Source organism: Dipodomys merriami, unplaced genomic scaffold, assembly GCF_024711535.1.
Source record: "Dipodomys merriami isolate MVZ:Mamm:240054 unplaced genomic scaffold, mDipMer1.0.p SCAF_396, whole genome shotgun sequence".
Taxonomy (NCBI): Eukaryota; Metazoa; Chordata; class Mammalia; order Rodentia; family Heteromyidae; genus Dipodomys; species Dipodomys merriami.
Window position 1 is genome coordinate 775,596 of NW_027205559.1, and position 144,179 is coordinate 919,774.

A 144,179-nucleotide genomic window follows, 5' to 3' on the forward strand; every position below is an offset into this window, starting at 1 on the left:
CACATCACCTGCTCCCTGGAGCACTAGATGTCCCTGCACAAAATCCACTCCTGACTCATTTTTCCAGTGAAGCTGGGGGCTGTTAGCATCTTTGAAGGTTTCCTAAAGCCAGCAGTTTCTTCCTCCTCCTCCTCCCCATCTAGCTTGGCCTGCCTCTGCTGTAAGCCAGATGGTGAGGGGGTGGGGGTGGCAGGACCCACACATGTCCAGGTCAGACCAGGACTCCAGCTTGGTACCTACTGCTCATGCTCTTTGGCTAGCCCTCAACAATCTTAGTCACTCCTCAAAGCCCTAAACTTTTTAATTTATTTATTCAATTGGGAGGGCAGTCCCTGAGATAAAACTCATGATCCCTGTGCTTGATGATCCTTTGTTCATGATGATACCTGTGCTCATGATCCCTTGAGCAAAAGGCTCAAGTCTAGCAACTTTACCACTTAAGCCACAGCTCCATTTTTGCCTTTTCTACTTATTTCTGATAAGAGTCACACAAACTTTCCCGTCCAGGCTGGCTTCAAACTGTGATCCTCAGAAATTAGCCGCCTGACTACCAAGTTTATAGGTGTGAGACACCTACACTTGAAAGTCTTTATTTATTTGTTTATTTATTCATTGTTTATTTATTTATTTTGGTCTTGGGGCTTGATCTCAGATTCTGGGTGGTCTTCCAGCGTTCTTTTTGCTCATGACTAATGCTCTACAATTTTGATCCTCAGCTTCACTTTCAATTTTATGGTGATTAATTGGAGATAAGAGTTTCACAGACGTTTCTACCAAGATTGGCTTTGAACTGTGATCCTTAGCTCCTGTTTAAGTAGGATTACAGGCATGTGCCACCAGTACCCAGGAAAACCAGATTTTTAAAACACTCTTCTTTCTAATAACCCAACAAGAAAAATAAGTCAGCTGTTGAGATGTGGCTGAAATGTTATTATGCAATTTCCTTGAAGAAAAATGGTCTAGGACAGGCGCGAGTGGCTCATGCCTGAGGTCTGAGCATCGTGGTTCAAAGCCAGCCAGGGCCAGAAAGTCAGTGAGACTCAATTCCAAAACACCACCAGAAAACCGAAAGTGGCACTGTGGCTCAAGTGGCAGAGCACTTGCCTTTAGCTAAAGAGCTGAGGGACAGTGCCCAGGTCTAGAGTTCAAGCCCCATGGCCAACAAAAAAATGGTCTTGGATATGGCCAGTCCCTGAGTTCAAGTCCTACCTAGAACCAAGGACAAAATAAATCAATTCATTAAAAAATTAAAAGAAGAAATTGTAAAAGAAAAATAAAATATGTGTTGGAAAAAAATGGACATTGAGGGAGTTGGGAGATATAACCAAGTTGGCAGAGAGCTACCTGCCATGAGATGAAGACTAAGGCAGCAGCAGCTCTTGCCTCTCCCACCCAATCCTCTCCTTCCTCATTGACTACTTAAGCTGGGGTCTGGGGGCATTGGTACTAGTCCCCAAGCCAGCAGACTCTTCCACTTGCCTGCAGGTCAGTCCAGGCCACCATCTGCTGAGGCAGAGAAGGCTGGAAGAGGGAGGAGTGGAGGCAAGGCCTGCCTATGCCCTGCAACCACCCCTCAGTTAATATTAGTCTATTTCTTTGGTTTTCGTTTCTGTTTTTTTTTTTTTTTTTTTTTTTTTTGTAGTCTGAAACCAGGAATTGATCTCAGTACCTGTCACTTTCCCTCACTGACTAGTGCTCAACAGACTGAGCCATGTCTCCAACAATTAGAGATATTCATTTATAAAATTAATTTACTTTTTCATATATTTACAAATTGTTGGACAGGCCTAGAACTTGACCTCTTGGTTGGGTGTTATCCCTGAGCTTCTTGCATTAAAGGCTAGAACTCTGGCACTTGAAACTCAGCTGCACTTCTGGCTTATTGTCATTAATTTGAGATAAGTGTCTCAGACTTTCCTGCCCAGGCTGGCTCCAAATTGGAACAGATTTCAGTGTCATGAGTAAATAAGGGTACGGGTTGAGTCACCTGCAGCAGCAATCCATGTTATTGTTTTTTTTTTTTTGTTTTCGTTTTTTTGTTTTTGTTTTTATTTTCGCAGTCCTGGGGCCTGAACTCAGGGCATGGGATGTCCCTGAGCTACTTTTGCTCAAGGCTGGTGCTCAACCACTTGGGTCCAAGTGCCACTTCTAATTTTTTCTGTTTATGTGAGAAAGAGGATTCGAACCCAGGGCTTAATTCACTCTACAAGTAAACCACATTCCCAGGGCAGGAATCCATGGTTTTATTGAAACTCATAATTTCTAAAAAATCAGCAAGATAAAAAAGGGAAAAATAAGATGAAACAAGTCTTAAGCTATAGGCTGGTGGTCTGAACCTGAAACCCCTGATTCTGAGGAGGGTGAGAGATGAAGGGTATAGGTTACGAGCCACAGGAATAGCCTAGTTTTTGAGAAATGATTTGGAAGACCACCAGCACAAATAACAGTAGAAGTCAGATGCTGCTGGCTCATGACTACACAAGTCTGGAGGTTGGTATCTGAGAACCACTATTGGAGACCACTTCTGGCAGAAAATTACATGAGGTTCAAAGACTCCAATACAGATACAAAGGCAAAAAGTAGGGATGTGGGCAAAAAGAGATGATGGACAGAGCACTGATCTGGAATTCAAGCTCTAAGAATAGATGAAAACAAAAATGAATGGAGAAAAAAACAACAGAAAAATGGAGTGGTAGTATGATTGTTGAGGTCCTGGATTACTAAATACAGTAATCTAAAAATGTAGCCTAATCCAAACACAAAAGGAATATATTTATTACTCATGGGTATATAGAAATGTATTTAGTGAAAGTACAGAAGGAATGTGAAATGTAAAAAATGCCACAAAGGGATATTTTTCTCTTTATTCTTTGGTGTTTGATGAGGACTTTAACACAGGAACTGACTCTGGTTCATTGGCTATCAGTCTACCAACTGGGCCACACCTCCATCACCACATTCAAATGGTCTCAGCTTCTCATGCTTCTGTTCAACAGCACTTGCGTCCTTTTGAGTCCCCACTGGGTTTGCACATGACTTTCCAAGGACAGCTCCAGCTGCAGCCTCTTGAAGAGGTAGGAGTAATTAGGGGACCACTGCAAAATCTCTTCTAAACTGAGTGGGGTGCCTCTTGCCTATGCTCTTGCTATAGAGGAAGTGAGGTGTGTGGATGATGGTAGGAAGGCAGCTTAGATGGGGAAAAAAAATCAAAAAGTTTTCCCTGTCAAATGACACCAGGGCTTAGGTGACCACTATGTGGACCAACCTTTCAGCCACTGGGCCTATGGACTGACCACCCTCAGCTGTCAATCCTCAGTTTGCATGGTCACAGCTGTCAGGAGGTTGGCTTCAGGATACCCCACTTATCCCTACTCTGTGCATTCTAATTGAGCTCCCCATGAGCGTATGATTTCCAACGGTTGCAGTAACCAGGCTGCAGCCCCTTGGGTTTCAGGCTGAGACTGTAGCCATTGCCGCAGCTTCCCCTACATCTACTGCTGCCTTCTTTTTGGCTGCTTAATCTCATTCCTGGCCTGTCAGAGCCAAAAAGGACCTCTAGGATGACACCTCCAACCATGCCCTAAATGTACCCTGGACTTCCAGTGACTCCTGGTGGTCAGTAGGACTTATATGAACACTAGAAGAGCCTGAGGATAAATGTTAAACACACATGAAGAACTGGAATGATGGCTTGACCAAGGCCTGTGAAAATGGAGGTTTGAACCCCAAAAATTTTGCTTCAATATGAATTTTCTATTTTCAGACAGAACACCATATACTTTCCTTGTGCTTCCTTTATTGGGTTTTGTATTATTCTTTCCAAAGACTTATTCTAGCATGGGCTGATACCATGTCTCTGGTGATGGGACCAGCAGACCCAAGTGGAAAAGGAAGTGGGACATAGAGTACCGATATTATCCAAAAGAGTTCACCACAGGTCAGAAGAACAAGTCTTAGGACAGTGGGCACTGTAAGGTCCGCCCCTGATGACAAGCAGACTCCACCCTCCTAGCAGCAAAATCTCCACCCAGTACCTGCGCTACCTAGGCAACTGGGACACATGGAAGAGGTCACATCTGCATCTGCTGAGGTCACATGTGAATTTGATGTGGCCACACCTTTCTCCACCCATACCCTAGATATGGGCTAGCCCAGGCCCAGATTCCTTCTTTCTCTCTCTGTTCCTCTCTGTCTCTCTTGCTGCTCTTTTCTAGCTCTCTCTGCTCCCTCTCTCCTCTTTACCAGCTCTCTCTCTTTCCCAGGCCTTTCCCAGCCACGTGGAGTGTCACCCGTGCCTGGTCCCATCAGGTCTACTGAATACACCTACCCCTTACCTGAATACCACGTGAGTGCTGCTGTTCTTACCTCTCTCTCTGTTCTTTTCTAGCTCTTTCCTCTCTTCCCAGCTCTCTCTCATTCCCAGGCCTTTCCCAGCCGCATGGAGTGCCAACCTTGCCTGTTCCCAGCAGGTCTACCGAATAAACCTACCCCTTACCTTAATACCACGTGCATGCAGGTGCTGTTCTTACTCGGCTACCTCTTTTTAAAAAGCTAACAGGCACATCTGCTGCCTCCCTCTCTGGAGCATGGCTCAGGTTTGGAAAAGGATTTCAGGACACCTGAAATATAGAATTATTGAAATATTGAATTATCTCCAAGACCAAAGAAGCAACCACATCTAGTACATTGAGCTCACAAATATATCATGGAATTCCAGTGAAAATGATCACTCAGATGAAGATAGGACAATGTTTAAAATACAGAGAAACAAGGGGAATGGCACTAGAATAGGCAGCAATCATTTGTGTGCAGAAGATAGGACCAAGGGAGATGAATTGCGGTTGATTTTCTGGGAAATGGATAGTGACAGAGAAGAAACTAGTAAAGGTAATTAAAGTGAAGATGGAGAGAGTGCCATGGAAATCTCAGTTGGGGCATCTCGTGGAAGTAGTTTTCCTTTAGGAAGTGATGATAGGAAACGTGAACTTCCTAAGGCAAGAGCTGGCTTTATTGCCTAGCTGGACTAAAATTGAATATTCTCCTGCTTCAGGTTCCTGAATTCTGGGATTACAGTCATGCACTACCATATTTCCTGTTTGAAACATTTAACTTTTATGCTAGATTATTGCTTTTTCACCTTTGATCTTTATAAGCCTTACTTCGACATTTCTGGACATTGCCATGAACATGTGTGTGTTTGGATTATGAGGAAAGGATCGTTCCAACAGCTTTCCATACTAAAAATACCTACCCTGGGTACCTGTCAACTCACACTGCACATCTGGCCATTGTGGAAACTGTCCCTTCAGCTCTGGTCCTTAAGAGGTTTGCCAGATTCTCATTTGCATACCAGAAGACACAGAGATGGAGGATTTCAGATGGCAAAGAGAAAGAAGAAATTTACTTCATCGAAACTTCTGTTATTTGACTTAGTTTTGTTTGTCATGTTTGCCTTGTTCACAGATTACGTTCTTTTTATGGTATGATGGAGTAATACATTTATTTTCCTCAGCATTTAAGTTTAGTTATTTGTTTTCATCTAGACAAACTTCTCAGAAAAAACAACTAGCCTCATGCTCATTTCCACAAATGGATGTTTTTGTGTTCATATTCCCTTGTAAGACAATAATTCTTGGTCTGGAAAGTCGGAAATAGAAATAGATTAAAACTTTTAATAAGACACACTTATTTGTGATGTCAGTAGGATTTGGATTTTTAGTCACTAAAATGTATGTGACTGTATTCAATCTCGTCCACTCAGATGAGAGCATCCTTCTTTACTAAGTTATTAACAACTGACAAACTTTTGGAGTTTTTGTTTTTATTTTCTTGGCAGACCATTAAACATTTCTTCAGAGAACACAAAAATCAGACGTTCTGCTCTGCATAGAGTCCATTATGCTTCAGGTAATTCATCTGTAACCCTTAGCACAAAATCCAATGTATATGCTTTTTGATTCATTGGAGCAGTCTAGCTGCCACAAATAAGAGAAAACATGCATCCTGTGTTCTCTGAGTCTGGATTACTTCCCGTAATATAATGCTTTCCCAGTCTTTCCACTTTGTTACCAATGGTAGTTAATCATGCTCTCTGATGGATGAGTAGGATTTCTGTGCGTGTATATACATATATATATATATATATATATATATATATATATATATATATGTACATGTATGATGGATGGTTGTGTGTGTGTATATATATATATATATGTATATGTATGTATGGATGTGTGTGTGTATATATATATACATATATATATATATATATATGTAACCTCATACATATATACCACATTTTATTGATCCATTCATGATTTAAGGGTTTTCTCGGTATTGGAAAGTGAGAGACATGAACCTTATCACGATGTTTCTGGGCAGAAACATGAGCCCTGGGGGCAAAAGTCCTGAGACTTGTTACCCTTTTTTTGGCCTGAAGTGGCAACAGCTGATCAACTATTAATTTATTCATTTTTGTAAGTTCTGGGGCCTGAACTCAGTGCCTGTGCACTGTCACTAAGCTTTGTTTGCTTAAAGCTAGCACACTAACACTTGAGCCACAACAACATTTCTGGCTTTTTCTGGATATGTGGTTGCTTAGGAATCGAACCTAGGGCTTCATGCACGCTAGGCAAGCACTTTACCACTGGGCCAGCTTCCAAGTCCAAGATTTTATTTTTTAAAACTAACATGTAATAGAATAAACTACATAAATAACTGTATTAAAGGAGGCAAGCTCCTTGATTAGAACCATGGCATCCCTGGCCAGAAACCTGGGACAACAGACCTTTTCCATATATTTCCTGCACAGGGAGTTTCTATCCACTGATCAACAATTCATTGGCCTGAAAGGAAGCAGAGTGATGTGGTGTGAAATGTGATGCAATCAGACAGAGGGGGCCCTATCCCTCAATGTCAACACTAAGGATGGGTACTCACAAACCCCAAATCCTCTGGGGGGGGTGCTAGTGGACACCAAGTATGAATTGTGTGGGGTCACAATCCAATGAGCAGATGAGCTAGGCGATTAAGAGAAACATAACTCATTGAGAATCACATGGATTCCAAAAATGTGAACTAAAAGTGTCTGTTTTATTTTGAGGTTATTTTTCTAACTTGCTTTATCTGCACTCTGTCCTCTAAAGCCAGCTCCCATGTGTGAACTCTTCATATAAAGACAATGAGCCATTAATAATGCCAAGTAATTGTTAATCTTATGGAAGTGAGCCAGGCGTAGAATGGCTTTGTGGGGTTTCTTTTCCTATCTGAGTTATGAAAAGTGATTTATTCCTGAGCACAGAGCCCATGTTCTAAAGGCTGAGGGTATTGCTGCTGGATATAACCTTAGATTTCACCACGTTGATAGATTTTACATTTCACCAAGTGGATATAACTATAAGAGACAAAGCAACCAAGACTTTCATATTCCCAAAATCATTGCCATACTGAGTGAGTCTGACACATGAATTCCCATGACTGCATGGAGCAAGTGAACATTCAGAGCCCATGTTCTAAAGGCTGGGGGTATTGCTGCTGGATATCACCTTAGATATCACCAGGTTGATAGATTTCACATTTCACCAAGTGGATATAACTATAAGAGACAAAGCAACCAAGACATTCATATTCCCAAAATCATTGCCATGCTGAGTGAGTCTGACACATGATTTCCCATGACTGCATGGAGCAAGTGAACATTGTTTTGTTTTTAAAACATGTAGTATATACATCTATACATACGTATAAATATTACATTGACTTTAATTTTGTCCCAGGTTTTTATGTTGGTTTCAGAGTATAAAGGAGAAGGAACATACGACCACTGAATTTTCCCACCTTAGAACATCATTTTATTTCTCAACATTCAGTAGAGAAACCACAGTCTAGTCCCTCCAGTCAAGCAGGAAGTATATTCTAAACACAGTATATGCCAACATGTCCAGGTCCAGAGAACCCAGTGTATGTGGTTCCACTCTGTTCTCCTCAGTCACTTTTCTCTTTTTTGAGATAGGGTCTAAGTAGGCCTTTGAGCTAAGCTACATGTGTATGCGGATTATAGGCACGTACCACCATTCCTAGCCTAGTCTCTACTTTTTATGTTTTCTTCCCTTTGTAGATCAGTCAATAGCTTTAACATGGCTCTCTACCATTTGCCTTCAATTCATGTCCTTACCTGGTTCTCTTCATCTGATCTATCTGTAGCCATCATACTGTTATGGTGGCCCATCTTGCTTCCTTCAAGCAAGCTCCATACACATCTGTTTATTACTAGGGAGCCTTTCCTGACTTGTTCTTTTCTCTTTTCCAAATGGCTGCATGTGCAGGACAATAAAAGGAATTCCTGAATTTTCCCAAGAGTGTGAATGCCCACGTGTTGGAAGCTCCAATTCATAGCAATGATAGGATATTTCAGAGCTCAGTAATGTGTTGTGCCTCCAAGGGAAGGAAGCACTGTTGGTACATAAGTGCATCAGGGCTCCCTGATCCTCCCTGCCAAACAGCAGCTGTTCTGGTTTGAGCAGCAAAAAGGGATGGAGCATGAGGCACCCTGGGAACAAGCACCCACCAGTAGAAGGGTGGATAGGGCAGGTACATCTACAGAGACCAGTGCCAGAACTGGGGGGCTGTGGTCTTTTATAAACTTCTCCACATCTCAGTTTTCAAAAACAACTTCTACATTAGAGTAAGTTTCAACCTATGGAAAATTTACACGAGTGTTTCCCTGGACTGACCCAGCTCTCCTTCAATGCACTGAAGTCATATTAGTCACTAAACACAAACCCCATGCCAACCTCACCATTGCCTCCCTCTGCCCTTCTCTCACGCAGCAGTCTATCTGGTTCTGAAGTTCCCTACTCTCTTTCCCTCCATTCTTAGACATTGTGAGTGGTTCTGCTCAGCAATTGCTTTCTTTGTAGGCATAGATTGAGGGATGTCGACGGACTCTTCATCTTTGCCAGTAGTACACAGAGCAACAGATGCAACAGCCATCTCAGTGCATCACACTGGGACACTGATATCACCAAGCTTATACTTGTTCATGGTACTTGTGTTAGAACTGAATCTTGTACTTGGTAAATAGATGAGCTATAATCCTATTTTGTGCTGTTCATTTGTGGTTTTGCTTCCTGTCCAGGTACATGCCAGGGCCTGGACTCACCTGTTTTGGCTTCCTATTGTAGTGAGGTTGATATGCGTCCCTAGCCTCAGAGGAGATGTCACCCACTTTTTAGCCTGGTGTGGCTCTGAATAATGATGGTTCACATCTCAGCATCCTAAATATTTAGGATTACACAGGCGACTCCCAGCTCCAATGTGCCTTCCTTATGAACCCTAACCATTCAGCAGTGACTTACAGCTTTCTCTCCTCAGTTACTCTTACCCTCTGTAATTTCAGAGAGGAGGCACAAATTTCCTTCTTTATTGTACTCTAATTGCTCCCAGGATTGCCTGGAATTGTACTGTCTATCTCCCTTCATTGTAGGATCCCTAAGGAAGTGATACCTCCAGATGCTGTATGTTTCTGCATGAGGATGTAGGTCCCAGTGACACAGAGATAAACTTAGTTGTGAACTCAAAAGGGAGGTCCTGCTACTCCAGTTGTGCGCTATAAGTTATTTCTGCAATTCCCTCAGCTACAGTCATTCTCCATGACACAATGGTCTTCCTGCACTCCCCACACTGATATATATGAAGACAGCATCATGTCAATTAGCCAGGTCAAATTCCGGGCACTCAGTGATGGAGCTGGAGGAGTTGCACTTGTCCCCCATCCAATCTGACATCCAGTTCCTTGCTTCAACAAAGTTCAATCTCTCTGTATGCTCCTCTCTACCAACTCTCTCAGCCTCTCTCTAGAACTAAGAAACAAGGTATATGTAATTGAGTAAATGCAAACACAATCTCTCATCATGAATAGGATAATTTAAATAGTGAAAAAAATGAACCACAAGTTTATACTGAACCTCTCTCCCCACATCTTTTATTTATACAAGTTTGCTCCCTAATTGCTTTTGTGTGTTTGTTGGGGGAGATGTATGGTTCAGGTGCAGGGGGTGGGGTTTTGAATACTAAGACTTGAACTCAGGTCCTTTGGCTCTTAACCTCACTCATTTGTTCAAGTCTGGCACACTTACCATTCCAGCCACTGGTACACTTGTGACTTTTTCCAGGCTAGCTGAAATAAGAATGTCTTGGGTTTCTCTGCCTACAGTGGCTTCAAACTGCAATTCTGGTATTAGCCTCCCAGAAGGCTAGTATTACAATTGTGTGTGATCAACTGGTGCATGGCTTCCCACCACCACTTTAAAAGGGCAGCTTTTAGCTTGTGAAGTAAAAGAACAATTCTTGATAGAAAACTGTGTATCAGTGTGATTTATGAAGATCTGGAGGCTTCTCATGGGAGGAATGGCCTTCTCCTGGGAAGGATCAGAGCACTAAACTACCCAAATAGATTTGATGAAGTGTCCGCAGAGAACACACCATATACTCTGAGTAGAACAACACCCAAACCAAAGGTCTTTAGGACATTGTCTAAAATATGTTTAACCAAGGTACTCACAGACGTGCCTCCCATAATCTTGGGAAAGATAAAAGTAGAGCAACCACCTGCATCCTGTCTGAAGGGGGTATAGGGTGTTTGGAACCAAGCCTTTTCATTGGCTCAAACTACATCACAAAGAGGCAATATGGATTCTCCGAGTCCAATTGCTGGGACTTTTACTGCTATAATATTAGGCTTCTTAAACTGAAGGAAAGTATTCACTAAGTTTCTAAATTTAAAAAATAAATGGAGAACAAGTAGACTGTGGATCTGCAGATTGTAAATGCTTAACTGCAGCCTGGATATCATGCAGAGGTGGCTGCTGCCACTGGTTGTAGGTGACAAAGCCAGAACTGCTTTGGTATTTACATTGGCTTTTGGCCCCTCTGTCCATTATATATAGTATGTCCAACTTTCTCTCTTCGAAGACCCAAGGATCACACTGACTTTAGGGAGTTGTGGTGTATAAGAAAGACAAAATTCAGAGTAAACTTGACACCAAGATTGTCTGGCAGTAACTGAAGGGTTATTGACTAAGGGATATAACCTGCCCCCGCTAGGAGACATTACACATTGAATCTGGAAACAACACGTATTCCTAAGGTCTTATAAACTGGACTAAATTAACTTAAGGGCATGGAGCTAGGCGAATTTAAGACATGAAGTTGGAAAGAAAGATCAGCAAGCATCCCAATGCCTGTATCCCATTATGTGTTGATGTATGATACTGACACCGGAGATTGGAGAGCAAAGCAGGCATGGGGGAAGGTTGCCTTTGCAGGGGACAAGAACTTGCCATAAATCCCAGCCAATGCTTTGCTGGAGTTTGCTTTTACAAGCTTTGTAGTTCCAGGGAGGTTCATGTTATACTATGTAGGGAATCTGCTTCTTCCTCCCCCCCATACAGCTGATTCTGTTTTCAGAGGTGGTTTCTTGTTCTGATTTCCCACAGTTGAGCAAAGCATAAACTTATACCTATATACATACAAAGTGATTCTTTTTATGTAGTTTGAGTGTTACCATTGAAGAACAACTACAACTTTTCAAATACAGAGTTCTAAGCCAGGGCTTGACTGACAGCAGCCATTGAGACACTTCCTACTAACTACACATCCTCTGAACACTATCAAGTTGGAATATAGTCCTGCATCTCACCTTGCCCCCCTATTTTCCCCCTTTAAGTACTGAGGGTTGAACTCAGGGTCTTCTGTTTAGTTGGCTGTAAGTTTACTATTTAAATCACACTTTCAGCCCTCTTTGCCCTACTCATTGGAGGCTCAATTTTAACAAACCTTTCTAATTGAGCTGGTCAAGATCATCTGGATGGATTTCAGACATTTGAGTAGCTAGGATTACAGATGTGAGTGACCTGCATCCCGCTAGAATATCTTGTAAGGAGCGAGGTTGGGAGGTTTGTAAAAATCACAGGAGAACAGGGCTTGCAGATGCAGATTCCAGCAACTGGTGTGAGGTGTAGTCCATTAGGTGAGGCTGACCTCATCTCAGTCTTGCCATATGCCCCCAAGGTTAGTAATGTTTTCGCTCTATGAAAGAATTGATTTCTTTACAAATGGAAAGACTTGGAAAAAATTCCATTAATTGAAGTAAGCTAGGCCCAAAGAAACATAGATCCCATGGTTTTCCTTATTTGCAATAACTTGTATATGTCTGAGTAAAGTAGAAAACGTCAGATAAGTTTATGTTAGGGAATGAACCCCAAGATAAGTATTCAAATGTTTTTTTTTTCTTTCATGCAATTGTTTCTAACATATTTATAAGATGATTTCTATGTTGTTTTGTATGTCCATCCCCCACAGTATAACCCCTGCTTTCATTGTATTTGATGTTGGTATAATTTGTGGAGGGGAAGGGCAAAAATAAATTGTTTAAGTAGGGAAACAGATGGACCAATTGCAACAATGAGATGCACACATCGTTATGTCGAAAAACGAACTTTACAACTTTGGTGGGGGGGAGGATCAGGTGAGGGGAGGTGGGGGGACTATGGGAAAGGATGGGAAGGGGAAACAAAGAGGAGGCAACAATGCTTGATAAGAAATGTACTCGTTTATCTTGCGCATGTAATTGTAACTTCTCTGTACAGTATTCTCACAATAAAAAAAGAATTGATTCCTTTAAATGAGCAAGCTACACTAATATCTAAAGATTCTAAATGAGATGGCCCAAGGCATTGTTAGAAATCTCACACTGGGGTTTAATGATAAAGCTGTGGTTCATCAATACATAAGAATCAAAAACGGTTCACTATTCCATGCTTCTCCCATGATATATTTGTACATATATAACAAATTCTGGTCTCAAAGTCTGTGAGGAAAATCAATACTTGGATTTCAACAGGATAGATACATTGTTTTATAACTACAATTTCTATTTTTGCCTGGAATGGTAATAATGTCAAATGAAATTATGTCTCTGTCTCAGAGATCGATGTTAAATTCACCAGCAGCCCTGGTCAGAAGTAGGGTGCCATGATGATTTGTGAATTCATTTGTAAACAGGGATTGAACAGAAACTCATTTTTTAAAAAACACAGCCACCCATCAAAGCTTTGTAGGAATAACCTGTCAGGAGAGACCTCCCCAGGCCACAAAGCTGTAGTATCATGAACAACAAAAATACAGCTGTCGTGAGTTTACTGGTAGGAGATCATGATGGACCTAAAGAGGAAAATGTGTACAACTTTTGTAAGAATATATAGGTTTTGTTTTCTATTCTTGGGTCTTAAACATAGGGCTTAGGCACTGTCTCTGAGCCTCTTTGTGCTCAAGGCTAGTATTCTACCAACTGAGTCCCAACACTACTTCCAGCTTTTTCTGAGTACTTTATTGGAAATAACAGTCTCATGGACTTTTTCATCTGGGCGGGCTTCAAACTACAATCCTCAGATTTCTACCCCCTGAGTAGCTAGGATTACAAGCATGAACTAGAAGCTCATGGTTTTTATATATAACTTTTAAAACTTACAATTAATGTCCATAAACATTAAAAGGTGTATAATGCAGCACATTCAATTTGTATTTATTCCCACTGAATCATCTGTGAACTGAGTTAAAGATTTGCCACAAAGTTAGTTTTTGAAGACAGAATTCCTTCTGAGAAGACACTTGACAAGGTCAGATGTGAAGTCAGACCCTCATAGAAGAGAGTAGGAATTGTCTGGGAAAACCAGGCAACAAGATCTGAATTAGAAAGTAGTGTTCCGCCTTCCTCAGCTTACTCAGCTTTATTATCTGAAGAAGGAAAGATTGAGTGGAAGAGGTCAAGTTCTAGCCGCAGTTTATGGGTTTCTTTTTCTCTCTCTCCAAATCCTCTAATATAGGAGTGCTGAGTAATAGCCTCTTCCTGTGAAAACTCCCCACATTATCTCACTCTCTCAGGAGAGGAGACCTCACTTCTGTCGAGAGCAGCTTGATTTTGGGTCCTTCAGACACATAGTATGCAGACACCAAAAGCACAATGCTATAAAGGGAATCTGAGCTACTCAATTTTATCAATGATGTAAGGGCCATTTCATGACAATGAATCTACAAACTGGCTATCATCAATTCCAATAGTGGAAATAACAGCCCTAAACAGTGGATGATGTAAGATGTTAGTTGATCTCCATTCTCACTTCCCTTCCCTTCCGATCTGGATATTTGCCAAAATGAGGATGTTTCCGTCAAAAAGTTTAAGGAATTTGAGACATGACACCACAGAAACAAGCAAAAAATATATACATAGAAAGATTATTTTGTGTAATGTCCCTCTTAGGCATATAAAGTTCATTTAAATAAACTGAGTAAGAAAGAAAAAGGTTAAATGAAACTGATTTAAATTATTATTTTTTCTGAGGGAGGACCTAGATGGCAACAGGGCAGTAGGAAAATGCCACAGCTCTCCCCAACCAAAAAGAGAGTTTGAGTTCCAATGCTTAATCTCCCCAAGAGACAGACAACAACAAAAAATCGAACACCGAGAGAAAAACAGGAGGTGAAAAAAAAAACAAAAAAAGAAAGAGACAAAGAAAAATTTCAGAAGAGAGAAACGCGAAGAGCCCTCCCTAATCTTTACTGGCCATGAATCAGCGCACCAAGCCGCTGCCAGCCCAGCCCTGCGGGGGCTGCCAGAGTCCCAGAGACACAGGGGGATGTGTGCAGATCATCTGCGAGAATCAGCATGAAGTACCGGTGTCAGTCTACCGTGATGAACGTAGAAACCTCCAAGCTGGGAATTCGGACCCACAGTGAGAGCCTCAGAGCTACACGGGACACCCACAGAACACCAGAGCAGAAGACCTGCAACGAACTGGTGTTGATCCGGAGAGCACAGAGACAAAACCCAGCTTTCACATCCTGGTTGGAGGCCCCTCCCCTTCCTCTTGGACAGAGGCCAGAGGCCCTCCCACAACATGGACACAAACAGCCTTAACCAAGGAAAAGAGAAGAGAAACACACAGAGACACAACTTCCCAGCCCAGCCAAGCCCACAACCACCTCAACTGAACTCTGATTGAAATGGAAACCAACGACCAAATCACACAGAAACATCTAGCTCCAGGGTGAGTACCACACAGGGGACAGTGTATCCCTCCAGGGAGATCAGAGCTGATGGGAATCCCCAGACCCTGACCGAGACCCCCTACCCCAACAGCTGGACCACAGGACCCACTAAAACTGGGAACTGTTCGAGAGCTCCACCAGCCTACAGAGCACACTCAGCTGGCTAGTGGCCAGTCTAGAGCAAGAGCGCCCCTGGACGGGAGCTTAAACTCCTAAGCCAGAAACAGTGCCCCTAGGTCAAGACACCCAACACTGGAAGAAATTTGAACTGTGTACCCCAGGATGAATACCCTAGGTGGGATACACAGCAGCACAGGTACAACTGGCATGCCCCAAGCTGGGGGCCAGGACTAGGCCTGTGGATCCGGTGCCTGAGCAACACTTCCAACTCCTCCCAACTAAAGTCAGAAGTTGAGCATACGCCTCAGCAGAGGGGAGAAAAAAAGGGAACTGCACCCCCTGGGAAGCATGCCTATGACAGAAAAAGACCCGGGGGTTCAGGACAAGAGAAGTCCTAAATCCCACCAGAACCTGACCCATATATTCGAGGCTGAAGATTGGACAACACAGGGTACCAGCACCTGATAATAGTCAGGAGCTCAGGCTGGTAAAGTGGCTCAACAGTAGAGTGCTAATCTTGAGTGCATGAGGCCCTGGATCTGCTTCCTCAGCACCACATAATCAGAAAAGGCCAGAAGTGGTGCTGTGGCTCAAATGGTGGTGTTCTAGCCTTGAGCTGAGGGACAGCACCCAAGCCAAGAGTTCAAGCCCACAACTGGCCAAGAGAAAAAAACTAAAAACATCAGGAGCTCATAGTAGACTCCAGCATCTGGGAGAGTGCATCCAGCACATCCGATCTCACCAAGAGCACCTGTAGGAGCAATCAGGAGCAGTCTAGGCTGATCAACCCTTCCAAAGGCGGGAAATGCCAGTGATCTATAGCAGAGAGCTGAGAACCCTATATGGGTCAGACCAGCAGCTGGAGATCGGCCCCCAACAGAACCTAGATCAGTTACAAACTCTCTCTACCAGCAGTTAGAAACAACAACCAAGCAAAGACAGGCACATATTGACCAAAACAAAATTTCAGATTAGTCTCCAATAATCCCTGAATCCCCATTTGAAAATCACAGGGAAAAATTACAAGGTTTATTAAAACCCAGGATAGCAAGCTAACCCCAAAAGTCAGCAGGGGAGAGCCCCAGTGGGAGCAAAGCAGAAATGGAAGGCAAAAGCTACATCCAAGAGATGCTGGAGGCAATGAATCAAGAAATAAAGTGAGAAATAGACAAGAAATTTAAAGAACACAAGGACGAACTATTGAAAGAGACGCAAGATGTCAAACAGGAAGTACACGTAAAAATAGAGGCAGCACACACCTCACTAAGAAGTGGGATAAGTGCCAAAATAGAGGCAGTACACTCCTCGTTAAGAGGTGAGATCAGTATTTTGAGAACCAACATTGAATCCATACATGAGTCCATTTCCTCCATGCAAACCACAATGGAAGCCACAGGTAACAGAGTGAACGAAATATAATTTGGAGTGTCATATACATAAGACAGAATACACCAACTGGACCAAAAAATGACAGATATGGAAAAATCACTTAAAATATGCCAAAGAGAAATTCAAGAGCAAGCAGATACTGACAAGAAATTTAACCTTCGTATAATTGGAGTGGACGAAGGTGAGGAATATCAAAGCAAGGGAATGCAACACCTATTCAACAAGAAAATCGGTGAAAATTTTCCCCATCTCAAAAAAGAACATCTTACCTACATAACAGAAGCATATAGAACAAGCAGGATCCCAGGAGAAACATTTCTAGACACATTATAGTAAAAATGATAGATCTGAATAATAAGGAAACAATATTACATGCAGCAAAAATGAAGAAGGAGCTATATTACAAAGGGAAAAAATAGAATCACTGCAGATCTCTCCACACAAACACTGAATGCAAGAAAGGCCTGGGAAAGTACCATACGAGCCCTGAGAGCCAATAACTGCCAACCCAGACTGATATACTCAGCATAGCTAGGAGTCACATTTGATGGAGAGCTGCAAATTTTTAATAGCAAAGAAAAACTAAATGAATATATAAACATTAAGACAGCATTACAAACAATACTAAAAAAGGGAACACAACCTGAAGAAAGCAACCAGGAACAAGGACCTGCACCAGACAGGCAGTAATAGAAGTCTAACTGAGCAAGCCCAGGAGGAAAGGAAAGAAGAAAAACTTAGGAAAACAGGGAATGACAGGGACCACAATGCATCGCTCTATACTATCACTTAATATTAACGGGCTTAATTAGACAATCAAAAGAAAAAGAACTACAGATTGGATCAGAAAACATGACCCATTCTGTTGCCTTCAGGAGACCCACCTCTCAGCCGAACATACAAGCAAACTCAGAGTGAAGGGTTGGAAAAGGATTTACCAATCAAATGCCCCCAGTAAGAAAGCTGGTGTAGCAATCCTCATATCTGACAAAGTAAACTTTTCATTAAAATCAATACAAAAAGTCAAGGACGGACACTGCATATTAATACAGGGAACAATCCAAGAGACGGATATTAGCATCATCGTAATAACAATTCACATAAATAATTGTTTTTTCTTCTTCAGACTATTAGTAGAACCATATTTAATCCTAGATTTTATATAAACAGGAATATAATTTTTCTTGTCTTATTTTATTCTTTTTGACTTGGTCAAATTTTCCTGATTTTGTAGACCTGTTTTTTTCTGCATGAATAATTTTCAGGGCATTTCTGCATATTATGTATAATAAAATTAAGAGATTTCCGGCCAAAGAAAACAACTCAGAATTCTTGAGGTTAATGTCTATGCACTGCACTTGGCACTGCATTTTTCATTTTGGTGTTACAACAATAGACAATCTATATTGAAAGTTGTTTTCTTTTTGTTTTCCCATTTCCAGCCATATGAAGCATTTAAGGTGTATAGCAAGTTAACTATGGGAGTATAAGCTGGTCATCTTTTAAAATATTTTTATTGTAAAAATACTGTTTAGAGCGGTTACAGTTAAATGAATAAGGTAATGAGTACATTTCCTCTTGAGCATTGTTACCCATCGTTTGTTTTCCTCCTACAATTCCTTTCCTCCTTACTTCCCCAACTCTTCCATCTCCATACCTTGACGTTGTGAAGTTCATTTTCAAGATAGTGTATTGTACATCTCGTTGTTACAATTGGTCAACCTGTATCCTTGTTTCAACATTTTGTTAGCCTTCCCATCCCCAAATTAGAAAAATGTATATACAAGATGCAGGGAACCAGAATCAAATACAGTGCCAACAGAGGATATATGAGCTGGTAATCTTTAGCCTTCAAATTCCAAAAAAAAAATAAGCAATGAAAGATAAAATTTGTTCATAAGGGTAATCTCAGCATTCTGACTGATGTTCTGATTCTTCCATTAAAATAATATCCTGTTAGAATCAAGTTCTGATCCAGGCTAAAATGCAAATACCCATGGAAATAATGACATTAAGTTGGTATTAATTGAATATGCCTTCTTATTAATGATATACCATGGAGAAGGTTTTTACAAAAACTGTAAAAAAAACTGGACGATAGCAAGAAGGATTTCAGACAAAGGCTATAGTGGGTAAGGTGTGTAAAGGTTTCAAAACTGGAAATGCATGCTGGGAAAAAGAATAACTTCACAGGGAAGAGTAACTTACTGTTTTAGATGAGCAATGTTAAAATGGAACATTTATGTAAGAAGAAAGATTGTATTTGGTTATTTCTAACTAGGAGACACTTATCTATTTATAAAAAATGAATACTAGAATGAAAAATCCAAAAGAACTTTGATGGTACATTTAATATTTGGGAGACGACAAAAATGTTCAGTGATAAAAACAGTTCAATTAATTATGGAATTTATAAGCACTGGACTTCCATGTAATCATTTTAAGTGATGTTCTTAGAACTGTATGAAATTTCTTTTCTTTTTTATTTTTATTTTTGGTCCAGTTATGGGGCCTGAACTCTGGGCCTGGCCGCTGTCCCTCAGCTCTTCAGCTCAATGTTAGCGCTCTACCACTTGAGCCACAGCGCCATTTCCGGTTATTTTCTTTTTGCTTATGTGGTGCTGAGGAATCGAACCCAGGGCCTCATGCATGCAAGGCAAGCGCTCTACCACTGAGCCACCATCCCAACCCCTGTATGAAATTCCTAAGAATGTTATTAGGTAGGAAATATATGCATAATACAATGATATGAAAAGTCAAAGTATAAAGTAGCCTCACACCTGTCATCCTACATAAGCACAAGGGTGAGATTTGAGGATCATGGTTCAAAGCCAGCCTCCAGAGAAAATCCTTTCAACCACCAAAATGCCAGAAGTGGAGCTGTGGATAGCATTGAGGGGAAAAAAGCAAAGAACAATGTGCAGGCCCCAGTTTTGGCAATAAACAAATAAATAATCAAACAAATATATGAACCCAAATTATAGGCATGTATATATATATATATATATATATATATATATATATATATATATATATATATATATATGCATATATGCAAGGCAGAGGGGTATAACCGTGGTGCTCCAGTGTTCACATTGTGGAGCTCCATGATGGAAACAGCACTAATATTTATTTAAAGGAAATCAAAATGACAATATTTTAGAAATGATCTGTACAACTTGGGCAGTGGGATTGAGAGAGCCAAGAAAAGAGGAAGAAAAATGAGGGAGGGTTTAACAAGTTACACAAGAAATGCTTTACTGACTTATTTATGTAACTGTAACCCTTCTGTACATCACCTTGACAATAATATTAAAATTACAAAAAAACAAAAACAAAACAAAGCTTTTATTTATTATATTATATTTAAAAGTATATTTTAAAAGAATTTTAGGCATGTTTTAAATTTCTAATGAATTGCCCCACTCTACTGGATTATACTGTAATATTGGAAGAATTATTTACACATGAGTCCATCTGTAAGGACCCCAATAAAAATTCCACAAAGAAATGCCAACATGGAACCAAGGATCCTAACCATAATACCTTACTTCTACAGCAAATCACACAATCTTCCAAATTCACATAACTTAATAATTTAAAGACAAATGATGAACCAACGTCCCATTTATAGAAATACATACTTGCAACAAGGATGGAAAGGGCACCGAGAGCCAAAATGAATGATACACAATAATAAGGAAAATTCCATACATAAAGGAATGTTTCCCACACATTTCCAAATCTAAATCTGGGAAAGTCAGTTATCTTTGTCATACTAATAGAAAAGCACAAAAAAGCTAACTGTGGGATTCAAAAAGATTGCCTGAGAACAGGTGTTCATTATGACAACACAGCAACTCCAGTGCAAATTACTATGTCTCTCTTTCCTTGTCTTATTCCCACCTCATTCTTGAATTCGGAAGATCAGATTCTGGGGAGCCGGTTCTCTTAGCTCCAGTAATTAATGAAAGGGAATAGGTGATTGGAGATACAATTTCTTCACTTAGTTCTTGGATTCTCATTCTTTATTAAGATTACTGAGTACTAATGGGACTACAAAACACAAGAAAGTCTTAAGTTTTCCACTAATTTTTAAAATGCCTGCTGTAAGAAGAATCAAAATTAATGAAAGAAACAACTCCGATCAAGGGTATCTCCTATTCTGTCCTGTAAAGTTTTCAGGGTCTCTGCTTTGACTCTGAGGTCTTTGATAAATTTGGAGTTGTGTGAATGGCATTTTCCCATTTGTTAGGAAATGGAAATACTTGGAAAAAATTATATTAAGTGAAGTAAGCCAGGCCCAAAGAAACATAGGTCCCATGGTTTCCCTTATTTGCAATAACTAGTATATGTTTCAGACAAGCCAAAACGGGCAGATAAGTTTATGTTAGGTGAAATGAATTCAGGATAAGTATTCAAATGCTTTTTCTTTCTTTCTATTGTTTCTAACATAATTATAAGATGATTTCTTTGTTGCTGTGTATGTCTTTTCCCCATGGTATAATCCCTGTTTTCAATGTATTTGATGTTGGTATAATATGTGGAAGGGAAGGGAAAAAATTGTTTAATAGGGTTACAAGTGGACTCAATGCAACAATGAGATTTACAAGACGTTATGTCAAAAAATGACGTTTACAACTTTGGTGAGAGGGGTGTGGGGGGCTGGAAGCTGGGAGATGAAGAAGTATGGGGAAACAAAGGAGGAAGCAACAATTCTTGATAAGAAATGCACTCATTACCTTGCTTATATTATTGTAAACCCTCTGTAAGGTATTTTCACAATAAAAATGCAAAAAAATAAAAAAAACTCAGAAACCATATAAAGATATTTGTGTTGTATTGATATCAGGCAAAATTAAAGTTTCACGTGTAAATACCAAATGACACTTACAAAGCACAAACCCTAATTCTTCTGTGAACCAATGTGATAATTACAAATTTATACTTCCTAACAAAATCACCATTGAGAATGCCACAGCCAATTCCAATCATAGACACAAAGCTGCAAGAAATTGCTAAAATTTTCACCTATTCATTCCTAGAGTTCAGAGTGTGGATTCTGCTGACGTTGACTGTTTGATCCTCTACCTCCACACAAATAAATGTGCATATGTAGAGCAATTTAAATCTATATTTTAACTTCAGAAATTCTAATCTGATCTTCTGTGTGAGTACCAACTATTGAGCATATGTAGTTTATGAACAAGCAGAAACAAATTCAAAGCCAACCCTGGCAGAAAATTGGAATTGGATCTGTGACTTAAAGTGGTAAACACTAGCCTTGAGAAAAAGTTCAGGGACAGTGACCCTGCCCTGCATTCAAGCCCCAATAACAGAAAATAAAAAAGAAAGAAAACAGAATGGTCATATGATCCAATAACTCCATTTCTGGGCATATACTCTAAAGATCTAAAAGCAAGGTCTGGAAAAGATCTTTGTACACTCATATTCATTTTGTAAAATATTCAAAACATAGAGGCAATCCAAGTGGATATCAACCAATGAATAGCGAAAGCAAACGTGGTTTCTACACACAGTAGTATATTATTCAAACTTTAAAAAGAATTGTGTTGTGACAGGTGCTATATTGTGGATGAATCTTTGGGACACTGTGGTAAGTGAAATAAACCAGTCATAAAAAGATCGAATATTACATGATTCTACTTATATCAGTTACATAAAACGAATTGATGAAGTCAGGAAGCAAAATCATACTTGATGAATATCTTGAAGCAGAGGAGAGTGGAAAATTATTTTAATGAATACATAATTTGAATCTTGCAGGATGAAAACAGTGTGGACATTGATCTTATACAATTTTGTAAATATACTTACTACAAATATGCTGTATTCTTAAAATGATTAAGATAATGAAACCTGGGAGAGGGGAAGGAGAATGATGAAGGGGTAAGTATAAGCAAGGTACACTGTATGCCAATGTGGATATATCAAAATGAAATCCACTTATTTAACTAGGTAATGCTAATACAGAGTTTAGAAAAGATAATAAAATTTAAGTTGTTTGCATTTGACCACAATTATTGCAAAAAAGAAAAAAAAAACAACTGCAACAGTCTGGGAAACAATTTAATTGCCAACATTCAATAATCCGTGGTTCAAAACTATATCTCACTTACGTGTGTGAGGTTGTTTTTTAAAGAAGGAATGGGAAGGGGAAACAAAGGAGGAGGCTACAATGCTTGATAAGAAATGTATTCATTATCTTGCCCATGTTGTAACCTCTCTGTACAGTATTTTCACAATAAAAAGTAAATAAAAATTTTAAAAACATATTTTCATTTTTATTATCTTTAACTAGTTGTACAAACAAGTTCCCATTCTACAAAACAGTATATGAATACAAGGTGTCTAACAACATAATCACCCATCCCTCCCAACCCAACCCTTCTCCCACTTTAAAAAAAAAGGAGATAGGTGATTACATAATTTTCACTTATTTCACAGTTTTGTGCAATCATGATACTTAAATTCACAAACCTATTTTAACCAACACAAGGAAAATTATCATTATCATGGTCTTTAAAGTTTGTGAATTCTATGAGCTTTGACAATACCAATATTCTTCCATATCAGGTGATGTTTACATTTCTTGCCTTTTGCTTAGTACAGACTATCCCCTCTTCCCCTCTTATTTCTCCCTTTCCATCACTGTCTTCTGATTGCTTAGTTCTTTTTCTTCTATGACCAGTGGAGCTGATAGGCCACTGTGTTGTGCGTTGTTCTGTTTCCCACATATTGTGTTGCTCCTCCTGGCATCCCTCCATTGAGTACAGACTGTATTTTAATGTAATGAGAGTATGCTCTGTAATTTGCCGTAATTTGGAGGTTATCATACACATTTTCAAAATATAATAGCATATATAGCATATCAGACATGTTTCTTCTTTTTCTTATGCTTGAAAGTAGTTTCTAGTTGCACATAAAATGCATCAACTATTCCCCATAGAAAATGGTAAAACACTAAACATGAGTCTAGGGCCCTTGATATACAGAGCAAAATATCTCATGTGCCGACTACCCTTCCTTTGTAAATCAATAGATTTAACTGAAGTCCAGGCTAAGTAAAATAGTGATAACATTTCCCAGTAATGATAATATTTAGATAATACAGATGAAAATGTTACCTGATATCATCTAGGATATTGCCTTAAGGACAGTTCACACATGTTCTGTATTTCTTTATTTTTCTTTCTGTGACTTCACCTCACTTCCTGGAACTTGGAAGTGATTACTGGCATTTTAAGGGTCACTTTGGGCCAAGACATTGAGGGCTATATCCTAATGCTGGGGTATGCCTCCATCTTCTTGGAATCTTCTTCCTCTGGGCTTTCAACAGCTAATAGATTAATCCTTTACTAGCTGCATTGTTATAGTCATTTGAGTTCTCCTGTCCTCAAGATACTTACACTGTGGATTGATATGCACTCACAGAAAATACATAGTATTGCATATATATATATATATATATATATATATATATATATATTCCTTTAAGTAGTTGTACAAAGGGTCATCATTCAACAAGTAAGTAAATAAATACAATGCAGCTTGATTGATACCACTCCTTTTATAATTTTTCTTTCATTTGTTCATCAAAATGTCATTGCCAGTTATATATTGAACATACTGTTCTGTTACTAAGAACTTGCTTTATCTGCAGCTTAGATTCCTAAGTACATACTTTCAGATGTACAAATATGATCTTCAGTCTGAATGCAGCTCAGAATGTACCTTAAGGCGAAATTACTTCCCACAACAAAATATATGTCTGTGAACATAATGCAAGCACTCGGGGAATGAGGGTTCCTACATCAACTGACTTTAGAAATACAGTCCAATAATTTCTCTGCCTTAGATTTGCTAAAGGTATCTTACAATGTTGGCTCAAAGAAGAACCAAATTTGCCTTCTGTAAGTAGAAATCAAAATGCATTCAAGGTAAGTGTTCAAGTTTAAGTCAGCAGGCTTTGCTGCTTCAAAACAGCAATTTAGACATACAATCTCTATATCAGCATAGTGGTTCATGGGACACCATAATGTAAAGTGCCCTGTGAGTAACAAATTGAGATGTTCTACTCAGAGGGAGTTAAACCACTTCAGCTGGGTAGTTATTGATAAAGCGATGGATGGAACTGACTACAAGATTTCAGGGATGAATGACACAAAAAAGAATGAACACCTTGCTCCCAACAAGCTTTAGGTGCTAACATGCACTGTTTCTATGATCTGGGGCGTCTCCCTCTACCTCCCATCCAATCAAAAGTGTTTTCCACACTTGTGCTCTGAGTTGGGGTATCCAATAAGGAAAATTCCATAATCATTCTCTGAGACTGGGAGATCAATTATGAGACTCAATGTGGCACAAGCCCACCCACTGACCAATCAATCCAGGAACATGCCTTAAGGGGCAAAGACAAAGGGCTCTCCATATACCTGAGGGATGTGGGCCCCTTGCGACCAGCTCTTGGTCCCTCTTTTCTCTAAGGAGTCTGTTTCATAATCTATTTTTACTTTGATGAGAAGTCTATTTCACTGCTGTGTTTTTGCTCTGAAGGAAACCCGCTTAAAAACTTTTCTGCTCTCAAATTCTTAAAAGAAAACAAACCTGAGACAAATAATACTGCTATTCTGAAGATGTTGGGGGGAGGGAAGCCTTCGCCTTCAGCTATGAGACTAGATTTAGAATTTGATAACTTAGATTCTGTGATTACAGATTAATCTGAACCAGGCTAATGTCTGCATTTTCTTGTCTTCTTACTAGAATCTATAAAAGAATTAGAAATGAGATGTAAAAGATGTTATGTCGAAAAATGAACATTACAACTGTGGCTTAGGAGGGAGAGTGGTGGTGGGAGGAGGGAGATGGGAAGGGATGGAAAGGGGAAACAAAAGAGGAGGCAAAATTTTTTTTTTTTTAAGAATTAGGAAAAAACAAAACAAAAAACAAGAACCAAGTACTAGGCTAGAAAAGGGTCCAGAAATTCTTGGCTTTCCTTTTTTTCTTGCGTGAAACTAACATTGAAAATTTAATGCAGCCAACTAGCATCGTTAAGGTATTAAATTCTGTAGAATGTGGTTTGTTCTCTTCCTTTTGTTCTGAGATAGAAATTGATTTATTCTAAATCCAAAGGATATGCTTTCTTCACTAGTTAGATCACATTCACTGATTTTTGCCTTCTTAAAAACTGCTATGTGTAGTGTTCTCATACTCCGCATCTAGAGGGCTAGAAAATATGTTGATCGGCTCAATGTCTCAAGCAATTCACAAAGTGGCTTGCATTTTCTAAAACCTAAATCCAAAGTTTCACCTTCTCCTTCCCACCAAGAATTCTCCCTCAGGCCTCTTCCTACCATAGTGTCTTGGCAGCTTAGACCTGCTTTGCCTCAGAAATGTGGCATCAGAAGTGTGCCCTCCGGTCAGCCAAGCAGCTGGGATGGCTCTGAAAATCCTACAGCCTAATCTGTGTTCTGTGCTCAGGGTTCAATATGTGTGCTTAAGTCCATAGCTACGTGCCTCCTGAGAGAGTATGCTTTCCTCTTTCTATTAACGGTAGGACCAGAAGTACAAGACAGGTTCTTTATAATGAAGCTGACACACACCACTGTTGGTTTCATAACCACTTGCTGAGGTGAGTTTGCCTAAGGGATCCAAGGCAATATGTGAATAAGGTTTGTTCAACTGAAAGCTCATAAGCCTCCATTCCAAAGAGGAAGCTGCTGATAATAAATTCTGTCTGGGAATGGACTGTGTAGGAGTTAGAGACTTTTGCTCTGAAAGTGATTGCTTGAGGGAAAGCATTGACTAAGCATAGCCATTATCTTACTAAAAGGTATTTTAACTAAAGTATATCCTATAACTAAAATCGTTCTAGGGACATAGTTTAACTCATAGAGCACAAGCTTAGTAAGAATTTTCTAACAATTTCTGGCATGGTTGTCTTGGTTTAGTGGATTGTTATGAAACTGTTATCCCCCTTCAAATTAGCCAGTTGAGCTTCAAAAGAGACAATTGAGCAAGATTGTGAACACAACTTCTGATCAATACCAGAATTTGTAACTCATTAGGGGTAAAACCTATTTCCTACTCAGACTTCCTACTCAGAGTGGTTGCTTAGTTGTCTTCTTGCCAATACCATACCCTTTAACAGAACTAAACTTGGTCCTGCTAAGTTTTTTTCACGTTGCTGGTCTTTGTTGGCATATTGGCTTATACTATGAGAGTATTCCCAAAAATCGGGAGCATTGTCCAGGATCTTTGTCATACAAGGAGGGATGGAGGGAGCCCTTCAGGAGCAGAAACATCCTGCCTTGTTGAGGTAGATCAAGGTTGGGTTAAACACCACCTATTGTGGTTAATGATGGAAAGTGTGTCAGCAATGTCAGGAAAGGGCCCAAGGAACACCCCAATAAAAATTAACATCATGCTTTGGCCATGAGAGGAAAAATTGGACTAGAGCATATTACCTCATGGATTGGGGATTTTCATGGGCTGAATGAGTCTTAGGCAAAAAGAAAACTTGAGTCTTGATGCGTGTTTTCATTCTCTGGCCCAAGAATAAAAATGTGGGAGCTATAGGAAGCCATCTTTAAGAAATCTCCAGTAAGGGAAGAGTTGAATATGAGAGGAGTGCACAAGAAACTTACAATAAGGAGGATTAAGTGCACCAAAAACTGAAATCACAAGAAAGCTGCTAAAATGGGGAATAAGAATTCTAGGCCTAAAGAACCCAAGAAAAATTATCCAAGGCCCTGCTTCTGATAATCCACTGGGAGAATGCTGAAAAAAATCTGAGAACACTATTAAATAATGGATGACATTTATTACTGAGCTCCATAATGTGCACTTGTCCAAACAAAAACTTGTGATGCATATGTGCTTGCATGTGCGTGTTTTAATCTTATATCCTGAAAGGAGAACTCAAAAAAGTCCTACTCACTAAACTCCTTCAGCTGCCCACTTGGACTCTGAAGCCTGGATTGATCCTTTAGCTGATCCAAGGATGTATGGCATTGGAACCACAGTTTCAGAAGCAGACTCTCTTGGTAACCTTAAAATTCAAGTCCAAATCTGGGTGCCAGTGGCATGCACCTGAAATCCTAGCTACTCAGGATCTGAGGATTGGGGTTCAAAGCCAGCCAGGGCAGTAAAGTCCTTGAGACTCTTACCTCCAATTAACCACCAGAAAAATAGAATTGGTGCTGGGCTCAAGTAGTAGGCCTTTCTTTTGCCTTGAGCTGAAAAGCTCAGGGACAGTGCCCAGGCCCAGAGTTCAAGTGCTATAACCAACAAAAAATAATGCTTGGGTGAAATGGATTAAATATTCTGCCCATTATTACTGTTAAGATTGTGTGGCACAGAGACCAGAAAAACAAGTGGTCCACTTTCCACTGTGATGAACCTCAGACCCCCATGCAGATCATGCATGGAGTGCATGATCTGTCGGTCAAACACAGCTTGTTGAAACTTGTAAGACGGTGCTGTTGCTGTTTGCAAGAGTAAGGATCTAAGACAAAAATCCTATCTTCCCATGGCCAACTATACCATTTGCCTCTCTAGATAGTGGGACAACTGGCATTTCTGGGAAACTTATCAAGAAGCAGTGGAGGCTGAACCTGTGAAGAGATAACTAGTAAGCACTAAACATAGCCAGGGGAAATGTCCAATGGTATTGTGGAGGACCAGTGTTGGTGACATTCCTGTCCAACTAGAATAGAACCTGTGCTTTGGCTCAATTGGCTATCCCTTTCACATTAGTATTTTGTCCACCTGTCCATTCTCAAACATTTTATAGTGGTTAGGAGAGCCCCTTTCCCTAGATGGTCATTCATATTTCATATTTACAGAGGTACTATTCAGGATCCACCCAAAATTTCCCAAAAGTTCAAAACCAGAACCCAGAAAACATCTTATGAATCCATTTTTTCTGATAATTATTATAAATAAAATATAGTTTGGGGGCCGAGAATATGGCTTTATTTTAAATTGTTTGCCCTGGGCTTTATTCCTCAGCACCAAATAAACAGAAAAGAGTGGCTCCTCTGGGACACAGCAAAGGCAGTACTCAGAGGCAAGTTTATAGCTCTGAGCTCCTACATCAACAAATTGGAGAGATTGGAAACAATTTAATGACACATCTAAACCTCCTTGAAAAAGAGCAGCAAGATAAACCCCAATCCAGTAGACGGAAAGAAATAATCAAAATTAAATCAGAATTAAATGAATTAGAATCCAAAAAAACTATAGAAAGAATCAACAAAACAAAGAGTTGGTTCTTCGAAAAACTTAACAAAATTGACAGACCCTTAGCAAACCTTATCAGAAAAAGGAGAGAACACACCCAAATTAATAAACTCAGAGATGAGAATGGAAACATCACCACGGAAACAACCAAGATTCAGAACATTATAAGGGAATACTTCTCAAAACTTTATGCTAATATGTTTGAGAACTTGACAGAAATGGACCTTTTCCTAGCAAATATTGACATGCCAAAACTAAACCAAGATGAGTTAAACCAGCTTAACAGCCCCATATCAAGCATTGAAATAGAAACAGCAATAAGAGACCTCCCAGCTAAGAAAATTCCAGGACCAGATGGTTTTACAGCGGAATTTTACAAGGCCGTCAAAGCAGAGCTCACACCAATACTCCTCCAACTCTTCAATGAAATTGAAAGAGAAAGCTCACTACCGAACACATTCTATGAAGCCATCATAACCCTCATCCCAAAACCAGGCAGGGACTCATCAAAAAAAGAGAACTATAGACCCATTTCTTTGATGAACATTGATGCAAAATTCTCAACAAAATTTTGGCCAATCGACTTCAACAATTCATCCAAAAAATCATACACCATGATCAAACAGGATTCATTTCAGGGATGCAAAGCTGGTTCAATATACGCAAATCAATTAATATTATTCATCACATCAACAGGAGCAAGAATAAGAACCACATGGTTATCTCAATAGATGCAGAAAAAGCATTTGACAAGAACCAACACCCCTTTATGATGAAGGTTCTGGATAAATTAGGAATCCATGGAACATTCCTCAATACAATAAAGGCTGTACATGACAAACCTACAGCCAGCATTATACTCAATGGTGAAAAACTAAAGCCATTTCCTCTTAACTCAGGAACAAGACAAGATGCCCACTCTCTCCACTTCTCTTCAACATAGTATTAGAATGCCTAGCTACAGCAATAAGACAAGATGCAGACATAAAGGGGATCCAAATAGGGAAAGAAGAAATAAAACTCTCCCTCTTTGCAGATGACATGACCTTGTATTTAAAGAATCCCATAGACTCCACTCCCAAATTACTCAAGCTGATTCAAAACTTTGGCAAAGTAGCAGGTTATAAAATTAACCCCCCAAAATCAATGGCTTTTCTATATACCAACAATGAGAAAAGTGTGGCTGAAATTAGGAAAGCAACTCCATTTGTAATAGCCCCACAAAAAATAAAATACCTAGGAATTAACTTAACCAAAGAAGTGAAGGACCTCTATGATGAAAACTTTAAAATCTTGAAAAAGGAAATCAACACAGAACTTAAAAAATGGCAAAACCTCCCATGCTCCTGGATTGGCAAGATTAACATCGTGAAAATGGCAATACTTCCCAAGGCTATCTACAAATTCAACGTGATACCTATCAAAATTCCACCCTCATTCTTCAAGGAAATAGAGGAGGCAATCCAAAAATTCATATGGAACAATAAAAGACCCCGAATAGCAAAAACACTCCTCAACGGAAAGAACACTGCTGGAGGAATATCAATACCAAATTTCAAACTCTACTATAAAGCCATAGTAATCAAAACAGCTTGGTATTGGCTTAAGAACAGACCTCAGGACCAATGGAATAGAATTGAAAACCCAGAAATGAACCTACAGACCTATAGCCATCTAATCTTCGATAAGGAAGCTAAAACAATAGAATGGAAGAAAGACAGCCTCTTCAGTAAATGGTGCTGGCAATATTGGTTAACTACATGTAGAAAACTAAAGCTAGATCCTTATATATCACCCTGCATCAGAATCTACTCCAAAATGGATCAAAGACCTTGAACTCAAAGCAGACACTCTGAAAACATTACAGGATGGAATAGGAGAAACCCTAGGTCTCCTTGGCTCAGGTTGAAATTTTCTGAATAGTGACCCGGAAGCACAACAAATCAAAGAAAAGTTGGACAAATGGGATTGCATAAGATTGCAGAGCTTCTGCAGGGCAAATGACATAGCTGGCAAGATCAATAGAAAGCCCACCGATTGGGAGAAGATCTTTACTAGCCATACAATGGACAAGGGTCTCATATCTAAAATATACTTGGAACTCAAAAAATTAAACCACCCAACAACAAATCCTCAAAGAAACAACTGCCCAATAAATAAGTGGGCGAAAGATTTAAAGAGAAGCTTCTCTGAAGAAGAAAGAAGGATGGCCAATAGACACATGAAGAAATGTTCAACATCCCTAGCCATAAAAGAAATGCAAATCAAAACAACATTGAGATATCACCTCACTCCAGTTAGAACAGCAAAAATCAAGAACTCTAACAACAACAGATGCTGGAGGGGATGTGGACAGAAAGGAACCTTACTTCATTGTTGGTGGGAATGTAAACTTGTTCAACCACTTTGGAAAGCAGTATGGAGGTTCCTCAAAAGACTTCACATAGATCTCCCCTATGATCCAGCAATCCCACTTTTGGGCATTTACCCAAATGTTTACAAACAAGACCACACTAAAGCTACCAGCAGAACTATGTTTATTGCAGCATTATTTACCATAGCTAAGATATGGAACCAACCCAGATGCCCCTCAGTAGATGAATGGATCAAGAATATGTGGTATATATACACAATGGAATTCTATGCCTCCATCAGAAAGAATGACATTTCCCCATTTGTTAGGAAATGGAAAGGTTTGGAAAAAATTATATTAAGTGAAGTAAGCCAGGCCCAAAGAAGCATAGGTCCCATGGTTTCCCTTATTTGCAATATCTAGTATAGGTATGAGTCAATCGGAAAAGGTCAGATAATGTGATGTTAGGAAAATGAATCCTTAAATATGTATTTTAATGTTTTCTTTTCTTTCATGCATGTGTTTCTAACGCATTTATAAGATTATTTCTTTGTTGCTTTGTATGTCCCTCCCCCACAGTGTAACCCCCGCTTTCACTATATTTGATGTCAATATAACATGTGGAGGAGATGGGGCCAAACAAGTAGTTTAAGGATTCAGGTGGACCTGTTGCAACAATGAGAAGTACAAAATGTCATGTCAAAACCAGCTTTACAATGTCGGTGGGGGGGGAGGGGGTATAATTGGATGGGGGGAGGGGGGTAAAATTGGGTGGGGGGTGGGGGGAGGCGGGGAAGGGAAGTGAAGGGTAAACAAAGGAGGAGGCTGCAATGCTTGGTAAGAAATGTATGCATTATCCTGCCCATGTAATTGTAGCCCCTCTGTACAGTATGTTCTCAAATAAAATAAAATACAATTAAAAAAATAAAAAATAATAAAAAATAAAAATAAAAAAAGAATTAAATTACTTTTATGTATGCGAGAAATACTGGATAAATAAACCAAGTAATTCCTTCCTAGTGAACTTTTTCTTTATTCCATTTGTGTGAGAATAAAACCACAGATCACATCAGGCTCAGAGGAAAACAGTAGATTAAGACAAATGAAGCACTCTACTAGATTCCCCAGCACCAGCATTGGAACACAAAAATTATAAACTGTCTCCCTTAGTCGTAATGGGCACTCTATTGTCTTAAAATTGTGAATTAATAGAATCTTTCCTCTGAACATTTTAGAAATACTAAAACCAAGTAAATAATAATGCTTTAACTTTATGCTTCTATATTGGAACCTAAACTAAAACTAAATACTTAGCAAAATATAAAATATACAGATTGTTCCATCTTCCATCATTAATTTTATATTGTGAAAATACTGTAGATAGTGGTTACAATTACATGGGCAAGATAATGTGTACATTTCTTATCAAGCATTCTAGCGTCCTCCTTTGTTTCCCCTTCCCATCCCTTCCCATCGTCTCCACGCCCCCCCAATCTTTCCCCCCTCCCCCCTCCATTTTAATCTAAAAGAATTTAAAAGTAGAAAATTGTCATATGGTGAGATTGCAGTATGGTTTTCTTTACAATCATCCAAATGGTGACTTAAGCAATTATCATTGGATGCCTCAATACTTATAACATATCCAAGAATGTGAAGCACTACTATGCAGACCCTGAAGAAACTCTGAGGTACCATGAAATGATTTTGGAATAAAATTAATGACTACTTAAACTAGGAATTGATCTTCACAAGGCCACAAATATTTTGCAGAGAAAGGTCTATATTGAAAAATAATGTAAAGCAATCAGGCAGGCAGACCATGAAGTAAACATTATCCATTGAACAACATCTACTGAGGCATGGTTGTGATCTTCATTTACCTAGGGTACAGTTACTGAGCTATGTTCTTCTCTGAAGGCAAATAACAGACAAGCCGCAAAAATACAGTAATCATGATTAAGACATTAAAATGTACAGAATGAATTCAATGAATGAATTGCTAGAAAGTAAAGTTATATGTGTGGAATAAAGAGTAAATTAAATATTCCCAATATCTGGCCCTCTGCTGTGAGAGGGGTACAGGCCAAGGCACAAGGAGAATGGCGTGAAGTAAAATAGTAAATATCAGTAGTTCCCAAGATACAGTGATGAAAGAAACAGGGGAGAAAATCAACCTGACCATCACAGGACTTACAACAATGAAAATCCAAGGAGAATTATGAAGGATGCCCTTGCATATTTGGCAGAAGAGTGAATTCATATGTGTTCAGAAAAGTGTCTGGCAGTGACTTTGAAAACATGTGGAATGATTACAGGAAACTACCTGTGGTGCTCACACGGTGCCACAAGAAGAGATTAACTTATGATTTACAGAACATTGAATAATCATAAAGGTCTTGCTTCAGTAGTACAGAGTTAAACTTTAATAAACTCTGTTGTGAAACAACACATTATAAACCAACACAAGGACAATTAAATTATATATATATATATATATATAATATATATATATATATATATATATATATATATATATATGACCCGACTGTGTGAAATAATAGAATTCAAAAAATCAAATTACATAATGTACATGTCAAGTAATAAAATCATCCAGAAGAATAATATAATTAAGGTAATATTTCAACAATACATATTTTATTTGAAGAGTCCTGTTTATGAATAACTTGCTTTCCTTACAGATTTTTGAATGAACAAAACAACAGCAAGAAACAAAACAAAACAAAAATACTTGATAATGGAGTTAGATGCCAGTATGCCATCAATATTCCTATATAAACAGGAGGCTAAGATTTAAAGATCACGTTTCACAGCTTTTTGCAGTAGCAATCCATGAGACATTTATGTTCCCTTGTGCAGTAAAAGACAGAGTGAAACCTTGACTCAAGTAGTATAGCCTCAGTCATGATTGAAAAAACCAAGCAAGAGTTTGAGGCTTGGAATCTAATCTCATTACGAGAGAGAGAGAGAGAGAGAGAGAGAGAGAGAGAGAGAGAGAGAGAGAGAGAGAGAGAGAGAGAGAGAGAGAGAGAGAGAGAGAGAGAGAGAGAGAGAGAGAGAGAGAGATTGAGTCTTGGAGTTTCTCATTACAAAAGAGAATAGAGAGGGGGAAGAAAAGAGAAGGAAAGGAAGAGGGAGAGGGAGCAAGAGAGAGAAGGAAAGGAAGAGGGAGAAGGAGAGAGAGAGGCAGAGGGAGAGAAAGGGAGTATTAAATTTATAAACTTAATCTATTAGGGAAAAAATATCCTTATCAAAATAATACATCTGTAAGCATACATGTGAGGATTTCTACAGTTGAGTCATGATACCTGGAAAGGGATAAGAGATAGAAAAGCCATCTCAAACAGCACTCAGAAGGCCGAAAGGTATGCCCTGGGAAGGGCAAACAGTCAAGTGAAGACTGGGACATAATTTTCTGCCTTAAATTTATTTAAGTTAGAGCTGTTAGGACACTAAAAAATTAAGATTTTCGAGATAATATTGTTGTCTGTGTTATGGTTGATCTGATTATTGCTCCCTTATGCACTCTAACAGCAAGGGTCACTATGTATACAAACAATAACTCATGTTAATGACTAGATTGATGCCATAGTTTGTGAACATACCCGTAACCACTGACCGAAACCCTGTATTAAAATGAATATATAGAATATTAAGAAGGATTTTGGGATCCAGAACAATGAGCCGTCTGTTTCCCTGGTGTCTTCATTCCTATAGCACTCTGTGATTTCTCAGTTCTTTGTCCAGGTATCCCATCATCTGTGCCTTTGTATTGTTGTAGTTAGTGACAGTACTGATATAACACCTCTAAACAAACTGTTGATAGACTTTTTCCCAAAGAAGATACATAAAATTATATGAGCATCTGGAAAGAAACCAAACCTGTCATGCTGTGATACACTAGCAAGGATGTATATTTCTGGAGGATCTTTACTTCTGCTAACATAATAGTTGGATAGTTAACCCTTTTGTACATTTGGTATGTGGTATTGCATAAATTTTCACAAACATATATACATTGTGAAATAATATAGGTCACAAACCACATGACTCGAGTGGATGACCCTAAAGTCTTATCTCAGTTGCCTGAATCAGACTTAGATTAGTCTGAATTGCCTAATTATCAATATTTCTTAATGAAACTCAACAACATAGAATGAAGTTTAAGGGTCATATCATCCCATACCTCTAAGGTGTGAATGTGTATTAGAGTAATACACACCTATACTTCTCACTACTCACAGATGTATTATAATTGTCTTCAGATCAGAAATATGCTAGAGCCTAATGCAAGAGTGAGGATTACCCCTGCTATTTTTCTCTGGAGAATCTTTTCTATACCTTTTACTGACTTAGCTTCTATTCTGTACTTTAGCATTATTAGGGAGGGCCACACTGTATCTACAGCAACAATTCTGCAGCAACCTTAGCTGCCTTCGAATTGTCCCTACAATGTTGAGACCGAGGTCAATTCGGCAATTTAATCACATATTTAGTGACATCAGATCTTTTCAAGCCCTGGTTTAAAATCCAGGTATCAATGCTCTTACCAGTGTGAAAGGTCTCACTCCTTTAGGTTTTTTTTGTATTTCAGATACTGCATTAGATGTTGGTTTTTGAAATCGAGGTTTTAGTTTGCATTTCATTTGTGGAGGTGTTAGTGATTTTAGTTGAACTGCATATAATGTAAGGTAAATAATTTGATGTTTTGACATATGAATTTAATTTTGGCAATAGAGGAATTGAATACAAATCACTCACAAAAGTTTCTCATATGTGTTGGTAAAGCTTTCTTGTGAACTTCCTTAAAGGCAGTCTTAGCAGCACATATCCTTAATCCCATCACTTCTGTCACTGACATAAGGCTTGAAAGGTCTTGATCATTTGTCACTTCATAGTGAGAACCTTTCTGCAATGAAGGGGGAGAGAATAGCAAAAAGAGCAAATTAACCTACCATCAGTTTTGTTACATATTCTTTACACTTTGACATTAATCCTACCATTATAGTATTTTTTATTATTCCTTAAATACTCTTTCCTTGTTCTGAGCTGTCCTTTATGGTTCTAAAAGAATTCAGAAATATATTTCAGGAATGTATTACATATAATATGCAATGTATGCCTAAAATTGTCTTGTTATTGAAAAAAACACTTGTATTTTTACTCTGGTAACAAAGAATATAAACGAAGTTAGAATTGTATTCCAAAAGGAACACAGACTAGAAACATGAAGGGCAGCACTAAAGAATGCTACTGGTACCACTAATATAGTAAATAATTTTAGGCAAAACTCCTTCAGAATAATAGCCACAGGACAGCCCAAGTAATAAAAATCATGCAGAAGGATAACATAATTAAGGTAATCTTTCAAAAACACATATTTTATTTGAAGATTCCTGTTTATGAATAATTTGCTTTTCTTACAGATTTTCAATGAAAAAAACAACAGCAAGAAACAAAACAAAACATAAAACACTTGATAATAGAGGTGGATGCCAGTATCCCATCCCTATTCCTATATAAACAGGAGGTTAAGATTGGAAGATCACGGTTCACAGCTTGCTGCAGTAGCAATTCATGATACATTTGTGTTCACTTGTACCGTCAAAGGCAGAGTGAAACCTTGGCTCAAGTAGGATAGCCTCAGTCATGAGTGACAAAAAAACAAGCAAGAGTTTGAGGCTTGGAGTCTAATTTCATTACTATACACACACACACACACACACACACACACACACACACACACACACACACACACACACAGAACACAGAGTTTGAGGCTTGGAGTCTCATTACTACAGAGAGAGAGAGACAGAAGAGGGGTTGGGAGAGGGAGAGAGATGGAGAGAGAGAAGGAAAGGAAGAGGGACAGAGAGACAGATGCAGAGGGAGAGAAAGGGAATATTAAGTTTATAAAGTGAACCTATCCTAGAAAAAAATACCCTTTTCAAAACAATATATCTGTAAGCATACATGTGAGGGATTCTGCAGCTGAGCCATGAGACCTGGAACGGGACAAGAGATAGGAAAACCATCTCAAATAGCACTCAGAAGGCTGACAGCTATGCCCTGGAAAGGACAAACAGTCAAGTGAAGACAGGGACATAATTTTCTGCCTGTGGATCCACTTTTCCCCAAAGAAGGTACAGAAAATTATATGAGCATCTGGAAAGACACCAAAGCAGTCATACTGTAATACACTAGCAAGGAAGTACCTTTCTGGAGTATCTTTACTTCTGCTAGTATAAAAGATGGATACTTGTCCCTTTCGTACATTTGGTATGTGGTATTGCATAAATTTTCACAAACATATATACATTGTAAAATAATATGATTTATTTCATAGGTGACAAACCACATGACTGGAGTGGATGACCCTAACGTTTATCTCAGTTACCTGAATCATACTTAGATTAGTCTGAATTGCATAATTATGAACATTTCTCCATGAAACTCAACAACATAGAATGAAGTGTGAGGGTGGGGTCATCCCATACCTCTAAGGTTTTTATGTGTATTAGAGTAATACCTACACTGCTCACTGCTCGACACTCATTGCCCACAACTGTGTTATAATTGTGTTCAGATCAGAAATATGCTAGAGCCTAAAGTAAAATGAGTTGGGCTATAAATTTTCAAGGCAACAGTGATGATAACCCCTGCAATTTTTCTCAGTGGAGAATAAGTCCTATACCTTTTACTGACTTAGCTTGTACTCTGTACGTTACCATTATTAGGGAGGGTCACACTGTATCTGCAGCAACAATACTGCAGCAACCTTAGCTGCTTTTGAATTGTACATCTAATATTGAGACCAAGGTCAATTCTTCAATTTAAAATATGTATTTAGTGACATCTGATCTTTTTAAGCCCTGGTTTGAAATCCAGTTATCAATGCTCATTACCAGTGCAAAAGGTCTAACTCTTTAAGTTTATTGTGTATCTTTAGGATTTCAGATACTGCAGATGTTGGTTTTTGAGATCAAGCTTTTAGATTGCTTTTGATTTGTGGAGGTGTTAGTGATTCCAGTTGAACTGCATGTAATATAATGTAAATAATTTGATGTTTTGACATATGAATTTAATTTTGGCAATTGTGGAAGTGAATACACATCACAAAGTTTCTTTATATGTGTTGGCATTGCTTTATTGTTAACTTCCTTAAAGGCAGTTCATGGCAGCACATATCCTTAATCCCATCACTTCTGTCACTGAGACAAGGCATGAAAGGTCTAGAACATTTGTCACTTCATAATGAGAACCTTTCTACAAAGAAGGTAGAGACAATAGCAAAAATAGAAAGTTAACCAACACTCAGTGTTGTTACATATCACTTACACTTTGCCATTAAGACCACCATAAAAGTATTTTTTATTATTCCTTGCAATACTCTTTCCCTGGTCTGAGCTGTCCTTTATGGATCTAAAAGAAATCAGAAATATATTTCAGGCAATTATTAAGCATATAATATGCAATGTATGCCTAAAATTGTCTTGTCATTGAAAAGAAACTTTTATTTTTTATTCTGGCAATGAAGATTATAAACTGCTATGATTATATTGCAGATGAAACACAGACTAGAAACATGAATGGCAGCACTAAAGAATGCTACTGGTACCACTAATATAGTAAATGAAATTCAGGCAAAACTCCTTTAGAGTAGAAGCCACAGGACAGCCCCAACACTGTTTTTATAATTTCATGGGAAGAATAGAACTTTTTATTTTTGGGAGGGTTCCTGTCGTGGGGCCTGAACTCTGGGCCTGGGCGCTGTCCCTCAGCTCTTCAGCTCAAGGCTAGCACTCTACCACTTGAGCCACAGCGCCACTTCCGGCTTTTTTTCTTTTTGTTTATGTAGTGTTGAGAAATCGCACCTAGAGCCTCAGGCATGCAAGGGAAGAGGTCTACAACTGAGCCACCTTCCCAGGCCCTAGAACTTTTTATTTTAGTAAAGACAAATTTTCACAGATGGTAACATCACTTGGTAAATATTTTTTTTTCATATCTTTTTATTGTGAAAATATTGTACAGAGGGGTTAAAATTACATGGGCAAGATAATGAGTACATTTCTTATCAAGTATTGTAGCCTCCTCCGTTGTTTCCCCTTCCAATCCCTTCCCAGCCTCCCCATGCCACCCCACCCATTCCTCCCCTCCCACACCAAAGTTGTAAAGTTCGTTTTTGACAGGAAAACTTGTAGTTCTCATTGTTGCAACAGGTCCACCTGTACCCTTATTTAATCGACTTGTTTTTGCCCTTCCCCTCCACAAATTGTACCGACAACAAATACAGTGAAAGCAGGGGTTATACTGTGGGGGAGGGACATATATAGCAACAAAGTAATAATCTTATAAATGCGTTAGAAACAACTGCTTGAAAGAAAAAAAAAAACATTTAAATACATATCTTTGGGTTCATTTTCCTAACATCACCTTATATGATCTTTTCGCCCTGACTCAGACATATACTAGATATTGCAAATAAGGGAAATCATGGGACCTATGTTTCTTTGGGCTTGGCTTACTTCACTTAATATAATTTTTTCCAAGTCTTAACATTTCCTAACAAATGTGACGATGTCATTCTTTCTGATGGAGGCATAGAATTCCATTGTGTATATATACCCCCTTTTCTTGATCCATTCTTCTACTGAGGGGCATCTGGGTTGGTTCCATATCTTAGCTATGATAAATAATGCTGCAATAAACATAGTTGTGTTGGTAGCTTTAGTGTGGTCTTGTTTGTAAACATTTGGGTAAATGCCGAAAAGTGGGATTGCTGGATCATAGAGGAGCTCTATGTGGAGTCTTTGAGGAAACTCCATACTAATTTCCAAAGTGGTTGAACAAGTTTACACTCCCACCAACAATGAAGTAAGGTTCCCTTCTGTCCACATCCCCTCCAGCATCTGTTGTTATTAGAGTCCTTGATTTTTGCCATTCTAACTGGGATGAGGTGGTATCTTAATGTTGTTTTGATTTGCATTTCTTTTATGACTAGGGAGGGTGAGCATTTCTTCATGTGTATATTGGCCATCCTTCTTTCTTATTCAGAGAAATTTCTCTTTAAGACTTTAGCCCACTTATTTATTGGGCAGCTATTTCTTTGAGGATTTGTTGTTGGGGGATTTAATTTTTTGAGTTCTAAGTATATTTTAGACAATGTCCATTGTATGGCTAGTGAAGATCGTCTCCCAATCCATAGTCTTTCTATTGATCTTGCAAACTATGTCCTTTGCCCTGCAGAAGCTCTGCAACTTCATGCAATCCCATTTCTCCAAACTTTCTTTGATTTGTTGTGTTTCCACGTCTCTATTAAGAAAATTTCGGCCTGCTCCAAGTAGACCTAGGGTTTCTCCTATTCCATCCTGTAATGTTTTCAGAGTGTCAGCTTTGACTCCGAGGTCTTTGATCCATTTTGGAGTTGATTCTGATGCAGGGTGATATATAAGGATCTAGCTTTAGTTTTCTACAGGTAGTTAACCAATTTTGCCAGCACCATTTACTGAAGAAGCTGTCTTTCTTCCATTCTATTTTTTTGGATCCCTTATCGGAGATTTGATGGCTATAGGTCTGTAGGTTCATTTCTGTGTTTTCAATTCTATTCCATTGTCCTGAGTTCTGTTCGTGTGCCAGTACCAAGCGGTTTTGATTACTATGGCTTTAGAGTAGTGTTTGAAATTTGGTATTGATATTCCTCCAGCAGTGTTCTTTCTGTTGAGGAGCTTTTTTTGCTATTAGGGGTTATTTACTGTTCCACATGAATTTAGGATTGCCTCTTCTCATTTCATGAAGAATGAGGTTAGAATTTTGATAGGTATAACATTGAATTTGTAGACAGCATTGGAAAATATTGCCATTTTCACGATGTTAATCTTTCCAATCCAGGAGCATGGGAGTTTTTGCGATTTTCTAAATTCTGTTTTGATTTCCTTTTACAAATTTTTAACGTTTTCTTCATACAGGTCCTTCACTTCTTTGGATAATTGCTACGTATTGTATTTTTTGTTTGGCTATTACAAATGGAGTTGCTTTCCTAATTTCAGCCACTTTTCTCATTGTTGGCATTCAGAAAAGCCATTGATTTTGGGGGGTTAATTTTATACCTTGCTACTTTGCCAGAGTTTTGTATCAGGCTGAGTAATTTGGGAGTGGAGTCTATGGGATTCTTTAAATACAATATCATATCATCTGCAAAAAGGGAGAGTTTTATTTCTTCTTTCCCTATTTGCATCCTGCATCTTCTCTTATTGCTATAGCTAGGCATTCTAATACTATATTAGAGTGGACATCCTTGTCTTGTTCCTGAGTTAAGAGGAAATAGCTTTAGTTTTTCACCATTAAGTATAATGCTGGCTGTAGGTTTGTCATATTCAGCCTTTATTGTATTGAGGAATGTTCCCATGGATTCCTAATTTTCTAAACCTTCATCATGAAGGGGTGTTGGATCTTGTCGAATGATTTTTCTGTAGCTATTGAGATAACCAAATGGTTCTTATCCGTGCTACTGTTTTTGTGATGAATAATATTAATTGATTTGCGTATATTGAACCAGCTTTGCATCCCTGAAATGAATCCTGCATGATCGTGGTGTATGATTTTTTGGATGAATTGTTGAAGTCAATTGGCCAAAATTTTGTTGAGGAGTTTTGCATGAATGTTCATCAAAGAAATGGGTCTCTAGTTCTCTTTCTTTGATGAGTCCCTGCCTGGTTTTGGGATGATGGTTATGATGGCTTCATAGAATGTATTAGGTAGTGAACTTTCTCTTTCAATTTCATTGAAGTGTTGGAGGGGTATTGGTGTGAGCACTGCTTTGAAGGCCTTGTAGAATTCTGCTGTAAAATCATTTGGTCCTGGACTTTTCTTAGCTGGGAGCTCTCTTATTGCTGTATCTATTTCAATGCTTGATATGGGCATGTTGAGATGGTTTAACTCATCTTGGTTTAGTTTTGGCATGTCAATATTTGCTAGGAAAAGGTCCATTTCTGCCAAGTTCTCAAACTTATTAGCATAAAGTTTTGAGAAGTATGCCCTTATAATGTTATGAATCTTGTTTGTTTCTGTAGTGATGTTTCCATGCTCATCTCTGAGTTTATTTATTTGGGTGTGTTCTCTTCTTTTTCTGATAAGATTTGCTAAGGGTGTGTCAATTTTGTTAATTTTTTTGAAGAAAGAATTCTTTCTTTTGTTGATTCTTTCTATAGTTTTTTACATTCTAATTCATTTAATTCTGATTAAAATTTAATGATTTCTTTCCATCTACTTGATTGGGGTTTATCTTGCTGCTCTTTCTCAAGGAAGTTCAGATGTTCCATTCAATTGTTGGTTTCAGATCTCTCCAATTTTTTGATGTAGGAACTCAGAGCTATAAATTTGCCTCTGAGTACTGCCTTTGCTGTGTCCCAGAGTAGCTGGTAATTTGTGTGTTCATTTTTGTTGAATAGCATGAACATTTGAATTTCCTTTCTAATTTCTTCCATGACCCACTTTTGATTCAGCAGTGTGTTGTTCAGCCTCCATGTGATACCGGACTTTCTTTGGTGGCTTTTGGTGTTGAGTTCTAATTTTATTCCCTTGTGGTCAGAGAGAATGCAAGGTATAACTTCAATGTTTCTGAATTTGGACAAGTTTGCTTTGTGGCGTAAAATGTGGTCTATTTTAGAAAATGTTCACTGTGCTGCTGAGAAAAACGTGTATTCTGATGCTGCTGGGAGAAATATTCGGTAGATGTCTGTTAAATCTAGTTGATCTTTGCAGCTGTTTAGATCTGCAATTTCTCTGTTGAGTTTTTGCCGAGTTGAGCTATCTAGTGGGGAGATTAGTGTGTTAAAATCCCCGACAATTAATGTCTTTGGATCTGTGTGGGATTTGAGGGAAAGTAGTGTTTCTTGGATAAATTTGGGTGATCCGTTGTTTGGCAAATAGATATTTAGAATTGTAATATCCTCCTGATGGAGAGATCCATTAATTAGTATGTAGGGACCTTCTTTATCTCTTGTCATCAATTTTAATTTGATGTCTATTTTATCTGATATTAGGTTTGCAACTCCCGAATGTTTATGAAGGCCGTTTGCTTCGTAGATTTTGTTCCAGCCTTTAATATTGAAAATGTGTTTGTTTTTATGGGAAAGGTGTGACTCCTGAAGGCAGCAGATAGAAGGATCTTGTTTTTTAATCCAACTAGACAGTCTATGTCGCTTAATTGGAGAGTTAATGTTGAGAGATAGGACTCAGAGGTATTTGGGAGTTCCTGCAATGTTATCCACCTTCTTTGGGGCTATGAAAACTGGGTCCTTCCTATGGTAATTGGATTCTCAGTTTGCATGTGGTTTCCTGGCCTCTATTGTCATCTTGTTGGTTTTCTATGTGTAGGACATCTTTAAGAATCTTTTGTAGGGCTTGTTTGGTGGAGATGTATTGTTTCAATTTTGCGTTTCTATGGAAGGTTTCTATTTGGCCTTCAGTTATCAAGGAGAATTTAGCTGGGAACAATATTCTTGGATGATAGTTTTTTTTAGGGCATGGCATACATCATTCCAGGCTCTTCTTGCATTGATTGTCTCTGCTGAGAAATCTGAGACGATTCTAATTGGTTTCCCTTTATAGGTGATTAATCTTTTCTCCTGGACAGCTTTATGGATCTTTTCCTTGGTCTGAATTGATCCTTTGTGGATTATAATGTGATGATGGGATGTTCTATTCTGGTTCGGTCTATTTGGAGTTCTAAAAGCTACTTGTATCTGAATAGGCCTATCTTTTTGCATGTTTGGGAAGTTCTCTGCTAGGATCCTGTTAAACAAATTTCCTAGACCATTAACTTCTGTTTCTAGGTGCTCCTCTATACCCATTATCCTTAGATTGGGCTTTCTGATGGTGTCTTCCAAGTGTTGGATAGATCTATCATATTTCTTGGACTTGTCTTGGATGGTTGTATGTTCTTTCTCTATAATGTTTAAGCTGTTTTCAATCCCCGAAATTCGATCTTCTGCATGGTCTAACCTTGTGTATAGACTTTTTACTTTCTTTTTTCATTTCTTTTCCTTGTAATTGGTCAGCTTTGTTGGCTTCAAATTCTTTGTTGAAGCTTTGGTTTAGATCTTGTATGAACCTTTTACTTCCTTAATTTGGTGTTCAGTGTTTATTCTCAAATCATATAGTTGATTGGTTATGGTTTCCTTGGACTCCCATTTCTCTGTTGGGTTCCATTCAGCATTCCCTTTGTGGTATCCCTGACTTCCTTCAGCTCTTTGTTAATGTATTCCATGAATGCCTTTAGTGATCTTTGTGTATTCTCATCATGTTCTCTCAAATCCTAGCCGGCTCATGCCATTCCTGCCTTTCTCTTTGAGTATTCTCTAACTGCTCACGCAAATCTTGTATCAGTTTTTGAGTAGCTTCCTCACGCTCCTGAAATTCCTTTATCAACCTTTGGATTGCCTCCTCTCTCTCCCTATCACGCTCATACAGAGTCCTTTGGAGGTTTTCAATCTTTTCCTGCTTTGACCTTTTGTTTGCCTCCTCTCTCCCTACCATGTTCATTAAGACTCCTTTGTAAGTTTTCAATATTTTCATTTATCATGTTTGCCAGCAATGTTTGCAGAGCTATTTGGGAACTCTCCTCTGGATTACTCCTTATCTGTTCTCTCCCCTGGTTATCATGAGTGGGACTTGAGATACCCGGAATTGCAATATTTCTTGTGTTTTTCCAGCCTATTCTGCCCATTTGGGATGAAGTTAATACCAGTTTTATGCTATAACACTAACTTAAGGCAAACACCAACCAAAATCTGTATTTGCACAGTCAATAGTCTGCTGATACAATCTAGTTCAACACATAAATCTATTCAACATCAAACAGCTATATATTAATGGACTACAAACCGCAAAGAAGAATTTGGTAAATCAGAAATTATTAGGTTTAGGGAGAGATGTGGCTAAAAAATAGGAATAGAGTGATGTGGGAAGGTAATGGAAGAGTTAACTTAACTAAGTCCTAATCTCAAAGCAGGAAATAGGTTGGATAGGATGAAAGTAGAGAGAAAGAAAAAAAAGAAAGAGAAAGGGAAAAAAGAGACCAGAAAAAATAGAAAAGTAAAAATGAAAAATATTATGCAATATCAAAAACAAAATATTCAGAGAAGAACCTGAATATAATGAGAGAAGAGGATGGATATAAAGGAGATGTGAAAAACTTAAAAATAAAAATACTTAAAATATTATGTAGGTATAAAGAGGTAGTACTGCTATTAAGGAATTTAATTCTCAAAGGTTTTGAATTGAGTAATAAATTTGTGGATTAATTGTGTACACAATATGGTATAAGGTCTAATAATCGACTATGGGTTTATCTGAGGATGTGCAGAACAACAGTTAAGTCACATAAAGAAGAATGAAAGAGAAGAAAAGGTGAAAAGGATAAGAAAGAAACAAAAAAAGATCCGAAGTTCAGTAGAACTAAACAAAAACAAAATAATTTTTTAACGAAAAAAAAAAGAAAGAACAACGCACACACAGACACATACCCCTAAAATAAAAAGTATAAGAGGGAAAAAAAGTTACTAGAAAACAATTTTTTTTCAATAAAGGAAAAAATTGAAAATTAAAAAACAGTTTTAGAAAAAAAAATTATAAAATGTACAAAAACAATAGAAAAAATGTTCTTTGATTTTTTTTGGGAGGGGTAGGAAAAATCCTGTATCTCCCTTGTGTCCATAACCAGCCTCTTGTTGGAGTCTCTGGTCTGCTTATGGTGGTTTTTTGTCCTGTGGCTTGGTTGGTTTCTTAAGTCAGTTTGTTTGAACAGGCAGAGAAATGGTCTGCCTTACCCAGGATTTTATGATCTTCTTCCCAGAATAGTTCAATGGGAGGGAGATCTGCTTTGAGTTTCACAAAAGAGGGAGATGGCTTTTTCCTCAAGTTTGGAGATACTGTGATGAGGCTGTGTTCTAGGTAGAGTTGAGGCCTTTCAGCAAACAGTAGCTTTTCCTGGGGGCTAGTTTGTGAGAAACTCACAGAGCCCAGGCTGTAGCCACTCTGAGGGTTTATGTTTACTGAATTTCAACTGATTGTCAAGGCTGCTAAAAGGAGGGGCAGCCTCTGGCTCTGATTACCCAGTGAAGAAAGCCACTCCTGGGGCTGGCACCTGAGCTGGGTGTCTTTTCCCTGGGTGGAGCTGAGTCTGGCAGGTCACGCCATTAAGTTCTTGTGACCTGCTAAATGACCCTAGTTTTCTTCCAAGGCCTGAGTTGGAGCTAGCAGCTCCACCGAACATTGTCAGTATCCAAGATGGAGATCTCTGGTACTGGAGGGGGGAGGGGAGGCCTTCCCTCCTCTGCTCCCTGAGAAGGGGTGAGGACGTTAGGCTTCTACTCTAGCCGAGTCTTGGTTCCTGGGTCATCTCTGGTCTGTGAACTGCAGGATGAAGATATCTGCTCCTTGTGAGTTCTTGCTGGTATTGAGTAGAATCCGTTCACCCACTGTGCCTGGCTCCTTTGTTCCTGACTCTCTGTTTTGCAGGTATGGCGGCTGCTGGCAATTGCTCAGATCTGTCTCCTTGCCTGGATTTTCCCTCTCTGGCCTAACTCTCTGTCCTGTGATGGCACACTTGGTGTGATTCTCTTGCTTAGGACTGTTCACTGGAACTCTAATACTGCTTTTTATGTGAGAGCTTGTTTAGCCTCCAGTTTCTCCTCCTCCATCTTTCCGGAACTCCACTTGGTAAATATTTCTGAAGGCCTTCAGGAAGGATGCTGTGACCATGGTGATAGAAGCATATTTATCTGGGACCTACTACACAAGGTGCAGAAACCATTCCAAGCATTGCACCTTCACTAAAGTAGTTTTAGTGCTCATAACAGTACTTTAATTTAGGATAGGAATTCAATATTTCACTAAAAAAGACCTAGGCAACAAGGCCAAGCAAATTTCCCAACTATCTAAGACTGACCACTTGCATACCCATAATTCAAATCTAGTTTTACACCAGGCATTTCTAAGGATATTATGTAAATGTCAGATTCAACACCTTTTAAGAACTATGGAGCAGATAAACCCACATTATCTTCTTCATTATGGGTATAATGGCAGTAAAATTGCTACAGAATGTAAATAATTTTAAATGAAAAGGGTATGGGTAATGACTTTGTAAGTGATCTTTGTATCAATAAAGATCGGTTTAATTTCTAAAGAAACCTGGATGAACATCATTCAGCTTCCACTGTTTGTGGAAGTAATTAGAGTAATTGTTTAAGGAGTAACAATCCATGTCAACAACACCTGTACTTATGAACACAGGCTTTTAAGTAGCTTGAATACACATGGAATAGTTTGATAGTGATATATAATCCAAAAGGAATAATTTTTTGTGATAAGGTACTTTGTTGTACCAAAGAAATCCATTCCTTATTCTAAAACATGTATTAATTAATGGATATTATTTTTATTACTATAATCTGTGTATAATATATATAATGTTATTATAACATAAATGATATATGTATAATTACTGATATTCTATAACTGCTATAAATTATATAAATTATAAAATTAGTTTATTATTATATTGTGAAGGATACAAGGAATGACGACTTTATTTTAATAAACATATTTGTATGTTTTATTTGCATAATTTATTTTTGTGCCAGTACTAAGATTTGAACTAGGCCTGGTGTTGTCCTTGAGCTATTTTGCTCAGGGCTAGCAGTTTAAAACTTGAACCCAGAAAAACTTCTTACATTTTTTTCTTGGCTAATTACTGTCTCACAGTAATTTTCTGTTTGGCCTAGCTTTAAACAGCTATCTTCAGATCTCCACCTCCTAAGTAACTGTGACTGTCCTTGGCATATTCTTAAGTCATTATTGTTGAGTATTCACTATATTATGATATTTCATTTCTAAACCAATTCAGAATAAACAACTACTTAATATGTAAAATTTTATGTTGCAAAAGAAATTGTAAGGACTCTTACTTTACTATCAATTTTCAAAGGTATTGCTAGTCTAACTGTTTTACAAGCAGAAAAATTGCATAAATATCCCTATCTTAACTGTCTTATTTTCAACAGTATACAAACTACAATATAAACATTCATCTTCAGGAAATCACACGTCTCTAATCACATATTCACCTTTGATTATTCTCCACATCATTATGAACATCCTATAAGATAGGCTACACTTATCCACTAGAGTCAGCCTACCACAGCAAACACTTTGTGATACTTCCTGGATAAAGTTGCTTGCCCTCATCCTCATCAGACTTGCTGCAACTTCAGTGAAGAGAATTTTCTCCTGCTCTGCTTGTAGACAATATCATCCTGTTCTATTTCCCAGCAAATAAACTGTGGCTAGCAGGCTTGAGAATTTTTAGATTCAGAGGTTCTTTAGGATTTTTCCTTTAGAATTTTTCCTTTTCTTTCTTTGTAGGTGAGTTGGAAAAAAAATTAGGCAGTTTATTTTAGTTTAAATGAAAAGACATTTATTTGAAATCACTACAAGTTATTGTTCTTTAAATTTATTTTTAATTCAAAGAGAATAGGGCTGGTTTTAGTGGTGCTTGCCTTTAAACCTATCTATTTAGAAGGCTGAAAGCTGAGGATCATAGTTTCAAGACAGACAAGGTAAAATGGACCTTGGTACTAAACTAAGAACCAATAAACTAAAGGTGGAGCTATGGCTCAAATGGAAGAATGCCAACCTTGTGCAAAAAATAAGAGCAAAATAACTTAGGCCCTGATTTAATCCTAGTACTAGCATACAGATACTATATATATACTATATGCATACATGTATATATACATATGTGTGTCAATATGTAAATTATATATACATATGTATGCATATATAATTATATAATAAATTATATGCAAGTGTCAACTATGTACAAGCAAGCATTTAGTCTTGCTCTTAAAACTAGAATCATATACAATTATGAACTCCTGACCCTCATGCTCTTCTTTTCACCGAAGAAACAGTGCCTTTAGTAATGTATGTTTTTTGAATTTAGATAATGGATGAACATTTTTCACACAATGAAATTTGAAATACCTTTGATCTATTTTCCCATGCTTAAAACTAGCAATACAATTAATAATAGTAGCCACAATTTGGAACTTTTCTGTATCAATGGAAAAATAATCTGAAGAAAATAGATTCTGGAAAGAACCAAAGAAATCCAGAGATACATCTATTTTCCACACAATTGTTCAAGTGGAAGGAAGGCCAACATAGTTTCTTTAAAGTAAGAATTAGTCTAAGGTCTACACACACACACTTAACACTACTTGTTGTGAACTTGCTGTTTGTACTCTAGGTAGACTTTATAGACTTGGTTATTGTTGACAGACAAAAATCTACTTGAGGGGCTGGGAAAGTGGCTCAGCGGTAGAGCTCTTGACTTGCATGCATGAGGCCCTGGGTTCGATTCATCAGCGCCACATAAGCAAAAAGAAAAAAGCCGGAAGTGGTGCTGTGGCTCAAGTGGTAAAGTGCTAGCCTTGAGCTGAAGAGCTGAGGGACAGCGCCTAGGCCCAGAATTCAGGCCCCACGACTGGACACCCCCCCAAAAAAATCTACTTGAGTGAGACATAGGAACCTTAAGTAAGACTTCCAGATAAAGTACATAGTGTGTTAGAAAAGGAAACCATAGTCAAAAAAATGAAACTTACATTTTGTTGCTCACAGCATGTGAACTCAGGGCCTGAGTACTGGCCCTCAGCTCTTTCGTTAAAGGTTAGCTCTCTACCACTTTGGTACAGAGTACCACTTTTGGTTTTTTTTTTTTTTTTTTTTTTTGGTAACTAGAGAGACATCCATCTCATAGACTTTCTTTCCAAGAGAGCTTAGAACTTCCATCCTCAGGTCTCAGTCTCCTGATTAGGTAGGATTGTAGGTATGAACCACCAGTATCTACCACCCCAAAACTGAAACTTTTGAGATTCTAGTAAGTTCAATTTTCAGTTTAAACCTCAAAAAGTATGGCCAGGAAAGACCTCCTAGAATGGTTCTTGCTACTAAAGAATTGAAATTACAGGGGCTCGAAGGTGTCCCAGTGGTAGAGCGCTTGCCTTGCATGCCTGAGGCCCTGGGATCCATTCCTCAGCAGCACATAAGCCAAAAGAAAAATCTGGAACTAGTGCTGTGGCTCAAGTTGTAGAGCACTAGCCTTGAGCTGAAGAGCTGAGGGACAGCGTGAAGGACAGTGCCCAGGCCCAGAGTTCAGGCCCCATGACCAGACACCCGCCCCCCCCCCCCAAAAAAAGAAAGAAATTACATGATGAGCAACCAGGAAGTTGTCTGTTAGTAAATATGTAAGTATAGAAGGATGCTATTAATTTCAGTTATTTTTTTCAATATGATTGATCTTCAGTACAAATCTGAGCTTGTTGTCACATTGCATCTACCTCTTGGCATGAGCTAAGCCTGGGTCTATTTTACCTCAAATGCAAGAGATGCAAAAGAATAGCCTATAGTATTCCTGCCTAGGATCTGGACAAGTAGTTGAATGCCTGAAAGAATCAATGTATTCCTGGCATGGGAAGGTGTGGAGAGACAACAGTCTAGGGAGCAAACTTGTGGTGGCAACTTTAACCCCTTCTCCTTCGAAGAAACTGACCTCCCACAAAATTGCAGTGACATAATTCACGTAGTTTATTTTCTGATATGAAGGAGGCATCATGTCTGACTAAACAACTCACCAACTCACTCATAGTCAAAGAAAGGGAAGTTTTTTTGTGTCCCCCTTACGCCCAGTCTAAGTTTATCTCCATCTTTGACTTTGTCCAGACTCTAATCCTACCAGAAGGTCCCTGATGAGCAGGAAAGTATGTTCTCCTGTCTTCTGACTGGCCCTGTGGGAACTGAGACCATTTTCAGATTTGAATCTGTTCCTCCTGCTAAGGCTGTGGCTGGTGGAAAGAAAGCTCATTCTCAATTGTGCCCTAGTACCAAATCTTTTCAGAGAAAGCCAAGGAATGACAGAGTCTTCCTGATGAAGTGAGTTTCCCCATTTATGAAGAGGTCAATTAATATATGATTCTGAGGCCCAGGTGGAGGTGCTTCACCAGATCCTCTTAGCTGTAGTGGATGTTAGCTCAGACTCCAGGCCATCCTCACATTTCTCCAGCTCTTTCTCATGAATCAAAAGGTCACAGGAGTTGACTTGAGAAACAAGGAGAAATGAAAGTAGCAGAAGAAACATTGACAGGTGATGCAATTAGAAACTCTGGGTGAAATAGCTCAGAAAATCTCCTAGGACCACTCATACAATTTGGGAGTCACATCATAAAATTAGGGAATAAATGTAATGAATTAGTACCTAAATTAGTAACTTAATTGCGCTTACTACAAGTGTTCTGTCAAAAGGTATGTGTCCTACCTCTATATTGATGAGGAAAACAGAGCACATTCTTTCGTCACAAATTTCTACTGAGTATCTTCATCCAAAACAGAGATTGTTTTTACTCTCTACTTCTCTGTTATTTTCCTTTGGTGGTTCTAACAATGACATTTGAAAATGTTAACATCTTCAGACATAATTACATTTTAATTAATCCATTTTTTATCAAATAAAACAAATTTTGGGGAAAATCTGTCTATGTACATTTTCTTCCATGGCATATTTATTTGATGATATTAAATATTATTTTCATAGTTTCATTTTTTAAAATGAGCAAAATGTTTTGTTAAATTAGCACTAATTAGTTGCACATTTTTCCTGTTTTTCCATCTCTGTATATGTGTAAGATATATCTTGACAACACCTCATATGTTTTCTTCATCTTCTTTCTTTTTTTCCCAAACACAGATTCATTGTGCATCTTAACAGAATCACATAAACTATTTTGGTGATATTCTCTCTCATTCACATTTCTGATCCTCCAGTGAATTCTTGCTATTACATATACTCAAGACAGATCCTGTTCTATCTTCTCATAAATATTTTAAGGATATTTTATGTTTTGGAATGAGTTTCATGAGTGTATACCAAATATGCATATACCTCAGTCGAGTTGACCATGCAGATGAATCTGTTTTTCTAACCTCCATCAATCTTCTATCATTCAACAGCTTTTGATAAATTTCATTTTATACCTCTTTATTCAACTTTTCAACAAAATTTGTTATTAATCTTCTAACATTGTCTTTCCCCTAATTGTGGCCTTCTTAAAATTGCTTCAAATTAGAACTATATATGATTGTCCTGTATGTGTTCACTGATATATTTAAATTTCAGTCCCCCATCCACTTATTATAGGATATATTTAACCTTTTTAACTGCTATGAAAATCATTATGGAGGTTCATCAAGAAAGGAAAACTCAATGCCATAAAGCCCAGTGAAATTAGGATTGTGTATATCCAAAAATATTTTGAAAAGAAATAGTAGACGCATTCATTTCTCTTATATCCCAGTATATGTTTATAGCTATGAATATCATATTTTCTTTATTCCCTTTCTGCACCCAGGTTGACTGCAGAGCTTGATTGCTATGAATACTCCTCCCATGTACATGGATATTCATGTTGAATCATATTTCTTCCATATGTACCCAAGTTGCTGTAAAGCTCATTAAAATATGTGTCTTTTTTGGCATTGTCTAAACTTCCATTCTGATCTCCATATGTGTTGCACTAGTTTATAATGCCACACAACTATATATAGTTCCTGATTTATTTCAACCTCTCCAGCATTTGTTTTTATTTGTTTGAGTTGTGATAAGTATTCTGATGTGTAAGATGGAATTTGTGACTTTTTGATGTATATTTCCTTTGTGGATAAGAATTTCAAACATTTCATTTATTTATTAAACATTTACATTTGTACATGATTCCTAATCAGTGTTTCTTTCTTTTTTTTATATTTGATCAATTTTTAAGTTATAGAATTTGTGATTTTCCAACAAGTCGTTTAAATAAGGATACAGGTGGACCTGTTGCAACAATGAGAAGTACAAGTTGTCATGTCAAAAACGAATTTTACAATTGGGGGGGAGGATCAGGTTGGGGGAGAGGGAGGATGGGAAGGGATGGGAAGGGTAAACAAAGGAGGAGGCTACAATGCTTGATAAGAAATGTACTCACTATCTTGCCGATGTAATTGTAACCCCTCTGTACATTTTTTCACAATAAAAAAAGAATTTGTGATTTCTCCCATTCCAACAATTCACCTTAGTAAAAAATAAATATCACTACAAAGGTGCACAATTTACTAAAATCAACTGATTGTACATTTATAACACTGTTTTTTTTTTTTACAACCAGGCAATTATTTCAGTAAAGATGCCGAACATCTTTCACTTGAAAGATAGATTGAAAGGATAGTATCTCATATTAGCCCTAAGCTAATCTCAGAATTAAAAGTCACAGCCGAGGCCCTGAGTTGGGCTAAGTAAAATGCACTAACACAGTAAAATAGCATTTAAAGTGATCAAAGGGCTTCATAAGTTATTTTTAAAACAGCACCACCTTCAACAGTAAATGGTAAAGTTCACAAGCAGACCATAGGAATCTGAACGATCAAAGGATAAAAGTATACAGAAGGACAACTTTAGAACGTTGACTCAGAATTGGGATGGGGGGAAAACCATTAGATACCAAAACTCAGTGCTGAAGGGAAGAAGTGTTTTACCCCAAACCTCAGCTGTGTCTGACTCTCTCACACCACACACACACACACACACACACACACACACACACACACACACACACACACACACACACACACACACACACACACACCTCGTGTACACAGAGAATCCAAGGGGCAGTTATATCTGGAACAATGAAACTTTTTTCCTCTTCCTTCTAGATAATCAAATGTGATGTTGTGGTTGACTCCACAGCCTCCGCACAGCTGAGCAGAAGGAGAGAAAGGATGCCATAGACTGCAGGATGTCCTTGTGTACCCCTGGCTTCCTGTGTAAAAATGCAGTTTGTGGTCCCCTAGGCAGGGGCGGCCAAGCTGAAATGGAGGTACACTTTGCCTGGAGGATGGCACCCCGGAGTCCTGCATGCTTGGTGAACCAGGCATGAGAATCCTTGTGAGCATCTCTGTGATGGCCTCTCAGCGCTGTGGAGAAGTTGATACCTGTAGTTGGACATGGCAGAAGACAAGAGGACAGCAAGAATCCTGAAGGCAGGAGAGGCACAGGAGTGAATGTGCCTTTCTGTGGAGAAGACTAGGCCACGCTAAGGAAGTTCCCAGGCTGCACAAGGTGGCCACTTTGCAGGTCCCCAGATTCCTCACCCAGGCTTGTCCACAAAGCCTGGTCCTGATCCAGAGCTGGAACCTTCCCCGCTTCCCTGGGCTCGGAGCAACAAGAGCAGTGAACTCGAGACATGCTTCCTACACCTGGCCTTTACAACTCAACAATTTCAGTCACAATTCTTCTTTCCCTGGTATCCTAGTCTCTGCTACTGTGTTCTACATAATTCATAGTACTATGGTTCCAGGCACCTGATCCCTGACACCCGTGACACTGATACTTCATTGCCTAAGAAAACAAGGGCAGATTGGGCATAGCCAGTAGACTTGGGTACCCCTGGCCTCTTGAAGGCCCATTGGGACAAGTTATTCTTCAGATATTTAACATGAGTGACTAACTGGATGTGGAAAGGAAAGAGATTATACAGAGGTGACTAGACACAGATATATAATTTTGCGTTTTAAAAATTATATGAACATGCATATACATGGTACTTTATTAATTTATGGAATAGTTGCATATAATTAATGCTATTCAATATTTTATGCTCTGTGATAGTTAACTTTTGAGTCTACCATTGTCAATAAGAACTGAGCTATTAACAAATGGAATTTCACTGTCAAATACTACAAGAAAATTATTGATGCTAGTACCAAAATGAAAGCCAGCACAGTTAAAGTGAATAAAGCTACAAGTTTGAAAGGAGGGGGTTAGTGTTAACGGCTTCTACACCATGGAATCTGGGAAGAATACAATGTGTTTTGTTGAATTACTAGTTTTTTAACCTTGTTAGAAATCAGAACATTATTATTTATTCTTGCTTTTTGGGAACTCTTTAGTAAATGGTTTACAAAAAAAAATTATCAACATGAATTTGAAAATTCATGATGTGAATTATCAGATTAACATTATTTGCGAAGCTGCCCTGAGATGCAGGCAGGCGTGATTCCTTTTCTATTAAACTAATGAAATAAGCTTAGTTTTGAATGGATGGAGAGTCCATGACATTTGTTCCAAAACAAGAAGATACAGGAGAAAATTAAAGAGAAAGGAGAACCAAGTCTCCTGAAATTAGCAAAAAAATATAGAAATATAATTTAAAAATTCATGGTCCAAAGCAAACCCTGGCAGGAAAGTTTGTGAGACTGTTATCTCCACTTAACCACCAGAAAAGAGGAAGTGTTGCGGTGGCTCAAGTAGTAGAGGGCTCCCCTTGATCTGAGGAGTTCAGGAACATGTTAACACTCAGGCCCAGAGTTCAAGCCCCACAACGGACAAAAAGAAATAAAAAAAAAAAAAAGATTAAAGCATCAAACAACCTGAAGATGTTGTCCAGAATAGAATGTGGCACTATGCATTTACATGACTTAGTCACTTGCAACTTAGTTTACCAGGGGAGGGTGGGTGATTTGTTTGTGAGCCAAAACCTGCAAAACTATTTTGCACTTTACCAAGGAAGGAGGGAATGGAGGAATAGGAAAGGTGTTAGATGGCCTGTCCTTTTGGTTCAGTGATTGTTTTCTGGAGTCAAATTCAGAGAAATTTCACTGGTAATCCTACGTGCATGAGGAATTATGGAGCCATGCATTGGAAGTGGCCTTTGTCCTGTACTTGGACTGGTTCCAACTGCCACTAGGTAATCCAGGTCCCACTTCAGGACCAAGATGCCTTGAAGACAAGTTACCCACCAGGCAGGTGGACCTAACCACAGCCAGAAACGGCAAAAAGTGCCATGTCAAGGGCAGCACGTGAGATCTAGACCAGACAGATTTTTTGTCATCCTCATTTTGTATTACTTTGATTCTACAAAATAATATATGGATTTTAACACCTTCCCCCTCTCCCCTCTCCCCCACTTTGGATAAAGCTCACAAAAATCCTGCCTCTAGCTCCCAGGACACATAACTCTTAGGTTTTCAAAATCGTATCCACGATAGAGAATGACTTAATTGTATTTTTGGGGGGTCCGGCCCTGGGGCCTGAACTCTGGGCCTGGGCGCTGTCCCTCGGCTCTTGAGCTCAAGGCTAGCACTCTACCACTTGAGCCACAGCGCCACTTCTGGCTTTTTTCATTTTGCTTATGTGGTGCTGAGGAATCAATCCCAGGCCCACAGGCATGCAAAGCAAGCACTCTACCACTGAGCCACCCAGGCCGACTTAATTGTATTTTGAACACATAAAGCATGTATATAAAACTAGCACATTTTGATCTTAGGAGAAAACAGCCTTGTTCCCCTCTAATTTGTTGACAGGCAGTTTTAGAGGAGAATATGTTTTCCTTTTTAGCTAAAAAGCTTGTAGGAAACTATGTTCATAATCTGGTTGCTCTTCCCCATACCTCAACACCTAAAATACAAATTTCACTAGAATTTACAAGAAAGAATACAAAAGCCAAACATTGGGAATGCTCAGATAAAGAATGTATACAAAACCCTGAATATAACTTGTTGTCTGAGGGAGGGGCTCTCTTTACATAAATTAATGAACCCAAAAGAGCAACCATTAGTACCTGACATGAGTGTCAATGGTTGCTCTTCCATTGACAAGGAGCGGGGCAGCCTGAGCCAGCGGGAGGATGCAGGGAAGGAAGCTTCCACACTGACCTGGGTACAAAAGTTGGAGTAACGACCTCTGGGCCTGTCTTTCTCCTCAGAACGCAGCAGAGTCATCCCCTGCTCCAAGATCTGGCGAATGGCTTCGATTCTGTCAGCCCCATCATGAAATGCAGTGTGAGATCCCAGGGAAGGGTCATTCAGGCCCTGGGCCTTCAGGCAGGTGCTAGAGTGCTTCAGTGGCACCATGCCATGTAAGCCACGCCCAGCTAGAGCTTCCAGCGACTGCAGCTGGCTCTGTGCTGTGGCACCCACTGAGGACTGCCCTAGCCTGCCAGAGAAGAAGAAGGTGGTGCAGAAAGTGGAAGGGCTGCAGCTAGGCTTTTACTTCACCAGAGGCCCCATCATGCCCAGTGGGCCCAGTGTGCCAAATAAAGAAGCTGCCATCTGAACTACTGATTTTATTGAGCAGTTGTAAATAAGGTGATACACAATAGTGTATGCACAATGTTATATCCTGAGTCTGTAGTTTCCAAAGGACATTGAACTCCATACTAGCAAGAATGGATTTTATTGTTTGTATTTATAAGGCCATAATGGCAAACTGAAATAGAAGTACAATAAAATTGTTATCCAAAAACATAGTATTAAATCTCAGAATTTGAAAAATAGTTGCATGTAAGTACTGCAAATGAAGTTATACTAGAATGGTAAAATATGCACAAACTATATTACTTCAGTTACATTCAAAAGTAATAAAAAGGAATTACAGAAAGAATACTGACTTTACACAAAATACTACAATGTTTTTAAAGGTTGAAATAACATAGGTTATGTATATTGTTGTAATAAAACATAGTATTTCTATGTTCTTGTCCTGTTTATATCACTGAAGGAAAATATTAGAGAGTAGAAATTATATGTGGCACCAGTTGCTTCCGTTACCAAGAAAGAAGTGGCACTTCTAAATGTGCATCCTGGAAAGACCCTCATACCCAGCACACGTAGACCCATCAGAGGTCCATGTGATGACTCTGAGGGGCTCCAAGGTACCACAAGGCTGATGCATTGCATCTATAAAACCTTCACCTTTGTACTACATTGAGATTTAGGGAGTAAGAGGGCAATGGAGCTTATAAAAAGAGTCGTGATATTCCAAGAGAATGTCTAAAACACCAGTCCACACATACACATTTCGACTTTCTACCTGAACCTAGGCAAAAATACAGTGAACCAAAGAAACTGGGCCCTAAAACTAAGTAAAACTTACTAATCAGACATGAGTGAGGCAAGCAAATTTAGCCTAACACACAAATATGCAAAATATTCTTTGTTTATACAAATACACTTGGAAACAAAGTGCAATAGAAGATAGATACCTTGTATTAATACTTACTCAGCTAGACCACCTTGGCTCATAACTACAGTCTTATAGAGGAGAATTGAGCTCTTGTGAATAACAAGTCTGCAATATGACTTTTCCCAAATAACCAGCAAAAGCTTGGCTAGATCGGGTGCTGGTGGTTCATACCTGTAATCCTAGTTTCTCAGGAGGCTGAGATCTGAGGATCGTGGTTCAAAGCCAGCCCAGGAAGGAAAGTCTGTTAGACTCATCTCCAATTAACCACTAGAAAACTGGAAGTGGTGCTGTGGCTCAAGTGCTCACCTTGACCTGAAGAGCTCAGGGACAGAGCCCAGGCCCCGAGGTCAAGCCCCATGACCAACAAGGTTTGAGGCATAACTTAAGTGGAAGAGTGACAAGCAAGCAAGCTGAATCCTTCAGTTCAAACACTTGTACAAGATAACAAGCAAGCAAACATACCCTCAACATTTTCTTTTCATGAAGGGAAGGAATGGGGTGGTTGTTCCATCAATTCTATCTAGGGAAATCATCAGTGACCTTTCTGACAATCCTCAAGCTGACAGAACCAGTAACTTCTCTTTTTAGGAGAATCTCTCTCTCTCTCTCTCTCTCTCTCTCTCTCTCTCTCTCTCTCTCTCTCTCTCTCTCTCTCTCTCTCTCTCTCTCTCTCTCTCTCTCTCTCTCTCTCTCTTTCTGTGTGTGTGTGTGTGTGTGTGTGTGTGTGTGTGTGTGTGTGTGTGTCCATTGTGGGGCTTGAATTCAGAATCTGGGAACTCTTCCTGAGCATTTTTGCCAATGCTAGCACTCTACCAATTTGAACCACATTGCCACTTTCAGTTCTGGTGGTTACTTGAAGATAAGCGTCTCATGGACTTTTCCTGCTTGGGCTGGCTTTTGAACCTCAATCCTCAGATCTCTGCATCCTGAGGAGCTAAGATTATAGGACTGAGCAACCTATTCCCAGCTAAGGGAAGTCCCTAACAGGATGGTCATCTGAATGACAATTAACCATTCTTATCATTTTCTGTCTGGTGCACAGTTGGACTATAATTTTAGCCATGTATTTACTAATAAGTTGTTTAACCCCTGTGCTTCCATGTGAAAAGTTAAGAGTTAACTGCTCAGAGAAGTTCAGAGTTCAGTGAATTAATACACAGTTCTATAAAGAGCAGATTTTGGCACACAGTAATACTTCAGAAATGCTATTTTTATAACAAAATACAAGTTGTGACAGTTATCCTCACATATTAAAACACATGGGATCATTTCACCTTCATCTAAGGAAGCAACATCAAAAAGAAGAGCAGTTGTGATTATCTGTAAAAAGAAAACATTATTGGTTATATAGTATTGAATTCATTCATCTAGAATTTCTATAACTGAGAAGTACACATTGTATATTATTGAAAGCAGGAATGTTAAATCACTATTTAGACAAGGCTGAGACCAGCCAGTGTCACTGTCATTTGATATAGTTTTTCCAACTTTCAAAAGCTTGACAAGAGAGAACAAAAACAAGGATTTCTCAGCATGGTTGGTCAACCTGGCTGCTCTACAGGGCAGCACCAGCAGTTCAACCAGATGCTTAGTAACAGCTATGGCCAGTGGAGATTTGTTGACTAGCCCTCATGGAGATTGCCATCTCTTAGAGAGATCAGAGAATCACTTTGTCTTTTATGAATGCTACAGTATCTCCATAAGTATGAAGATTAGAATGATGCTATATTTTATTCTGTTACTCAACCTTATATCACCCAACTATATATAAATGTTCATTGGTTCAGAAAGAATATTATGTGTTCCCAGAGGTATCCAGTTAATGTATTTTCCAACATTCATATAAATTTACATGTCTTTATTTAGGCAAGTCACTGCTTAAGTCATCATATTAACTATTAATCTTATTTTTCCCACATATTTTGCAGTTTTTGTTAAGAAAAATAGAAAAAGGAATAGGAACAGGTTGGACTCTCCATTTCGACAGGTCTACTTACTGAGAATCAGCAAGCGGCAACCAACCTTCCCGCAGGAGTGGAGGCTACAAGGAGCTGGATTTGGAGGTGGGTTTTGTGGGGTCTGAGCCAGGGGGCAGAGGTTATCAAAAGCCTATTAGGGCAGAGAAAGGTAGGGACTTTCAATCAGCCCACAGTGGAATGTTGAAGGCCAGGCTTGGGTCAGACTGCCCTGCCTGCACATCAAGTGCACACATACCTGGGCTTTGCCTGGTCCATATGTGCCTGAGACAGTAGGGCAGCGGTCATTCCTTCATATTCCATTTTTAGATACATAAGAAGATTGGGACAAGAGGGGAGAGGTAAGTCTTTCATATAGGGTCTTTGTATAGATAAAAGGATTGGGCTGGAAGAAGAAACCAGGAGTTGATAGACTCTTCTTTGGAGATTCTTTGTCTGGTCCTATTGGGGATTTATTATCCAAACTGTCCTGTTCGGAATTTATATTCCATTTGGGATTTTCTAGCAGAGGTATCATCCTAGTCCTGAACTTTCCTTTGTTTGTTTTTTTTTTTTTGTAGGCCATGGGGCTTTAATTCTAGGCCTAGGTGCTGTCCCTCAGCTCTTCAGCTCAAGGCTACTGCTCTACCACTTGAGCCACAGGCCACTTCTGGCTTTCTGGTGGTTAATTGGAGATAAGAGTCACAAAGACATTCCTGCCTGAGATGGCTTTGAACTGTGATCATCAGATCTTAGCCTCCTGAGTAACTGGGATGACAGGAGTGAGCCATCAGTGCCCGGCTTTGGTCCTGCACTTCAGATGAGGTCAGGAATGAATTATTCCTGAGAACCGGGTGTGGGAGTGGTGGGAGGTGAGAGTCCATGGAAGCAACGTGGAGTTATGAGAACAAAGCAGGTTCTCATCAGCTTTGAATAGCAAATTAATTATTTTGATAATCACCAATAATTATGGCCTTTTTACTCTTAGGATAAGTCACACTGATAATATTGATATTTCTATATCTACATAGATATAGATTTTCACAGTGATATTTCCATAGTGCTAACCAGATGCTAGGCACTTTGTGTACATTCTTTCCCTTACATATACACACACTCCTTACAACAGCCCTTTAGCACAAGTACTATATTGTTACCATTTTACAGATGAAGAAAACAGAACCAAAGAAGAAAGATTAAATAACTTGTCCAGTCTGGTGAGTGGTGGAGCTAGAATTTGTACTCACCACTCTGGGTTCATGTCTATGCTCTTTAGACATGCTGCCATGGGCAGGTGAAGAATGAGTAAAAGTTCTAATGGTTTGAAGGTGAAGATGAATGGAAATATAGAGAATAGGAAATCAATACTTGCGAAAGCATGTCAGATGTGAGGACAGTAATAGAGGACAGGTATGTCTGAGATTAAAAATAAGAGACATGAAGTGAACCCAGGGAAGGCACAGTTAGAGCCAGGGGTCCTGTGGAGGCCAGACCATGTAGGAATGGGCAGGTCAGATCAGAAACTTAAAGAAGAACAGGATTCAGTGAGCAAGCACAGTAGTCTGAATGCCATTTTGGCATACAAGGTGAGAATGCAGGGAGCCATGTGACAGCCAGATGACTGTGCTGTTGGAGGTAGGGTACAAATCACACAGGGCAGAGGGAAGGATTGAATTTGGGAGAGGTAGTCTCAAAAGGAGTTCCATGGGTGATTCCTAGGCTTCTAGTTTGTGGAAACAACTAAGGAGGCTCAGAGGCTTGTAATGAAAGTAATTTGCTAAATCCTGGATATGTGGAATACAAGGAATATATGGGATCAGGGGAGGTGTCCAGAAGTATACTGAAGGAAGGACTCAGAGATAAATTCTGGAGATAAACCTGACAGTTTAAGGTACAGGATACATAAGATCCCACAAACAGGCTCTAGAAGAAGAGACGCTGAAGGAAATGGCATTTTAAAAGACCAAGAAGATAAGGATGAGCCTACAACAGAGATACGGAGAGGCAGAAGGTAAACCAGTACAGTAATGACAGAAGCCAGTGAGAGGACATGTTTAAGAAAGCAATAAAGTACAATGCTTCTGAGAACAAAGAAGACTCATGTTGAAACAACCATTACATCAGGAGACATGGTGACAGCTTCCAGAAGGACAAGAGGGCAGGAGTGAAGTGAGGAATGAGGATGGGGTATGGAAATGAAGAAAGAGGGAACACAACTCAGAAAGATGGAAGCATGAGAGAATGGAGTTTCAAGAGAAAGTTCAGCAGATTTCTGAGTGCTAATTACCTGTGGCTCACACCTGTAATCCTAGCTATTCAGCAGGCAGAGATCTGAGAACCACAGTTTGAAGCCAGCGTGGGTACACAAATCCTTCAGACTCTTATCTCCACTTATCCAGAAAAAACATAACTGGAGGCATGGCTTTAGCTAATGATGCCAGTCGTGAGCAAAAAAGTCAAGTGAGAGTCCCAGCGTTCAAGTCCCAGCGCCAGCATGAGAATGACCATATTTAAAATGTTGATTCCAAGACCAGATCTGGGAGAAAGAACATGAATTCAGAAGAGAAAAGCCGTAACTATGAAGCTTCTATGAATTAGAGAGAGAAAAGATAAAAAACTTGAAGAGCTGTGAGAAGATAGTCTTTTACCAGGAAGGCAGGAAGCTAGGAGGTGAGTGGCTATAAACAGGTTTGTAACTTTGACAGTGAGAAAACTGTGAAGTTCCCATCTGATGACTCCCACCTTGTTTAAGACACAAAGCTGCACAGGGAGAATGAAAGAGGAGGTGTGGGGTGAGAAGGAAAGTGTAGTGTCAGAGTTCTGAGCAGACAAGAAAGTCTAAGCTTTAAAGGTGGTAAAAGTGAAACCCTGAAACAGATTGCTAGGTGGAACTGAGGGCTCATTTCAGAATACTGGGAGTCAAGACATGCAGACGTTTCAAATGATTACAATGCCTGCCTATGGGTTCAGGTAGGGTGGACAACTGTGAGGAGTCATCGAGCTTGGGTTTGGTTAAGCAAGATCCCACACGAACTCGAAAAGACAAGTGGACTTAAGGTATAAACCTGCTAGATATAGACCAGGCACCTAAGCTACAAGAAGAAAAGCGAGAAAAGAGAGACTTGGCGAGAGTAACAGAAGAAATGAGTTGAACATGCTACTGATGGAAAGAGGTGGGCAAAAACAGAATATTTGAATTTAACCCATTAATTTTATTAAAACCCGTTAGAAGGGGACACAAGTGCGTCATGCTGCATGTTAGCTCTTCAGAAGACTGAGATCCAGAGGATTGCAGTTTGAAGCCAGCCCAGGCAAAAAGTCGTAGACTCCATCTCCAAAATAACCAGCAGCAACCAAGTGGTGCAGCACTAGATGTCAGCAAGCTGAGCAAGAGCTCAAGGCTCCAATTCAAACCACAGTATCTAAAAAAAAAATAAATCACTCATTAGCAATTGTGTAGACTTTAAGTCAAAGCCCAGCAAAACAAGAACCAGGATATTGGTGCTAGCAAGAGGGGAAGGCTAAGGGAGCAAGGGGAGAAGGGTAGATGAAGGGGGAAGGGTGGAGAATGCAGGCAAGAATCCATACCACAGAATTGAGAAACATTAAGGGAAAGGGTGTTGCAAAAGGGAGTGTGTAAAGATGTTGATGTGGTGACACAAATCATGATGCAGAATACACATAAATTGCTTTATTAAATTGCAAAACATTCAATACATAACCCAGAATTAATATAAGTAAAGGGAAGGGTGGCTTGGAGGATTGGGGGAGAATGCTGAAAGGATAACATTGATCAAGACACACAATATTCATAAACTGCTCTGTACAAATACCTAAAGATAACAAAAATATTTTTAAAAAGCAAGCAGGGAATGACTATGGTCATAAGGCAAGACACAATGCCATCTACTGTTAGCAAGAAAAAAATGGGAATGTAAGTTTCAGACCCCAAGTAAGTTGACTAAGTTAAAAAAAATTACTCATTAGATAGCTTGAACTGCATTGCTTCTTATTAATACATTAAGAAGATGTATGAAAAGATTACAATCCAATGAGGAAAATATGCAAAACACCCTACTTGGCTTGGGACTCCTCATCCAGGGCACCCAGGGTCTCTTCCTCCAAGGTTTCTTTCTTTGGGGCCGTTAACTCCATGCCACTGAACAAGAGCAAAAGGCTCTGCAGTGATATGAATGAATTACACCAATGCTTTTACAAACATAAGCTCACAAAAAAACAATAACCTATTTCTTCTTTTTCCAATAAAAGCAGTATTAGGGTTTGAACTTAAGAGCATTGCATTGAAGGAAGATTTTCCTACTTATGTTTTTTTTTTTTTAATTGTATTTTATTTTATTTGAGAACATACTGTACAGGGGGGCTACAATTACATGGGCAGGATAATACATACATTTCTTACCAAGCATTGCAGCCTCCTCCTTTGTTTACCCTTCACTTCCCTTCCCCGCCTCCGCCCTCCCCCCACCCAATTTTACCCCCCTCCCCCCACCCAATTATACCCCCCTCCCCCCCACACACCGACATTGTAAAGCTGGTTTTGACATGACATTTTGTACTTCTCATTGTTGCAACAGGTCCACCTGAATCCTTAAACTACTTGTTTGTCCCCATCTCCTCCACATGTTATACTGACATCAAATATAGTGAAAGCGGGGGTTACACTGTGGGGGAGGGACATACAAAGCAATAAAGAAATAATCTTATAAATGCGTTAGAAACACATGCATGAAAGAAACGAAAACATTAAAATACATATTTAAGGGTTCATTTTCCTAACATCACATTATCTGACCTTTTCCGCTTGACTCATACCTATACTAGATATTGCAAATAAGGGAAACCATGGGACCTATGCTTCTTTGGGCCTGGCTTACTTCACTTAATATAATTTTTTCCAAACCTTTCCATTTCCTAACAAATGGGGAAATGTCATTCTTTCTGATGGAGGCATAGAATTCCATTGTGTATATATACCACATTTTCTTGATCCATTCATCTACTGAGGGGCATCTGGGTTGGTTCCATATCTTAGCTATGGTAAATAATGCTGCAATAAACATAGTTGTGCTGGTAGCTTTAGTGTGGTCTTGTTTGTAAACATTTGGGTAAATGCCCAAAAGTGGGATTGCTGGATCATAGGGGAGATCTATGTGAAGTCTTTTGAGGAACCTCCATACTGTTTTCCAAAGTGGTTGAACAAGTTTACATTCCCACCAACAATGAAGTAAGGTTCCTTTCTGTCCACATCCCCTCCAGCATCTGTTGTTGTTGGAGTTCTTGATTTTTGCTGTTCTAACTGGAGTGAGGTGATATCTCAATGTTGTTTTGATTTGCATTTCTTTTATGGCTAGGGATGTTGAACATTTCTTCATGTGTCTATTGGCCATCCTTCTTTCTTCTTCAGAGAAGCTTCTCTTTAAGTCTTTCGCCCACTTATTTATTGGGCAGTTGATTCTTTGAGTATTTGTTGTTGGGTGGTTTAATTTTTTGAGTTCCAAGTATATTTTAGATATGAGACCCTTGTCCGTTGTATGGCTAGTAAAGATCTTCTCCCAATCGGTGGGCTTTCTATTGATCTTGCCAGCTATGTAATTTGCCCTGCAGAAGCTCTGCAATCTTATGCAATCCCATTTGTCCAACCTTACTTTGATTTGTTGTGCTTCCGGGTCTCTATTCAGAAAATTTCGACCTGAGCCAAGGAGACCTAGGGTTTCTCCTATTCCATCCTGTAATGTTTTCAGAGTGTCTGCTTTGAGTTCAAGGTCTTTGATCCATTTGGAGTTGATTCTGGTACAGGGTGATATATAAGGATCTAGCTTTAGTTTTCTACATGTAGTTAACCAATTTTGCCAGCACCATTTACTGAAGAGGCTGTCTTTCTTCCATTCTATTGTTTTAGCTTCCTTATCGAAGATTAGATGACTATAGGTCTGTAGGTTCATTTCTGGGTTTTCAATTCTATTCCATTGGTCCTGAGGTCTGTTCTTATGCCAATACCAAGCTGTTTTGATTACTATGGCTTTATAGTAGAGTTTGAAATTTGGTATTGATATTCCTCCAGCAGTGTTCTTTCCGTTGAGGAGCGTTTTTGCTATTCGGGGTCTTTTATTGTTCCATATGAATTTTTGGATTGCCTCCTCTATTTCCTTGAAGAATGAGGGTGGAATTTTGATAGGTATCGCGTTGAATTTGTAGATAGCCTTGGGAAGTATTGCCATTTTCACGATGTTAATCTTGCCAATCCAGGAGCATGGGAGGTTTTGCCATTTTTTAAGTTCTGTGTTGATTTCCTTTTTCAAGATTTTAAAGTTTTCATCATAGAGGTCCTTCACTACTTTGGTTAAGTTAATTCCTAGGTATTTTATTTTTTGTGGGGCTATTACAAATGGAGTTGCTTTCCTAATTTCAGCCACACTTTTCTCATTGTTGGCATATAGAAAAGCCATTGATTTTTGGGGGTTAATTTTATAACCTGCTACTTTGCCAAAGTTTTGAAACTTTATGCTAATAAGTTTGAGAACTTGTCAGAAATGGACCTTTTCCTAGCAAATATTGACATGCCAAAACTAAACCAAGATGAGTTAAACCAGCTTAACAGGCCCATATCAAGCATTGAAATAGAAACAGCAATAAGAGACCTCCCAGCTAAGAAAAGTCCAGGACCAGATGGTTTTACAGCGGAATTTTACAAGGCCTTCAAAGCAGAGCTCACACCAATACTCCTCCAACTCTTCAATGAAATTGAAAGAGAAAGCTCACTACCGAACACATTCTATGAAGCCATCATAACCCTCATCCCAAAACCAGGCAGGGACTCATCAAAGAAAGAGAACTATAGACCCATTTCTTTGATGAACATTGATGCAAAACTTCTCAACAAAATTTTGGCCAATCGACTTCAACAATTCATCCAAAAAATCATACACCATGATCAAACAGGATTCATTTCAGGGATGCAAAGCTGGTTCAATATACGCAAATCAATTAATATTATTCATCACATTAACAGGAGCAAGAATAAGAACCACATGGTTATCTCAATAGATGCAGAAAAAGCATTTGACAAGATCCAACACCCCTTTATGATGAAGGTTATGGAAAAATTAGGAATCCATGGAACATTCCTCAATACAATAAAGGCTGTATATGACAAACCTACAGCCAGCATTATACTCAATGGTGAAAAACTAAAGCCATTTCCTCTTAACTCAGGAACAAGACAAGGATGCCCACTCTCTCCACTTCTCTTCAATCTAGTATTAGAATGCCTAGCTACAGCAATAAGACAAGATGCAGACATAAAGGGGATCCAAATAGGGAAAGAAGAAATAAAACTATCCCTCTTTGCAGATGACATGATCTTGTATTTAAAGAATCCCATAGACTCCACTCCCAAATTACTCAAGCTGATTCAAAACTTTGGCAAAGTAGCAGGTTATAAAATTAACCTACTTATGCTTTCTGCATAGCTGAGATTATAGATGTATACCCCCAACCAGGCTTGTTGATATTCAGTCTTTTCTCCAAGATAGCCTCAAACCATGATCCTCCCAAGTCTTTAGAGATTACAAGTGGGAGTCACTGAGCTCAAGTTTAGTGTCTTATTTCTTAAGGGTTTGCTTTTCAAGGAGTTCTGTACACATACAGCTGCCACACCAAAATGAATTTCTTATCCATATAAATTTCCACAATGTGAAAAGTTCTTTTATAATAGAAATTTCCATAAAAAATCTAAAATTAAGAATGGGATATAGGCCAGGCACCAGTGACTCATGCCTATATTCCTAGCTACTCAGGAGGCTGAAATCAAGAATCACAGTCCAAAGCAAGCCTAGGCAGGAAAGTATGTGAGAGTCTTATCTCCAGTTAATCACCAGAAAATCAGAAATGGAGCTGTGGCTCAAAGTGGTCAAGCACTAGCTTTAGTGCATTAGCTCAAATGGTAGAGCACTGGGCTTACATGACCAGGTCCTGAGTTCAAGCACCATGATCAGCATGAGAGACAGAAAGAGAGACAGAAAAAATGAAAGAGTGAGCATGCCATCAATATTCTTTTTTTCTTTTTTCTTTTTGTCAGTCTTGGGACTTGAACTCAGGGCCTGGCACTGCTCCTGAGCTTCTTTTACTCAAGGCTAGTACTCTATAACTTGAAATACAGTGCCACTTCTGGCCTTTTCTGTTTATGTGGTACTAAGTAATCCAACACAGGGCTTCATGCTTGCTAGGAGAGTACTCTAATATTAAGGCACATTCTCAGCCTCAAACATAAATATTCTTAAACTACAAGCATTAAAAATACTCCCAATATAAATAAGACTATGTTGGGCCTGGCACCACAGAGTGTGGTTGGGGTAAGAGACCAACAAAATGCTGGTGTAGTGTTTACACCTGCCACAAGAACTATACAGACATGGGAGCTATTACTTGGCAGGCTGTGGTCAGGCTAGCCTGGGTAAAAAGCTACTTTATTCAAAAAATAATGAAAAAGGATTGGGTACATAACTCAAGTGATTGAGCCTCTGCATGGCTAGTGCAAGGGCCCTGAGTTCAAACCTAGTACTCCCAAGAGGAAGAAAAAGACCACCGAACAAACTCAGAAAATGGCAATAAGGTAGAAATAAATTTTAAAAAAAGGATCACATATGATTATAAATAAGCTGGTAATAACTAATCCAGCAAAACAAGACTTTGAATTAATTTATATTCTATTTCATTTTAATATACCATCTACAGACGAAATACAGCACAATGAAAATTTGAATTTTAATTCACATGACCTCATTCTTTTCCTTTCTGTATTGACATTAATACTATTTGAACATAACATTTTATGAAGGCCCAGACAAAGAAATATTACTTTTAGTAAACTATTTAAATGTAGAATTGGATGTGTGGCTCAAGTGACACAGGCTTGGTCTAACAAGCCAAGCTCAATTCCCAATATTGCTGGGAAAATATTACAGTCATATACAGAATCCAGCATTTTTTTTCATCCTAGTGCAGAAAAATAAGTGTTCAATGATGGCTTTTTAAGGTTTTAAAGTACATATAAATTAAGCTGCATTAATAAAATACATCTCAACTTAAATATTGTGTGTTCTAAACACGTAGAAACTGCAATTAGTTTGAAAAGACCCTTACAATTAAAGGAGGTACTCTTAAGGAAGGGACCCAAAAGTGGAATGAATGCCTCTGTGTCAGTGAACCTGTAAAATAATATTTATCAACATGAATGCCAGTAAATGGCAACAAGTTTTTAATATTTTTTTCCCATTGTTGATGAAGATGGTGTTGTTTTTTTTTCTTTTTGGTCTTTATTTCTTGTTTTTTGTCTGTTTGTTCCTTTAACTGTCTTTGGGGGGTAAGAGGAGGCAAAGAAATGGAAGAACCAAGGGTAAACAAATGCAGCAGTGATACTCAGTAGACACTATCAGGAAAATGAACTGTACAACTATACAATTTGTAGGTAGAGATGGGAGAGGGAAATGGAGAGAGCAAAGGAAGGGGTGAAATTGCCACCAAAGAAATATATTCATTATCTGCTTATGAAATGGTGACCCCTCTGTACATCTCTTTAATAATTAGTAACAGGGACTGGGAAATTAACTAAGTGGTAGAGTCCTTGTCTAGCATGCATGAGGCCCTGGGCTCGATTACTCAGCATCACATAAGAAGAAAAAGTTGGAAGTGGTGTTTTGGCTCAAGTGGAAGAATACTAGCCTAGAGCTGAATAGCTGAGGGACAGAGCCTAGGCTAAGGGTTCAGGCCCCATGATCAACAAAGAAAAATTACTAACCATTTTTTTTAATCTCACAGTTTCTTTTTGCCATAAATTTTGATTAACTTCCACTTTGGTTTTGCTTTTGCTTTTGTTGTACAGGTTCCTGAGTCTTGAGCTCAGGGTCTCTCTCTCTCTCTCTCTCTCCCCTCTGTCAGCTTTTTCTCTCAAGGCTGGCGCTCTACCACTGGAGGTATACGTTCACTTCCGGCCTTTTTTTTTTTTTTACTGTTTAACTAGAGATCAGAATATCTATCTCAGGTTCATCTGCCTGAGCTGGTTTCAAACTTTAGTTCTCAGATCTCAACCTCCTAAGTAGCTAGGACTATATATTTAAGCAACAAGTCCCTGGCATTTCAAAAAAATATCATAAAATAGTTATAGTTGTGACATTTCCACATAATGTTACCCTCCCTCTTCTCAAAACAATTTCAACAGGTTTGACAAAAATCTACTTAAACCATATTCATTCTATTTTCCCTTAGTCAACCCTATTACTAGTACTCCACCCTAGCCTCTCTCTCTCCCCCAACTTGATATTGATCAACAGCTTTCATGTAATTTGCATATATAGTTACAATGTATTTCAATATTATTCATTCTTTTCCCCTTCCCCTTCTCCTCTTAAATAGACTTGTAGACTCAAATTCTATGTCTGCCCATAATAATAAAAGTAGAATCATGTCTACAAATACATATGATTTTTAGGTCTAACTTTTGTATAGGAGAAAAAAACATATATCTTGTGGGGGTTTTTTTGTTGTTGTTTAGCTTAGCTCATTATGATGTCTTCTAATTATATCCATTTTTCTGAAAGCGACTTGATTTCATTTTCCTTCATGGCTGTGTAACATTCCATGGTGCATCAATACCACTTCTTCTTTATCATTCAAGAAGATTCCAATGCTGGGCGCCAGCGGCTCATGCCTGTAATCCTAGCTACTGAGGAGGCTGAGATCTGAGGGTCAAGGTTCAAAGTCAGCCCGGGCAGGAAATTCCGTGAGACTCTGATCTCCAATAAACCACTAGAAAACCAGAAGTGATGCTGTGGCTCATGCGGTAGAATGCTCGCCTTAAGCTGAAGAGCTGAGGGACAGTGCCCAAGCCCAGAGTTCAAGGCCCACCACTGACCAAAAAAAAAAAAAAAAGAAGAAGAAGAAGATTCCAGCTGTCTGATTCCATTATTTGGCTATTGTACACAGTGCTGTAATAAATATGAGTTATTCTGACATCTTTCTGGTATATTGATTTATTCTATTGACATATGCCTCATACTAGTACAGTGGAGTCTTTGGAAGGGTTTATTTTTAGACTGATATCCATAATGATTACACTAGTTTACATTCCCACCAAAAGACTATAAAGATTCCTTTTCTAATACATCTTGCCAGCATTTTTTGGTGGCTGTCATTCTAACTGAAGTAGATGGAATCTCATTGCAGTATTAATTTGCATGTTCTTTATTATAACTAAGGCTGTTGGACATTTCCTGATGACTTTATTAGCCATCCTGTTATTCTTCTTTAAACTATGTAATTACATTATTTGTGGGTTTTTTTTATGTCTAATTTCAGTCCTCTGTATAGTATGGATATCAATCCTTTATTTGTTGGATAAGTGGCAAAGATTATTCTCTTATTCTTTGAGTTGTCTCTTGATTCTGGTCGCTTCTTTTGCTTTGAAAAAAACTCTTAATTTGATACTGTCCCATTTACCCATGTTTATTTCCATTCTCTGGAGTCCTATTCAGAAAATAATTACCTGTGTTTCATAAGTTTTCTTATATTTTTCTGTAGTAGATTTAAAACTTCAGTTCTCATTTTGAGCTCTCTGTACCTCTTGGAGTTTTTGTTTTTGTTTTTGTTTTTAGAAGGTGACAAAAGGCCCGTTTTCAGTATCCTAAGTGGATGACCCATTTTCCTAACACCATTTATTGAAGAGTTTTTTTTTTCTCCAATGTGTGTCTTTTGGCTCCTTTGTCAAATATCAGTTGGCTACAGATCTGCGCTCTTATTAAAAACTTTTACTCTATGAACAAGATGTTTTTCTTTTCATTTTTATTTGCAAGTCCTGGGCCTGAACTCAGGGCCTAGCTACTGCCTCTGAGGTATTTTTCCCAAGGCTAGGATTCTACCACTTTAGACACAACTCTACTTCCAGCTTTTTGGTGGTTAGAGATAAGGATCTCACAAACTTTCTTTTTTTCTTTTCCTTCTTCTTTCTTCTTTTTTATTGTAAAAATATGTACAGAGGGGTTACAATTACATGGGCAAGATAGTGAGTACATTTCTTAGCAAGCATTGTAGACTCCTCCATTGTTTACCCTTCCCATCCCTTCCCAGCCTCCCCCCGCATCCCCACCCAATTCTCCACCTTAACCAATGTTGTAAAGTTCGTTTTCTACATTACAACTTGTACTTCTCATTGTTGCAACGAGTCCACCTGTGTCCTTATTTAAACGACTTGCTTTTCCCCTTCCCCTCCACAACTTATACCACATCAAATACAGTGAAAGCAGGGGTTATACTGTGGGGGAGGGACATACAAAGCAACAAAGAAATAATCTTATGACATTGCCCCATTTGTTAGGAAATGGAAAGACTTGGAAAAAATTATATTAAGTGAAGTAAGCCAAGCCCAAAGAAACATAGGTCCCAAGTTTTCCCTTATTTGCAATATCTAGTAAATGTACGAGTCAAGCAGAAAAGGTCAGATAAGGTGATGTTAGGAAAATGAAACCTAAGTCATGTAATTAAATGTTTTTTTTTCTTTCATGCATTTGTTTCTAACGCATTTATACGATTATTTCTCACAAATTTTCTTAACATGGCTGGCAAACAACCGTGATCCTCAGCTCTCAGCATCTTGAGTAGCTAGGGTTACAGGCATGCACCATTGGTGCCTGGCTTTAAACAAGATCTTAACTCAAATGTATTTGATGTATTAAAGGACGCACACCTAGTTGAAGCCCCTTCATAAATGCTCACATCTACCCATCAGACAGACCCCAGTGGGTCACTTCATTTTTAAGCACCCAGTAGTCCCAAAGTCTAGCAAAATAGCAATGCTAAGTTATTTTAATATTTTCTTTGTTCTCTTGCCATGAAACAAACCAAGATTAAAACACAAAATGAGTCATCAATGGCTCGTGACTACAACCATAAGTACCAAGGAGTCTGAGATTGAGTGATGTGGTTCGAAGCCAGCCCCAAAAGGAAAGTCCATGAGACTCTTATCTCAAACTACCAAAAAAGCTGGAAGTGGAGCTGTTGCTTGCTTCAAACAGAATAGCACTAACCTTAAGCACAAAAGCTCAGGGCACAGAGCCCATGCCCAGAGCCCAAGCTCCAGGACAGGCATCCACACACAATAAAAACCCTACAGACATACAGTTTGTACTGTTTGGCAATTAATGACTAAAAAGATGTGGGGAAAGAGAAAAAGGGAAACACAAACACCTGAGACTATAAAAATCAGCATTTATTAAACTTGAGCAGTGAACTGATTTTACAGAGAGGAAAAATCACAAATCTACCCTTTGTGTTGACCTAAATTATTTTATGCATAAATTCAAAACTCATGGTGTACTAACAGCTTATTGAACCATTTGATCAAATCTACAAAGATGAGCAGCAATTTGTTTTGACAAATAATGTTCTGCTGAAAGCAAACTGACAATGCTAAGTTCATTACAAGAAACAGCCCGAGAGATTCTGTCTATACCGTGACTTGTTATGCTAGAGAAAAGCATGCCTCTTTGTGTGACTAGGCTCCAAAATTGCTGTTGAACATTTCAAGGCTTTTAGTACCTAGCTCAAATGTAGTCAGCCTTCACACTGAACCCAAATCTCTAATAGTGGATGGAGTTTCATCAAATGTTACCTGGTAACATACAATTACCTGCTCTCAACCGTATAAACTCTAAGGCAGTATTATTGAAAACTCATGTGTGGTTGTCTATTAAGCTTTTATCAAAATACTATGTTTTTAAATGATATTGATGACACTCCATGCCAGACCTGTGAAGGAAACTCAAAACTGTTAGAACTACTTAGTCACGTGAGTCTGTCCTTTATTCTATTCACTACTGCCAGTGTTTTCGGCATGAGCCAGGGATGGACTGCACATCACTTCTCATTCACTTCTTCACAGATCCAAAGTTCACATGACAGCACTGACTGCACATCAGCTGATTACAAAAAACAGGGACTGGGGACTTTGCTCATTGAAAGAAAACTTGCTGGCAAGTGCAAAAATTTAACTTCAGACATCAGCTCTGAAAAATACAGAAACAATTAAACAACAAACACAACTACAACCACAACCACAAAAAGTGACTCTTACTTGTTGTTGGTGGCTTATACCTGTAATTCTAGCTACTTAGGAGGATAAGATCTGAAGATTGTGGTTCAAAGCCAGGCTGGGCAGGAAAATCAGTGAGACTCTTATCTCTAAAAATCTAGAAGTGAAGACATACATGGTTCAAGTAGAGTGCTAGCCTTAAGCACAAAAGCTCAGGGTCAGTACCCAGGCCCTAAGTTCAAGCCCCAGATTCTGCACACACAAAAATATCTTACTCTAAGACTTATTTATGAACTAGCATCACCTAAATTAGTGACAAACAAAACCAAAATGAATGCCACAAGATATGTCTTCCTAACACCAATCTTGGAAGCCCCACAAATGGCACAGCCACCTCTACATACCCACATATAAATATTATGTGTGTATGTGTATATATGTATATATACATACATACGTACATGTAATTGAAGTAAAACAAGAGATCATTGAAACTACGGAATTTGAGATTGAGCAACCACTCAAAAAGTTTCTGTTCCGGTTCCATAGAAGAGAATTGTGGTAAACCTAATTTTACTTTTGCCATTATTATTTTATACATTTGTCTTTTAGAACAGATACTCAAGGAAAAGAAGTTCTGTCTGGCATAGTGGAACAGAGTGGAACACTAGCATTCAGGAGGTGGCTGTAGCAAGCTCACAAGTTAGAGGCCAGCCTGGGACACAGAGAACTCCAGGTCACCCTGGAACTTTCTCCAGAATAATACTAACAATAAATAAAAACAAGATTGCATAAAAAGCTTAGATTCTTTAAAAGAAGAAAAATAGAAATACAGATGCATCAAGTTTTCTAATTTACAGAAAGGTGGTCTTACACAGTTTCTTGCTCTACACCGTGCCTTACCCTACAGTATATCCTATCACTTTCTCAGCAGACACCATGAAGGCCAAAACTACTGTAAAAGCAAACAAATACCTACTCTAACTAGCAGAATTGGCAAAGATCTAAAGTATCATGAAGCCATAGAGAAATGTCTAACAGGAGCATAATACAGGAGAAACTTCTCTTGTAGCTGCAACCCACATCTACAAATGACTATAAAGTAAGATGCAATACCAAGAAGCTAAAAGAACTCTGAAAGGTCTCAGAGAAGTATATAATATATGGGTATTTAGAAAGCTTCTTGAGACATACATAAATATGCTACGCCATATACTTGTTAGGGCATCACCAAGTATGTAGACATCTGTCACAAATCATTTAGCAAATATAAAATTAAAAAGCTCTTTAAAAACAGTTTCAAATGTAAATGCAACAGAGCAAACTTGTTTTAAAAATTATTACCTAGAAGCTGGGCACTGGTGGTTCAGGCCTGTGATCCTAGCTTCTCAGGAGGCTGAGCTCTGAGGATTGCAGTTCAAAGCGAGCCCTGGCAGGACAGTCCATGAGACTCTTATCTCCAATAAACCACTGAAAACTGGAAGTGGTGCTGTGGCTTAAGTGGTAGAGAGCTAGCCTTCAGCTGAATAGCTGAGGGATAGCAGTCAGGCCCAGAGTTCAAGTCCCACGACCACCATCACTAATAACAGCAAAAAGTTTTCACCTACGTACTTATACCAAAAAAACATTATCTCAGTAATTCAAAGCTCCCAAACAGTCTCTGCTTAGGTATATCTAATTATAAAGCATAATTCAATGATCACAATTCTCAATATAAGCAAATACAAGTACACAGACTTTCACTTCATCATAGGCTTTCAGGGGACACAAATTCACTCCTTACCTGGTGTCTTTACCTAATCCCCAGCTACGAGATACATATCCACACATGCTGTTTCAGTTCTAGTAGCTCTAGAGAAATGAAGAGTATTCCTTTAGCATACAATTGACACTCTAGTCAATTTCTACATCAGAAAAAGTGGACCATAAAAGTTGTCCCAGGATCAGCCTTTCACAGAGTAATACCATACTGATATGAAGTTGGTTAAATATTCAGACATAATAAACAGATTCATGTATTACTGAAACTTATGTGCAAAATAGTATTTATAAAGTGACTTAGATTTTTATAATTCTCACTGTATCTTTCAAAATCTCGTTTCCCTCTCTGGTCAAATTCATCAAAAGCTCTGTTCCCGGGACCACCTGTGCCTGTGCTTAACATGCCCCTCTTGGGCCTCCACATCATCTCAGTTGCCTGTCTCCATCAAACCTGTCCACTGGTCTAGGAAAAGGTGGCAATGCCATATGATAAGAGAACCCAAGCCTCTGCCTGTGTTCTGCCACATCCAGTCTCCTGGATGGTGTGGTACACCATCAGGCTCTGGTGTGTAATCACCTGCCCACTTTCCCTTCTGCCCATCCTCCTGCTTTCTGAGAACCTCCTTTTTTTCTACTAGGCTATAATCTCCTAAGATGTAGTTCTAAAGGACTACATCATTTTAATTATTTTAACCGTTGTTTATTAACATTTTTATGTGTAAAGGCTTTTCAAAACATTTGCCATAAAATAAAATTACTTATTTAAAATAGATCCTGGCCAGGTGCCAGTGGCTCACACCTGTAATTCTAGCTACCCAAGAGGCTGAGATCTGAGGAGCACAGCTCCAAGCCAGCCCAGAGAGGAAAGTCAATGAGACACTATCTCCAATGAACCACCAGAAAACTGGAAGTAGAGCTGTGGCTTAAAATGGTAAAGCACTAGCCTTGAACAAAGAAGCTCGCAGAGAGGGCCCAAACCCTGAGTTCAAGCCCCAAGACTGACCAAAACAAAAAGGGATCATGAAATCAAGAAATCCAGAGCATTAATCCAGAGCTTCAATACTTGCACCAGTAACATTATACTATCATTTTCTCATGGCTAAGAAAAGCCATTCTTTCCACAATAGAAAAAACAAAAGATCCCATTTACAATTTTCTTTTCTTGAAAAGAAATGCCGAAGTACTGATGATTAATTTTGCTTTTCATATAAAAGACTATTCTAAATAAATTCTCTACATTGGCTTTTCCATCCTCTAACGAAATCCAAAACAATTTTAAAAAGGATTTTTTTTCTGATTTAAAATTCTATTCTTTTCCAATTTTCTTTATTAGCATTTAATATAATTTTGAGAAAAAAAGAAATTATTTTTAACCTATAAAAATCCCTTATGGAAATTGGACTAGACATAGAATTACAGAAAAAAAAATCATGGCACAATATGAATTGTTGAAATATAGTCCAAAGGGTAATAATGTTTTAAATAGTTTTTATTGAGATTAAATGATTACATGAAATTCACAAATTTCTCACTATTGTGCAATAGTAATACTTAGTTAAAGTCATATACACATTTTAACCTTCACAATGCAAAATTGTCATTATCATGGTCTATAGTTTGTGAATTGCATAAGCTTTGACAATACAACTATTTCTTTCAAATCGGGTGATATGTACCTTTCTTTCCTTTTGTTTAGTGCATGCTGCTCCCTCTTTCCCTCTCATTCCCTCACTCCCATTGCTGCCCTTCAGTTACTTAGTTCATTTTCATCAATGTCTGGTGTAGCTGATGGGCCCCTCTGTTTTGTGTTTTCCCATTACCCTCTGATTCTGTGTCCTCCTCCTAGCTTCCCTCAGATGTGCACACATATATGGAATATATATGCATATATATACATCATATATATGGTCAAGAATATGGAGTCATTTAGAAATGATATGACAAATTAAGTAGTGGTCCCTTGTTTCTTGAGTCCTGTTTATTTTGTCATATCCTTGCATTTTGGTTTTAACATCCACATATCAGGGAGCCATGTGCCATTTGTCTCTCTGATCTTGGCTTACCTTGTTCGAAATGATTTGTTCTAGTTCTACCCATTTCTCTGTGAATGACATTATTTTGTCCTTTCTAATGGCTGCATATTTCATTGTATATAGGTACTACAATTTTTTGATCCATTCACCTGTAGTGAGGCATCTGAGTTGTTTACAAATCTTAGATATTGTGAACAGTGCTGCAATATACGTGGAGGAGCAAGTGTCTTTCTATCCTGGTTCTTGTTGCTCAGGGTAGATACCTATGAGTGGTATAGCTGGGTAATAGGGGAGGTCTATATTTAGCTTTCTGAGGACCCTCCAGACTGCGTTCCAAAGTGGTTGTATTAGTATACATTCCCACCAGCAATGCAGTAGGGTTCCTCTTTCTCCATATCCCCTCCAGCATTTGTCTTTGGCTGAATTTAGGATGTGGACCATTCTGATTGGGGTAAGGTGGTGAACATTTCCTCATCTGTTTCTTTGCCATTTTTATATCTTCTTCTGAGAAGTCTCTCTTTAGCTGCTTTTCCATTTAATGTTTGGATAGATTTGGGAGGGGGTAGTTTCTTAAGTTCCTTGTATATAGTGGATATTAGGACTTTCTCTGATACATTGCTGGTAAATATTTTTCCCAGTTAATTAGCTGTCTTTCTTGTTGTGTTGCTATTTCTTTATCTATGCAGAAACTTTTTATTTTAAGGTAGTCCCATTTGTCAAGTATCTTTCCAATTTGTTGTGACCCTGGGAATCTGTTCAGGAAGTTCCTGCATGCCTGTAAGTTCAAGTGTCTCTCCTACTCTGTTCTGCAGTCCATTTTGAGTTGATGCTAGTGCATGGAGACTGGTTGGGGTACACTTTTAGTTTTCTGCATGTGTCCACCCAGTTTTCCCAGCACCAATAATTCTTCCCCTGTATGTCTTTGGCTGTTTTGTCAAATATCAGCTGAGTATAGGTATGTGATTTTACTTCTGGATCTTCTAATCTGTTCCATTGTTCTTCGAGTCTGTTTTTGTGCCAATACTAAGCTATCTTTGTTATTATGGTTCTGTAGTAGAGCATGAAATCTGGTATCGTGATCCATCCTGTGTTGTTTCTTTTACTTATAATTGCTTTGGCTATTCTAGGTCTTTTGTAAAACAGAAATCTTTAAAAAAATTCTACCCAAAACTTGAACAGCAAACACATATATGGAAAGTAACATCAGGGAAAATCAGTCCTATATTTATAGAAATCTAAATCAGATAACAATAAAACACAAAAGTCTTTTCAAATATATTAATGATAGAAACCAAGCCTAAAAACATCCCTGTGTTCTGGTACACTGTAATGCTTGAAAACAGAATATATTCCATATACATTTCCCCTTTGCTTTTTTGTTGTTGTTGTTTTGGGCTTACTGTTTGTTTGAAACGTGGTTTTCCTAATCTAACCCAGGATATGAACTTGAAATTATCCTGCTTCAGCCTCATAATTACTAGAATATCAGGTGTAAACCACCATACCAGGTCTTCTGTAATTTAAAACCTGATGAAATGAAATAATCTTGTACTCAGGAAGTTTAATATTTGACAAACTCAAACACAAAAGACAGAAAATAACAAATGGTTCAAGAATCCAGAGCTTGGTGCCAGTGGCTCACACCTGTAGTCCTAGCGACTCAGGAGGCTGAAATCTGAGAATTGTGGTTCAAAACGAGCTTGCTCAGGAAAGTCCATGAGATCCTTATCTCCAGTTAACTACCAGAAAACCAGAGGTAGTGCTGTTGCTCAATGTAGTACAGAACTAGCCTTGGGCAGAAAAGCTCAGGGACAGCTGTGCTCAGACCAATTTCAAGGCCCAAGATAAGAAAAACAAAATGACACTTCCCTACATATTTTTCACATGACTCATTAACAGGAGACCACTTCTAGTGCTCCTACCAAATGTAAATGGCAGTGTTCCTCCAGGAAAAAAGAAATCAGAGAAACACAAACCATGGTGTGTGTTACAAAAAGAACTGATCTACACTCTATTCCTGATTAAAGAACGTAGACCACCTCATGAAATTTGAATGCAAATCAGATAATTTAAAGAATCAGGTAACAGTGCTATATTAATATTAACAATTGTTTTTGACACTCACACATCGTACTTTCAAATGACAAAGAGAAAAGTATGTATGTAGAAAAGGAGAGAATGATAAAGCAAATATGTTAACAAGTTGATAATTAGGGAATCCAGATGAAGGGTATAAAAGAATATTTCATATAATTCTTGCAATTTTTTGGGGTCCAGTAATGGGGCATGAACTCTCGGCCTGGGTGCTGTAACTCAACGTTTCAGCTCAAGGCTAGTGCTCTACCACTTGAGTCACAGTGCCATTTCCGGCTTTTTTATTTTTGCTTATGTGGTGCTGAGGAATCAAACCCAGGGCCTCAGGCATGCAAGGCAAGTGCTCTACCACTGAGCCACCTTCCCAGCCTCGCAATGTTTTTTTTATAAATCAAGTTATTTTAAAAGAAAAAAAGAAAAGGTCAATACATTGTCTCATATCCCTGTGCCCCTACCATTACATGTTATTTCACAGATTTTCATGTCACAAAAATCTATCTTTTTCAAGGCTACCCTACTTATTATTTTAAAAAAAAGGTAGCTGGGTGGGGTTGGGAGATAAGGAAATGATGAAAGGGTGACAGGAATCAAGATGTATTGTATTCAAAAGCTGACATGTTCAATTGTACTTTTTAAAGTTCCGTACTTTTAAAAAATGGTTGAAATATGGGCTTTTGCCTTTGAACAAAATTTTCATTTTTTTATAGAATAAAAGTCTGAATAGAGAAAAAAATACATAAACCTTTCAAAAATATAGTTCTGATCTAAGAGGATTTTCATATATAAGTAGCCATTACGGAGAAAATTTGAAATAATCACCAAAAATAAAGTGAGCTTTTCCAGAACTTTCTCAAACCTTGTGGCAGATCCACCAGGTTGTAGATTGCTGTTTTATGTGTCCCTTCTAGTTAGTCACCACATGCACACCCCTTCAGATGAGCTGCTCTCTACTACATGTGCTTTATTCACTTAATGTAATCAACTCTAGCAGGGGTGAGGCACATTTGACTCATGGGTCATTTAAGACCTGAAAAATCATTTGGTACATTACAGATTATAAATATCCAAAGGGACCGTGGCAGAAACAGGTTCCTCACCCCAGCCTTATAAAGCCATGTTCTTTGGCTAAGACATTGTTTAGGACAAGGTCCTAAATGAATTTGGTAGTCAGGAAGTCAAAACACTTTGAGAACCTTGACTCCCTAGACAAAGAACTATCTTGCTAACAGGAGGCATAAGATAAATAATAGCTACCTTTGTAGAAGGCTCTGCCCTGATTCAGGAGACAGAATGCACCAGCCCTATGCCACACTTCACACCAGACAACTTTCCAGAGATTGGTATCATGTATCATATTAGACTTTTTTTCATTCATCTCATGATAGTCTACTTAGCAGATCATAGAATTAAGAATCTGTTTTAATCTGCTTAGGAGTCTGAATTCATAATGCTAAATCAAAACCCTAATTATATCCCTATTCTAAAATTAGCTCCTTAGTCTAAAACTTCATGTACGCATTATCCTGCCCATGTAATTGTAACCCCTCTGTACAGTATGTTCACAAATAAAATAAATAAATAAATAAATAAATAAATAGATAAATAAATAAATAAAAAGAATACAGTACACCCATCTGTTTTGGTTTTGTTTTGTTTTGCTGTACTAGGGCTTAATTTAAGGTCTGTAGCCATGCTACAAAGGCACTCTACTTGAACCACGCCTCGAGTCCCTTTTGATTATTTACTTGTTTATTTTTTTCTGGTGTCAGTATTGGTGCTTACACTCAGGACCTTGAGATTTTACTTACCATTATGTTTTTACAGCTGCTTCTCTATTAGGTTACACCTCTAGACTGGCTAATTAGAGAAAAAATATTATGGATTTTACTGCTTGGGCTGACTTCAAACTGTGATCCTCAGATCTTAGCCTTCTGGGTAGCTAGTGTTACAGATGTGAGCCACTAACGTCCAGCTATTTTGTTACTTTTGTATTCTTGCTTTTGTTTAGGCCAGCCTGGACCCCATATTTATGCTTCCCACACAGCTGACAGGCATGTACCACCACCCCCAGCTTTTTTATTTTTATTGTGTAAAAATACCGTACTGAGGGGTTAGAAATGCATGGGCAAGGTAATGAGTACATTTCTTATCAAGCATTGTTGCCCCCTCCTTTGTTTCCCCTTCCTCTCCCTTCCCATCTCCCAAACCTCCCACCCCCTCCGGCCAAAGTTGTAAAGTTTGTATTTCGACATAAGGACTTGTACATCTCATTGTTACAATGACTCCACCTGTATTCCTATTTAAACTATTTTGTGTGTGTGTGTGTGTGTGTGTGTGTGTGTGTGTGTTATTTTTGTGTTTTTTCCCTTTCCCTCCATAAATTATACCAACATCAAATACAATGAAAATAGGGGTTATACCGTGGGGGAGTGACATAGAAAGCAACAAAGAAATCATCTTATAAATATGTTAGAAACAATTACAAGAAAGAAAAAACGTTTGAATCCTTATCTTGAGATTCATTTCACCTAACATCAACTTATCTGACCTTTACTGCTTGTCTCAGACATATACTAGTTATTGCAAATAAGCGAAACCATGGGACCTATGTTTCTTTGGGCCTGGCTTACTTCAGTTAATATAATTTTTTCCAAGTTGTGTCTTGCATAACAGCTATGTTAACTGGTGTGAAACACTGAGTGCTTCTCATAGTTACAAGAAAATTATTTTTTTTCCTTTACAGTGATACTAGACATTGATCCTAGGGCCTTGTACATGCTAAAGTGCTCTACCAATAAAGTACCTTCCAAACCTACAGTTAAATTATTATTTACTTATTTTTGTTGATCATGGGGCTTGAACTCTGGGCCTGGGTGCTGTCCCTCAGCTCTTCAGCATAAGGCTAGCACTCTACCATTTGAGCCATAGCATCATTTAATGTTTTCTGGTGGTTAATTGGAGATAAGAGACTCAAAGACTTTCCTGCCCAGGTAGTCTTTGAACCGCAATTCTCAGATCTCAGCCACCTGAGTAGCTAGGTTTATAGGTATGAGCCAACAGCTCCAAGCGCCACAATTTAGTTTTAATTATACAACTGGTCCTGAATCTTAATATAAGGTAGTCTCTGAAATACACGAAGATCTTTCCGGTGAAAAGTGTTAAATAGAATTGGCTACTTATTAGGATAATTACAAATATCATGAAAACATTGCATTCTCCCTCGAAATTTCCAAAGACCAAAGCTAATAGTGACAGATATTTTCCACCAGAAACCAGTTGAAAGAGGTCAAGACTGCAAGTGAATCCACCTTGCTTTTCCATGCTGGAACTGCAGCTTGAAGTAGGTGATGCAAACATTGCATTTTACCAGCCCTTTCCAATTAAAGGCTGGCATACGGATTTTGATCAATGATCTAAACATAAGCCTAGAGAAGAAAAAGTATACAGTAAAATTTCCAGCAAGAGTTCTCATAAAATAGTTGCATTTTGGCTGAGGAAAGCAAGCTGAAACAGCCTCTGATGGTTCAAGAATATACTGAGCAAAGGGCCTCTGGAAGGTTTCTGTACAGATTTGGACAGTGGTTACATCCATTTCCATTGGGCAAGCTTCTGATTTCCACATTCTGGAGGATTAATGTTTCCGGTGTATGTCAAAAAGCATATTCCGAAGTGCTCAACATTTCTCTATTCTAAGCATTCATTCAATCTCCAGACTAAATTTAAAATGTTTGAGTATAGAAAAGCACAGACCTTCATAACAGGGCTAACAGGAATTTGTGTAGATCTCTAATATTCATTATATATAATTTTAGTACAGTAACTACATAGATGGAAATTAATGTGGTGCTTGCTGCTATAATGCACTTGAAAAAGAACTACAAAGATATTCTAAGTATAAAATTAAATATAGATCTCAAAAGCCATTTTGCCTAGACTCTAAATGGACAGATAAATTGGTAAGTGCACTGGATTACAATGTCAAGCAGGAAGTAGACTGCATCCCAGTTTTATATCACTTAAGATTTGAAAAAAGAAACAGCACTATGCATTTATGTAATTAAATTTGTGCATATAAATTCACATTGCTGACAGCAGGAAAAATAAAAGATCTTCATCCAGTGTCATACATGTTTAAAATTTCCAACTCAGGGCAGGACTGAAGTTCATTGGTAAAGTCCTCTGGCTTGGCTTGCTTGAGGCCCATGTTTGATCCACAATATGATAAGAAAAAAAACATGACAAAAATATAATTTTAAATTATAAAACAGTGAAAAGTCAGCTTATTAGCAGTATTAGCTGCAGTGTCACACTCTTCTAAAGGACACAACATTTTCATTTGTTTAAAAAAATGAAGCTAGACATGGAGTCATGATGGCACACACTTCTAATCTCAGCTATGTAAGAAGCATAGGGAGACATCTATGTCTGAAAAATAATGAGGCCATCAGTTCCAACTACTACAGCCAAAAATACACAGATAAGTAAATAAATGGAGAACCCTTGCCTCGTTTAACTTTGTATTTGTCTAATTTGAGAAAAAGTAATATCAAAAGTTTATTATCTCATTTGTTTAAATAAGGTCATACACTTACTGACATACGGAATAGCATTTGGTTTTCAGCATCTTTATTTTACTGACTTCTGATTCTCAAGTAGCTGTAGGGAGCCTAGGCGATACTCCGCCCACTCCCTTGCAGCTTTGAGGTAACCACCCCAGACGGTGCTTGGCGGGACACCTGGGCTGTGCGCGTGCGCGAGCCAGGTAGAGTCCCCAGCCAATCCCATGACACCTGGTGACGGTGAAAGGTAGACGACCAATGATAGAAAGACCCATGTTCCTATTCCCTATATAAGCGGCCATGTTTCGGGTGCACGCTCTCTCGCGCCCAAGCTCTCCTACAACTAAAAGGCTCTCCAATAAAGCGTGATCTGAGAAGACACCTGGTGTGGTGGTCGTTTTTCCTCGCTGGTCGAGTAGACGGTCACTACAACTGGTGCCGAAACCCGGGACCCGTGCGAGAGGCCGAACCGGAGCCAGAACTCAACACGTGGAGAGGGGACGTCGGTAAGTATCCCCCGGTATGCTGTTCACTGTAGATTTAGATATTTATTGGTTGCTTGCATTGCTTCTTCCTTTGTGGCTTGTCTTTTTGATGGTGCGCATTTGCCTCGAGGAGGGAGGGTTTGATTTAATCCAGGAAGGATGCAAAGTACTAACATGGCATCAGGATAGTCTATCAGAGTCAGCATCCAGTAAAGGGGAAGAAAATAGGCCTAAAAGACAAAGGGAAAAAAGACAAAAGGATCCTAAAGAATTAAAGCAGGAGGGACTGCAGCCCTCACAAAAGGAGAAGGGTCTTAGGGAGGAGGGGGTCTCAAGGAGACCCCCATGCCCTTCTTTAAAAGCAAACCGGTTCTCAGCCCTACATGTGGAAGGGCGGGACCAAGAATGCAGTGATCTTATGAGTGACTCAGAGGAAGAAATGTTAGAGGAGGAGGGAGAACAGCTTGATCCAGCTGATAGTGAAGACTTAGAAGAGGCTGCGGCGGAGTATGAGGCAGACAGATATGGGGGGTGGCGCCCCCTAGGGGTGGGAGTACCGCAGCAGCCAGGAAGAGGAAACGGAGCTGGCCCTCACCCATCGGCCCCCCGGCCGTGCCCGCCGGCGGGGGCGGAGTCACTTTATAAAAGGAAGCACCTGGTCGCGGCTGGTGGCCGCTTTTCCAGTTTTTGAAAATCCAATTACTAATGAAAGAAATTTTGAGCAGGTTTCCTACTTCCAGCTTAAGGATTTAGTTGAGGCAGTCCGGACTTATGGGGTGACGGCCAATTATACCACTGCCTTGCTTCAAAGGCTAACTATTAATGCTATGATTCTGTGGGAGCAAAAACTGTTCAATATTTTCCTGAATTAGTGGCTAAACAGGCAATTTTGATTCTGAGAGAAAAAAAAGGCAATTTTGGGTATAAAATATTGTTTAATGCACTTTGCAAAAATTCCAGATAAATTAATTATTCCATACACCCGTGAGCAAGTTGAAATTTTAGCAGCCACAGTGGATATGTGGGCAATTCTTGTTTGCTCATTTCCAAATGTAATTGATAACCATTATCCTAAGCATCCTCTGCTTGCCATAGTTAACAAAAATTTAGTGTATTTTCCTGTTGTCACTTCAAAGGAGCCCTTGGTTGATGCCCTGACCATCTTTACGGATGGATCAAAATCTGGACAAGGTGCCTTTTTTGTTCAAGGACACAAACAGCCGGTAGTCTTTAATTTTCGGCCGAATGCCCCACAGGCTGTTGAATGTTTAATTGTGCTTGAAGTTTTTTAAAGATTTGATCAACCTTTTAATTTATTTTCTGATTCATTATATGTTGTAAATGTCGTTGCTTCTCTTGAAGTTGCTGCTTCAATTAAGCAGGCCAGTACAATTTCTAATGTTTTGTTACATATTCAGTCCCTTATCTTAAACAGAAAACACCCTTTTTATATTGGACATATTCGCGCCCACTCTATGTTGCCGGGCCCGATGGAAAGGTGTAATGATTTGGTGGACCAGGCAACTCGGGCTGTGGCTCTGGTCGCTGCTGATCCTGTAGAATTGGCAAAAGACTTTCATAGATTGTATCATGTACCGGCTAATACCCTTAGGAAAAGATATAATTTGTCCAGGCATGTGGCAAGAGATATTGTTAAAGCCTGTAAATTTTGTGTTACCTTTCTTCATCCTCCCCATGTGGGGGTAAACCCCAGGGGGTTGAGACCAAACTCCCTATGGCAAATGGATGTTACTCATCTGACAGAATTTGGTAAGTTAAAATATTTACATGTGTCTGTGGACACCTTTTCTGGTGTCATTCATGCCACACCTTTGGCAGGAGAAAAGGTGTCTCACGTCAAAATACACTGCTTAGAAGCTTGGGCAGCTTGGGGAAAGCCCCTTAGACTCAAGACAGATAATGTCCCTGCTTATACTTCCCATGGTTTTCGCGCCTTTTGCACACAAATGCAGGTTGCCCACACCACCGGATTGCCCTACAATCCTCAAGGACAAGGTGTAGTGGAAAGAGCTAATAGAAGCATAAAAGAAATGCTTCAAAAACAAAAAGGGGGAGTTGCTGAGTCTGCGTCCCCCAGGGAAAGACTTTCTCTTGCGCTCTTTACCCTTAATTTTTTAATTCTAAATGACAACGATCAGTCTGCCGCAGATCGGCATATGACAAGAGACTCCATGGATACTAAAGACATGGTTATGTGGAAGGATGTTATTAATAATAAATGGTATGGACCGGATCCGGTAATAACGAGATCCAGGGGAGCTGTTTGTGTTTTTCCACAGAGTCAAGAAGTACCTCACTGGGTGCCAATGAGACTGACCAGGCCGGTGGAGACTGCAACAGAACCCCCTCTTGAAGATGCAGCTGATCTTCCTGCTGTTAGCAACAGTGCTAATAGCAATCCCTGTGATAGCTAAACCGATGATGCTGTGGGCTGTTACAATTTACTGACTGGATTGCCTCTGCGGTGTCCTTTTCCAAAGAGCGGGTGGGAGTCAGAATGTTTTTAGCCTGCTGCTTGGGAGGATGCGTGGTCTGCCTATGGTTGGTCTGTCACCTTCGAGCCCAAACCAGAAGGGACAAGGTTGTTATCTTGCAAGCATTAGCTGCTTTGGGGAGTGGATCCTCACCCCAGATTTGGCTGTCGGCCCTAAGAGGCAGTTAAGCCTTACCATTCTGCATAGCCTTAGCACCCCGAGGGATCAGGGGATCCCATTGCACCGGGACAGGTATGCAATTTGCAATTTGGGACAGGGTGCTAGGCAAGTGCACTGCACTTGAGGGTCTCATCCCCTCAAGAAGAGCATGCTGGGTTGCAAGTAGGTTGATGCCCAAGATCCCACCTCTGCAAAAAAGGCATCGGACGGGCCTGGTCATCACTGGGGAAGGCGCCCCTCAGGCGAAGGCCAGTGCAAGGTCCTCTCATTAATGTCTTAGACAGAGGCCCAACCTCTACTCTTACCTGTTGCCATAAAACAAAGAAGGGGGAACTGTAGGGAGCCGAGGCGAGACTCCGCCCACTCCCTTGCAGCATTGAGGTAACCACCCCAGACGGTGCTTGGCGGGACGCCTGGGCTGTGCGCGTGCTCGAGCCAGGTAGAGTCCCCAGCCAATCCCATGACACCTGGTGACGGTGAAAGGCAGGCGACCAACAATAGAAAGACCCGCGTTCCGATTCTCCTATATAAGCGGCTGTGTTTCGGGTGCACGCTCTCTCGCGCCCAAGCTCTCCTACAACTAAAAGGCTCTCCAATAAAGCGTGATCTGAGAAGACTCCTGGTGTGGTGGTCGTTTTTCCTCGCTGGTTGAGTAGACGGTCGCTACAAGTAGCAAATTGATTTGCACAGGTAAAGGCAGAGTCATGATTTGCACAAGTCAAGGTACCAGTTCTTAAAATTTTCTGATAGAGTTGGAACTCACACTTTGTGTGTGTGTCTGCACACACACACATGTTTGTGTGCATGCTCAGGCCTCAGCTCTGTCTCTCAAGACTTCAGGCTCAGGGTTGGCACTCCACCATTGAACCACAGCCCCACCATGGTTAACTGGATGTAGATGTCTCCTGGACTTTATTGCCAGGGTGAATTCAAACCTAGATTCCATCTCAGCCTACAGAGGACCTAGGAGAAGAGGCATGAGTCTCTGCTTCCCAGAAGCAGTGCACAAGTATTGACCAAGCCAGGAACAGGTCAAATAAGCTCTGCTAATGATGACAACTACACATCTAACATCACTACTCATAACAGTGACAACTACAAACCTAACCTCAATACTCAGAACAGTAACAATTATACCCCTAACCTGAATACAAAGAACAGTAAGAAGAGCGACAACTACACACCTAACCTCAACACTCAGAACAGTCAGAACAGGGAGAACTGTAAACCTAACCTCACTACTATGAACAATGACAACTACATACCTAACCTCAGTACTCAGAACATTCACAACCACATATCTAACCTCAACACTCAGAATAGTCAGAACAGTGACAACACACTTAAACTCAATACTCAGAGCAGTGAGAACAGTGACAACTGCATACCTCACATCAATACTCAGAACAGTGACAAATACACACTTAACCTCAACACTCACAACAGTGAGAACCACACACCTAACCTCAGTACTCAGAACGGTGACAACTACATATCTAACCTCAGCACTCAGAATGGTGATAGCTACACACCTAACCTCAACACTCACAACAGTGACAACCACACACCTAACCTCAGTACTCAGAATGGTGACAACTACATACCTAACTTCAATACTCAGAACGGTGTTAACTACACAACTAACCTCAATACTCAGAATAGTGACAACAGCAAAACTAACTTTAGTACTCAGAACAGTGACAACCACATACTTAGCCAAAGTACTCAGAACAGTGACAACCACACACCTAACTTCAGTACTCAGAACAATGACAACTGCACACCTAAACTCAACATTCAGAACAGTGATAACTACACACCTAACCTCAATACTCAGAATAGTGACAACCACACACCTAACCTTAGTACTCAGAATAGTGACAACTACACATCTAACCACAGTACTCAGAAAAGTGACAACTGTACACCTAACTTCAATATTCAAGACAGTACCAACACACATCTAATCTAAATATTCAGAAAAGTGACAATTGCACATCTAACCTCAGTACTTAGAACAGTGACTACATACCTAAGCTCAATACTAGGAATAGTGACAAGTACACACATAACCTCAGTACTCAGAACAGTGACAACTACACACGTAAGATCAGTACTCAGAACAGTGAAAACTGCACACCTAACCTCAATACTCAGAACATTGACAACCACACTGCTAACTTCAATACTCAGAACACACAACAGCACACCATACCTCAACATTCAGAAGAGTGACAACTACATACCTAACCTCAGTACTAAGAACAGTGACAACTACACACCTAACCTCAATACTCAGAACAGTGATAACTACACACTTAACCTCAACACTCAGAAAAGTGACAGCAGCTCACCTAACCTTAATACTCCTAACACTGACAGCAAACCTAACTTCAACACTCAGAACAGTGACAACTTCACATCTAACCTCAATATTCAGAACAGTGACAAAGACACACCTAACCTCAACACTCAGAACAGTGACAACCACACACCTAATATCAACACTGAGAACAGTCTGAACAGTGACAACTGCACACCTAACCTCCGTACTCAGGATAGTGATAACTATACACTTAACCTCAACACTAACAACAGCAACAACTACATATCAAACCTCAGTACTCACAACAGTGACAACTGGACACCTCACCTCAACACTCAGAACCCTGACAACCACATACCTAACCTTAATATTCCTAACATTGGCAACCACACACCTAACTTCAACACTCAGAACAGTGACAATTACACATCTAACCTCAGTAATCACAACAGTGATAACCACAGACCTAACCTCAACACTCAGAACAGTCTGAACAATGAGTACTGCACACCTCACTTCACTACTCAAAACAGTGACAACTAAGCTCAACACTTACAAAAGTGACAACTACACATGTAAACTCATGACAACAGCACACCTCACTCAGCAATCAGGGAAGAAGGGGGAGGCAGGTGCAAGCGCCGTAGGTCAGGGCAGGTAAGGTGGAAGTGCTTTCTGAGGTGCCCTTCCCCTTCCTGCACCAGGCTGTGGTCTGATGAGGCAGGAGGCATCTAGAAGCTTGGAGGTGACAGGGTTAGGAATGCCTTTTTAGAGCAATCAGGGGTGATTCAGGACTGCAAGTGCTGCCAGGCCAGCGTCAGCTGGAGAACTGGAGAACTGCAGCCCTGCCCATGTCCTCTGCCTCCCGCCCCCTGCACCCTTCGTGTCCCTGCGCCCCACCCTCCACTGTTCCCCCCTTTCCAGGTCACCCCCTTCCCTTTTTGCCGGTCCCCTTTCACACTGTGCACTGGCTGGGATGGTGGTTGCGCAGCACCAGCCCGCTCTGGACTTGTGCACAGGCCCCGCGACCCCCCAACTTTGCCTGACTCCAGGGCCACCTGAGGTGCAATCTTCGCAGCCATGAATGCTCTTGACCCTTGCAATGTCTCCAGGGCTCCCACCTTGCTGTGCACAGTGCCACGGACTCACGTGGAGAGTACAGGCTGCTGGCCAGGTGGCCTTGAGACCCACGCCCCTCTTCTCCTACCTGCGTACCCAGTCGGGGCTGTCTGGCCATGGCACACCAGGCGCTGGGCTGCTCTTGAGCTCCTTCTGGGACTCCCTGCAGCTGCAGCCCATGCCCAGCCTGGGGACTGAGGTTCCGGCCTGGCCACACTCGGCCACCCCAGCCGCCAGGAGCCGTCACTACCACCTGGTCATGCATGTGGTGCTGCAGCTGCTGCTGGCACCAGAGCTTGGCCTAACGCAAGTGATTGAATGGGTCCCACTCTTCCTCCAGCAGCTGGTGGAAGCAGTTGGCCACGACCCAGCTTAACCTCTCCTGCATTGTGTTGCAGATGGCAACCATAGGGCACCCCAGGGAGCCCTTATCCTGCCAAGGTTACGGCGGGCCCGCCATGGGCAGTCCAAGCAAGCAAGGCTCAGGGAAGCCTGTGGTGAGGACACAGGCTGCCTGCCTCTGCCCTCCCTGCCAGGCCTGTTCTAGTCCCTCTCTGCGCTGCCACTACCACTGCCTGCCCAACGGCAGCGAGACAGCCAATCAGTACACAGAGACACGTCCATTCCCTAGCCTGCGTGCCAGAGAGCCTAATCACATGCTGGGAGGCTGTTACATCATAGGACCTCCATGCCCCACCCTGGCCTGTTTGTGAGAGGCGGGCCAGGGGCAGAGCCACTGCAGATGGGCACAGGTGACCTGGGCTGCAGACCCATTGTACGCAGCCATCCTGTAACCCCCTGGAGCTTGGGGTATGTTCTTGTCTGCTACACTTCTGTGAAGGTTACCCATTCACTTAGTCATTCAACAGCCCTGTACTTGGCATTTAGTGTGTGGTTGAGGAGGCACCAGCTACTTGTTGTTATGAACCTTAGATCTTATTCTGCATACTGAGGAAAAAAAAGAAAGACAGAGTCCTCTTCTAACTCCCAGTGCAAGTGTCTAACCTGAAGACATGACTCTTAATGCAAGGAAATGGCCATGAGGACGTGATTCCAAGTGCAAGGATCTTGGCACGAGGATGTGACTCCCAGTGTAAGGGTCCGACCATGAGGACGTGACTCCTAGTGCAAGAATGTGACCATGAGGACGTGACTCCCAGAGCAAGGATCTTGCCATGAGGACATGACTTCTAGTGCAAGGATCTGACCCTAATGATGTGACTCCTAGTGCAAGGGTCTGACCATGAGGATATGACTCCCAGTGCAAGAGTCTGACCATGAGAATGTGACCACCAGTGCAAGGGTATAGCCATGAGGATGTGACTCCTAGTGCAAGGGTCTGACCATGAGGATGTGTGGGAAAGCTTTCCTTTGGAAATGAAGGTTAAGGTGAAAGTGAGAGGTGACAAGGGGCAGATGCAGATGACTTGAGGTGGGATGGAGTGCAAACCTTATTAAGCTCAAAGGAAAGCAGTGTGACTGGGACGAGAATGATTGAACAAAGACCACATTTTAGTCCTCATTCCAGAAGCAGTGCCTTAAACACAACCAATTTGTATTTGAAAGGCCCACTCTAGCTGTGCTGTGAAAAACTAGACTGGAGTATCCAGGGAAGAACTGATGAGGTCACTTGGATTTAGGATGGTAGCAGTAGATATAAGTAACAGTGACTAGATCAGCAGGACTTGGACAGTGCTTGGTATGGATGATAAAGCTGATGTGAAAATTCTTTTGCCAGCATGGGCATCTGAAATGGGAATGCTCGTCACAATTAAATGCAACAATGGGAAGGGACCATGAGTTCCATCTTGGGCATGTTGAGGTTGGTGATTTGGATGGTTTTGTTTTTCATTTCAGATAGCCAGTTAAGGCCTGGAGCTCAGAGATAGAGGGGTTTGCTACAGGAAATCTTGCCCACGCAACTGGTGGCTGCCCCATCTTACAGCCATCACTTTCCCTGACATTTTGGATTATGTTCAGGCATCAGGTGACTGTAGGAAACAGGGGAAATGGGGCCCCTTCCAGCCTCAACCTTCATTAATCTTACATGATTCATTGTATTTCCATTCCTTTGCCAGCAACTGCTGAAGTATAGGTTGCCTTGAATATCTGGCAGAGCTGATTGGAGGGGAAAATTCAGGGTAATATTTTCTTACACCTAAAAAGTAATTGAAGCTGAGTACAGGTGGTATGCCTAGCATCCTAACTACTGAGAAGACTGAGATGTCAGGATCATGGTTCAAAACCAGCCTTGGCAAACAAGTCTGGGAAAAACTCTTCTCTCTAACTAACCCTTTATTGAAACTATAAATATGGAGAAAACCTAGATCCTGAATTGTATCCAACTTCCAACTTAACTCACTTGGGAAACTCCCTACCTCCCTTCTTGTCACTAAATAAACTTAACAATAAAATATAGTGGAAAAAAAGATTATATGGCCAGAAGGTATTTTTCAGTTGATTTGTTTGTTTGCTTGCTTGCTTGCTTTTTGTTGTTGCGGGGCTTGAATGCAGGGCCTGAGTGCTGCCCTGAGCTTTTTACCGTAAAGATTAGTGCTCTACCAGAATGAGCCATACTGGCACTCCTGGTTTCTGGTGGTTAATTGGAGATAAGAATCTCATAGACTTTACTGCCCCAGCTGGCTTTGAACTGTGTTCTTCAGATCTCAGCCTTCTGAGTAAGATTACAGAAGTGAGCCACTGCCTCCTGGTTGGACAAAAGGTTTTGATGCATGCAGTGATATAGGCTAACTTTGCAAACACTGTACTAACTAAAAGAAGGCAGAGATAAAAGGCCATTTATTGTATGATTTCACTGATATAAAATATCTATAGAATAGGCAAATCTGTAGGGACAGAGTAGGTTAGTGCTCCCAGGAGTTAGGGGCAATATAATGTTGGAGAATTACTCCTTAATAGGTCTTCTTTAGGGCAAATAAAAATACTCCAGAAATCATGCAATAGTAACACAAAATTGTGAATTGCTAAATGTCACTGATTTACACATTTTCACATTGTGAAAAATAATAAAAATTTTTACTACAACTTAAGGAGAAAATGTACTTTGTACCCAGATCAAGATTTGAGCCCTGATCCTGACACCCATTAACTCTGTGATTTTGCTCAGGGGCCATTTTAAATTTTCTGAGGATTTGTTTTTGTTTCTGTTTTGGGGCTTTATCATAGAGCCTGAGCACTGTCCCTGGGCCTCTTTGTGCTCAAGGTTAGTGTTCTACCACTTGAGCCACAACTCCACTTCCAGTTTTTAGGGTCTAATGGGAGATAAGAATCTCACAGGGACTTTTTTGACTAGCCTACATCAAATCTCAATCCTCAGATGTCAGCCTCCTGAGTAGCTAGTATTACAGGTGTGTGCCACCAGTGCCCAGATTCTGAAGATTTTTTTTAATTGTGCTGGAACTGAGGCTTGAACTCAGGTCCTCTCATTCTTGCTTGGCTTTTTTTGTCAAGTTTTGCATTCTACCACTCAATCCACACCTCTACTATTAGCTTTTTGCTGGTTGATTGGAGATAATAGCCTCACGACTCAAACCTTGATCCTCAGATCTCAGCCTCCTAAGTAGGTAGAACCACAGGTGTAAACTACCAGTGCCAACAGAAGATTCTTTTTTTTTTTGGTCTGTTCATTTTTGGTAGTTGGAATTGAACCCAGGACATTGTGCTTGCTAGACAATCACTTTGCCACTGAGCTACATGCCAGACTGAATATTCTTTCTTCAACAACGTTAATACCTATACAAGAGACCATACATTGTGAAGCACAGTGGTAAGCCAATGTTGTCTCTGGTACCTTTAAGCTGCCACTATACCACCATAAAACCATCCACTTAAGAGAAGAGGCTATTGTCTTCCCATTGGCCTTCTGGACTCAGACCACTTCCCCACTTTATTCCTATTCTCCTTCCAGCAATGTTAGCATACAAGTTCTTAGGGCTTGTCCTATGAGCATTGCATCTTAATTTCCAAATCACAAAGGACCATAATAACTGTAAGTAAACCAATGCTATTTGCTTCAGGATTAAGAACAGCTTTAAGATCGCTGAAATGGAGATAAGTTGTCTCTTGCTGATATTATCTGGTCACTTGTTTCTAAATTTACTGTAGACCTTATAATAAGAGGTCTCACATATTTTACTGATCATTTTTCTGCTCAGAGGATGCAATCTTAAATACATTCATGAAATACAATCAGACTGCATTAGCATGAGTTATTTAAAACACTGCTTGATGTGATTAATTTTGCAAACATCAAATAACTCAACATGTGAAAATAATCTGTAGTAATAATAATAAGTAAATACACACATCCCCATAATGTAGAAAATATATATGTAATATTATATACATACCTCAGTGGTTATTACTACCAATGGATGTACAGTGAAGCTAAACTGTACACAAAATGTAAAATGCTTTGAGTTTCAAGAGTTTCATTAAATACAATGTAAAATTGCCAAGTACCAGTGGCTCATGCCTATAGTCATAGCTATTCAGGAGGCTGAGATCTAAGGATTGTAGTTCAAAGCCACCCAATGGCAGAAAGTCTCTGAGACTCTCATTTCCAATCAACCACCAAAAATGCCCCAAGGGGAGCCATGGCTCAAATCTTATGCTGAAAAGCTTAGGGAGAGTGCCCAACCCTACATTCAACCCTGGGTGCCATAATCTTCAGATAGACTTAGAATTTAATTCAATTGAAAGTTCAACTCTCAGTGGTTACTCCTTTCCATTATATCTTGGTGAAGCCAAGGAAGAGCAGCTTCAGTGCCTTGAAAGTCACCTTTCATTCTGTAATTACTTATTATCTGGATGAATAATTTCTTGTTTGTGTGTCTTTGCTCATGGCAAATATTTTTAATGTGTTAAAATTATATAAAGGGTTAGGTGCCTGTGACACATTCCTGTAATCCTAGTTACAAAGGAGGCTGAGATCTAAGGTTTAAGGTTCAAAGCTAGCCCATGCAGGAATGGCCATGAGATTCTTATCTCCATTTAACCACGAAAAGCCTAAAATGGAGTTGTGGCTCAAGTGGTAGAGCACTAGTCTTGAGCACAAAAGCTCAGGGACAGCACCCAGATCCTGAGTTGAAGCACAAGGACAGGCAAAAAGAACATAAAAATTCAACAAATTAATATATGACAAACAAGATATATCACAAGATCAAGTGGATGTGATACTGTTTATTTTTACTGGTTATTGCAGCTGAACCTTATACAGTGCCTACTAAGTTCCAGTTGTCCTTGTGACCTGTTTGTGTAAGCCATGTATCTCCTTAATGACATGCATGCCTTCATTTGCCCATGTTCTGTGGCATGAGTGTTCTAAGAGGAAGAGCTAGGTCTGTCAATCCAGGGAGAGTGTCCTGAGTCTGCTCTCCTAACCTGGTGCTTTAGTGATAAGCACTGAGCTAAAAGTTGGGGTTTTAGTAGTGCAATATCTTCTTAAAGACCTATTTACAGTAATAGTGGAAACCAGTGGTCAAGCCTGTAATCCTAGCTACTTAGGAGGCTGAGATCTGAGGATTGCAGTTTGAAGCCAGCTTGTACAGACAAGTTCATGAATCTCTTATCTCCAATTAACCATAAAAAAAAAACAGGAAAAGAAGTATTGCTCAAGTGTTAGAATACCACCTTGAAAAAAAAGGTAAAGCCCCACAACCAACGAAAAAATAAAAATAGAAATGAAGGAAGAAGAAGAGGAGGAAGAGGAGGAGGAGGAGGAGGAGGAGGAGGAGGAGGAGGAGGAGGAGGAGGAGGAGGAGGAGGAGGAGGAGGAGGAGGAGGAAGAAGAGGAGAAGGAGGAGGAGGAGGAGGAGGAGGAGGAGGAGGAGGAGGAGGAGGAGGAGGAGGAGGAAGAGGAGAAGAGGCTAGAGCAGGAGGAGTAAGAAGAGAAGAAGGAGATGGAAGAGGAAGGACTATGTAAGCAAGGAACAAACAATGTTGTTAGCTGGAGGTACTGGTTTTCAGAAACACCTTCGAAGCAGACGTCTGTAGGAGATCCATAATTCTATCAGTAATCCAAATTATATAAAGGAGCTAGTGGGGACAGTCAAGATACGTAGATCCTCCAAAATATTGTTTTGATATCTGAAAACTATACCAGCTCCATGATAAGGCTGGGATGTCTAAGATGCTGAAATATGGCTGCCATTCTACTTCTATTTAAGTTTAGAAGTAAGCTAATACGTTTCTCCTCCAGCAGCATTAGTTGGGCAGTATGCCTTGAAAATATGATCTGGTGGTGGACATTTCATTTTAAGGGTATAACATTCTGCCCCTGGACCCTTCAGGATCATGTTCCTCTCAAAAGGTAAAATCTTAAGACTCTCCACAGTCTTAAAATTTCCAACAATGGTCAAGAGTCTAAATGTAAAGCCTTTTATGAGACTCAGGGAACTTTAGACTCCTGTAAAAAAAAAAGAAAGAAAAATCATATATACTTCTTCTGGGTTCTGATGCTCACATCTGTAATACTAGCTAGTCACGAGGCTGAGATCTGATGCTGCTTGTGATTCAAAGGTAGCCTGGGCAGGAAACTCAGTGAGACTCTTTTCTTCAATTAACCACTAAAAAGCCAGAAGCAGAGATGAGTCAAGTGGTAGAATGCTAATCTTGAGCATAAAAGCTCTGGGATATTATCCAGGCCTTGAGTTAAGCCCCGGGACCATTACACAAACACACACACACACACACACACACACACACACACACACACACACACACGAATTTTTTGTTGTTGCTGGGCAATGGATGAATCTGAAGTGAAGCAACCAGGCTCAGAAAGATAAGGAGCTCATGTCGCTTCTCATATGCAACTCTTTTTAAACTTTTCTTTGTTGCCAGTACAGGGTCTAGATTTCAGGGTGCTGTCCCTTAGTTTTTTCACTGAAGGATAGCCTTCTACCACTTGAGCTACAGCTCCATTCCTAGCTTTTGGGTGGTTAATTGGAGATAAAAATATCACAGTTTTCTTGCCTGACTGGCTTTGAACTACAATCAGTCCTCAGTCTCCCAAGTGACTAGAATTATGGGCATAAGCCACTAGTGCATGGAACATATGTGGATCTTATACCTAAAACAAACATACTGGTCATACCAAACTGACTAAAATATAGTATAAGCTAGCATGACATATATCTAGAGTATAAATATAAATATATGTGTGTGGGTGTGGGTGTGGATGTATGTATGCCATACCAAACTGACTAAAGTATGGTATAGGCTGGAGTGAGATTCCATGGCATAACCCCATCAAAAAGCTAATAGTTTAACAAAAATGAATATCAGGAAACTGAAATGTGTCTTGACTAGAGCATGTGGATGCTAATGGTAGGGGAAAAATGAATAGAGAGAAGAATGGTGGGAGGATGTACATATCAGTCTCAATATATGTATGTGAAAATGGAACGTGGAAACTGAATGATATAAGCGGGTTTGGGATAGTTGGAGGAAGTGAAATTAATGGAGGGAGAATGCTTGTACAAGATACGCTGTGCACATATATGGACACGTTAAATCAAAACTCTTCTGTAAAACTATTTGAAGGTAACAATAACACACATGGTAAAAATTGGGCAAAATGCATCCAGGGTCACAAAAGGCCCTGTGGATATCATGAAAGGTACAAGGAGAAGATGCCCAACACTGGTGATTAGGGAAAAGTGGATCAAAATCGATTTCAAATTTATTAAAGTGACAAAAATGAAAAGGACTAATTGTGCTAGATTCTAAGAGGTGATGTGCTTAGAGTGTCCCGGAGTTTTACAGAGCAGAGGCTTGGTCCCCAAATGCTGGTGCAGGGAGATGGTACACACCTCTAGTTCCCAAGTGTATGCCAACAGAAGAAGGTAGGGACAGACACACCTATGTTCATAAAACATTGTTCACCGTAGTCAAAGAAGCCAGAAGCAACCTAAGGACCTCTTGGCAGGTGATTGTACACAGAGAATACCACATGAATGCGCAGTGGAGTATTTCCACAACATGGGTTTACATGGAGAATATGACATGCGCACACAGTGGAGTATTGACACATAGTGGGCTGTACACAGAGAACATGGCATGCACACACAGTGGAGTATTTACACACAGTGGACTGTACATGGGAACAGAGCATGTGCATGCAGTGGAGTATTTACACAGAGTGGACTGTACATGGAGAACACAATATGTACATGCAGTGGAGTATTGACACATAGTGGACTGTATACAGAAAATGTGGCATGTGTATGCAGTGGAGTATTGACACATAGTGGAGTGTACATGGAGAACATAGCATGTGCATGCAGTAGAGTACTGGTCCTGGGAAGGAAAGTAAAAGGCTGACTGTTGGACCTAGCATGGCTGTTCCTGAGACCTGCTGGCCCTGCGCCCTTCCTCATGGATTTCCTGGGAACTTTGTCCCCTTGTTCTGGCTGCCTGAGACCCCGGCCCAGCCCTCAGCCCCTCATTACAGCTGCCCAGGGACCCCTGTTGGCCCTGGCCACTCATCTCAATATGCCTACAGATCCAGCCCACCAGCCCTGGGCCACTCACCCTCCCAAGACCCAATGTGGACCCCAGCCCCACTGTCCAGGTTGCCTTGAGACCATGTGTGGCCCTTGGCACCTGACGTCCTTATCACCAGGGCTGGTCGACCTTTGGCACCTCGCCCGGGGATTTTCCCAGCCTCAGCCAGCTGGCTCTTGGCCCCTCACCCAGAACATGTCCGGCCCTCTGCCCCTAGATCTGGTCTGCCCAGACACCCTGCCATTTGCACCCCCTCCCCCCTTAGAGGCTCAGCATGTTCTGAGCTGTGCACTCCACCTTGAAGGGGTTCCCTTGGGGCTCAGGGTGGCCCACTAGGAGCTTCTCTCTAGTAGGTAGACTCATGAGGGTACTGGTGTGGCCAGGCTGTGGGTGGCAGGCTTCCTGGCAATGTTTAGATGTCTTCTCTAAAAGACATTTTGTTTTATTTTGTGAGAAATGAGACAGTGTCTCAATCAAGCCCAGGCCATCCTTCAACTAACTTTCCTCCTGAGGTCACTGCCACACTGGGCTCATTTCTTTGACATGTTAGAGGGGCACTGTGCCTAACTCCCAGTGTGTTGCTGAGGAAATGCCTTGGGTAGTTGGCAGTGGGCAGGAGCAGCTACAAGGCCTGTAAGTTGATGAAGTGGGTGTGCAGCCTGCCCTGGCACCTTGTTGCTAGACTGAAGGCATTGGGTTCCCAGAATTTGAACATGCACAGTGCTATGTTCTGGTGGGTTACCCCAGGCAGGTGTCAACATTATGTAGAAGGGGAGGACTTAAAATTTACTTCTCATCCAGTCTTGACAACTGAGTGGATTTAGGCTTAGAAGTGGGGGTAGAGTGACAGAGTTCAGTTGCCTCTGACCACATACATGTGTTCATGTGTCCATCCTCTCTTCCCATCCCATTCTTTTCTTTGTGTTGTGTATAGGGAACTGATTCTATAGCCCTTGTTAAATGGGGAATTCAGAGGTAAACAAACAGTCTTCTTTAAGTACCTTGAGAACAAGTCTTGCTGTGTGCTTTAGGCTGGACTTTGACTAGCTGTCTTCCTGCCTCTTCTTCCCGAGAGCTTGGATTATGGGGTGCCTGGCTCATTTATTTTATTTTTTTGGCAGTACTGGGGTTTGAACCCAGGGCATTGCTCTTGGTATACAGGCACTTCAACCTCTGAGCCACACCTCCCACCTTGGCTCTTTTTCTGATAAGTTCTCACTTCCCCCTTCCTTATACCTATGTCTTCCAAGGATATCAGATTACAGGAATGAGATGTCATACTCAAAGGATCCAATTTTTAAAATCTTTTGAAATATCCTTGTGAAAGAAGATTTTAGGACGAGATTCTTTGTATTTTACTCTAAGCTTGCTGATTAACCTACCTTCTTTTGGTTTCTGATTGTTTTCATTAATTTATCAGACATAGCCAGAAGGAATAAGCAGATCCTACAATGGCTGGAAGATCATATACATCTGACCTTAGCTCTCTTCTTTCTTCTCTACTTCTACCTCTGTTTAGCCTGCTTTGAGCTTGAATTATGCTCCAGATTGACTTTCCATTTCTGTTAACACAGAGCCATAAATTAGGCATGCAAGTTTGCCTTTGACTTCAACAGCAATAACAAAGATCACTTTTCTCACGAGGATTGATATTTGTGTCAATTTTTTCTTTGTGTGGCCATTTTTAGGATGTCATACCACTTAAGTGTTAATACCATTCAGTGAGTCAGAAGCAGGGATTTCTTTGCTTTGATCGTTGTTGGATTTGGAATATTTCGGTGTTCCAATCCCTGAATCTTGAAGTCTTCCCTGTGTTCTACAATTTCCTTAATCTTTATCTAAGGTTTAGTTTTTGTGAGGCTTGTTGATCGTGGATATGTAGCTGTGAGTCAGAAGGAGTGGTGGACTGGCTATTGTTCATGTTTAACCACTGCCCTTGTCCTGCCTTTGCATGCCTTGTTTCTGATTCGCAGAGGCCATACTTTTTGTGGGTGTTCCTGTGGGGGTTGTGCCACCAGGCTGCTGACCACCTCTTCTTATGGCTCGTTCTGTGCTTGGGTGCAGGCCAGCTCTCACATGGACTTGGTCACATGCTCGTATGCCTCATTTCTCTTTGGAAACAGACAGTTCTGGCTCAAATAATTGCAGATTGTGCCTGTGGGCTCACAGGGGGTTTAGGGGAAGAGTTTATGCAAAACACTGTTGTCTGCAACAGTTGATGGGGTGTGAGAGGTTGGCTTTGACCTTTCTTTGCCTTCGAGAAAGATGTTGGCCATGGAAGACTTGGGGATAAACACTACCATTTTTTCCAACATGAGGACTTGAACTTCATTTCTTAGACAGTGGAAGGACCTTTCTACTTCTGTTCCAGAAGTTCTCTACAGCTGCAGAAGCAGCAGAACAGGCAGGTGAACTGTATGTGCCCTGTGAGGTGTCTGGTAGATATCTGGGCGCAGAGAGTCCTGGTCAAGTCCTGAATATCTCAGGTAAGCAGCCCAGAAGGATAGGCTGGTAAGGGTGATGTCTAGGGATACACTTTGGCCTAAGTTCCCATCCTATGTCATTGAGGCAGCTATCTGTCCTCCAGATCTCATCCTGGTATACTGACATATTTGGGGTGATTGTAGGAGGCCAGGGAATGCTGTAAACGATTGTTACAATGGCTTCCTCACCCTGGTGAGTGCTCTTTTCCTCATGAGTGCTCTTTTCCTGGTGAGTGAGTGCTCTCCTCCTGGTGCGTATCCTCTCCTAGTGACTGCTTTCCTCTTGGTTGAGTGCTCAACATTGTGCTCCCGCTCATGGACTAGTGGATGCTGATGATGTTCTTGGAGAGACTTGGAGGAGGAGCATCAGTGTGTCTTCTGCTTTCATGAGGAGGATATGTTGTAATCATAGGTCTCCATCAGCACTGTGAGAAAACCAGGTGGAGAAGCAGGATTGGGCATTTCACCACATCAGCCTTTGGAGCCATTTGTGTACTGTGCAGTGATTCCATCTACACGTTTGCCCTGATTTAAGTTCTGTTTAACTTCAAGTTCTTGGGAATGCTGACAAAGTGGGAAGGCCTCCAGGAGGAGTCCAGATTGTAGGGCTGGGGGTGGGGTGGGTGGGCTCAGTCCCAGTTGAGACTAGGTCTTTGTGTCTGAAGGAGGGGAGGGATCCTGTGCTGTCCTGCGTACCTCTGCACTGACTGCTCTACCAGACCTCTCCCTGGCTTTGCCTTCAACTCCTCTTCTTATCTCCTTCCCCTCCATGTCTGGAGTCATTCTGCAGTGATGTCCTAATGCAGATGAGCAAGGGAACAGAGGAAGTTTCTGTGAACTGGCCTGCTTAGTGATGGAGTTAGTCTTCCTTAGAGCTCTGTATAGTATACTACGCTTCTCAACAAGCCCTGTCTTCTGAGGAGAGGTCCTCTATATTCTTTTGGGTGTTAAAATATGAGTGATAGTTGACAGTTGTGTGATTGCTGGTCACTTAAGAAATTAGTAACCTTGGGGCTGGGAAGGTGGCTCAGTGGTAGAGCGCTTGCCTTGAGCTGAAGAGCTGAGGAACAGCGCCCAGGCCCAAGTTCAAGCCCCACAACTGGACACCCCTAAAAAAGAAATTGATAACCTTTATCTAAAAAAGTCTTTAGTTAATGCAAATATCTGAGGATTTGTGTTCTAGCTGGTAGATCCAGGGGATTCTGGAACCTGAATTGGACTGTGCTGTTTCTTGCTGTTCATTGTCAAGCATTCTGCTGGTTGGCACCAGATACTTAGTGCTGTATCAGAGAGGGGCTCTCATGACCACAGGGCTGTTGGGTGGGTGCCTGGCTTTGGCTGTGACCTGTCGGATGCCTGGCTTTGGCTATATCCTGTTGGATGCCTGGCTTTGGCTGTGTCCTTCCCGCATGTCATTATTTCTTTTCCCATGGAGCTCCCTGAGTGTCAGCGAGAAACAGAGGACAGGACTGGTCTGGAGAAGCTGGGATCCAAGTGTGAATGGGTGTCTTGCCTTCTTCCCTTTCCCTTGTCCTCCCTTCTTCCTTGTCCTTCTTCCTCCTTTTAGACCCTTTGAGTTAGAAATTGAAGCACATAATCTATCATTCTTTGGCATTTGTAAAGAGAAAGAAAGTGCAATTTTTTGGGATATAGTTGGTGCCCTAGAAAGATGGAGCAGGTGTGCCTGGGCCCCTGACACACCTGTCATCCCTGTGGGGTAGGGTCTACCTTTCTCTGCCAGAGGCTTAGACTTGGCATGGAAGTGGCAGCTGAAGGCTGGTGAAGGTGAAGTGTAGAATTAGGATTCCATGGATAACAGTGAGGGAGGCTGAGATGTGTTGGATTTAAGAGGACTAAAGAAAAAAAATATCATGCAAAAGTAGAGGGATGGAGGAGATGCTGGCTACTGGCACACAGTGGCCTGAGCTCCCACTGTTACATTGGTCTGGGGATTCTGTGAATTTGCTTGTGATTTCTGAGGTGTTCAGCAATACACCTGGCTTCTACCTATCATGTGTCAGTGAAAGGCACAAGCTACTGCTCCTCTGTGGCAAAAAGAAGTGCCTCTAAAGAGTGCCCAGTGTTCTCTCTTATGGGGAATTGCTACTGTAGCCCAGTGGCTATACTAAATCTTCTGGTAATGTCTCTAGGAGGTCCTGAGTTAAGTGAGCAAGTGTGATAGAGCCCAAAATTCTGTGAGTTTGCCTTCCCCGGGAGTGTATGTACCTGAGTGACACTGAACAAATCCCGAGGGTGCTTTCAAAAGCTGCGGCCCTGAGTTAGGTGAATGGTTTAATTGATGCAGCACAATCCTAGCAAGCTTAATGGGTTGTTTTTTGTTAATCCCAGTATTACCAAAAGACTGTGGTCCAGCTAAGTATGGTGATGCATACCTGTAATCTTAAAACTTGGGTTGAGCAGGAGGGTTGTAAGATACAGACTTGGCTTTGTAATAAGATCTTTTCTTTTTTGCTTTTTTTCTTTTCTTTCTTTTTTTTTGTCAGGCCCAAACTCAGGGCCTGGGCACTGTCCCTCAGCTCTTCAGATCAAGGCTAATACTCTACCACTTGAGCCACAGCACCACTTCTGGCTTTTTTTTCTCCTTATGTGGTCCGGGGGAATCGAACCCAGAGCCTCATGCATGCACTGAACTACTGAGCCACCTTCCCAGTCCAGAGCTTTTTTTTTTTTTTATAAAAACAAAAAAAGGTTGTCTTGGTAGGAAGGAGAGGGAGAATGGCTTCGTGTAACTTCTTTTGCAGCTATGTTCCCTTGAGTCTCTTCAAGGTCTGGTTCACCCTTCCCTCCATGGGGCTGCAGTCCCTTGGAGTCTCTTATTAAACCTTCCTTGGTTTGTGTCTGGAGCATCTTGGATATGACATGAGGCCTTACTCTGAGTCAGACTTGAACATGTTTCCTAGTGTGAGAAAAGCTTCTTTTCTATCAAAAGTAGATTGGTTCCTTTCTGCCAATCTTGTGAGAATTTTTTTTGAAACTTTATTTGTTGGCCTGGTTGCTTGGCCTTTGTTGATTATATTTTGGTTATATATTTTGCCTGCTGCACTTTAAGAATCCTTTACAAAGACCCTTGAATGTTTGTGACACCCTGTTCATTCACATCCTTTTGCACATTCTGTATCTGAGCTCAGACAGTCTGAGCACATGGGCAAAGCCTCTTGGCTTTAGGAATTAAAGGGAGCAGTGTGTGCTGTGTGTACTTGTTTGTCAAATTTTTGGTTAATGACACACCCTTCTGAAGGAGTAAATTTTGTCTTGCTAAGTTCCTTTGGAGTAGATGTTCTTATTCCTACAGGACATCCCAATATCCAGAGACATTTGTAACACTACCGACTCTAGGATAGCGTGTATGGACAGCTTTCATGAAGGCTTTCAGGGAGAGAGCAGCATTGTTGGGCTTGGCTGAACAGCAACTACTCCTGTCCTCTGAGGATCCAGGACCTGCCCTTTGCTCCCTCACTTCTCCGTGGCTGAAAGAGGCTCTGTCTGTTCCCTGTGGATCATGGAATGAGAGCAGAGATTCCAGTTCTGTCCCCTCCTCCACAGCTTCTCCAAGCTCAATCATGTACTGTGGCTCTTAGGTCTGTATGATGTGGCCATTGCAGGCCCAGTGTAAAGTGATTATGTCTGCAAGTCAGTGTTTGTGTGTGTGTGTGTGTGTGTGTGTGTGTGTGTGTGTGTGTGTGTGTGTGTGTGTGTGTGTGTGTGCGTGTGTGTGTGTGTGTGTGCGTGTGTGTGTGTGTGTGTGCACGTGTGCATGGACGCATGTGCCCACATGTGTGTGCATGTGCATGGACTGATATTGGTGCTTCAATTCAGGGCCTCTTGCTCTTGCTTAGCTTTGTTGCTTAAGGCTAGTGCTCTATTACTTGAGCCATGCCTTCACTTTTGACTTTATGCAAGTTGCAATGCTCAGATTTCAGTCTCCTGGCTTCGCCACTTGTAGAGGTATTTTTCCTGTCTCCTAGAGCTCACTGTACCTATCTTTTTTTCCATGCCTTGCACAGGACCTGAAGCAGAAGCTGTGCCTTTAGGAAGGAGAAGGATGCAGTTGTCATGAGAAACATGAAGTCTGAGATACTGTGGCTGCTTAGGTTGTATTGGAAGCTGAACCCACTGCAGGAAGAGAATGTTCGCCTATGTCAAGGAGCCTGGTGTGGCTGTGCAGAATGGCTTCAAAGGTCAGGAGACTTGGCTTGGTCATTGTCACCATCAGTTTACATGGTATTTATTTGGTCTGTGATGAGGGGTCTGTAGTTGTTGTCTTTTCAGAAGCTGCTGGTGAAGCTGTGGAGAGGGAAGATACTAGACCAGACCCTGAGCTTGAGCCTCAGGTGGGTGAGCTGCCAACCTCGTCTCCCCTCTCCTCATGTGGGTGAGCCACTGCCATCATGAATGCTCTTTGGCAACTAGCATCCACCATGTTTCTGCCTTGGCCGGCAGCCTGAGCACCTCATCTGGAGGTTTTTTTCTCTCTCTGAATGGGGCAGGGGCTTTTGTTCCACACTGCCTAGGTATATCCTGACAGTGGGAGGGAAATAGTGCTGAGTTAGGCAATTTGTTCAAGTCTTAGCACCTTTGTTGACAACTCCCACAGCAGTGAGCAGTGTCTGTCCTGTGCTGTTCAAGACTGTGTGTGCTGGGAGACAGTCATTCCTTTTAGCAATGATAATCACTGGGGATCAAACTATGATTAAGACAAAAGAATTTCATCACGGTGGAGATTCTTGACCCATGCCGGCCCCTGTAGCATACTGTTGCTGATTCATAGCAGGTAGTTAGAGGAACATAAAGTGGGCTGCAGGCTGGAACTGTTGGGTGGCTTGCCCCTAAGTGCTGGTGTTGTGATACAGCACAGGGCTGTTCTCATTGCCCATCCATTCTGTCTGCTGTCTCATCCTTTTGGGGGCCACAGCTTATCTTCTCCAGCTTAAATTCTGCTTGCCCTTCTGCTGTACTCTGCAAACAAGTCACCTCCCATCTTAACTGCTGTGCCCGGGTCTCAGCGAGGTGGAGGATTCACCCTTCCAGATGAGCCCTTGAGCAGGGCCCAAGCCCACTGAGTTTGTGTGTGCTCAGGATTATAGACCCCCAGCTTTCTGGTTCTCTTTCCTGCTATTCTGGGAAACTGAGACTCTTATAGAGATGAACAGTCCTTATTTATGGTGTTCACCACTGGCTCAGATATCTGCCTCTTCCCCATGTCAGAGCTGCCTTCAGTTTTCTATCTCTTGGCAATACCCCTTGATTTTCTTTTTCTTGAGAGCTCAGAGGGTGCAGTCTAGGACAACATTCTCCTTTGAACTCCACTTGCAAAACAGGCTCACAGAGGCTGTCCCAGCAGGCTGTTGCTGGGGGCTTCCTCCTCTTTTCGGTGAGAGTCAATTCTCACACGCGATGAGAAACCTCTGGCTCTTGTTTCCTGTTAGGAAGCACATAGGCCCTTTGTGCCCATCTGGACCAGCCCGGTTGAGTAGATGGCATACTGGTGTGCCCAGTGTCTGCCACATGACACTGTGCAACAGGCAGAAGGAGCTGCCACTCTGGCCAAAGTAGCATAGGCTTCCTCAGCTAGCTGAAATTTCCACTTCCTTCTTGAGTCCTTTGCAACTATTTCTACACCCAATGTCCCTGTTGTGAGCATGGCTGGTCCTTAGGTGGCCATGTGCAGCATCATCTTACGTTCGCCCCTTGGTCCTGTTCTAGGCTCTGAGTAGGGTTGCCTGTATGTGCTCCATGATTGAGCAGGAGCTCAGATTTTATACTGAGCTGGATTTTATACTGAACTGTTGCCTTCATTGAGGATAGGATTTCTGTTAGGTTCTGGTAACACCTCCCATAATCTTAGCTACTCAGGATACTGAGATCAGAGGATCTGATGATTATGTTTTTATGATTGTGTTTTAAAGCCAATTAGGACAGAAAAGTCTGGGAAGCTCTGTCTCCAATGAACTAGCAAATCTTTTGGTGCTGTCAGCACACACAAAGGTATGATTCTTCAAATGGAGGCTCCCAGGTGTCAAGACCCTCCAAGGGCAATGAGACCTCCCCCAGATGAAGAGATTCCCTCAGATGATGAGACACCGCTCCCCAGGTGGCTGTCCTGCTTCAGTGGCAGGATGAACACAGGAGCACAGTATTGCTTCTGCTGTGATGAGTTGGCAGGATCACATCCTGCACTAAATAAGTGCATCCTGGTTTGACTGGGCTCTCAAGGAGGCTCTTGTCTCTGGAAGCTCCTTGGGAAGACACTTCTGTGCAGGGAAGATTCTCCTGTGCTTCACCTGTTGTACTGCAGCTTTGTGGCTCACAGTCTGTAGCTAGTATCTTGGAAACCTCAATGCTGTATGCCTGTCTCCTTGTGTAGCCCCACTATATCATATTTGTTACCAGTCAGCCTTGAAATTAGTAGATTTGTGCTCCACTTCCATGTTTTACTTTTCTCATGGGGGAGGCAAATCTACTATATTTAGTCTCACCAGAATCACTTTGAGCTTGAGGGCAGCCAGGGCATGTGAATAGCAAGTGAGTTCAGATCGCACGTGCTTCTTTTCATAGCACCAAGAAGGGAAATGAAAAAGAATGTTTCCATTTTCAGGTGGTGTTCCTGAATTTCCCAGCAGCTTGGGAGGCTGAGGCAGGAGGACTGCTTGAGCCCAGCACTTCCCTGCCAGCTGGGGAGATATAGTGTTGAGTCCTAGGTACTCCACAAACAAAGAAATCCCATGGAGTTTGGAGAAAATCAGATTTTTCTTCTTCTTCCTTTCCTTGGGGGTGGGAGGTTTGCAGTTTGGGGGCACCTATTAGAACCTTCTGTGCAAGGAGAAGCCTGTGCTTATGAGATTGAGCATAGTGCTGGGACTGGGTGGAAGGGGTAGGAGCAGTGAAAAGTTGGTCCCTCTGCTGTGGCTTGTGTCCCTACAAGAAAAATTACACAGTAGCAGGTTGGCAAGTCACACACAGGTATGATTGACTGCTAGCTCAGGGACCCACTCTTAAAGCTGCCTCAGAGCAGCTGCATGATTGGCATGGGAATGTGGCCTTGTGGTGTGTGTGTGTGTGTGTGTGTGTGTGTGTGTGTGTGTGTGTGTGTGTGTGTGTGTGTGTGTGTGTGTGTGTGTGTGTGTGTGTGTGTGTACATATGTGTGCTAGTACTGGGGCTTGAACTCAGGGCCTGGGCAATCTCCCTTAGATTTGTTGCTCAAGGTTAACACTCTATCACTTGAGCCACAGCTCCCCTTTTAGATTTTTTTTGGTGGTAAATTGTATATAGTAGTCTCAGACTTTCCTTCCTCGGATGGCTATGAGCCATGATTTTTATATCTCAGCCTCCTGAGTAGTTAGGATTACAGGCCTGGGCCTGGCACCTGGCTCTCTTCTGCTTATGTTTTTTTATGATCTTTAGTTGTCAAGGGTCACCATTTGTTTTGAGTACAGGGCCTCTTATTAGGTCTTTTTAGGACTTGTCCTCATTTGAGGTAGTCTGCCCAGCATTGTGAGTTCTGAGGTATTTATTTCTACCACTAGGTGGCCCTGCTGCCTTTGTGATCTGGCTTTATTACTGTTTGTTGGGCCTGAACTCTGTCCCTGACCTCTTTTGCACAAGAGCTACCACTTGAACTGAAACACCACTTCTGGTTTTTGGGTGTTAACTGGAGACATGAATCTCACAGACTTTTCTGGCCCATGCTGGTGTTGAACTACGATTCTCAGATCTGTCTCCTGAGTAGCTAGTTAGGATTACAGGTTTCAGCCACCAGCTCCTGGCCGATGCAACTTTCTTAGGAAGACTGTGGATGTCTCTTGCAAGCCTTCCTCAACCTCACCCCTTTCCCACAAGGGACTTCCAGCTAACTTCAGAGTTGGGCTGAACTCAGTGCTTTCGGTTTTCACAGTGGCTTCATCATGTAGGTATGAGCAGTGATGTGATCCACTGATCATCAACACTGCCGTGGCCTCTGTTTATCTGGGCAAAAAGCCCCAGCTTTTTGATCCAGTCTTTGGTTGTCTGGGGACCAGCCCCAATCTGAAGCTTCCATGGGCTACCAACCATCAGCCAGCTCGGCAACACATAGCAAGTGTCATCACTGGAATCTCAAATGTTGTAGCAGCTGCTCACAGACTGGCTCTGCCTTATGATATCATAAGAGTCTATGTTCATGTAGTGAATGTTCAGAGCTGCCAGTGTGGCAGGTTATTTAACCATGTCCTAGAAGGCTTTTTTGAATAGAAATTTATGAACCAATTTCTAAAGTTTCTATAGATGTGCATAGGATCTGGAATGGGCAGGATAATTTTGAAAAGGATTAAGTTCAAGAAATGTTATAACGTGATGGTAAGGGGAAACAAAGGAGGAGGCAATAATACTTGATAATAAATGTACTCATAACCTTGCCCATGTAATTGTAAGCCCGCTGTACGGTATTTTCACAATTAAAAAAAAGAAATATTGCAAAGTGCTTGGGACAATGAAAGTTAGGGACAATGACAGACAGGTAACTGAATAGCACAGAATGGAAAGTTCAGAATCAATTGAAGAATATAATGTTCATTGATTTTTAAAAAAAATCAAGAGACTTGATTATTCAGTGAGAAATAGATGGTTATTCCAAGTGGTGGTACAATGTGTGTGGAAGCGGATGAGCCCGAACTGTGGCCTATCCACCAATTAGAACTCCAAGTGGCACATGGGACTATGGAGGGAAGCCAGAACTCCGAAAACTAATGTTTGGTAAGAAGGATATACAGAACATGAATTAATTATACTTGGGAAAAATAAAATACATTGGGCTTTAGTTTGTTTTCAGAGAGCTAGCAAAAAGACAGACTATAGAGAACCTCTTGGCAATATGTCTATATCTACATATCTATCTGGCTGAAGAAGTATACCAAAAACATGTAAGAATTTCTTTTTTCATTGGGATAATATCCCCAGATAGTTACAATTACATGGGCAAAGTAATGAGTACATTTCTTATCAAGCATTTTTGTCTCTTCCTTTTTTCCCCTTCCCATCCCTTCTCATCTCCCCTACTTTCCGCCCCTACCAACAATCCCACCATTGGATATTTACCCAAATGTTCACAAACCAGACCATTCTAAAGCTACCAGCACAACTATGTTTATTGCAGTATTATTTACCATAGCTGAGATATGGAACCAATCCAGATGCCCCTCAGTAGATGAATGGATCAAGAAAATGTGGTATATATACACAATGGAATTCTGTGCCTTCATGAGAAAAAATGACATTGCCCCATTTGTTAGGAAATGGAAAGAATTGGAAAAATTATATTAAGTGAAATAAGCCAGGCCCAAAGAAACATAGGTCCCATGGTTTCCCTTATTTGCAATAACAAGTATATGTCTGAGACAAGCAGTAATGATCAGATAAGAACTTCTTTTTCCTAGTATTGAGGATTGAACTCAAGTCCTCAGCACTTGCTGAGGCCAGACTTGAAAAGGCAGAAAACAGAGCTCAGCACTGGAGAACCTGCTTAGCGTGTACATGGTCCGGACTTTGAGCCTGAGCACTAATAAAAAGACAAAGGTTTTTTTTTGTTTGTTTGTTTTTTTTTTAACAGTTTTTGTATAAGATGTGGTATATGAATGTTAGATGAGGACACAAAAAGCTGTAGCAGCAGTAGACATTAGCAAAGTTACATCTTAAGATCACAGGGTGCTCAACTGGGATGAGTGTCCCTCAAAGACTCATGGTGGTAGTAGCAGGGATGGGATCCTTGAAGTGTAGGGCTTGAATTATTGAGGTGTGCCCATGAAGAGGGTGCTGGGGCTCTCCTCTCTGTCTTTGCCATCCAGGTGCTGGGAATTGAGCAGGCTCACTTCTGCCAGGTTGTACTGTGTAATCACAGGCCCCAAAGCAGAGGTGCCAACTGACACAGACTGACACCATGAATGAGTGATCATCTCTCTATTGGCAGAGAATAATACAGAACATGAGTATTTCTCTTGACCATAGGAAATAGTACAGAAAGTCACTCTGGAAATAGGCAGCATTTTGTGCACTTAGAATGTAATATAGCAATTCGGCACCTAAATATTTGTCCACACTACAATATGGCCTCATTAGGTCTTGTTCAGAGATGTTTATAGGAGCTTTATTTGTAGTATCATTCAAAGAGTGGAATACTCAGGTGTGTGCCTGCAGGTGACAGGAAATGAGAACATGGTACATCTAGACCATGGGATAACATACAGAGCAAAGAGGAGGAACTTGCGTTGAGCAGTCAAACTTGAATTATAAGGTTTGTGATTCCATAAACCTGAAGTGTTATAAAAGGTCACACCAACCTAGAGTGACAGGAAGTCAAAGTCATTGAGTCCACGCCGGGAATCTTCTGGATTGTTGAGACTGCTGTAGGTGGAGACATGAGGTACAGCTTTAAAATGGGCTTCATTGAAATATGGTTAATCAAGGGTGAAGTACACCTACAAAAGAGACATTACCAAGAAAGAACAGAAACATCTCTGCAGTGACTTGGATTGGATTAGGGAGAAATAGGGTTAAGCCAGAGTACTTTGGGAGAGGAGTCCATACGCTGAACTTGTCAAAGGCCTTGGGGAGCCTGGACATCTCAGTCATTTGAGCTGTGCCCAACTCTGTCAGCTGGCCTGCATCTGTGTTTGATCTTTGGCACAGGAGGCATCAAGATAGAGCAAGAGCAAGTTGTCGCTTGGAGAAGCATTTAACTTCTGAAGCAGGAACACAATACTCTCTCACTGTGGAGGTGGCTGAGGAAGAAGATTAGCAATTAATTTTTGACATGTGCAAACTCCTTTTCAGTTCTGGGTACCAAATAGCCCTCCCACACTGAGGGAGGGTCAGGCTACCCCCTTCTTTGTCAGTGCATGTTTGTTTGTCTTCTTTTTAACTGACAGGAATTGTTTAAGAGTCTTTGTGGAAGACATTCAGATGTAAAGTTCTCTGTATTCCCATTTGCTCCCTCTGGCTTTTATTTTTTCCATCTTGCTAACTATTCCACTTTGGTCTCTGGAGTATCATGCCCCAGTCATCTTTTATAGTGGACAAGTTTTGTAATGTTGATTTTAGTAGTATTTTCTTTTAAATCAGATTTTTTTAATTATAAGAAAATTGAAGTTAAGGGAGTCATTCACTGTGCGGTTTTTCTGTAGTTTGGACATTTTTATTTTCTGCAGTCTAGCTGCATTTCTGTAGATATTCTAGTAGGATTCGCTACTAAGTCATCTGCAAGTAATGGAAGCTTGGTGTTTTGAATCCTGATACTTGAAATGTACATTATCTTGTTTGTTTCATCCATTTAGTCAGTTTAGTTTCTTTTTGTATTTATGTAAGCAAGCACTGGAATACTGATGCTGTCATGGGATGCATTCAGGGTTGTGGCTTGCCAGGAAGTAACATTTCAAGACAGTGTGGGCTTTCAAGTTTTTGTCACAGTAGTGCAGAATGGAGCTGAGGAGACTGTCTACCCTAAAACCAGTCCAGCTGGGTGCAAAACAGGAGCATGGTTATCCCAGTGCAGTTACCACCATCGACTGTGTGGGAGTGAGTGGAGAGGGTTGTGCCTTTGGACTGGGGATGTGTTCTTCCCTGGAATGGGAGGGGCTGGATTTCATCCCCACTACTGGAAATAAACCACCTTGGGTTTTTCCAAAAAAGATGAATTTATTTGGCTCAAGGGCCAGAACCTAACAGTAGAGTACAGAGCTGGTCATGTGGTTTAAACCAGAGCAGAGCCTTGCTTTCTTCTTTCTAGGCAGCTGTATCCCCCCTTTATCCTAGTGGGATGTACCTTTGACTGAAAAGCAAACCAGAAATGTGTCTGCTGCAGTTTGTGAGGAACCCCTGCTCTGGCTGTGGTATTGATGGTAGATGTCGAGGTCTCCTCCTGGGAAAAATCATCCAAGGGCTCTGACCTTGTGCCTGCCACACAGGCCAGCATCCAGCCATGGTGGAGCATGGGGTGCAGAAGGGTGTGCCTGCACAGGGTTTCATAATGGATTTTCTCTTGCTTATTTAACAGTAATATTTCACCTATCATATGTTCCCTTAACTATGCAAACTTGGAGAACTTTAAAAGCTACTTTTTGATGCTTGCCAGTTTATCTATTATTGACAGTAACACACATCATTCTTCAAGGTTCTTTCGTGCTTCCCAGCCCCGGGAAACATTTCTTGTTACCATGATGCAGGCGCCATCCAGGTCCCAGCAGCTACTGCTGTGCAGCAGAGGTGCCCAGTGTGGTGAGATGAGTGGAGTTGGGGAGACGGTCCACCACGCAGGTTTTGATGGTGAAGCAGACTCTATCACCAATAGCATATACTCCTCTAAACTTTTATTATCATCTACAAAAGGGCCAAGAACCTTTATTTTTCAGGCAAGGGCCATCTGGATTTTTATGCCATTTTTCTGTGGCTATAAAAATGGGTGTGGGCAGCCAGTGAAAAGCATGTGTGTCTGACCTGTCTCATGACAAGTGATTTTTGTGGGCCTTACCTGAGTGTCCTTTAATTTGGTCTCAAAGGAGGATTCTGGGGCAATGGTGGAAGGATGAACACTGCTTGCCAGTGGGACTTGGGGTGTTTGTAGGATTGTAGATTGCTCCCCCCTGTGCTTTCTCCCCCACCTCCTGTATTTCAGTATTTGTTATTTCTAGTCTTATTTCCCTCTGTTTTCCCTTCTTGTCTCTGGATTGCTTTCCTCTGTCCTTTCTGCACTATCCCTCAACCTCAAGTTCTTTTCCTTTCCCTTCACAAGTGTGGAAGAGCAGCTCCTGATTCAGGGATGAGCTTGCCAGGGAGCGAATGGATATACCAGGACATGACCTGCAGCGAGGGGGATGTTTCCTGCAGGTGAGGTTGAGGTAGGAGAGGTAGGACTTGTCTTGGATGTGTGGGGTGGTGGATGCAGGAGGGTGAGTGTTGGGACATGAGAGATTGGTGGCATTCTGGCCTGTGCAGGCAGCATGAGTGAAGAGTGAAGGTAGAGGGAAAGGGCATCTGAGTGCTGGCCAGAGACTGGGGCTAGGCCCTTGTATTGGGCCACAGAACCAGATGTGCTTGTACTCTCTGAATGATGCCTCCACACTTGGGAAGCATATACACAGAAGATGAGCCTTTTCCTGGGTGCACCTACATACATTCAGACATTTGATCTGTGTAGAATCTGTGGTCCCATTGTATGTGGTCAAGGTTATATTGGCCCAGATCACTGGATAGGAATATGGACATCATTTGCCTATAGGTCAGCTCTGAGGACCAGCAGAGTAGAAGGAAGCTCAGCCCATGGAAGATTTGTACTGTCTTTATCCTCCTTTTCCAAAGCCTGAGGAATCAGACACAACATGACCAGGTACTGTTTACAAGGTACATGGAGTATGATCCCTCAGTGGTAGCGTTTGAGAGTGTGAACTTGAGGTAAGCTGGGCAGTACTGCTTGTTGGCCACACTCAAGGGTTTCATTTTAGACACAATACAGGAGGTTTGGTGGCATTAGCTGGTGAGTTATTGCTCCCATCGCTCAGCTCCATGGAAGTGTGCCCTGGCCAGACCAGCACTGTGAGTCCCACATAGGCCCATCATCCTTCCTCCTCTGCCGCAGGTGGAAGGCCTCCACAGGGACAGAAGGCAAAGGAAAGATCCCTCACGTGGATTGGCTTGTCACTTGACACTGGGAGTCAACACTGGCCTCACTGTCATCTCTCATCCCACATGCTCTAGGCATGCCACACTCACCTACCATCAACAATACAGGGCCCTGTTGCTGTCTGAGGAGGTGCCAGTCCCATCTACTTCCACAGGACCACAAAAGCTCCAACAGAAGCCACCCCATGCCACTCCCTCCCACCCTCCCTCTTCTTGCTGCCCACATGTCATCACCCATCTTTTCAGACCTTTACACAGGAGATGGCCCCAGCTGGCAAACATCAGCTAACCCTCCACCTGCCTCAATGTGACCAATAGGCACCTGCATTGGTCACTCACTTGGGTGAGTGTGTGTGCACACTGTTTTCCACAAAACACACTAACACTGTGTCTGGCTTGGAGACAGTCACACAGGGCTTTCTTTGCAATTGCCACAATGCCCTAGGCTCCTTTCCTCCCCAGACATCCTCAAAAGCAAAACCACTGAAAAGGGCCCTGTGCCAATGTAATCCTGACCCTGTCTCCATGGTCAGTATCCAACACTCCTCCAGGTTTGACATTCATCACAGCTGAAAGCAGTTCACTGCCCACATGTGAAATGAGGTATCCTAAGAGCCACCTCTACTCAACTGAATTTCACTTGGCATGCTTTGGCTGCATTCTGACATGTCCCCTCCTAGCCAGTCCTGGGCCCATCACTGCCTCTCAGCTAGGTTGTCAGGGGCCTAACACCTTCCTCCTTTCTGTAGGCTTTCACACGTGTGTGTGTGTGTGTGTGTGTGTGTGTGTGTGTGTGTGTGTGTGTGTGTGTGTGTGTGTATCCCATGATCCTCCTCAGTTCCCCTATCTAAAAGTGGCAGAATTTATTCTGGTCTCCTGCCAGCAACCCTCCAGAGAGATGGGTTGTACTTTGCCAATAGATTCTGCCCACACCTAGAGGGAAAATGGGATGATGGTTCTCATGATTGTGGGGGACATATACACCATATGTACAGTAACCAAGGTGAGCTGTAGGAGATGCCCAGGGAGTATCCACAGCCCTTTTGGATCTATGGAGGCCCTGTGCTCTAGCAAACAAGCCCTGCAAGTGACCAGGTGAGCCTGGTCCTGCAAGGCTCTCAATAGTGTGGCCAGCTGGAGCACACCCAGGTCTCACCCAAGTGGACATGTAGGAAAAATAGCTGGAATTTTCACTCTGCTGCAGCCACCTTGCCCACATTTTCTTCTCACAACTACATTAAATTGATGCCCCTGGATTGGTGCCAGAGTCCCAGTCAAGGTGGATAAATAACTGGCTACATGTGGCCATAGTGAGAGCTCTCTTATTGAGCTCCTGCTCCCACTTCTCAGCCCCTTGGAGTTTCAGCCTGGCCAAGCCAGCACTGGAAGGTCTCTATGTGTTCCCCTCAGCCTTCCCCCTCTGGGGCAGATAGGTTCTTGCAGAACCAGCCTTCACTCCTCTTCACCCCTTCACGGGCCTCTTTGTCATCTCTCCTCTTATAAGCCCCCAGGTAGGCCTACTCACTCAACAGCCAGCTATCAACACTGCAAGTTTGTTCGACCTTATGCTGCCTGGGAAGGTGCCAGGTCCAGATGCTACCATGGAATCACAAATAGTCTCAACCATTACCACAGAGCATGCTCCATCCCCTCCCAACCAAATCTTCTTTCTGGCCTCATGCCATTCCTTCTCTTTTCAGACCAACAGCAGTCACATAACACATGCTAGAAAGGGCTAGCTGCATCTGACTGTATGAGGCTCTCCCATGGAGCTCCCATCCCCTGCCCTCCCATTTCAGCAGAAGCATCTGGAGCCCACTGGGGCTGTAAGTGAAGGCAACTCGCTTGGTGCTGTTCCTTCCAAAGCAGGGATAACCAGCCATAGGTACACATACACACACACAGGAGAGGGCTGTACAAGGGCAGAATACTGTGTAATGTGTATGGAGGAGACACCAGGAGAAGAATGTGGGGGGGGAATGCAGCCTCGTGGAAGGACCGAGAGCAATCACTGTGTGGATGCCCTTGGGGACTGATCTCTTAGCTTTGCCGGCACTGCTGCACTGGCACTGGCACTTGCGCCATCTTCTAGCCACACTGACACCAGAGCAACAGCCATCACTACAAATGCACTGACCACAAGCTGCTGCATGCATGGAACCTTGCCTAATTGCTCTTCTGACAGCTCCAGTCCTTGCCACACACCTGCCTGCCCTGTTACTCACTAATCCTCTGCCTTCTTTCCCATATGACCTATTGTTTCCTTTGTTTCTACTGTTCTTATTGTTAGTTTCAAAAAAAGTAACCTGGAACTCAATGACTTCTCTCTGGTGGAATAAAAAAGTTCCAATCCATGGCCCCAAATCATTTTCGAGTGTTGCAGCCCCTGGAACTGTCTATTAGGGAACACAATCCTTGAATAGTTGCCCTTTGGAGGACCTTCCCACTCTTTGACTCCTTGATTTTGGCAGCCAAGAAGCTATCCAACCTTCCTTATTCTATATTCCTTACCTTCCTTGCTGGTAGCCTGTTATCTGCCCACATAGTAGTAGGAGTAGTACCTTTGGTTCAGGTCACAGGCCTCTGTGTCCCAAAAGGAATGGAAGTCAGAACAGAACTCACAGGGCAAAAAGAAAGCTCCGAAAACCTTGTTTTCATCTTTCCAGGGTGGCATGTACTTTGGAAGACAGAAGTGCAAAGGCATACACAGAGGGAAGGGCCTACTCCAGCTGCTGCCCAGTCTAATGCAGGGAAAACTACCCCAGAGGGTACATGTTAAGGAGACATTCCTGGGGTGCAATGCACAAACAAAGGTCCTACCAGCATCTATCTCGTGTAGAGATCCATGAGAGAGAAAGAGGAAGGAAGAGCCTGTCTGTCCAAAGACATGGACAGTCCATGTCCCATCTTCTCCTGATGACCCCACATGAACAGTTGGAACTAATGCCCACAGACCCCAACAAAACAACCAGCCTGTATGCAGACCAGTGCACACGGTCTTCAGATAGGATTTCTGGCCAGCACCTTGGCAGGTGGGTTGGAGCTGCTGGCCAGCACTGAAGACAGTGTAGAAAAGGGAAGGCAGACCACTGGGAGAACTCTCCCTAGACAAATCTGGCCTAGCTTGGAGACCCCATCCAAGCTCTGAAGAAATAGGTCACTTGAATTAATAACAGTGCCAATACTGGGGATTCATGCCATGGGCAATTTTGTACAACTCAAGATACCTTGGCAAGATTACTTACTCCTAAAAGCCCTGGGAAGAGCAAGAGGTTAGAAGGGTCTAGAACATCCCCATAGACAGCACCAATGGATACTCTCAGTCCATGGTTAGCAGGGAATAATGTGGGGATGAGGGGGAAAGTAGATTTAAGAAGGGAGGAGAGGGGGAAGTGGTTGGAGAGCCCAATCTCTGCCAGAGATACTGAAAGAACCCTAGCAAAACCCTTCCTTTTCCTCAACAAAGCAAGAATGGAGATCTCATTGTGGAAAGCACTGCACCTGGCTTAAAAGTTCACCTGTGAGGAGAAACAGAGCAAGAAACCTCTGGCACCACCAGACATAGAAATATCCTGGCCTCCCCGACCCAACCTGACTGACCTGTCCGACTCTGCTGTGGTACAAATTCTGTTTTCCTCACCAAGGGACCTCAGCCTGCAATGTGCTCCCCATGGTCCTGATTTTCTAGAAGAAGGTTCATCACATACCATGTCTACTTGCTGCATCATCAGCTTTCTTTTCAGTGAAAGACAGGTGGCTTTCCTTCAGAGCACTGAACAAAGACAAGGTCTTTTTTGAGAAAAAATAAGGAATTTCACAGGACTAAGAGCAGGGGGATATTCAGAGTGAGTTTAGTAAGAAGCCATAAATGTCTGTTCCACACATATATATACTCCCATACTGACATTTATCACAACACCTAACTCTGTCACATGCAATGAAGGCATCCCAGGAAGGAAATTCCTTCAGAGCATTATCTCCAATTAAACATAAAAAACCCAGTAGTAATGACATGGCTCAAGAGGTAGTCAGTGTCACCCTTCAAACAAAACCTCCGTGAAAATTTCCTGGCCCTGAGTTTAAGCTCTACAATTGTCACTGAAAAAATAATAGTAATAATTCTACCAAGATAAGACAGATCTGTGACCATTGGATAAGAAATTTACTCAAATCAGGTGATTGGGATAGTTGAGATCTCTGAAAATGATTTTTTATGGAGTCTTATTTTTCTTATCTTTGTGGCCAGGTGATCCTTGCTCTAAGATTAGCAGTCCCATTACTATGTTGGTTTCCTTTCTGTGGTTCCTGGTGGTATGAATTTTAACACTTCAGTGTGAAATTACAGCCCTGCATGCCCCTGTGGAAAAAACTAGAGACCACATGAAGCCTTTACCAGCTTGTTGACATCAGACAAAGTGTTGTCACAATTGTCATCTCATTCTGAACCGGACAGTCATGACACAGAGAAGCCATGCTGCTGAGAGGAAATCTCCCCTCCTACTGCTTTTACTCTTGCCAATATGCACTTGCTTTCCATAAAGTCACTTACTCAGTACTGCCATACACATTTAATCACACGGCTGTGAGGGACAACACCACAGGGACTGCTGATTTCACTGTATCTTGTATCTTCGTGTTTCCTAGTACTACCCCAGCAAGGGCAGTACTGCTCACAACTTACCACTCACTTCCAGAGACAGCTTAGTTCTCTTGGGCTGGACAGTCTGTATAAAAAACAACTTCCTTTCTTAGAAAAAAAAATGTCTTCCAATACAACTACTGGGCCAAAGAGTAGCTGCATTTATAGGCTATTTTTTTTTCTAGAGTGGGTGTACCATTTGCACTCTGCTGCCATTGAATGAACTGTCTGAATCTCTCTCATCCTTACTAATATTACTATAACACACATTCTTAGTGCAAATTATTGTTAGGTCTGAGGTTACACCTCCAGTGCACTTCAAATAGGTAATGGCATCCAAAACCCTGCCATGTGCTTGTCATCTATATTTGGTGGTGGTCAAAGCTGACCATACAAATCTTTTGCTCACATTGCAGTTAGGTTGTTTTCCTGTGTTCTTACCATGGAGTGGTGAGCCATGTTCTTAGATTTTACCGGACTTCTCCAGGTGACAAAATCAGGAAAAGCTGAAGGTTGCTCAGAGTCTAAACTGTTCAAGGACAAAGCTGAGCTTCAAACATGGGCAGTGTGTGCTTAGCCACCACAGTGAACAGTTGCTCATCACCATCATCACCATGGGCACAGATGGACAGCCATTCAGAAGCACAGGTACCTCCTAACATTATTAATCATGGATACCTGTGACTGGCCTAGCTGATCTCAGGACAGCTAAGAAATGCTTTAACTCACACAGTAATAGGCTACTAAAAGTGACAAAGTTTCATTATATTACAAGATAATCTATGCGCTGGATTCAATACTTTGGACAAGGAGCACTAATTTGTGACTACTTCTCACTTTTGCGAGGCAGCAGGGCAAGCAAATGAACAATCTCCAAAATATGGAAAGGTCATGAGCTACCACCTCCTATCTGCTTCCTTAGGCCTCTTTGCTAAACAAGAATACATCTCCTCCCAAAAAACATCCCCAGAAGAATGGCCCAGTATGGACCTAAGCAGGTTCTGTAAGCATCCACAGAAAACCAGGTTTCAAGTGACTCAGTGGCAACAATGGACTTTCCCGACCAACTGCCACCATTAGGAGGTCAGAGTGAGTTCAGTTCTTTGCTTGGGTAGTAGCAATTGGAGGCTGACTTGATGGGTCTTCTGAAGAACCCATCAGGTTTAAATAAAGTGGCCAAGCAGACTCACAGTTCAGAGTACCTGTGCCCACATCGCTCAGTACCTTATCACTAAGTGGTACTAGAGACTACCTGACAGTGCACATAGGAAGAATGCTCAGGATACACTGCCCAAAGGTCATTGCTGATTATCAGTAATTAGCAACACAGGCTCACCTCCCAGGGACCTAGGCTCTCCCATTGGGTGAAGCACAAAAACTCTGAAGACATAGAGGCCTGTGGTCAAGCCCTATTTCTAACACTTCGTAACAGATCAAGCCAGAGCTCATGTTCTTCTGGTACAAAGTTGTGATAATATCCATGTCTATTTGGGAGAACTCACATGATTCTTGGTACACACTAAGCCCAGTGCTAAGGGAAACACATGTCCACTGACCCAGATAGCTCTCATTTGCTCATTGCCAATCTAAACAAAGGTGACAATGCTGAACCCCAGAACCCAGACCTGTCATAAAAGGCCCTAATCCCTTCACCATCTTGGCAAAGTAAGACCTGTATTTCCAGCAAAGTGGAGGAACCACAAATTTCAGAGTCTGGAATTCTAGGACAAGCTTGTTAATCCTGGTTCTTCACAATCCCTATAAGCTCAGTGCCCATCCCTCAAGGTCAGTATGATGACTGACTGTGACTGAAGGCTCAGCCAACAGCAGAGGTAAAGGCAGCAGTCAGGATATGCACAGTGCCTAGTGCCTGTGCCTCCCAACATTAGTGAGAACTGAGAGCAGAAAGGCTGTGGGCAGGCCTTATGAGCCCCATGCAGGACAGCACCCAGGGATGCCTACAGATTTCCACTACAGAAAAACTTCCTTTTCTTCAGCCACAGAACCACGGGGAATATTATCAGACTCAAATAGCCAAAACACAGGCTCAGAGCTGCAAAAGAACAAAGTTTCTGAACACTAAGATCAAGTTCTACTTAGAAGTGAACAGGATGGGGAGACATTTATCTACAAATACTGATAGATGGTAACCGGCCTCTATAAAACCTTAAAAGAATCAAAAGATAGAGAAGATAGTAAGTAACAGCCTTCCCTGATGACCCTATAAGGGAAATGAATGCAAATGCATGCTCCTCCTGAATAACTTCCTGCTGACACTGCATGATCTTTGCCTATCATGGAAAAAGTCTACCCTGCTGCCCCGCCAGCTAAAAGCCCTTCTTATCCATCCACCAAGGCTCAGCGGTAGAGTGCTTAGATAGAATGCAGAAGGCACTGGATTTAACCCCCAGCCTTTTTCACTCACACAAACACCATCACTATATTGTGACACATGATCATGATCAGGGCTATCAAATTCCAGGTCCACAATCATCCAAACAGCCCTAAAGGAAAAAATCTGTTCATTCTGAGATAAGGATATTTAGTTGAATAATAATATGGCTCATCCCCTCTCCTGCCATTGAGAAGGACTCAGCAAGTTTGCTGTCTCTAGGACACCAGCCCAAGCAGAAGCAGCACAAGCTTCATCAGCAGGTCCAGCCTCCAGCTCCACAGAACCAAAAACCATTATGCAAGACAGTCATCTCAGTCAACACCGACTTCAAGATGTGCTTCATCAGTAACACAGGTCAATCCTCAGAGATCATGATGACAGAAAACTCAACAGCAGCCATTTCTGGCTGTTGGTAATGATCTGGTAAAATAACTGCTCTTCCTAAAGTCTTAATGGCCTTTGGCTGAGGCTCCATCAATGCCTGATACTGGATGCATGGTGTTCTACCCACTCCCTTGTTCACCCACAGGTCAGTTTGTCTAGGGCTTTGACTGCAAAAAGACAGGTGGGAGCCCAGACTACACAGGTACCATAAAAATTCTATTGAAAAGACCCTTCAGGACCCGCACCCACTGCATCTGGGACAGACATCAAGTTACTGAGTTAGCAAGCCCAACAAACAGCAGGGCAACATTTGTCTTCTGAACACCAACTTCCTAAAATCTGCAGGATACCTGCATCCCTCCCCTCTCCTGCACGCTGCCCCTCTATGGGGTTCATTCATGTTTAGGAATCAGCGTGCTAAGACTGTGCTGCAAATCTACTTGTAGCCCTGATTAAAATAGCAAAATACTGAAGAGGAAGAAGAGGAACAGCCAGACGGTGTCTCGTCAATCCACTACAGGGCAGCCAAGAAGGAGTAGCAGAGGCCTATTTAAAAGCTACTACAATGACATGAACAAACAATGAACAGAGAAGACAAAATCAACAGCTTAGCAGGAGCAGCAGAAAATGACACCCGAGTGGCAGAAGTCAGGCAGCTGGCCTACATAGCCATAGTAACATAGTCTGCTCTTCAGTGGCCCCAGTCACTACCTTTATGAAATGAGGCCCAAGGGAAAACCCTTTGCAGCTGCCAGCACTGCCTGCCAGCCAGCCTGACACCATTCTCTGCATTCTACTATTCGGCCTCTAATCCATTTCACCCAAATTTCTGCTGATGCCTTTATAAGATTCCTAGGTCTGGGTGCTGGTGGCTCATGCCTGTAGTCCTAGCTACTCAAGAGATTAAGATCTGAGGATTATGGCTCAAATCCAGCTCAGGCAAGAAAGTCCATGAGACCCTTATCTCCAATTAGTCACCAGAAAACTGGAAGTGGCACAGTGGCTCAAATGATGGAGCACTCGCCTTGAGCTGAAGAGTACAGGGACAGTGCCCAGGCCCAGAGTTCAAGCCCCATGACTGACAAAAAAAATCCCTATGAACATAGTCCTTTGGCCTGACCAAGTTTCATAGCCCCATGAATGTTATACTGACCTGCCACACAAGACAAGCACAGCCAACCCAAGACACTAGGGCCAAGAGCAAAGTAATGCATCCCACTACCAAGAGCAAGGCTTCTCAGCCTGGATGCCTGGCTAGTTCCGCTTCAGTGCATGACAGCTCCTGGGTACCTCATACTCATTGGTCACCCCATCTGTCACATAGCCCATGTGCACCAGGAGCTACACAGTGCAAAGAGCCACAGCCACGTGAAGCCAGAACATAAATGGCCAACACACAGACTACAAAATAAAACCCACCTTGGATAAACACACCAAGTCTGGGTGGGGAGGTACTGGGGACCTCACTTCAGCCACCTGAGACACCAGTCAGTAGAGTCCATGGTGACCACTCGGCCACAGAGAGTAAAGCACTGGGCATGTCCACAGGATAATCTGAGCTCACCCTTCCTCTCAGGGTGGCTGCATCGACTCTGGGAGCTCAGGAGTCCTGAGAGAGGGACAGAGAAAAGGAGTGACAGGGATGGGCCTCTTCCTGAAGCCTTCACTCCCTAATTTCTCCCCAAAGGAAAAGTATGAGCTATTGAATCCACACTTGTGACACAGCAGAGTCTGTAAGACCATGGATCCCATGCAGAGCTCCAGTCCAAAGGGCTCTCTGAGCAGAAGCAGTGTGTTACTTGTCACAGCAGATTAGTACAGAAAGTATCTCACTTTAAGCACACACTTTCCCTTTCCCTTGGTAGTGTACTCTGTTCCATACAGTAAAATGAAGGGCAAAGCCAGGTTCTACTACCAAATTACTTCTCATGCCATTCCATCTGACAGTTACTTTGAAAGCAAAAAAAGCAATCTTTATCATTTTTCTAAGTGAACTGATGTAATTATGTCCAACATAACCAGCTAATTCTTTATTTTATTTTAAGTATATTTATGTAGTTGTAGAAAGAAGTTCCCATTTTACAAAACAGTATATGGGTACAAAGTGTCTGACAACATTCTCACCCATCTCTCTTAACCATTCCTTCTCTCACATTTTTTTCTTTTTTTTATTGTGAAAATACCATATAGTGGGGTTATAATTACATGGGCAAAACGAGTACATTTCTTATCAAACATTGTTGCCTACTCCATTGTTTCCCCTTTCTATCCCTTCTCATGTCCCCCTGCCCCCCTCACACGATCCCCCCCCACCAAAGTTATAAAGTTTGTTTTTCGACATAACAACTTGCACATCTTATTGTTTCAATGGGTCAACCTGCATCCATATTTAAACGATTTGTTTTTTCCCTTCCCCTCCACAAATTATGCCAAAATCAAATACAGTGAAAGCAGCGGTTATACCATGGAGGAGAGACACACAAAGCAACAAAGAAATAATCTTATAAATATGTTAGAAAAAATTGTATGAAAGAAAAAAAAACAGTTGAATTAATTGACATTAGGTGATTACATAAATTTCACATATTTCACAGTATTGTGAAATAGTGATACTTACTTAAGAGTCACAAACACATTTTAACTTTCACAAGGCAAATTGTCATTATCATTGTAGGAAGAGGCCTGAGCTGCAGCCTGTCTAAATAAAATCTTAAAACAGCTGTAAAATCTGACTCTCGGTGGTCTTCTTGGTGGGGGTCCTGCAACCTGGGCACAACATATTAGTGGGTGCTTGCCCGGGATCCCCCCAAAAACCCCCGAGACCTCAGACTCCAAAGGTAAATCAGCACTGTCTTTGTTAATTTGTCTTGTCCTGTCATATGTCTGTTTTACTTTCGTCTTCCTTTGTGAGGACAGCTGCTCCGATTCGTATTGTGTAAAGGGTTGTCAAAGTGAATGTGCTTGAACGACAACCCTGGAGGAACTGGGAATCATCCCAGATCCTCTTGAGGGGCAGGGGTCATTGGAACCCCGCCGTGTGGGGTGCGGGGGAAGGGGGTCTTGGAACCCCGCCCTGTGAATTGTGGGTGACCAAGAGGGCCTCCTACCAAGGGCCAATTTGCCCACTGTGGGTCTGCTCCTTCTGCTGTGGGCCGTGGGTGTGGAATCCCATTGTGACAGGAGTCAGCGGACCAATTCGGGAGATCTCAACTTCATAGCATATTTTACTGTCAGTCCTGCATGTGTTTTGTTTATATTGTTTATTGTTTTTGGACTGTACTACTGATGGGACTGGAAACCATGGACACCACTGCATCTAGCACCCTAGACTTACAAAAAGAAACTGAGAAAGAGGAAAAGAAAAGGTAATCCCCCCCCCAGTTTTTAAGGGAGATAACTTGGAAGAAGAAATGTTTCCTCCCGCATTCTCCCCTTCCCAGGTCCTTTTGCAGAACCTGAGAATAACCAAGAGGAGGAGGGAGCTATAGACCCAGCAGCTGAACCCTCGGCACCTGCCCTTAAAGTTTCTGAGGGGCCAGTCACTTGATGATGCCGTGGAATCAACCCCCCTTCTAATGCAGCTGTTTTCCCCTTATGCACCATAGGTCCTGTGGATGCAGAAGGTCAACAGCAACTCCAATATTGGCCATTTTCTATCAGTAATCTATACAATTGGCACACCCAAAATGCCCCCTTTTCTGAGATACCCCAGGATTTAATTCATTTGCTTGCAACTATTCTCTATACTCATCAACCCACTTGGGATGATTGCAGTCAGTTTTACAGGTCCTTTTTACCACCGAAGAGAGAGATGGTTTCTGAGAGGTGGCCCAGAAACACATCCCTGGTCCCACAGGAGCACCCATCACGGATCCTGCCCTGATTGCTGCCTATTTTCCTGAGATCTAACCAACATGGGACTACAATATGGTTGAAGGTAGGGTGCGACTCCTCATCTACTGCTAGGCTCTGTTGGCAGGTCTCAAGGCGGCAGCTTGCCGACCTACTAATATGTCCAAGTTTTATGATGTTAGACAGGGAGGAAGTGAAAGTCTGGTAGCATATCTTGAGTGGCTCATGGAAGCTTTTAGTCAATATACACCATATGATATTGAGACCCAGGAGTCGGTTCAGGTGATTATGTTTGCTTATATAAATCAAGCTGCACCAGACATAAGGCAAAAGTTGCAGGCTCTAGATAGACTTGGTGAGAAGTCTATTAGGGATTTAGTAGCCACAGTGGAAAAGGTTTACAATAAGAGATAGACAGGAGCAAAGACAGGAAAGGAAGGACAGAGAATATGAACTTGAGCATGAAAAGAGAAACTGGGCCAAGAAAAAAAGGCCAGACTTGTTGGACGCTTCACTATCACATGCCAAGCATACCTGTTTCACAGACAGCAGCAGTTACATTTGAGATGGATAAAGGTACGTGGGTGCAGCAGTCACCACGGACACTGAGATAGTGTGGGCAGAAGCACTCCCCCAGGGAATGTCTGCACAAAGAGCAGAACTAGTGGCATTAACAAAAGTCCTACATATGGGAAAAAGGAAGAGACTAAACATTTACACAGACAGTTGGTATACTTCTGCCACCATGCATGTCCATGGGCCATTTATCAAGAGAAGGAGCTGCTGACAGCTGAGGGAAAGACTATTAAAAACAAACAAAAATTTTAAGCCTCATCTAGGCCTTAAGGGAACCAGCAAATATTACCATTATGTACTGCCCTGGCCATCAAAAGGGACTGATTCTATAACCAAAGGAAATAACTTGGCTGATCACGCAGCTAAGGAGGCAGCCCTCCAGCCCAGAGCAGAAGTACTGACTCTAGTAGACCCAGAGTCATGAGCTTTGCATCCTGAGCCTCAGTGCTCCCAAGAAGACTTGGAGTGGATAAAGAAAATTCCCATGTCCAATAAACCACCGGACAGAGAAGGAAACAGACTGGTGGAACACTGGTGAGGGGAAACTTACTTGCCACAAAGATTGGGCAAGGGGATTCTTGAGAGAATCCATTGGGTCTCTCACGTGGGAACCCAAAGAGTGCAGGACTTGCTCTGACACTCAGAAGTAAAAATTAGGCAAGGAAATCAACTCATTGAGGACATTATTAAAAATTGTAAAGCCTGTCAGCTCACCAATGCCCCCAATCAACCAGTTACAAAAGGAGCTCGCCTACGTGGAAATAGGCCAGGTGTGTATTGGAAAGTAGATGTCACAGAAATTAAAACTGGAAAATTTGGATATAAATATTTGCTAGTTTTTGTAGACACCTTTTCAGGATGGGTTGAAGCCTACCAACAAACCATGGACCTCGAACATAGTGGCTAAGAAGATCCTGGAAGAAATTCACCATTGGGTCAGACAATGGACCGGCCTTTGTCTCAAAAGAAAGTCAGAGAATAGCCGCGGCACTGGGGATGGATTGGAAATTGCACTGTGCTTATAGACCCCAGAGTTCAGGGCAGGTAGAAAGAATGAATCAGACTCTAAAAGAGACCTTAACTAAATGGGCTTTGGAGACTGGCGCAGAATGGGTATCACTCCTTCCATTTGCCCTGTTTAAAGTAAGAAATTCACCCTATCAGCTTGGCTTTACCCCTTTTGAAATAATGTATAGACATCCTCAACCCATTATCCCTAGCCTTACAGCTGGTGTATAATTGTATGTGGCCCCAGCTTAGAGCATTATATGATTCTGCTTCTATTCCTACCCACAATTTGTTTAAACCAGGGGACTGGGTGTTTGTTTGAAGGCACAACTTGAGATCTCTGTAACATCTGCATCCAGCATGGCCACATTTTCTCTCACCTGGCTGCACCTCCCGCCCACCTTTCTTACTTAAACCCAGACAGGACTTCAGCCCCTTTCACTTTCAGCCATGGCTCTCCACCTCTCCACCATTCGGGCAGCAGTTTGGTAAAACAACTTCTCTTCCTGCCTGAATACTGCATGTGTTCTCTTTCTTGGCTACCTATTTAATTTACTTCACAAAGTGGAGATGTACTCAATTGGTAGAGCACTAGTCCTAAGCAAAATAGCTGAGAAAAAAAATCCCAAAAAATCAGGGACAGTCCTCATGTTCTGAGTTCAAATCCCAGGAGTGTCAGAAAAAAAAAATTAAAATGTATCAATGTTGCCAGGACTATAATCCTAGTTACTCAAGAAGCTGAGATGTAAGGATCAAGGTTTAATCCCATCCTGGGAAAGTCTGTGACACTGGTCTCCAAAAAGTTGGGAATGGAGCTGTGGCTCAACAGTATGCTGTGGTACAATACTAGCCTTGAGCAAAATAGCTCATGGACAGTGCCTAGACCCAGAGCTCAAGCCCCAGAACTGGCAAAAAAAAAAAGCGCTAAGAGACATTGGCCAGGGTTCAAGTCCCAGGACTAGAGGAGCTGTGGCTTAACTGGGAGAGCCCTGGATTTGAACAAAATAGCTCAAGAACAACCCTCAGGTCCTGAGTTCAAGCCTCATGACTGCCCCCCCAAAGAATACATGCAGAAAAAAAAAACTTAAATGTTGTTGGGCACAGATGGCAAACCATTGTAATATTAGCTACTCAGGAATCCAGGGAGGAAATTCTGTGAGACTCTTATGTAAAATTATACCAAAAGGCTGAAGTAAATCTGTAGGTTAATTGGTAAATGGTTACTTGGAGCACAAGAGCTCAGGGACACTGCCCAGTCTTGCTTGAGTACAAGCCCCAGGACCAACAATAACAACAAAATCAAACAAACAAACAAAAACCCCAATGTTGCTGCACACAAATGGCTCATACTTAAAATCTTCAGAGGGTAGATCTAAGGATCAAAGTTCAAATCTAGCCTGGAGAAAGAAAGTCTATGAAACTCTGACTTACAGGTTTTTGGTGTAATTAGACAGACGAGTCAAATTGTGTCTCAACTCGTAGAGTACTTTGAGCAAAATAGGTCAGAGACAATGCACTGCCCCTGTATTAAAAAAAAAGGCAGCCATGAACAGCACCTATGCTCTGAGGTCAAGCCCCAAGAACCAGATTTGAGGATTGAAGTTCAAATCCAACCTGTGCTGGATGAGGACACACACACACACAAAAAAAAACTGGAAGTGGAGCTGAGTCTGAAATCATAGGCCAATAGCTTTAACCATAAGAAGTTCAGGGGCTCAGTTACCAGCCCCAAGACTGGTTACCAAAACAAAACCCCTCAAAACCTATCAATGCAAAGGGGGCTAAAGGCGTGGCTCAAGTGACAGTGCCTGCTTACCAAGTGTGAGACCCTGAGTCCAATGCCCAGCTCCATTAAAAACTAAGTCCAGGCAGTCTGAAGACCACAGGGGTCAGTGGCAAGATAAAGTGTGCTTCTGAAACACATTAAGACTCTTGATGTGTTAACTTTGTTCCTTGAGCCTACCCCCAAATCACCTAAAATCCTATGCAGCAAACTTCCAAACACCAGGTTCAACCTTTCCAGGCTCCATCCCACCACCTGGCCACCCCATGGCATGTGCGATTTCTGCTTAGTGTCAACAATGACTAAGTCACTCTTCTCAAAATTCTTGTCTCCAGATATGAGAAAGCTGTCATCCCAAGTGAAGAAGAAAGTTAGCTGCCATCCAGTATCATTCAGGCTAACCTAAGGGATCAGAACATCATAGGCTGGGAAGCATTTTGAGGGCGTTGTGAAATCTGTGCTTCAGGGAACCAGTGGCCCTTTAGAAGTACAAAGTGGCAATCAGAATTGAACCCACTTATCTTCCTAAACTACAAACCCTGTGCTACCCCCAAAGCCACATGCCAAACATAGTACACATAAAAGCACTTTATCAGAACAACATTTATTGAGGGAAATTGATATTCCCAACAAGGAGTCAGTTATTTAGGAGGAAGGAAGCGTCCTCTCTGAAAATTCTGGAAAAGCTTTTTGTGTTTGAATAAGAGGGACAAATCTCCCAACATGGTACATTCCACAAAGACAGGAGCATCTGGAGGTACTTGACCAAGTTCACTTTTATGGGTAGTCGGTATTGGTTTTGGGTCCTGGCTCCATTTAGGGCATGGGTTCTGGATATCTTTGATGGAAGGCCTTGTCATGCAATGCCACATTTTTCTGGCGGTATCTGCCCCGTCTTTGATGCATCTGTTTCTTGTAACATTACTCTGAGCCGCAGTGGCAGCTTCTTGACTGGAAGGGTTTTGGTTACTGTAGATTAGGTAGCCTTGTAATTTGAGGAGTGTCTCTGGAGCCTCTCTGTTGGGATCTTTAGTTCTACCTTTTGTTGGGTCTTTCCAGCCTTCACAGAGAAAGAAGGGGGCCCTCTGGAGCAGGTGACATCCATTGCATGACTACTGCATACCTGTTTCTCCAACAGGACTTGGTCAACATCTTCTGTGACTTCCTGGGATTTTGTGTTTCTAGAAAAGACAGCTTTATCTAGACCTCTCACCTGCCGATACGATGAAGAACTACCCTTCCCTATCGAACCTTCTTCCCCTTTGAGTTTTGTATTAGGGCTAAGCCATTGGAAAAATTGTTTAATCTGGTTTCTGAAACTATTTTCAGGAGAGGGCTCTCTCTTCTGTGACAGGGCTTGGAAAGGCTTGCTCCCAAGTATCTTTTCTGCCTTGTTTGTAGGGGTGTGGCTCTTCTTCTCAGTTGGGATTTCTCCAGTCTGACATCACTTCTGCCAGGTTCATCCAGTTTGGATACCTTAAGGTTCACTCTTTTTGTAGTTGAGTGGGGTTTTTTGGCCCGGCATTTGGGAACAATGTGACTAGGGACCCATGGCTCCTCCTGCTGCTGCTCTATGCTGTTCCCTTTGTTGTACAATTGAACATGAAACATCTGGGAGGCTGCTGTAGGGAATCTTGGTCACAAGCAAGCAAGGTCTGCATTGTTGAAGAATACTTGTCCTGGCATTTGGATATAATTTGAGTAGGTTCCTGTTGCTCTTCCATGCTGGTCCATCTGTTGTGCAACTGAACATGAAGTACCTGGTAGGCTGTTGTGTCCCTAGTGGAGATAACCTAGAGACTAGTCTTCATTGTTCGAGGGGAATCCTGGGCTTGGCACTTGGGTATCATGTGGCTAGGGACCCATGGCTCTGGCTGCTGCTGCTGCATGCTGCTCCCTTTGCTGCATGAATTAACATGAAATACCTGGATGGCTACTGTGTACTGGGGACACCCTGGTAAAGAGTCAGCAAGATCTGGACTGTCCCCTTGATTGTCCCCTTATCTGAAGTTCGGGGTGGATCAGGGGGAGCTTCCTGAACCTGCCTCTGCTTCCTGTTCTCAGATTTTAACTTCAATTCATTAATCATTTTGCTTTTAAGTTCTTCTATTGATATAGAATCAGGAACTGAGATTCTTGTTGGGGACTTTTTAGTAGTCAGGGTAGTTTCTACTTTATGAGAATTTACTTTTGTCACTGGGAAACACCCTGACTCCTTGGTCATCAGGTTATTAGGTTGTGATTGAAAATCATGATGTTTTTCTGCTTTGAGTAGCTCCTTGGACTTGTAGGTCATAGAAAAATGATCTAAATTCTTCATTTTTCTCTGAAACTTTTTGGTATTATTGATGGAACCCTCACTCTTATCTAGTATCTCAGGTTCACTACCAACTTGTCTTGTGGACAGCATTGAACTGTGCACAGGTTTATCGCTGCTGTCATTTTTGTGGGACAAAGCTGTGGGTTTGCCATCTTCAACTGCAAACTGAAGACTGGTATATAAGGGTGATTCCTTTACAATCTCCTGTCCTCTTTTGCCCACAGGTACAGTGGCAGAGAGGCAATTATCCACAACAGGGACATTTGCTGTTCTCATTGTGTCCCCGTGAAAAGTGTTAGAGTGTCCTATTAGAGGCCTGGGAACCTCAATTTTAGAATCTGGCTCGGAATTAAGAATATCTGAGGATGGAATTTGTAAGAATTTGTTTGGAGCTTTTTTACACTGAAGATTTCTATGGATTCTTGAATCTTCTGTGGAAGGCCATTCACCATTCTCCAGTGAAAAAATCTCAATGTGATCCTCGAAAATCTTTTGCCTTTCGCCATAAGGGAAAGAACTAAAGATGCTCTCCTTTCTCTCCAATGGCACCAAATCTTTCACTTGGCTGAGGAAATTCTCAGAAAAATTCATTTTGACAGAATGCCTTGAACTCTGCACAATTTCTGGGATCTGATCCTTATTGATTTCATCAAATTTCTTGCTCAGATGTGCTTCCAGGGCCGCCTTCTGGTATTGACTTGCCTATAAGGTGCTTGAGTGATATATCCTGAATGAATATCTATAGATATTTCTTGGTCTGTGTGAGTGTCATGTGCTGGAAGATCATCTGGAGCCACCTTGGCATGGCTCAGTCATTGATAATTTTTTTCTGGTCTGTAAACCGTGTCCTTGTTTCTTTATATCCTGCTCTAGAGGAGGTATCTCCAAACTCCTCTCATTGAGCTGCCTTTCTAACTGTGGCAGTTCAACCTTGCTTAAATTTTTGATGCTGGCACTAGTGAAAATAGAAATGCATCCAAGTCCATGGCTACTCTTTTTCTCTGTTTGAAGACTCATTGATGATGAAGATAAAATGATCCTGTTGGGCAGGTCTCAGCAGTGCTGGATGAGCCATTTTCGATCGTGATGCTCTAGTATTTTTCCGGAGCTCATCTTCAAGAGGAAAGTCTCCAGGAAGTATAGAGACGGAAGAATCATGGGCCTTGCAGGTATGTTTAACAAATGAAAAATGGGGAGCTGGAGGACAAAAGTCTTCTTGGGATTTTTGGATGACAGGGGGTAAACCCCATATGCTTTTATGAACTTTCTGTAATACATTATATTCTAGACCATCAATTTGAGACAGTTTAAGAAGCTGTGTCTTGCTCTGAGGCTGAGGCATATGAAAACAAACTCCGCTGTTGCAGAGCTGAGATCCAGAAGGTGGCAGGACTGGAAGTGGGGATTCGACCTGGGTCTGGAATTGAACAGAAGGGAGATGCTGGGATGGAGATTAGAGAAGGACTTAAGACAATGCTTGATGTTGAATCTGGGGCAAGGACAGAGTTGTTTGACCAGAAATGACAGTGGGCTTATGGGCACTGTAGGCATGAATAATTTGATTGAAGCAGATTGAGGGACAGTCAGCTGAGGCAGGGACATAATGCTCAGGGACTCACAGTGTAGGGATGCGAGACCCCAGAAAAGCTGGGATGAATGGTCCACAAAGACCTTCGGATGTGAGGGCTGCTCTTGGTGCATGTGAAAATTCTCGAATTTGCCTGTGGTGCTTGCAAATGGAAGAGAGACTTCTGAGTCTTGCTGATCAACAATAGACTGCAACAATTCCTCTGAAACATTCAACTGGTGCTCTGGCTTTGACTGATTGGGGAAATATTGTGTTTTATCTTCCTTATCCTCTGACATCAAGAAATCGCCTCTCTTTTGGATTTGTCTCTCCAGCAGTTTCAGGACATCAAAGAAGATAAATGAGTGAGTTTTAGAATTTGTAATGTAGGTTGTAGTGTCTCCCTCAAAAAATCGTGCAAGACTATCGAGGTCAGTAAGCTCTTGGTCCCTATAATACTCTGCCAAGCTGGGCAGAGGCAGGTTTGCAGCATGGAGCTGCAGCATGGGGAGTTTGGACATAGAGGGGCTTGTACTGTCAATGGCTCTCTTGTTTCAGTCATAAGTGATTGCTGGGTAATAAGTGGGCAATCCATCAAGACTGTCCACCATATACAAGGACCTATCTTGTCCTGTTTCCTGTTTCCTGAGTATTATATGGGCAAGGGGAAATCCCAACTAGGAATAGGTCTTCCCAGAATTGGGAATCCATGGGAGAAATAGATGATGATGACAGAGAGTCTCCTGGTGGTGGTGGTGAAGATAAGTTCTTTAAGGAGATGACTTTGTTAAGAGAGACATTGGAGGAAGATGAGAGGCAAGGTTCAGGTGAAGTGGCTGGAGTTGAATGTCCAGGAGGGTTTGTCAAACAAGTGAATGATAACTTTTTTATCAAAGCTGTGGAAACCAAACAGGACAAGGGGAAAGCATCATTTTCCAGGGATGCCCTAGACAGTAGCTGACTGACCTTTGCTGTGGTTCTGTTACATATGTGACAGAGGGGTTCTGGACACAGCAATTTCTTCAAGGGGTGGATATCATCAGATTGGTTCAGTGAGCTGCAGGATACAAAAAGTGCAAGGTTATTGCCAGGACTATCATGGGAAATGGAGGGCCTGCCAGTGAGAGGGGGGAAGGGGGACACCTGCATCCATATACCCTTTCTGTTCTCACACATCTGTGACCTCATAGTACCATCTCCTTTAACACACCCTTTGCTATGGCTACTCCTCTGTAAACTAGCCACCTGTACTCTCCATGGGTGCTTATAATGTAATATTGTGACCAGGAAAGAAGAATGGCTAATTACCTTTTAAAAATAGAAAGAAGTTTCCTCTCCTCTTCAATGTCTTTCTGGCAAGTTCTCTGACCTGGAAAACCAGAACAGTGTAATGAAACTGGAAACATAAGGATTGTGTAGAAGTCTCTTTATAGGAAACACTTAGGGTGGTTACTTTGGACATGGGTCTGAGCTTCTGGTAGTAAAGCTCCTTCCTTACACAACTGAAGTTGTGGCTTTACATCTCACCTGTCCCCCTAATGAGCAGAAACACATGTCCAGGTCTATCACTGCCTCATGCCCAGAGCTGGCACAGCACAGACTCTGAGAAGCATCTTGGGCCTGACTGTCTACCTTTGAGCGCTCATTTTCTCAGAGAGACAATGTCTAGCGACTGATTTCCTCAGAGACCATGGGCTTTGACACCTCATGAAAGAAAAAGAATCACCATTGATGAATTCCCATCACCCACGATAAAACATAATTCTAAATGCTCCTCTCCTTTTTCCTTATATGTCTGCCTTAATTCTGAGAAAAAAAATAAGAAACTGGGTTTCAATCATTTCTATTTCTCTTTTCTCTAGCAAGTTCAGTGATGATATGGAAATGAAATGATTCATTTTAATCAACAGGGATTTTTCCTTATATTAATGGGCAAATATTTTCAATTTTCCTTTGAAAAACTCACAGAGGGGTTTTGACAATGCATATAGATTTTTAATCAGAGGGCCTCTGCTAGAGAAGGGCATCAAACATGCAGCCACCAGCCCACATATGTGCTCCCTCAGAGGAAGACAGAGCTTATACTTGAGGCTCTGCTCAGAGTACCTCATAGGTCAGTACTGCTCTCATGTGCATCTCAGCAGGAAGGAAACCCTATGACAGGACATCTGACTTGGGGACAGGACTCAAGATCACATGTCAGAAACCACGAGTTCTTATAGTGTTCACACCATGTAACTTAAGCACAGTTAGGAAAAAAGTCACTATTCATTTCTCATTCAGATGGAAGCCTGAGCCCTCCCAGGCTGGGCCTCATGCCCTACAACAGAAATACTTCGTCTCCTCAAACTTCCCATGTCAAACATAACAAAATCTCTCTTGAGGGTTCACCCAACACTTCCTTACCTTTTGAATGAATGCATTGATCCAAAGAGTTGAATAAACTTGTAGGAACAGCCAGTAACAAATACAAAATCAGGACCCCCATGGCATCCAAAAAGGTATATTAGGGGTCAAAATCCAAAAAAGCTAAGAAAAATTCATCCATGCTTCAGTACTGTTATTCAGAAAAGAGAGAACTTTCTCCATAGTCTGAATCTCAAGACTGCCTTAAGCAATTGAGTTCTGAGGGGGACAGGGGCTTGGCTTTACACCCCAGGCCTGCATCACAGAGTATGGGAGTCATAGAGAGGTTCTGGGGTCAGGGAGGGGTGGTCTGGAGAGGGCATGACACAGCCCTGCCCAACTTGCCATCCCAGCAATGATCTCTGCCCAACTGCTGTCCATGTCCCACTCTTCCCTTCCCTCATGTTGTGTATTTGCACCAGAGAACTTTCCTTTTCATTCATCTGTGACTGTTTTAAGGTGAATTATCTAAGCAGTAACATTTTAGTAGATGGAATTTTGGAGTCTATATTATAGTTAGCAGTCTGCATGCAGCCAGTTGTTACAAAGGACTGCAGATCCCACATAATATGGTTAGGAAACAGGCCACAGAGGAAAGAAAGAAAAAAAAAACAATACCAAGAAACCAACTCAGCTCCGATGGAGAGCTTAAAAGGGATGCATGGTGAACAGCCAGGAAACAGGAGACAGGACACAAACACGGAGACACATGGTATGGCATAATGGTGTCTATGCTGTTCAATGCCTTTTAGCATGTACCTTTTGGAGTAGGGTTACAGGACACTCCCAGTCCCAGGAATTGGCTGACAGATTCAGTAACATATCAGCCAAGTGCTCGCCCCTGTCTCCAGCTATCCAGGCATGCCCATAACCTGAGAAGGGACAAGGACATAGCCTTCCCTCACCGCATTGTGAAGACAAGATGCCAGACCTTAAATGGACATACTCAGGTACCAGCAGACTATCTAGGGAAGATAGGCTCAACCTTCCATATGGGTATTCTTACAGGCTACTCAGAGGCTGGTGTTTCAAGCCACTTAGGGAGGTAATCAATACAGAATCAGCATTCTCTATATGCAAAGATTTCCTAAGGCTACGACATCTGCATTTCTTTGACAGATAGATATGCACACATATCGCATTTCAACAAATATAGGTAATACAGGTGTCTAGCAACACTTTGACTTACACAGCTTCCTGAAGTGATGTAATAAATAGATAAGTGTGACCTACACATAAAAGAGAGCTTGGATATGCTTGGGAAAATCTAAAACAACCATTCATTTTCTTGTAGCACAATTTCTGAATGGGATATATTAGTGAAGCATAATTTGTGTGACCTTTAGGGCTGAGAAACAACAGTATTAATAATAGCTGAGTAATAGCAGTATTCGTGATTTTGTTTCGTTGAAAGTTTTGTCATTTTGTTTACCATAGATTTGTTTGTAGGTTTTTTAGAATATTAAACTAAATATTTTTTAGCTTCCAGAGACTTTTGTAACCCCTTTATCATATTTATTTATTTATTTCGGTGCCTGTCCTGGCTTGATCTCAGGGCCGGTGTGTTGTCCCCGAGCTTTTTTTTTTTTTTTTTTTTGCTGAAGACTAGCACTCCATCACTTAAACTCCACTTCTAGCTTTATGGTGTTTAATTAGATATAAATGTTCACAGACTTTCCTGCCCAGGCTGGCTTTAAACCAAGATCCTCAGATCTTAGCCTCCTGAACAGCTAGGATTACAGACATGACACACCAGTGCCCACAGTATTGCCTAATTCTTAAACAATGAAAAAAGTGAGCAAACATCTTTTTTAAAATATATTTTTATTGCAAAAACACTGTACAAAGGGATTAGAGTTACATGAGCCAGTTAATGAGTACATTTCCCATCAAGCATTGTTACCTCCTCCTTTGTTTTACCCCATCATTCCTTCCCTCCCACCTCCAGAACTACAATCCTACCCCACTGCCGAAATTGTAAAGTTCATTTTCTTGTACATCTCATTTTTACAATGACTCAACCTGTATCCCTATTTAAGCATTTTGTTTTATCCCTTCCCCTTCCCAAATGAGATAAGTGTATATACAAGATGCAGGGCACTGGCATCAAATATAGTGAAAACAAGGCTTATACCCTGGGGTAGGAACATAAAAAGAAACAAAAAAAATCACTTGGTACATTATAAATAAATTAGAAACGTTAGCAAGAAAGAAAAAAAAAACAGTTGTGTCCTTTTCTTGGGGTTCAATTTTTTTAACAGTATTTTGTCTGGTCACATGTACATAGCTTTTGACCTTTTCTGTTTGTCCCAGACATATACTAGTTATTGTAATCAATTTTTTTGTTCGGTCGTGGGGCTTGAACTCTGGGCTTGGGAGCTATCCCTCAGCTCTTCAACTCAAGGCTAATGCTCTACCGCTTGAGCACAGGGCCACTTGCGGTTTTCTATTGGTTTATTCGAGATAAGAGTCTCACGGACTTTCCTGCCCCAGCTGGCTTTGAATCTCGATCCTCAGATCTCAGCCTCCTGAGTAGCTAGGATTACAAGAGTGAGCCACCATCGCCCGAGTGAGCAAACTTCTTAATCACTAGTTCACTAACAGTTTAATCTTTAGTCCCAAGTTGTCAGACTTTTCTCCACAAGAGATACTCTTTTTAAAAAATCTGATGATCCATTCCGTGATGTTTTCTGTATGATCTCCTCATTCCTCTCAAAGAAAGAGACAAAGGTCTCCCAGTGTCTTTCTCCCTCCTTCTCTTTCATTTCTCTCTCCTCCCCCCCTTTCTCTTACTTTATCCTTTTCTGTCTCTCCATGTCCATCTTGGTTGTTCTATCTGTCTCTGTGTCTCTTTCTCCTTCTCCTGCCTTTTATCCTCTCCTCCGTCCCTCTCTCTATCTATCTATGTCTTTTTTCCTCCTTTTTTTCTCTGACTACCCTGTATGTCATTCTCTCGCTATGTTTCATTTCTTTCCGACTTCCTTACTTCCTCTGATGTCTTTCTGTTTCTGTCGCTTTCTCATTCCCCCCGTCTCCTCTCTCCCCTCCCATTAAGAGTTTTTCAGGCTGAAGTTGAGATAGAAGAGCCAGAGAGTTATTAAGACTCCTTTCACTGCAATGTTTTTCAAACACATTCTGGAATATTATTGGCAAAAGGAATAGTAGACACTCAGGCTTCATGTGTTCGCTCTCTGATACTGCTGTAATGACTTTATGTGACACTAATGAGTTACCCAAAGTCTCTTCCTGAGTAGCCTCGTAACTGTTTACTCTTAGATTTATGATCATGGTGAAGTCAAGCTATTTACTATAGCAGAGATTGCTGCACAAAAGGGAAATTTACACATGAGCAAAAGTCCAGCGTTTCCCACAGTTGTCCCTTGCAATTGGAGTTGTTATAAGAAGAGCAAGTGGAAGGAGCAGCTGTGGAACTTTCATGGTCTCCACACCTGATGAAGCCGGGTTTCCAACCCGGCATAGCTGTCTCCAGAAAGCAAGACTCAAGTTCTGGCAGCATTACATGGTTCAATGGTAGCATTGTAGTGCTAAGAGAAACCCAGTCTTGTTTTGTGGATGCTACCAGAACCTGAGTCATGCTTTCTGGAGACAGCTGCTACCTTTAAAGTTCTGCAGTCATATCCACATCCCATTATGTAACTTACAAGTGAATCACAAGCGCATTCAAGAGCAGAATTCAGTTCCATGTAGCAAAAGTACTATGAGAAGTTATGTGGTAGGAAAGCAGTATGGAGGTTCCTCAAAAGACTTCATATAGATCTCCCCTATGACCCAGCAATCCCACTTTAGGGCATTTACCCAAATGTTTACAAACAAAACCACACTAAAGATACCAGCACAACTATGTTTATTGCAGCATTATTTACCATAGCTAAGATATGGAACCAACCCAGATGTCCCTCAGCAGATGAATGGATCAAGAAAATGTGATATATATACACAATGGAATTCTATGCCTCCATCAGAAAGAATGACATTGCCCCATTTGTTAGGAAATGGAAAAACTTGGAAAAAATTATATTAAGTGAAGTAAGCCAGGCCAAAAGAAACATAGGTCCCATGGTTTCCCTTATTTGCAATATATAGTATATGTATGAGTCAAGCAGAAAAGGTCAGATAATGTGAGGTCAGGAAAATGAACCCTTAGGTATGTATTTTAATGTTTTTTTTCTTTCATTCATGTGTTTCTAACGCATTTATAAGATTTTCTCTTTGTTGCTTTGTATGTCCCTCCCCCACAGTATAACCCCTGCTTTCACTATGTTTGATGTCAGTATAACATGTTGAGGAGATGCGGAAAAACCAGTTGTTTAAGGATACAGGTGGACCTGTTGCAACAATGAGAAGTACAAGTTGTCATGTCCAAAACGAGCTTTACAACGTCGGTGCGGGGGGGGGAGGGGGGGGGAAGGAGAAGGATTGGGATTGGGGGGTGGTGGGAGGCTGGGAAGGGATGTGAAGGGTAAACAAAGGAGGAGGCTGCAATGCTTGGTAAAGAAATGTACGCATTATCCTGCCCATGTAATTGTAACCACTCTGTACAGTATGTTCACAAATAAAATAAAATTAAATTAAAAAAAAAGACAGAATCTTCACAAATTCTGGAGATGGCCAGATACACACGTCACAAAGAATTTGGTGTAGAATTCTGTAATCTAGGGCTAGGAAGGTGGCTCAGTGGTAGAGTGCTTGCTTTGTAGGCATGAGGCCCTGCGTTTGATTCCTCAGCACCACATAAGCAGAAAAGTCTGGAATTGGCATGGTGGCTCAAGTGGTAGAGTGCTAGCCTTGAGCTGAAATGCTGAGGGACAGAATGCGGCTTACATTTCTAGTCCCATGACCCCCCCCAAAAATCTGTAAACTAGTTTGTAGACCATTTTGTTTTAAAACTAAATCGTATTTTGTGGCTTAAGAAAAATTAATATTTAATTATCCAAAATCAATATTGTCAACTGAGCTAGATTGTGTGAAGTAACTTGGCTTTATTGGTTTGTGTGCTTTTATTCACTATATTAAAGTTTGAACGTAGAGCCTTGTGCTTGCTAGACAGGTGCTTTATCTATGGCTTAAGCTGCATTCCATCCTGTTTTATTTTATGTGTTTGTTTTTCTGAGAGGGTCGTCTCTCTCTAGGCTAACCTAAACTGAGATCCATCTATTCAACACTTCCCATATAGCCAAGATAATAGGCATATATCATGTCCAGGCTTTAGTTTTGTTGAGTTGGTATCATGTTTACTTTATTTCCCAGAATGGCCCCAAATCGTGATTGTCTAGAGTATCTGGAATTGTAGATGTGAGCCATTGTCTCCAGCCTGGGTGGGTGCAAGTTGGTATTTATATTCTAGATTAGAGAAGATTCAAAAGTGATTCACTATAATCCAAAATAATCCTGGAAAATATTCCTCAGCAAGATGATCCCTTAGCAAACTCAATAACTTCCTGTCGATATGGGCATGTTTTGAGAAGCATATTAATTCACTTTTCCGTTTTCTGAGGTTCCAGTTCCAACCTAAAGAGCTTTCTTCTAAGATCTTATAAGAGATTTTCCTTTGTTGTTGCTTTAATGTACTATATTATTTTTTGTTTCTTTTGTATGTTCTTCCCCCTGTGGTATATTCCCTGTTGTCACTGAATTTGATTTTGGTACCCTGTTATTTCATATACATTTATTTGAATTAGGGAAGGGAAGGGGAACAACAAAATGGTGAGACAAAACACAAGGGGGATACCAATGCAACAGCAATATAGACAAAAAAATATGTCGGAAATGATCTGTACAAAATGAAGTAGTGTGTATGGGGGAATTGGTGGAGAGAAATCAGGAAAAAAATGAAGGAAGAGGTAACAAGTTTCACAAGAATTTTACTTATTGGGACTGGGAAGGAAGCTCAGCTGAAGAGCTGAGGGATTGTGCCCAGGCCTAGGGTTCAGTTTCCATGACCTATGGAAAAAAATGTACTTATTACCTTACTTATGTAGTTGTAACCCCTCTGTACAGCATCTTGACAACAACAAAAAAAAGGAAAAAAAAAAGAAAACATAGCATGTGCAGAGTGCCAGAGTCTTGTGTCCGTAATTCTATGTACTCAGTAAACTGAGATCTGAGGATTGCAGTTCAAAGCCAGCTCTGGTTGGAAAGTACATGAAACTCATCTCCAATTAATTACCACCACCCCCAAAAAGACTGGTAGTGGTGTTGGGTGATAAAGTGGTAGAATGCTACCCTTGAACAAAAATGCTCAGGGACAGCTCCCAGGCTTTGACTTCAAGGTCCAGGTTGAGAAATACACACACACACACACACACACACACACACACACACACACACACACACACACACACACACAGAGAGAGAGAGAGAGAGAGAGAGAGAGAGAGAGAGAGAGAGAGAGAGAGAGACCAGGTTGTCCCTGTTAATCTATTTTTTAAAGAAATTTATTGCAAAGGTGATGAACAGGGAGTTCCATTTACATAAGGAAGGAGGTAATGAATACTTTTCTTTTTTCTTTTTTCTTTTTTTTTAACTGTGAAAATACCGTACAGAGGGGTTACAATTACATGGGCAAGATAGTGAGTACATTTATTATCAAGCATTGTTACCTCCTCCTTTGTTTCCCCTTCTGATCCTTTCCCCTCTTCATCCCCCATCTCTCCGACCCTCCCCCCCAGGAGTAAACTGTTGTCAATCCAATAAGACCCTCTTGTGACTAACAACTTACCACACAACCCTTTTTCTTCTGCCTATACAAAAATCAATTTATTTTATCCATATCAGTGGCATTTAACAATGCTATTTGAAGTATTACATATATGTACTTTTTATTCAATTACTTTGCATTTTATGTAAATTTTAGGTTAACCATCAAATTGAGAAGTATCATTGTTCTGATTACTATAGTTTTGTCGTATGTTTTGAAATCCTGTTTTTCATCTTGTGCTGGATATTATGACTCAATATAAACTTTACAATCAGTTTGTAGCTATCCACAAAATAACATGCTTGGATATTGATTGAGATTGAGTCAAATAAAAAAATAAGTTAGGAAAGAATGTTAATGAACGTGAATACCTCTCTG

General features: G+C 41.1%; 1 protein-coding gene across 1 annotated transcript; it reads left to right on the top strand.

Moving 5' to 3' along the window:
• Positions 1-14,725: 14,725 nt before the first annotated feature.
• LOC138805486 (GATA zinc finger domain-containing protein 14-like) lies at positions 14,726-90,902 on the top strand. Its single transcript, XM_069990278.1, has 3 exons — positions 14,726-14,904; positions 89,033-89,982; positions 90,112-90,902. The coding sequence occupies exons 1-3, from the start codon at positions 14,726-14,728 to the stop codon at positions 90,900-90,902; spliced, it is 1,920 nt and encodes a 639-aa protein (XP_069846379.1).
• Positions 90,903-144,179: the final 53,277 nt, after the last annotated feature.

What these genes read in the sequence shown, in the direction of transcription:
- LOC138805486 (XM_069990278.1), top strand. Translation starts at nt 14,726, where the DNA reads ATGAAGTACCGGTGTCAGTCTACCGTGATGAACGTAGAAACCTCCAAG. An exon ending in AACCCAGCTTTCACATCCTG is followed by an intron (nt 14,905 to 89,032) that starts GTTGGAGGCCCC and finishes GCTTCCCAGAAG; the next exon opens with CAGTGCACAAGTATTGACCA. An exon ending in TAACTTCAATATTCAAGACA is followed by an intron (nt 89,983 to 90,111) that starts GTACCAACACAC and finishes ACATAACCTCAG; the next exon opens with TACTCAGAACAGTGACAACT.